Source organism: Myodes glareolus, chromosome 14, assembly GCF_982192425.1.
Source record: "Myodes glareolus chromosome 14, mMyoGla1.1, whole genome shotgun sequence".
In the NCBI taxonomy this organism is placed as follows: domain Eukaryota; kingdom Metazoa; phylum Chordata; class Mammalia; order Rodentia; family Cricetidae; genus Myodes; species Myodes glareolus.
In genome coordinates, this window is record NC_142039.1 from 23,295,329 (window position 1) to 23,439,507 (window position 144,179).

At 40.7% G+C, this 144,179-nt stretch overlaps 3 protein-coding genes, 1 long non-coding RNA gene and 1 pseudogene across 10 annotated transcripts; 3 read left to right on the top strand and 2 right to left on the bottom strand.

Annotated features, from left to right (window-relative positions):
• Nucleotides 1–9,756: 9,756 nt before the first annotated feature.
• Nucleotides 9,757–34,269, top strand: Gdi2 (GDP dissociation inhibitor 2). The gene is made up of 11 exons (XM_048460830.3): nt 9,757–9,988; nt 18,467–18,574; nt 20,856–20,955; nt 22,863–22,997; nt 24,135–24,333; nt 24,772–24,903; nt 29,306–29,405; nt 30,852–31,023; nt 32,908–33,052; nt 33,225–33,279; nt 33,367–34,269. The coding sequence occupies exons 1-11, from the start codon at nt 9,944–9,946 to the stop codon at nt 33,511–33,513; spliced, it is 1,338 nt and encodes a 445-aa protein (XP_048316787.3). The 5' UTR covers nt 9,757–9,943; the 3' UTR covers nt 33,514–34,269.
• A 243-nt stretch (nt 34,270–34,512) lies between these two features.
• Tasor2 (transcription activation suppressor family member 2) lies at nt 34,513–78,123 on the bottom strand. Of its 3 annotated transcripts, none has more exons than XM_048460826.3 (20): nt 77,793–78,123; nt 69,032–69,065; nt 68,664–68,787; nt 68,565–68,584; nt 68,376–68,475; nt 65,989–66,089; nt 65,127–65,230; nt 63,941–64,013; nt 63,778–63,840; nt 59,336–60,052; nt 57,873–58,115; nt 54,767–55,640; nt 51,899–52,328; nt 43,628–47,404; nt 40,645–40,770; nt 39,789–39,942; nt 38,806–38,911; nt 36,014–36,195; nt 35,547–35,661; nt 34,513–35,189 (listed from the first exon to the last, which is right to left on the bottom strand). In XM_048460826.3, the coding sequence occupies exons 3-20, from the start codon at nt 68,687–68,689 to the stop codon at nt 35,186–35,188; spliced, it is 7,215 nt and encodes a 2,404-aa protein (XP_048316783.3). In that variant the 5' UTR covers nt 68,690–68,787; nt 69,032–69,065; nt 77,793–78,123; the 3' UTR covers nt 34,513–35,185. The 3 variants fall into 3 exon arrangements, with proteins under 3 accessions (XP_048316783.3, XP_048316782.3, XP_048316785.3); XM_048460825.3 differs by having other exon boundaries at nt 68,928–69,065; XM_048460828.3 differs by lacking the exon at nt 34,513–35,189 and having other exon boundaries at nt 35,543–35,661; nt 68,928–69,065.
• Nucleotides 58,537–58,873, top strand: LOC146891946 (large ribosomal subunit protein eL27 pseudogene; annotated as a pseudogene).
• A 14,245-nt stretch (nt 78,124–92,368) lies between the features above and the next one.
• Asb13 (ankyrin repeat and SOCS box containing 13) lies at nt 92,369–113,541 on the top strand. Of its 5 annotated transcripts, none has more exons than XM_048460615.3 (7): nt 92,369–92,461; nt 99,178–99,365; nt 99,783–99,981; nt 100,455–100,605; nt 102,268–102,402; nt 106,771–106,962; nt 108,050–113,541. In XM_048460615.3, exons 2-7 carry the CDS (start codon nt 99,304–99,306, stop codon nt 108,175–108,177), a joined length of 867 nt encoding a protein of 288 aa, XP_048316572.1. In that variant the 5' UTR covers nt 92,369–92,461; nt 99,178–99,303; the 3' UTR covers nt 108,178–113,541. The 5 variants fall into 5 exon arrangements, with proteins under 5 accessions (XP_048316572.1, XP_085555278.1, XP_048316574.1 ...); XM_085699152.2 differs by having other exon boundaries at nt 92,379–92,534; XM_085699153.1 differs by lacking the exons at nt 92,369–92,461; nt 99,783–99,981 and adding an exon at nt 93,251–93,367 and having other exon boundaries at nt 108,050–108,081; nt 113,093–113,541.
• LOC146891947 (uncharacterized) lies at nt 99,179–99,845 on the bottom strand. Its single transcript, XR_015005051.2, has 2 exons — nt 99,712–99,845; nt 99,179–99,439 (listed from the first exon to the last, which is right to left on the bottom strand). It is a non-coding gene; the product is annotated as an uncharacterized LOC146891947 (long non-coding RNA).
• Nucleotides 113,542–144,179: the final 30,638 nt, after the last annotated feature.

A 144,179-nucleotide genomic window follows, 5' to 3' on the forward strand; every position in this document is an offset into this window, starting at 1 on the left:
GCTAGGTAAACATTTACTACTGAACTATAGCCTCACCACCTTATTCCATTGCATTTAATCCTAGCTGATCATGGCAGCATGCCAAAGTATCCTGTTTATTCAAGTATTTGATCACTTCTTATGTGCTCAGCACTTTTCACAGTGTTGGAAGCATACTTGTAGACAAGGCAGATAAAATCCCTGCCTTCATGGACTTTGACATTTTAGTTGGCAGGCAAAGAGCAAGTGAAGAAAATAATTTGCAATCTGATAAAGCAGTGGAAAACAAATAAGCAGAAAACTGACAGAACATTGGTTGAGGGGAAGTGGGCAGGGCTAGCTGTGCGAAAGTGCTCAGGGAGGAAGTGGAGGATGGTCGTTGTGGAACCAAGAAGAGTACAAAAGTGTTATCTGGTTAAAGGCCGGATTCTAGGACTTGAAAAACAAACGTGTTTGGACTGTACCAATCAAGAAGCAGAGGCCCAGCATAAGACAAATAGAAGGGCCTGCAGAGGCAAGCAATTCCCTGTGAGTTGTATTACCAGCCTCTGGCATTTTTTTCTAGATACAAAAGATATGCAGAGGCATGGATATGGCCAGGTTCGTTTTTTAGAAGACAATGGATAGAATATAGACAGTAAGAGTATTGAGAAAGCCCATTGAGAAACCATCATGTGATCAATGTGATCAGTGGCCCAGAAGAGAGGAAACTCGCCTGGATTAGGGCTCGTTCATTCTTTTCTTAAACTCAATTACTTCCTTTGTAGAGTGAGAATAGAAGCTTAGTAAAAAACAGTTCAGCAAACAGCTGTTTCCTAGCCCTGAGATATGTGAGACTCCGATGTGCTACAGTGTGTCAAGATTTGATACATTTAAGACTGGTGTACTTTCTACCGTTCTCCACCACCTAACCTACTTCCTCTTATTCAAGTTTCACTCCAGTAGGAACTAAGAACAGCTGTGGCCTTGTAACTTACTGAACCAATTAGTGGCTTTAAAGTCACTTCACCATGGGTAGTTTTTGTTGCTTAACTAGTTGTTTATCAGTTGGGATAGGTTGTGATTCAAGAACTAAACATGGCTGCAGAGTTGTGGTTGGGTTCAGTCTGGAAAGGTTAGTTCAGTTCAGGTGTTTGATTTTGCTTTATTGTCCTTCCTGCAGGACTATTGAACCTGTACTGCCAACATTAAATTTCAGTGTAAAGGATCTTTGGTAGCCTTAAATTCAGTTCTTGTATCCCAGTGCCTTTATATTTCTTGATAACTGTATCATTTAAGAAATACTGTTTATTCAAAACAGCATGTTATAACTCAGCTGATACACTTAAAAGCCTCTCTAATATCCGTACTGGATGGTTTTGTATCAACTTGACACAAGCTAGAGTCATCAGAGAAGAAGGAGTTTTAGTGAGAAAATGCCTCCATAAGATCCAGCTCTAAGGCATTTCTCAATTAGTGATCAATGAGGGAGGACCAGGCCATGTTAGGTGGTGCTATCCCTGGGCTGGTGGTTCTGCAGTCTATGAGAACACAGGCTGAGCAAGCCAGGGGAAGGAATCCAGTAAGCAGCACTCATCAATGGCCTCTGTATCAGCTCCTCCCTCTAGGATCCTGCCCTATTTGAGTGCCTGTCCTGAATTCCTTCGGTGATGAACAGCAATGTGGAAGCATAAGCCAAATAAACCCTCTCCTCCTTAACTTGCTTTTTGATCATGCTGCTTTGTCACAACAATAGAAACCCTAAGACAAGTTGGTACCAGCGTAGTGAGGTATTGTTGTGACAGACCTGACCATTATTTTGGGGGAGGCTTGTGGGAGGATGGAACTTTGGATTAGAAGAGCTACTGAGTGTTAAAGGCTCAGTGGGATTTTCTTTAGGAGTTTGGAAGATAAAAATGTTGAGAACAGTATAGAAGTACAGAGGATGGAGGCTTGGCTTGTGAAGTTTTAGAGGGAAGTTTCAAGTCTGTATTGGGGTCATCTGTTATTCTGAATTAAGAATCTGTGGGTCTGGTTAGCTGGGGCTGAAGAATCAGCTGTGATTGACAATATACCGGAATTACTAAACCAAAACTGCTTTGCTGAATTACTTGATGCTAATCAGCTGGAGCTAAGAAATTAGTGGTGATTAAGAAGACACCAGCATCACTAAGGTGAAATCTTCAGGGAAGTGTTTCCTGAGAGTATAAAAAGCTGTGTTCTAGAGGTGGTCAAAGTTGTACCTTGTTCAGGCAGTTAGACATGATAATGTGTAAGAGTCACTTGGTGCTACTGGTTTTGAAGGCATGACGGGGTCATGGAGAGTAACTAAGGCTTGATGTTGTGAGAAGCCAGGAAAGCCCACTGAAAAACACTGAAGATGTTCTACATACTATAATATCAATATCAAGCACATCAATATCATTAGTGTGCAGATTTGCTTTCATCTTTTTTTTTTCTGAGACAGGGTTTCTCTGTGTAGCTTTGGAGCCTATCCTGAAACTCACTCTGTAGACCAGGCTAGACTCGAACTCACAGAGATCTGCCTGCCTCTGCCTCCCAAGCACTGATTAAAGGCATGTACCACCATCACTTTAATCTTTTAATAAATGGTGTCTTAGGATTTCTATTGCTGTGAAGAGACACTATGACATGACAAATCTTATAAAGGGAACAATTGATTGGGGACTGGCTTACAGTTCAGAAATTTAGTCCATGCTCATCAAAGTGGGAAGCATGGTGGCATGCAGACAGACACGGTACTGGAGAAGTAGCCAAGAGTTCTTACATCTGGACTCAAAGGCAGGAAAAATGAGCCACTGGTCCTGGCTTGAGCTTCTGAAATCTCAAATCCCACGCGTTTCCTCCAACAAGGTCATATCTACTCCAACAAGGTACCTCCTAATAGTACCACTTTCTGTGAGTCTATGAGGGCCATTTTTGTATACCAAAGAATTGTTCTAAAATAAAATTAGATAGTATCTGGAAATGATTTTTATACCTATTTATTTATTGTAGTCAGAGGCTACTCTTTAATTAAATTAACCACCCATTAATTAAATCACTACTTGGCCAATCACTTAAGCATATTGCTAGCTAGCTCTTATATCTTAAATTAACCAATTTCTATTAATCTGTGTATCGACATAAGGTCATGGTTTACGGGGCAAAGTTCCAATGTCTGTACCCTCTGGTGGCTACATGGTGTCTCTCTGACTCTGCCTACTTTCTCCCAGCATTCAGCTTAGTTTTTCCACCTAACTCTATTCTGCCCTGCTACAGGACCAAAGCAACTTTATTCATTAACAAAACACATTCACAGCATATAGAGGGGAATCCCACATTAATTTGTATACCTAGAGTTACATAAAAATTTATCAGGTTAAAAGAAGGGCTACTACTTGAAAGGCATGGTCGCACACACCTTTAATCTCAGCACTCAGGAGCCTGTAGTAGATGGATCTCTGTGATTTCTAGGCCAGCCTGGTTTACAGAGTGAGTTCCAGGACAGCTGGGCTGTTACACAGAAAAACCCTATCTCAAAAAAACAAAATAAGAGCTACTAGTGGGAGACATTTAAAATAAGTCCTGGTCTAGCCAGGTGTGGTGGTAGATCTCTGTAAATTTGTGGCCAGCCTGGTCTACAAAGCCAGTTCCAGGCCAACCAGGGCTACAAAGTGAGTGAGATATTGTTTCAAAACAAAATAAAGCAAAACAAAAAATAGAAGCTTTCTCGAGGCCTGCCCCTTTGGATTGACTGACAGGCTTACATGTCTTTTAGGAAAACTGGAAATTCCAGTAACAGCTGAAGAAAAAGGGACTTGGGGGGGAAAAAGTGGTGAGCACCAGGGAAGAATCTCTTCTTTGCTCAAGGCTTAAACCTTTTCATACACTGATCAGTTGTCATTTTTGTACGTGATCAGTTATATCACTCAGTAGGTAAAGATTTGTTTCCAAATTGAATCTGGCTTTCTAGTTTACTTATGCTACAAGTAACCTTTTCTCATTAAAAATTGATGTGCATCAGACAGTGGTGCTCTTAATCCCAGCACTCAGAAGGCAGAGGCAGGAGGATCTCTGTGAGTTCGGGCCAGTCTGGTATACAGAGCAAGTTCCAGGGCTGACTCCATAGCTACTGAGAAACCCAGTCTCGAAAACAAAACAACAACAAAAAAATGTGATCTACATACACCATAACTGAGAACAGTATTACATTTATCCTCCACTTCAACAAAGTGCAGGAGGTAGGCTGGGGTCCCACCCCCATTCAAGTTGTATCACTCCTCAAGTTTGAATGTGATACATTGTTTGGGGTTGCAGTTGACTCATTACAACAAAAAAGCAACACAAAACAAGTCCTGAAGATATTTAAGACATTTGTGACATCAATTAGAAGATCCTATCTTAAGGACTGTGCTGATTTGTTGCCATTTATTCTATATCAACCAGCTGTCGTGTATTAGACAACTTTATGGAATACAAACTCTCAGTTTTGTAGGAAGGGTTGATTGAGCAGATGTACATAGTCTCCAGCTAGGCCTAAAGGAGGACATATGTAGCAGTGTGGTACTGTTTCAGACAATTCTTAGGTGATACAATATTCCTTTATCCTGTTGCCAGTGAAATTTCTGCCTTCCTGAAGGCTTAAAAAAAAGCCAGATTAAGTAACTGGAGTAGGCAATCCAATAGTCTATAGTTCCAGAATTATGACTTCGAATGCTACAATTATGCAGGATTATCCTCTGAGCCAAATAGACATCAACTTCTGGAGTTTAGCTGTGCCCACTTGCCAAAGTCATCCCAGCTGGATTTGTTGACTGTTTACATACATCATAGAGGGGTCACTGAACCCTTGCCTGAATATCCAGCCACCCCCACCTGTTGTATGTAATTCCAGCTACATATGTCCTCCTTTAGGCCTAGTCACCTGTTGCATGTAATTCTGCTCTATTGCACATGGCCTAAGGCAGGGACTAGAGAATAAAGACTAGGGAAAATTAGGGGAGGGGCTCTGTCTGTACAGCTATGGAAAAGCATCATCCCTGCTAAGTAAAGACTTTCTGGTGTGGCCTTTTGGGGTAGGAGCACTCACTTCCTGTAGGTAATCCCTCACCTATCCCCAGCAGACTCATTGGCTCCCTAGAGAGAACTTTGGTGAACTCATGCCCCAGTTTGTTGTTGGGACCTTAGTGGGAGGGGTAGATTTTATGTATGTCTTCCTCTGGGAAGGAATTTTAACACCAGCTACCAGACTTTACTGCTACAAACAAGTTAATGAAAAACAAAACAAAACCAAACAAAAAACACCTTCCAAACCTTAATGATTTGGTCTTCCTGAGGGGCACTGGGAACAAGTTTAGCATTTCCAGTGGTTGCCATTCTATCAGTCGGTGTGGGAAATTGATGAGTCCAAGCAATTTACTGCAAAAGTGGTTTGTGAGTGTTTGGTTTGCTAAACCTATAATTTCCTTAATGGAAAGGTAATAAAAAACTTTTGGTGATCCAGCCCATCTGATGGACCCTTTGTACACTTAGACGGACTGCAGTCATAACCCTAAAGCTCCAGTATGTACTTGTAAGTTTGTATGTTTTCAGGACGGAGGCTTTCTCAGGTAGAAAAGTGATGATATATTATTAACTTAAATATTCTAGAAAATGTTTGTTTTTGAGACATCCCCCTCCCCAAAAATGTTCAGCGATAAAGGAACCAATTTCAGTGGACAAATTAAAAGGCAATTAAATCAGGTACTATAAACATCATCACATTGCCATTTTCTAATTCTTCTAGACTATTGAAGAGGATGAATGAGATTTTGAAATTGGAACCCGGTATAGTAATGCCACTGGGGGGAAAGAGGAGTAGAGGCAGGAGGACTGAAAATTGAAGGCCAGCCTTGATACCATAATGATATATAGTGAGCCCATGTTTCTAAATAATACAATTTAAATTGACAGTTAGCTGAATGAATTGATGGTATTGGTATTGAATACCAATTCAATTGAGAGCAGATCAGCTCCCAGTGAAACAGTTTAATCTCTGATAGTTTGGGAACGTCTATACCTTTAATAGAGCCTCATGTATTTCCCACTCTGGTATCAAAGCATTGTAAGGTTTTAGTGCATTATGCCAGTCTATTTTCATCAGGTAAAAGATTTTTAGAATTTGCCAGGTCTTCAGGAAATGACATCAGAGAAAGACTACATTTCTGATTGGGAAGGAACCTGCCAACTTTTTAAAGACAGGGACTCATGTAGCCCAGGTTGGCCTGGATCTTGCTATGTAGCAGATGACCTAATCTTCTTGCCGCCACCTAGTGAATGCTAGGATTATAGGTGTTAATCACCACGAACAGCCTGATTCCAAGTTCTCTGTACATGTGTGTTCATGTAGGTGACTGCATTTAAAGAATGTGCCTGTGGGAGCCAGAGTTCAACCTCATTTGCCATTCCTCAGGAGTGATCTTATTCTCCAAGACACGGTCTCACTGGGACCTGGGACTTATGGATTCAAGTAGACAGGTTAGCCAGTGAGCCCCAGGGACCTGCTCGCCTCCACCTCTCCACTACTGGAATTATAAACCCAAGACACCGCATGAGGCTTTTTGATGTGTGCTCTGGGGATTAACTCATCAATTAACCAATTGAACCACCCCTCAGTCCTCAACACCACTTTCTTATGCATTGGAGCAGAGTCTCAGAGCCTTAAATTTTGTGTTCAAATTCTCAACTCACAAGGGCTCCTCCAGACACTTAGAACTATACAACCGCTGGAACAACCCTTCAGAAGCAGACAGGATCTAAACTACTGTTGTATAGAACTACTCTCCAAGCTAAATTGCCACCATCTTCAGTTCAGCTCGGCCTGCTTGCCAGAGATCATTACAGGTGGGCTTGCTGACTGCTGGCATTTCCTCTTGGAGAGAGGAAGGAAGTGGGGAGGGCCATAGGACCTCCGTCCAGATGTATGCAATTTTGCCCTAATTGCACATGAGGGGCAGATAGGGGAGGGCAAAAGGGGTGTCTTCTGAAAAGGGCTAGGGTATATAGGTGGAGAAGGATGAGGGGAGAGGACACTATCTACACAATAAGGTGTGGGGGTTTGTGGTCTTTAAGCTGGGTGTCAACTTTCCAGTGTTCTCAAAACCCCTCACTCACTTCTCTGTAGGTAAAGTCTAATAAGCTCAATGATTCACCAGAGCACACTATGGTGGAATTACACTTTGGTTTGTCCTTAGGACTGTACGAGTGGGTAGGTGTTTACAGCTCCTCTTGGGAAAGAATTTTAAGCAATGCTCAGTACAGTTTTGAAGGTTTTCTTTTAGATTTTGAAACTCTCCTGTGATAACTGAGCACTCTGCCTCATAGCATGGAGAAAAGCTGCTATGCATGCAGGCCTGGTTGGTCAGTTTTATCTTATAAGGCATGTCTGCCTGTCTTCAAGGGGAAAAGACAACTGTACGAAAGGGTTAGTAGAATCAGAGTATTTAGATAAAGGGAATGGTCAAGGTTTAAAGTACAGTCCTGAGTTTGCTGCTCAGACTTTTTCTTTCCAAAGAAAACTTTAAGGAGGTAACTTCTGACTCTCCTTTCCACTTGTACTTGTTACTATGGTAAGCACTTGCGTGCGACCCTGCACATGTGGGTGAGTGGAGACCAGACGACAACAGGGAGCTCTTTCCTTCCACCTTGGTGGCTTCTGGGGAATGAAGTCAGATTGTCACGCTTTTGCAGGAAGTGTTTTTACACGCCTTATCAGCTCACAGCTTCTGATTTATTTAGATCCTTCTACATACTAACTAAAAACCTAACTTAGGCAGGGAACTTAAAAAAATTCTTTTTTGTGGTGCTAGGCATGAAACTGGCATTCTAATCAACCAGGCTAGGGCTTTGAGCATGCTAGGCAACTGCTCTACTGAGCTACATCCCTCCCAATTTTCAGGGTTGTTGATGACCTTTTTTGTTTCTTTTCCCCCAAGTATGCTTTGAAAACAGTTCCCTCCAACCTAAAACCTTCTCTATTGTGGTTATTGTTTTTCCAAGATGTTTGTTTAGATTAACCTATGTCCTTCCAAATTATACATAGTTTGGGCTCATGATTTTAATATAGGAACTTTAGTTGGAGTCCAAGAAAGTAGAGTGCTGGACTTCTTGAATTGGAAAGAGCTTTTGTAAAAGAATTACCTCTTCTCAAATAAAAAGTTTAAAAAAGTATCTGCTTGGTCAGGTGGTGGTGGCATATGCTTTTAATCTCAGCCCTCAGGAGGCAGAGGCAGGTGGATCTCTGTGAGTTCGAGGCCAGCCTGGTCTATAAGAGCTAGTTCCAGGACAGGCTCCAAAGCAACAGAGAAACCCTGTCTTGAAACAAACAAAAGTATTTGCTCAAGGCCATTAAGTTGATTCAACCCTCTTAACTGTACATTCCAATATGACTTTTTTTTCTTTCCCAGAGCTGAAGACTCAACCCAGGGCCTTGGGGCTTGCTAGGCATGTGCTCTACCACTGAGCTAAATCCCCAATCCCCAAATACGACTCTTAACATAGTTCTGATACTAACCCAGCCAACAGATGAGATTACTTAACTGACGCATTTAGTAAAATGTGAGGGTTAGGGAAGGATGGTGAAAGTTGACTGAAGCCTGGTAATGGCGGCACATGCATTTAATCTCAGCAATCGGGAGGCAGAGGCAGATGGATTTCTATGAGTTCGAGGCCAGCCTGGCCTACAGAGCTAGTTCCAGGACAGCCAGAGTTGTTACACAGAGAAACCCTGTCTTAAAAAACCAAATAAATAAATAAATAAATAAATAAATAAATAAATAAAATGTTGGCTGAGAATAAGTATGGTGGTTTCAAAGCCAGTGGAACTTGAGATCCAGGGGATTGCTTTATTGGGAATTAGTGGAAGGTCTACTTTGGATTCTGATAGCTCTGCCTGTCAAAACCCCTCAAATTATAAATTTAACAAAGTTTAACGAAGAACCAAGTAGCATCCCAAAGATAGTTCAGAACGCCCACCTCCAGGGTGGTGGACTGTACGTAGGGATAGAAACAGAGTAAACATACAAAATTACCTCAACAGTGCAATTCGACATTTGCCTTTTATGGGCACACTTTGGTAGCCTTCAGCCTGGGCTGAGTCTAGTTGCTTAGTTATCACGGTATATACTCTATAACCTGCTTTGCATCTCAAGCTAGAATGCAGACCGTTATATCGGAAGGTCACTCTGGACCCACAGTTACCTAGAAAGTATGGATACCAGTTTAGAACAGATTTGTTCGAACAGAGCCACACAAGTTTAAAACAGGGTATGCAGGAATCCTAAGCTCTTCCCTGCCCCGCGGGCAGGGGCAGGAGCCAAGCCGCAGAGGCAACGCGGCTGCCAACTTTCCAAGAGGATGCTCTCACGACTTGGCCCCTCAACGCATCAGCCTGTGCACATCCCACTCTATGTCCCAAGGGCGGAGTTCGGGCTCCTGGGACTGAGGACTAGAGAGCCACACCGAGGGAGTTAGGCACGTGGTCGCCCAGCCGCAGTTTCCGCCCTGTTCCTCCCATTCAACTATAGCCCAGGCCTCGCGTGTCGCCGCCCAAACCACTGTGCCACAAGACGGGTGGAAACACCGGAAGCCAAGATGGCAGCTTCCCGCCCTTCTCTCGCGAGAGGAGCAAAGAGGGAAAGGTGGGGCGAGTAGGAAATGCACCAATGAGAGGGCATACCGTGCATGACTGACGGCTCCGTCGGCCTCTCGCACGCCCCGCCCTGACTGCGGCGCTCGCTCTGCGCTCCCCGCGCTCTCCCCGCCTCCCCTCCCTCCCTGCCCGGCTCTTCTCTTCCCGTTGAGGTGGCGGCCGGCCTCGCCTCCTAGTCAGCTTCGCTTTTCCTCTCCTCGAGTCTTCCCTTTTTCTCGGGGCCCAGAGCGGCCAGACTTCTCATTTCTTTCTCTACGGTGGCCTAGAGCCCCTGCGTGCGCTCCTTCCCCCGCCATGAATGAGGAATACGATGTGATTGTGCTGGGCACCGGCCTGACGGTGAGCTGCGGTGGACGGCGGGGAGACGTGTCCGTCCGGCCTCTACCGGGCCCCGGGCAGAGGGCGGGTCCCTTCGGTATACACTGAGCTAGCCCCGCCCGCGTCCTAACAGCCGGTGTCTGCTCTCCCTTGGGGACCGTCCATACCCCCCACCCCCCATCCGTCTTGTGTCTGGGGAGGGAGGTCATGGCTTGTTGGGATGCACTGATTTGAAGGCGCCCGAGTGTTAGGAAAAACCAAGATGTGGAGCTTGGGACGGGTGTCTGGGAAACTAGCCCATTGGGAAGTTGAGGACAGAATCTCCGGACAGCTGGAAAGAAACAGCTTCGTCCTTCTGCAGGAAGGAAGAGGAAAGGGAAAAACAGCCTGTGCGCCTTCCACTTCCCTTTTGGGTGGATGACCTCTCCCGATTGGAAGCACGCAAGCCCTGCACAGAGCGGGAGGGAGTCGCAGCTGGCGCTTGCAGTTCCTTAGTGGCCAGCAGAAGTGGCTGCTTAGCTAGTCAGTTGGCTGGGAAGGCCAAGCCGAAGGATATCGCTGATCGGTAATTGTCCCAGAGTCTGGCCAACTGAAGTTTCTAGAGAAAATAATGAAACGAGTTTCCAAAAAAGAAAAAGAAAAAAAAAAAAACGAACAAAAAAGGGAACCCTTCCCTTTTCTAGTAAGCCTTACCTATTCCTCTCAGTAGAATGAGAAATGAATTGTCTATTAAGTACTTTCACCCCGGGCCCTTGTGTTTCCCTTTTGTGTGGTTTATTGCGTGCTACCAGTTTCTTAGTGTTTTCCTCTAAGAAATGGATTGAGGAGGGGAGGCTAATTTCTCTGTACTACACTGCAGGCAGGTTAGAAGGTAACTGTGCAGCGTGAATGTACTGACAATATATAAACGTAAGTCAGTACATAGTGCTGTAATATATTTATGTTCGTGGATGTCTGTCTACTTTGAGGTGTTTAGATGATCTGCAAAAAATTTAGACAAACTTCTGTATCTTGTGTTTTTTTTTTTCTTGACTTGTTTGAGAAAAGAGCGGACCATTTGCCAAAAGAAATTGGAGAGAGAACCAATCATTTTGACTATCTATTTGAATGTGTGTGAAATTATGACAGTTATTTCATCAGGGCCATTGATAAATGCATCACATACAGTATCACTTCAAATGCCTGAGTCATTTAATAAAAGCCCCGGCTTTCGAATTTCTTGAAATGCATTGAAATCTTTTGATTAAAAAAAAATTTTAGATAAAATACTCTGAAATAGCTGTTTTAGGGAAAAACCTTCAAGATTTTTATATCACTTTTTTATTTTTACTTTTAGGAAAAATTTATTTTTCTCTTTATAGTGATTAGTGAAGTTTGCTAAAGATTATTTTATTTTGACAAGGCCTCACTATGTAGCCTTGAATGACTGGAACTCAGAGCTCTGTCTATCCCTGCCTCCTGGATATTGGTATTAAAGGCAAGGCCATATGTCCTGTTCATGGGGCAGTGGTGGTACATGCCTTTAATTCCAGCACTCAGGAGGCAGAGGCAGGCAGATTTCTGTAAGTTTGAGGCCAGTCTGGTCTACAGAGCCAATTACAGGACAGGCTCCATAGCTACTGAGAAACCCTGTCTTGGGGAAAAAAAAAACCCAACCAAACAAACAAAAAGTCCTGCTTAAGGCTCAATAGACATGTACCTGCCAGGGGTAGACTGTCAAATAGGCTCCATTGCTTATCTTGAAAATCATTTACTTATTTTGAATGATTTGATTTTATTTCTCCCGTCCCCTTCCTTCTCTCCTTTTTTTCCTAATTTCTTTTTTTGAGGCAAGGTACTTCTGTGTAGCCTTGGCTGTCCTAGAACTCCTTATGTAGATCAGGCTGGCCATAACTCAAAGAGATCTTTCTCTCTGCCTTGCCACTGCTGGGATTAGAAGGTATGCACCCTCACGCCCAGTGACTGAAGTTTTTTGAGTGTGAGTTGGGAAGACGGGCGCCAAAATGAATCACTCTACCCAGGAGAGGCCGCAGGTTCTGACTTAAATGTCTAATTGGGGTTCCAAGTAGTTTGTGGTGGATTTTGCTCTCTCAGTGGTCCTATGGCTGCCAGCATATTTTGAGAGCCAGTTTTTTCCATTTTGTATTGTCATTGCTAATATTTCATATTTGCCCATTTATAAGGTCAGTTGAGTATAGATAAGTGAGTGCAAAGCTATCCTGCAAATTCCCACACGCCTAGTTCAGAAGCATCACTATTATCAAAGATAGCACAGTCTGTTTAACAAAATAGCATCCTTTATTTACATTTTCACTGGAATTGTGAATTTCTTGAGTAGTGGATACATAAGTAGCTAGAATTCTAAGAGTTTCTGTGTCTTATGCTATGCTAACTTTCCTCCTCTGTAGGCCTTAAAGATGTATACTGGGAGGTGTTCTTTTAGAATTGTATCAGTACAGGGTGGTGACTTTAGGACCATTATTGATAGAAACAATAATAGCAGGTGAAATCCTGATTTAGGTTAAATCTTGAAGAAACTTGCAGTCAAAATTAAAAAACTCAAATTAAAAGTAACTTTGAATATCTGTGGACACAAAACATTTGATGTCCTTCATCATTGACTTATATTTAGTGCTGAAGATTTTTTTTTAAATTTATTTATTTATTTATTTATTATGTATACAATATTCTGTCTGCATGTGTGCCTGCAGGCCAGAAGAGGGCACCAGATCTCATTACAGATGATTGTGAGCCACCATGTGGTTGCTGGGTATTGAACTCAGGACCTTTGGAAGAGCAGGCAATACTCTTAACCTCTGAGCCATCTCTCCAGCCCCCTAGTGCTGAAGATTTAAGAACCTAATAAAAAGGTACCAAATGCTGTATGATATTGGTATGTCAAGGACTTTGAGTGCTTGGAACTTGTTACTTTTAAATAGTGTTGTGTTTTCGTGTCCCTTGGTATTGGCATTGCTTTCTATCAGTTAAACCCATATTAATCCACAAGTATTAAAAATAACTTTAGTAAAGGCCTTTACTTCTTTCTCTGTTAGAAATGGCAAGTTCTGTGTAATTCTCTAGCATTGAGAGTTGTCATTTTAAAGAACTATAGTTTGGTTGGCCTGTGGTGGTGGTGGTGATACACACCATTAATCCCAACATAGTGTGTGTATATGTGTTGTATTTGCAGGCCACCTATGAGTTTGAGGCCAGCTGGTCTACAGAGTTCCAGAACAGCCAGGGCTACACAGAAAATCCTTACTTTGAGGGAGGGAAGGGGGACATATAACAGAACAAACCTGTAGTTGATAAAAAGCCTTTCTGTTGATGACAGAGTAAGAAAAAGTTTCCTGATGACTGGTATTTTAAAGGACTAGTTTTTGTGCTGGAACGTAATGAAGGCATTATGACCTAGCGAGCTTTATGGGGATTTCAGCCCTCTTTGACTAGTCTCAGGCTGCTTTGCCTTTTGAGTTATTCCATCTCATTTTTGCCTCCCACCCCTTCTTTGTTGATTTGCTGGCAATTTCTGCATTTCTGTGCTTTGAGTTTGTAAGCAGACTTTTATCGCATAATTGGCACACAACTCATATGGGCTTGGTAATAAATCAATGAGTTGTGCTAGAATTAGTTTATTTGAAAAGAGGAGCCAACTCTCAGCAATTTGTGCTTCCCAAAGACTTTTTTGTTTTTTTCACAGTAAGCCTAGAAATTATGAATAGAAACATGTATTTTGATATTCAAGCAACTCTTTCTAAGCATGTTTAAAAATTATTTTGTATTACAGAACACTCCCCCTACCATTTCTCTTTATTAAAACATGATTATCAATCTGAGGTTTTGTACATGATTTGAAAAGCCTAAACTGTAATTTAAATTTGCTCACATTATATTTGGTCTTGATAAACCTCTGCCAGCCATAGCTGTGAGAATTGTGTGGAAAAGGACTTTGTATTCCTTGCAGTAGTGGTCATAGGACCAATGTTTCAAGTTTCCTTTTTTTCTTTTTTTCTTAATTCCTATTATTCCTTGCCTAAAACTGTTTAATTTAGCTGGGCTGTGGTGGTGCGTGCCTTTAAACCCAGCTCTCGGGAGGCAGAGGCAAGCAGATTTCTGTGAGTTAAAGGCCAGCCTGGTCTACAAAGTGAGTTCCAGGACAGCCAGGACTACACAGAGAAATCGTGTATCGACAAACCAAAAAAAAAAAAAAAAAAAAAAAAAAAAAAAAAAAAAAATTGGAGGGTTCCAAATGAATCTTTTGAAGCTCCAATGTAATACCACAAATGGAAAATTCCGCCATTGACATCATCTAGCTGGGTGGTTGTCAAGACACAGATTCACTAAAATTACTGTATTAAGATATTTTCAGGCTGTGTATATTCTTAGCATTAAGTACAATTTATGTTCAGGTTTGGATGCCATTTCCAAGAAACTGCTGTGGCTTGCTTGCTTATAATCCCAGCATTTGGGTGGCTGAGGAGGCTGGGTGAGACAGATCTCTGAATTTGAGGCCAGCTTGGTCTATCTAGAGTATACCAGGCCAGCCAAATAAAAAAGCAATAAAAATACTTAAGTATACAAATATTCTAAATTGTGAAAAAAGCAAACATTTGAAACATCTGTTCCCAGTCATTTCAATCAGGGATTTGCAGCTCGTATTAGCCTGTGTTTCAGATTTTCTTTTAAACATATTTACTCTCTCTTTGAGTTCCAGGGCAACCTGGTCTGCATACTGAGTTCAGGCCAACTAGGGATACAGATATACAGTGAGACACTGTGTCAAGAGACAGAACAACAGAAAACATAAACAAATCTTTTTTGGGGGCATATGTGTGTGCACACATTTATTCAGTGCAGGTATGTGTATGTGTATGAGGAAGATGAGGAAAAGCCAACTATTAATAGTCCTATCCACCTATTTTGAAGTAGAGTCTCTCACTGGCCTGGAACTCACGGAGTGTATTAGCCTGGGTAACCACTGAGGCCCAGTCAGGATCTGCCTGATTCTGACTCAGCAGCACTGGGATTACAAATGTGTGCCACTATGCCTGACTTCTTTTCATATGGCTTTAAGGGCTCTGACTTGCATCCCTGTGCTTGGAAGGATTATGGACCACATTTTCTCCTCAGCCCATCTTTTCAACACATTTGTGTTAGACTTGAGCAGCTGACAAACAGCCCAAGGGTAATTTATTTTGGCTCTTCCTTTCAGAGGCTGAGAGGCTCTAATGAGCAGAGCAGCCCACATAGTCAAAGGCAGGAAGCAGAGGGAAAGAATGCTTGTACTGGTTGGCTTTCTCCTTTTCCTCCTGATTGGGATTACCCTCTGTATGTTGTGAATATCATTGGTTAATAAAAGAACTGCTTTGGGCCTGTCGCAGCTCTATAGGGAAACAGAGCTAGGTGGGGAAAACTAAACCAAATGCTGGGAGAAAGAAGGGCGGTGTCAGAAGCCATGTAGCCCCGCCAGAGACAGATGCTGGTTGGAATCTTCCCTTGCCAGTAAGCCGCAGCCATGTGGCGATACACAGATTACTAGAAATGGGTTCAATTAAGATGTTAGAGTTAGGGCTGGCGAGATGGCTCAGTGGTTAAGAGCACTGACTGCACTTCCAGAGGACCTGGGTTCAATTCCCAGCACCCACATGGCAGCTCACAGCTGTCTGTAACTCCAGTTCCAGAGAATCTGACATCATTATACCAATACACATGAAATAGTTAAATAAAGTTTAAAAAAAAAAAGATGTAAGAGTTAGCCAATCAAAAGTTAGGGCTAATGGGCCAAGCAGTGTTTTAAATAATATAGTTTCTGTGTGGTTATTTTGATTCTGGGCTGCCGGGACAAACAAGTGGCCTCCTTACTATGTACTCCTTTTATTTCCTATGCCTGCACTATCCTTCCATGTGTGAAGCTGTCACATTTGGGGTGGGTTTTACCTCCATAGTTATTCACCCTCACAGACACACCTTGAGGTGTGCTTTATCAGTATTCTAGGTGAGTCCTCTTTGTTATGTTTTGTTTTTTGAGACTGTTTCTCTGTGTAGCCCTGGCTATTCTAGAACTTTCTTTCTCTGTAGACCAGGCTGACCTCAAACTCACAGGAGATCCTGCCTCTGCCTCTTGGATGCTGAGATTAAAGGCATGCACTACCACTGCCTACCTCTGGGTGATTTTTTTTTTTTTTTAAGTATGCATTGGTGTGGTCGGGTTGGATTCCCTAGAACTGGAGTTAAAGTTAGTTGTGAACTGCCATGTGCATGCTGGGAATTGAACCCTGGGTCCTTTAGAAGAGCAGCCAGTGTTCTTAACCATTGAGCCATCTCTCCAGGCCCTATAGGCGATTTTTTTTATTTTTTTTAAATATTTATTTATTTATTATGTATACGATATTCTGTCTGTGTGTATGTCTGCAGGCCAGAAGAGGGCACCAGACCTCATTACAGATGGTTGTAAGCCACCATGTGGTTGCTGGGAATTGAACTCAGGACCTTTGGAAGAGCAGGCAATGCTCCTAACCGCTGAGCCATCTCTCCAGCCCCCTGATTTTTTTTTTTTTTTTTTTTTTTTTTTTTTTTTTTTTTTTTTTGGAGAAAGGGTTTCTTTGTGTAACGGCTCTGGCTGTTCTGGAACTTGTTTCATATAGACCAGGCTAGCCTTGAACTCACAGAGATCTGCCTGCCTCTGTCTCAAGTGCTGGGATTGAAGGTGTGCACCACCACCACCTGGCCCTATAGGTGATTTTTAATCTAATCAAGTAGACCCTCAAGAATAACCAACATAATAATGTTGAGTAAAATATACCAGATTATAAAGTAAGTACAGAATGACTCTATTTATAAAGTTCACAAACAGAACTAGTCTTTACTGTTAGATTGAGAGTGATGAGGAAAGGTGCTCATGATGACAGGAATAGGGCTTGACAGGCCGTCTAGAACATTATGTTTTGTTTCTTGACCTAATAAAATTTAGTCTATTATTTAGTATAATTTGTATCTTATGGCAAGTAATTTAAGTCATTTAAAAAATAAGTGACTAGATAAATTACAGAGGTGGTATTGAGTTGAAAAAAGGAAATAAATCAAAGTTAAACTATGAGGGGGATTTGATTGTGGTGTTCAGGTCATTAGGGACTTGTGAACAGATTTGATGAAAACTAACAGTACAGATTTGTGGAATTCCCTTTAGCTTAACTGTAAAGCATTCATGACCATAACCCTAGCTTAAGAGTTTGAATGAATGTATGTCTTCCTCCTCCTTTTTTGTGCTTATGGTCTTTTGCTTCTATGTATGTTTGTGTACCGTGTGCATGCCTAATACCCATGGAGGCTAGAAAAATGAAGTCATATCCCTTGGAATTAAAAGTTGTAGATGACTGTGAGCTGCCTTGTGGGTGTAGGGGATCAAATCCTGGTCCACTGGCAAAGCAGCTAGTGTGTTTAACTCTGAACCACCTCTCCAGCCCCCAATTGCTGCATCCTTGCAGGACTCCAGGGATGGATTTGAGTGGGTGGCCAAAGAATGAAGAAAAGACAGACACACAGAGGTGAACTAGGCTTTCTGCTGGAGAAGCTTCAGCATTCTGGAAGTTCAGTGTGTATATTACATAGAGTTGAACAGAGATGGGGTTATTGCATACAACTGAACAAGGAGACTTGGTTTTCAGGTAAACAAGGATGCAGATTTACAGTAGATGGCCAGACCAAGGAGGCAGGTTTAGGAAAGCTTGGTAGGAGTAGTCTCTGTTGGCAAGCTGTGGGTGGTGGTGCTGAAAGCTGTGGTGGACATTTTCTGCTTATACTGTCAATGTTTACACTTGGACAAGTAGGGAAAGCCATTTCCCCTTATCTGTCTGAAAGGAAGTCTGCCATTTTCCAGGAGCATGGCCATGTCAACAATACACACTGACTCAGGACTCACTCAGGGCTTCCTCCTTTCCCATACCCAACATGTATCAACTTTTAGAGGTTCCTTTTCAAAAAATGTTTACCAAAGCTGAATAATCATAGTTCTTTCAAATAAAAGTGATTCTCATGGAACAAAGTGTCTATGTACAGCTTGTAATTGAATGGTGCTAAAGATTTTCCTTGAGCTGGAAGTGCTATCTGACACTTTGATTTGTCATATGCAGCGTAAAAAAGGTGCATATTTCAGATGCGCTTTTATTAAGTTAAATTTCAATGCCTCATTAAAGACCTTAGTGAATGCCTGGCAGAAAAGAATAGAATGGCAGTGTGTAGTTGAAAGCCTCTGCCTTTGTTCTGTCTGCCTGTGATTTGGCCATAATATAAATGACAGCCCAGGAAAAAGCAGTGACTGATATGTCCTGTTATTGTGAAATGAATTTTCAGCTCAGAACTCACAAGAGAGAGGCTTTAAGCCTACTGGTTGTCATGGTGACTGAGTGTTTTAATTACTAAGGGTTTTCTTTTTAACAAAGAATACATTTTAAACATGTTGTGTATATGTCTTTTCTTTTAAAAATACATGTTTACTTCTAGGAATGTATCCTGTCAGGGATAATGTCAGTGAATGGAAAGAAGGTTCTTCACATGGACCAGAACCCGTACTATGGAGGAGAAAGTGCATCAATAACACCACTGGAAGATGTAAGTCTCTGTGGTCATTGTTTCTTTATATGTTGGAATTCCTTGTGAGTCTCCACTTTAGTTCTTGGAGATGATATGATATCAATTTTGGCTTGTTACTATTACAGTTTGGGAGTGGGGGTGAGACAGAGTCTCTCTTTCTCTGCCTAGTCCTGGCTCTCCTTGAGCTCACTCTTCACAACCAGTCTGGCTTCAAGCTCACAGCTCCATCTGCTTTCACTTTGGAGTGCTGGGATTAAGGGCGTGGCTCACCATGCCTGGCAGTTTTGGTTTATTAATTAATAAGTCTTCAATTCTGTTATTTTTAGGAGCTTCTAGTTTGGGGGTTGTAGAAAGAATGGGAGGGTTCCCAATGTGCCAGCAGAATGCCATCTCTCACCACCTGGCCTTGTTTATTGCCTCAGTCTTTTTGTTTGTTTGTTTTGAGATAGGGTGTTTTTGTATAGCCCTGGCTGTCCTGGAACTCACTTTGTAGACCAGGCTGGCCTCCTCAGTCTCTTAAAGTCACGTATTCTTTATCATTGTTTTCCAGATTACAAAATTGTGTTTGTGGGGTTAAAAAATCATAGCTGTTGGCTGGAGAGATGACTTGGTGGTTAAGAGCACTAACTGCTCTTTTAAAGGACACAAGGTCAATTCCCAGTACCCACAGGGCAGTTCACAACTGTCTGTAACTCCAGTTCCAGAAGATGCCCTCATGCAGGCCAAAGGTGACACATGCCTTTAATCCCAGCACTCGGGAGGCAGAGGCAGGCAGATCTTTGTGAGTTAGAGGCCAGCTTGGTCTACAGAGTGAGTTCCAGAACAGTCAGGGCTATATCAAAAAATCCTGTCTCAAAAAACAAACAAACAAAAAAGGAATGCAAATGAAAAAAATATTTAAAAAATCATAGTTGTAATTTCAAGCTTAATGACGCTTGCTCCACTATCCTTTTTCCTTTTTTGGGGCAGGGGGAGGACGAGGAGTGACACATGATACATGATTCATTTTATAAATGAGCTTTTGTAAATTTATTTCTACACCTGGAGCTTTCAAATATTTACATTATTACACTTTGTGAAATAATGTATTCTTCTTCCACGAGTATTGAAATCGCTGCCCAATTATATTTAATACCTAAACCAAGAAATTTATTCTTGTCTTTAGGAACACAGAAGAATTGAAAGAATGTTTTATTACAGTGTGGCAAAACCTCCCATCTGAATCCAGCAGTTAGCATCTAGTTGCATTTGATTGGATTTTTTTTTTTTTTTGTTATTGTCACTATGCTTTTTTTTAAAATTTTTTTTTTTTTATTTGACAAGGTTTTGTTATGTAGCCCTAGCTGGCTTTGAACTCAAGATTCCCTGCTTTAGCTTCCAGGGTGCTAGATTATAGGTCTGCACCACTAGACCTAGCTTTCTTATGGCTTTGGAAAGCTGAAAGTAAAAAAAGACATTGTGGCACTTAAGTGTTTCACCTCCCATCTGTTAAAGTTGACATTTTCTACAGTATCAATGCTACTACATGTATGAAGATGAGCAATATTTAGACTATATTCAAATTTCCAGTAACTCAGAAAGTGATATTTATATTTAGTTCTTCAGTAGGCTTGTTTTTAAAACCAGGGTTAACTAAAGGCTTAAGCAGTGTATGTGTTTTTCTCTGGTCATCCTCTTAATCTACAAGTCTCACTGCCTTTCTCCTCTCTGATTTGTCTTTGGAGAAGTACAGGCTACTAGTTTGAAATAAATTGTTGATTACTTCATACTATATTGTGCTGGGAGGCACTCAATGGAGGTGAATGTGTGCTTAATATTCTTTGATGATGTATCCATTGGTACATTGTGTGCTTATGTTCACACTTAACAAACTGTTTACATGGTATGTACAACTTTTTATACATCAGTTATATTTCAGTAAAGCCAAAATCTGCAAGTTAACAAGAACTAGTTTTCGCTATCTTTTCTAGATTTGAAGTATTTAACTTGTGTAACTAGAGAAGCAACATTGGGGGAAATGAGTTTAAATGATTCTATGATAAATGGGAAAGACTTTTCCAATTCTTGTTTATCTTAGCATTCATGAGTTAAATACTGTATTTAACTACATAATATATTGAGACCTAAAAGTCTTATATGACAGATAAACGTTTTAGATGACTAAACTTAAAATGCTTTGTACTTTGTCTCTTGTAGTTGTGCTATACCTCAGACTCTCAATCCAAGAATTATTATATGTTTATATGTTTTAGTGAAAATTTCATCTTGTTACATTATTGATATTTTTTTCTACTTTTAGTTATACAAAAGATTTAAGTTACCAGGACAACCACCAGCATCAATGGGGAGAGGACGAGACTGGAATGTTGACTTAATTCCCAAGTTCCTTATGGCCAATGGTAAAGAATTGTAGCATCATTTATGGCAGTGTCTAGAATCTGGTTTGGAAGTAGAGAATATTACCCCAGGTCTAAGGCCCTGGGTAATTTGTTAACAGTGTGTTTAGTAATATGTTCCATTAAAAGATCTGGTGTCAAGAATGGAGGAAAGGGGGTATAATAGATAGCTCTGAAAAGAAACAAAGTCATGATGTGGCACAATGTGTACCAAAATTGAAGATTTTATAATATATGTATAAATTTTGTAAAAACATAGACATTTCACACAAAAACATTTGTTGCAATTCTGGTGTGGTATTGTACAAACCAAAATTCTAAATATAATATCATTGTAAGTACCTGTGACTTTCTTCTTAATGTATAGGCAATGAGCTAGATGAACCTGAGTCATTTTTGTTTTGCTTTGTGTTTTGAGACAGGGTTTCTCTATGTAACATCTGACTCTGCTGGAACTCGCTCTGTAGACCAGGCTTGCCTCGAACTCACAGAGATCCGCCTGCCTCTGCCTCCCAATTAAAGGCGTGTGCCACCACCACCTGTGAACCCGAATCTTAGATGGTCTTTTAAAGATTTTCTAATGTGCAAGCTTTTGAGAATACCTAATCACTAATTTTTTAGAGGGCTGAAATATCTTTTAAATGTTATGTTTATTGGTGAATTGGCATATTTTCTGTGAAGTTGTGTTCTCCTTGCAGTGAATTAGTATCAGCCCTCTAAAGATACAGGAGCAGCCTTGGTGATCTGTGACTTTGCTGCATGACTCTGGCATGTGTTTTTCTGTACAAAACATTCATTGGTCTTTTCGGTTTAGTTTTTATTGGGATCTTACTATGATTAATATGCTTATTATTTTCTTTTTACCACAAGATTGTAAGAATATCAGCATTTGCTTTTAGTGATTTTTTTTATTTGGTTTTGTTTTTTTGTTTGTTTCGAAGCAGAGGCAGGCAGGTCGTTGCGAGTTTGAGGCCAGCCTGGTCTACAGAGTGAGTTCTAAAACAGGCTCCAAAGCTACACAGAGAAATCCTGTCTCTAAAAACAACAATAACAACAAAAACAACAACAACAAAAAACTTGTACCCTTTCAAAGAGGACTTTCATTATTTTCATTTTGATTTGAATTTTTATTCTATTGAACTCTTGCACTTTGTTGTTTTGAAACATGGTCTTCAGTGTAGCCCAGATGACATGGAGCATTTCTTCAGCTTTCTGAGTTAGACATAGGTGTGCCATGTCTAGCTGTATTAAATTCTTAGTCATGAATCTTAATATTGGGGCCAATTAATAGAATTGTTCAATGTACTTTAATCTTTGCTGCATAAATATCTCTTCATACTTTACTTCATAATTTTATTTTTAGTTCTGGAGTTTGAATACAGGATTGCATATATACTAGACAAATGAATTATGTTCCCAAGCCCTAACTTGAAAAAAGATGTGACTACCAGCTTTAAAATGATTTTGGTCTCACAAGAAATTTGGCTGATTTGGCTTTTAGACAGTGATATTCCTAATTGTAGTCCTTAATCTATCTGATGTTGATATTCTCAAATATAAGTTGACTTAGAAATTGGAATATTTGGAATTGTCTATGACTGATATAGAATTGTAAAGTAGCCTAAATCCATGTGCAGGAAAACAGGCTGCTTCTCACTGCTAGTACACTTTCACGGCCTTTGCAGACCCAAGCTAGTGAGTTCTTTAGCTTAGGAGTTGTAACATTAAGTTTAAACATGTGCTTGAGGTGTGTGTTCTAGTCACACCATTGAAAGTGTCGCTTTGGGGGCATTTTGGCAAGAATTGTTATACAATGTTAGGGAAAAAAATGGGCACTTTTGATAGTAGTTTCTGCTAATTTTTATTGATAGTAAGGTTTGAGTGACAACTTGTATTGTGTGACTTTCTAGGTCAGTTGGTGAAGATGCTGCTTTACACGGAGGTCACTCGCTATATGGATTTCAAAGTGATTGAAGGGAGCTTTGTGTATAAGGGGGGGAAAATCTACAAGGTTCCTTCCACTGAAGCAGAAGCCCTGGCATCTAGTAAGTAATTCTCATTTTATTTATCAGAGTGATGAGGTTTTTATTGTGAAAAGGAGTCTCAGAAACCCATTTATCTGGTCAAGAAATAGTTACTGATTTCCAGTTTTGTGCACTGGAAATTTCCAGGCACTATTTAGGCACTTAGGCATATATTAGTTACCTTTAATGCTCTATTCTGTTTAGGAGAGGAGGGGAACTCAGCTTTATCTTACTACCAGCTGCATGTTATTATAGGAGTACTAAGAAAGAGCTTGGAGTTTACGTACTGCTTTCTCTCTCTCTATGTTTCTGTCTCCCTCTGTCTCTGCTCCTCTTTCTCTGTTTCTCTCTCTTTGTCTCTCTCTCTGCACACACATGTGTTTTTAAATATTAATTTACTATTTTTTAGACAAGATATCTCCCACCACTGCCAGTGAATTTCTTTTTAAAGATATTTCATTCTTACTTTGTATGATTATTTGCCTGTATATATGTGTGTACCACATGCTTACCTAGTGCCTATGGAGGCCAGGAGGCATTAGATCCCCATGGGGCGGGAGTTACAGATGGTTGATGAGCCACCATGGGGGTGCTTGGAACTGAATCTGAATCCTCTGCAAGAGCAGCAAGTGCTCCTAACTACTGAACCATGTCTTTGGCCCTGCTTATAGCCGTTTTTAAAAAGTGTGTAGAGCAACACATTGATTACTTAAGTTTTCATCAAAGTAAATGACCTACATTATAGTCAGCTCCTAAAGGTAGCTGCTGATAAGTCTTCCTTGGTGTTTTCTGCGTCTTTTTCCCATTAGGTCTAAGAGTGTCGTAGCATTCAGAAGAGGGGAAAGGAACAGTTCTCATAATTTTGGGAACTGGCTTAGTTACAGATTGGCATTGTTAGAGGAAGAATGCTGATAGATGCTTTTGAAACAATTTTTTTTCCAAGTTTCAACTTCTCCAAATATGTACTAGTTACCTGAGTTTGTGTGGTAAATTGAAGACTTTATGAATGATCTATTTCAAGTGTTGTGCATGAGTAGATTCCATTTTACATAAATTATATTTGTCCAGTCATGACATTGATGTTAAAAGGGTCTGCTCATATTTTTTCTTCTCAGTGTTCTATTGTGAGTATGTGTTATTTGAAAAAATATCTTTCAGGCTTAATGGGACTATTTGAAAAACGCCGCTTCAGGAAATTCCTAGTTTATGTTGCCAACTTTGATGAAAAAGATCCTAGAACTTTTGAGGGTGTTGATCCTAAGAAGACCTCAATGAGAGATGTGTATAAGAAGTTTGATTTGGGCCAAGATGTTATAGACTTTACAGGCCATTCTCTTGCACTGTACAGAACAGATGAGTAAGTAGGCTAATGAATCTCATTGGTGTCTTTGCATAGGCTGTGAAATACTTGCTAACAGTGAGGTCTGTTTTACCATGAGTCGATTTAGGCAATGTTGCAGTTCCTAATCTATATCATAGATAATTCTAAACGCTTCAATTTCTAGTCAACTTACATTTATTAGAGACTATCAACAACAGAGTGAGAGTGAAGATTCCAGTGAGAAACTCTTGGTTTTCAGATTTATATTTTTCTTGAAATTTTCAACTGAGTCTCCAGTTTTCCAGATGGGAGGCTTAGAACTTGTATGCTGTTGTGTGGCCTTGTGAAAGAAGTTCTAGTTGTAAATTAGTGTTAGGGTATTTTAGAGAAATAAGAGGGCAGTGGGATTGCTTCAAAAAAAGAGTTTAAAATAAAGAAGTACTCTTTTTCTAATATACTTTTACTTTTTCCCAGCTACTTGGATCAGCCGTGTTGTGATACCATTAATAGAATTAAACTTTACAGTGAGTCTTTGGCAAGATATGGTAAAAGCCCATACCTTTATCCACTCTATGGCCTTGGAGAATTGCCGCAAGGATTTGCAAGGTGAGCATCTGTTTAACCCATTAGCTATAGCCCTGCTGATCCTAGACTTCATCCTGCCTACTGAAAGTGAAAAATGTCTCTGAATAATGAGATGCTATTTGTTTTAGATTTTTTACATTATTATTATTGGATTTTCGAGACAGGGTTTCGGTGTAGTTTTAGAGCCTGTCCTGGAACTAGCTCTTGTAGACCTGGCTGGCATCGAACTCATAGAGATCCGCCTGCCTTTGCCTCCTGAGTGCTGGCGTATGCCGCCATTTTTCGGCTATTATTATTATTATTATTATTATTATTATTATTATTATTTATTTTGAGATAGTGTTTCTCTGTGTAGCACTGGCTGTCCTAGAACTCGCTCTAGAGATCAGGTTGACCTCGAACTCAGAGATTGTCCTGCCTCTGCCTCCCGAGTTCTGGAATAAAAGGTGTGTGTCACTTTTTTCTTGAGGAATGTCTAGGTTTCCAGTTTGGGGCTATTTGACTGATGGCAAAAGTATGGTTTTAGAAGTAGTGAACTGCTGTTTTTTCTGAACACTTGCGCCATTTTTATATACTCAGCAGTGAGAGTTTTATTTATTCCTTATTTATGTCATATTTGGTACTGTTTATTGACACTATTACATTTATTAATTGAATGTATGTACATGTATATATGGATGGATGTCTGCTCTTTCCTACTTAGTGGATCCTGTGGCCCGAACTCAGATGTCTCTTATAGCAGGTGTCTTTACCTGATGAGCCATCTCTCTGACCACACTTCTGGTTTTTGTTTTGTTTCGTCTTTTGGTGTTTGAGACGATGTCTCTCTCTCTATAGCCCTTGCCATCCTGGAGCTTGCTATGTGGACCCAACTGGATTTGAGCTCTTAGGAGATATGCTTGCCTCTGTCTACCACCTGTTTGTTTGTTTGTTTATTTATTTATTTTGGTTTTTCGAGACGGTTTCTCTGTAGCTCTGAAGCCTGTCCTGGAACTAGTTCTTGTACACCAGGTTGGCCTCGAGTTCACAGAGATCCACCTGCCTCTGACTCCCGAGTGCTGGGATTAAAAGTGTGTGCCACTACCACCTGGCTCCATCTTTATTTTTAATATACTTTTCCCCCCAGCAGTGGAGATTGAATTGAATCTATGTTTTTAACACCTAAGGGGGTAGGCTATGCCACATCATAATTTTGTCTTTTAAAACATTTTAAGTTTAGTGGTGGTGGTGTATGCCTTTAATCCCAGCACTGGCGAGGCAGAGGCAGAGACAGGTAGATAGATCTTAGATCTCTGTGAATTCAAGGCCACCTTGGTCTACTGGAAACCCTGTCTTTAAAAAAAAAAAACAAAAAAACCACAAAACAAAATCAATACCAAAACATGGGTGTCAAACATCTTCCCTGTGGAGCAGAGGACAATTTGCTAGTCAGTTCTCTCTTTCCACCATATGGGTTCAAGGGGTCAAACCCAGTATCAGCCTTGCCTGTAACCAGTAACCAGTTTTCCGTGCTGAGCGAGCTGAGCCATCTCGCTTTCATTATATCTTCAATTTGTCTATTTGGAAAAGTAGATAGTCAAAGCTACACTGTGCAAAAGACTTGGGTAATCATGAGCTATTTGTAATTTTGTGCTGTGATTTACCCAAGTCTTTTGTACAGTTTTAAAGATTTGGGTTGTTTTTGTTTTTGATTTGTGGGTCATCTTGATGTATTCTGGTGCCAGTCTTTTGTCAGACCTAATATATTACAAGTATTTCTTTCCAGTTGGTGGCTTGTCTTTTTTTTTGTTTGTTTGTTTGTTTTTGTTCTTGTTTTTTTTCTAAGATAGTGTAGCTTTTACTGTTCTAGAATTTGCTCTGTAGACCATGCTGGCCTCGAACTCAAGAGACCTGCCTGCTTCTGCCTCCCAAATTCAGGATTAAAGGCATGGGCTTGAGGGTGACTTGTCTTTTATAAGAAGTTTTGCACTTTGATAAAGTCCAATATGTCAAACTTATTTTACATCTGTTGAATACATTTTTTTAAGATTTATTTATTTATTATATATACAACATTCCTTCCATGTATGCTTGCATGCCAGAAGAGGGGGCACCAGATCTCATTATAGATGGCTGTGAGCCACCATGTGGTTACTGGGAATTGAACTCAGGCCCTTTGGAAGAGCAGTCAGTGCTCTTAACCTCTGAGCCATCTCTCTAGCCCCTGTTGAATACATTTTGAGTATTAATGAAATCTTTGCTTAGCCTAAGGGCCAGAGAAGCTTATAGTTTTGCTTTTTTATGTAACTGCTATAATTTGCCTTGAAAGAATGTTGATGACTAAGTAAGTAAGGTATGGTTTGAGCCTCTACCCCCAATCCCTGGTATTTTGTTCCAGCTGCATTTACAGGGTGTGTGTGGGGGGGGGGGGATGTTTCATTTCCCAGTAGTCTTGTACTAAAATGAGTTAGCCACGTGTTTAGGTCTAGTTTGGAGGCTCACAGAGTGCTGGGATTAAAGGTGTGTGCTACCACTACTGAGCAAACTTGCTAGGTTTTATTGGTACTGAATTGTCTGTACATCAATTTGTGACAAATCTCTATCGTACTAATGCTGAGTCTTCTGATCCACACCTGGGTTTAGGTTTTGTTTTGTTTTGTTTGTCCGTTATGTTTTGTTCAAATTTATTTAGCAGTATTTTATCTTAATGCTATTCTTAATTCTTATTTTGAAGTTTTGTTTGCTGCTAGTGTATATAACACACAATTTTTGTCTGTTAACCTTGCTGTGCTTAAAAGTTTTTCTAGTTTGGTTATTCTAATAGACTTATTAGAATTTTCCATGTATACAGCTATGTCTGCTGTGAGTAGAGAGAAATTAGATTTTTTCCCATAAAGTATGTATGCATTGTGTCCCCTTTCCACTCTTGCCTTTATTGCACTGGCGAGGACTAGAAAAATGTTAAACTGTTTATAAAACATTTAAAAATTTAAATTTTTAAATTTAAAACATTTAAAAATGTTTAAAAAACATTTAAATTTTTAAAAACATTTAAAAATTTATAAAACATTTAAAAATGTTTATAAAACATTTAAAAGAATAAAATGTTTATTCTTGCCTTGGTCCCAGTCTTAGAAAAAATATTAATATTTTCTATTAAATAGTTTTTTTCCTAGTAGTTTTTTGATGGATAGTTTTGTGAGATTAAATTCCCCTTTCATAGCTTGGAAATTTTTTAATTATGAATGGAGTGACATTGTGTTTATGGTGCAGGTTTTCTTTGTATGCTGTTAATATACTGAATTACATAAAATTGAATTTTAGAGCCAGATGTGGTGGTACATAGGTTAGCCTCGTATGACTGCTATAACCCCAGCCTAGCTTTTGTTTACTTGAAAATTTTTTTTGCCTTCTTTTTGAAGGACTTTGTTGGTTGTATCCTGTTTTCATTTAGCACATTGGAAAAAGCTTTCTTCATGGCTAATTTTGACTTGAATGAGAAAGTCGCTGTCCTTGATCCCAGGAGTTCTTTTTTTTTAATTCTCCTCTGTCAGAGATCTGGCTTTCAGGATTTTCTTTACTTTCTTCCTGTTTGAATCTTTAGATTGCTTTTAAAAGAACCCATTTCAGAGCTTTAGGTCATTATTTATTCTGCTATTTGATCACTTTTTCCTTTTCTTTGGATGCAGAGCACCAGTCTCTTATGTGTTGAGTCCTTGGCATTACACCACTCCCTGAGATAATGAGGCTCTGCTCATTTGGCTTTCTTTTGGAATATTCTCTTTTTCTTCTTATTTTGGGTGCTGTATATTTGTCATAAATTCCATCACTTTTTCTGCCTGCTTTTTCTATGTAGCACTGGGGCTTTCTTATATATTAGCCAAGACTTCTATATTATGTGTGTAGTTAGTTATATCTTTATTTTTCATATGAAAGAAAAAATGAGGTATTTTACTCTTTAGTCTTCCATTAATTTCACTTGTTCTTTACTTACTTGCTCTTTCAGTCCTCTTCTTCCACATGGAACCCCCTTCAACTTTATGCCATACATTTATGTGTTTATGTATATTTATTAATATATTACTTTATATATTGTAAATATATAGAGAAAATTTATTCAGATCTAAGTCCTGTGAGAAAAAATGTGATTTTTTTAAGTCTCTATTTTGTGTAACATGATTTCCAGATTCATTTTTTTTAATAAATGGCATAATTTCATTTTTGTCTATACTCATCCATACTTTCCTCTTTATTTGGCCCCTATTTATGTTCTTTTCTGCTGCTCTCTAACCCTTTCTTTCCAATGGCTTTCCCTCATACTTTCATGTCTTTGTTTTTGGCCTAGTACCTTTAATTAGTAGGAACTATAATTCATTTAGATTTAAGAAGGAAGATTTTAACAATTCAAATAATTGTGAATTATAACTGATAAATTTTTTTTTAGGTTAAGTGCTATATATGGAGGTACCTACATGTTGAATAAACCAATTGAAGAAATCATTGTGCAAAATGGAAAAGTGGTTGGTGTAAAATCTGAAGGAGAGGTAAGTAACTGTTCTTTCTGTGAATAAAATGTTTTGTCTGCTAAATACTTAATGTCACCACATTGGACATTGATAGTACATCCTGGGGACACACACACATGAATGGATTTTCAAATTCTTTAAAGATCTCCCCCCATTCATTCGTCCGTCCGTCCGTCCATCCATCCATCCATCCATCCATTTATTTATGGATGACCTGGAACTCGCTCTGTAGACCAGGATGGTCTTGATCTCAAGGTCCACCTGCCTCTGAGTGCTGGGATTAAAGGTGTATGCCACCACTGCCTATTTTTTAAATTAGGTCTTTTTTTAAGTTGCTGAGTTCTTCTAATTCTTGATATATTTTGGCTATTAATCCCTTATCAGATATAGTACTTGCAAATATTTCTTCTCTTTTTTTTTTTTTTGAGACAAGGTTTCTCTGTAGCTTTGGTACCTGTCCTAGAACTAGCTCTTGTAGACCAGGCTGGCCTTGAATGCACAGAGATCTGCCTGCCTCTGCCTCCCAAGTGCTGAGATTAAAGGCATATGTTTCCTTTTGTTTTTAACTGCATTACGAGTTTAATACTTGCTGATACACACAAATTTTAACTTTTCATGAAGTTCAGTTTGTGAGTCTTTGTGTTAAAAGTTTTAGCCCTCACTCATCTAAACTATATGTATATCCTACCTCTGTTTATCAGTGCTCAGATTATAGGTATGCTTCACAAGTTTTTAAGATTTTTCTTATCCCATAATTGTTTTTTTGTTTGTTTTTCCAAAAATCACTTAAAGTATGAAGATTTACTTCTGGCTTCTTGTCTCAGTTCTTTTGGCCTCCGTATCTGTCTTTGTGCTAGTACCAGGTACCATACCATAGTAACTGCTGTAATTTTTTAGTAGAATCCTCCTCTGTGTTCTTTTTTCAATTGTTTTTAGTTACTAATGAATTCAGTCTTTAAGATTTAATATCCATGGGACTGGAGAGATGGCTTAGCAGACTGGCTGTTCTTTCAGAGGACTCGAGTTCAATTCCTAGCACCACATGGCAGCTCACAACTGTTTGTAACTCCAATTCTAGGGTATCTTGTACCTTCACACCAATGCATATAAAAAAAGTTAAGTAAATTGTTTTTTAAAAAGTTCAATATCCAAAAAAAAAATTCAATATCCACTTTAGGATTAGAGAGATTAACCTTCTAATACATGAATGTGGGACATATGCCATGTTTCGATTTCTTCTTTATAATATTCCTTTAAGGGCTGGAGAGATGGCTCAGAGGTTAAGAGCACTGACTGTTCTTCCAAAGGTCCTGAGTTCAATTCCCAGCAACCACATGGTGGTTCACAGCCATCTATAATGAGATCTGGTGCTCTCCTCTGGTCTGCAGGCATACATGCAGGCAAAACTCTGTTTACATAATAAATCTTTAAAAAAATAATATTCCTTTAAATGGTTTGTTACAGATTGCTCGCTGTAAGCAGCTCATCTGCGACCCCAGCTATGTAAAAGATCGGGTTGAAAAAGTGGGTCAGGTAATCAGAGTGATTTGTATCCTTAGCCACCCTATCAAGAACACCAATGATGCCAATTCCTGCCAGATCATCATTCCACAGAACCAAGTCAACCGCAAGTCAGGTGAGTTTTGGAGAACAGCCAGTGAGGGTAGAATTGTGAGATTTCTTAGTGTTTTCACCGTTATTCCTGGCTTTACTTCTTACTTTAGTAGAGACTTTAGTTTGATACTGGAAGCAGACCTGGGAAGCCGGATATGGTCCTTCTAGCAGCAGTGCACTGAACTGTCAGCCTGGTACCTATTGCCTTGAATCTTGGCTTCACGGCTAGAATGAACACACTACATAGATGGACTCTTGCAAGCTTCCAGCATTCATTTATTAGTTCAACTGACATCACTGTGTTTGAGCTGATTCTGTGTCGTGGTTCTAATGATTGTGTTTGTTTTAGCAATGTGCTAGGAAACTGTTAATTTCTCTGATTCAAGTCAGGACTTGGTCTAAAATTGCAATTCAAATTTTGCTATAACCAGTGATGTTCAACTGTATTTTATTTTTAGCTAGAAGCCCCACATCTCAGATTTCACTGAAGAGTTTTCAGTATTATGATTTTTTCCCCTTCCACATAAGAAAACCATACCACAGAATATTTTCACTAGAAAAAGATACACATTTTTAAAAGTGATTCTGAAGCAGATACCTGTGAAGAACTTAAAAATTCCAAAAATTATTTCTACATTAGAAATTATACTTGGAACAGAGGTTAGATATGGTAATCTGTAAGTATTAATTTTCCAGTAAGTAAATGAGGAAATTAGTACTTAAAAGCCTCTTAACTATTAAAAACCTTTTCAAATACAGAGTGTAGAGCAGCAGAAAATCCCTTAAGTTTTTCATTTGTTATTTTTTTTGAGACAGTCTGTCTGGCCTTGAACTCATCATATAGACTACCACATCCAGCTAGTAAGATTTTTTAGATTTGGTCTTGTCCAAATCTAAAATTTGGTCTAGTGCAGAGTTTATCTCCAGGTTTAGTAGTTCACAGTCGCATAGATCCTCAATCTTACAGTTTCAGCGAGCTTTTCCACGGGAAACTGCCCTGTCAAAGGAAAGATTTTGGCTCACGTTGTCAGTGTAGTCAATTCACTCCGTTGTGTTGAAGGCAGAGTATTATGACAGTGGGAGTATCTGGCAGCGAAATCTGCTTAGGTCATGCAAACTAGGGCAGCAAAGACAACAAGTAAAAAAGGGTCTTGGGCACGAGTTTATACCCTTTCATAGACATGCTGGAGAGGTTCTCTATTTAGGATTTGTGGTGGGTCGAACAACCCTCTCACAGGGATCATATCAGATATCCTGCATATTATATATTTACATTATGATTCCTAAATCATAACAAAATTACAGCTGTGAAGTAGCAATGAAAATAATTTTATGGCCGGGCTGTGGTACGCATGCCTTTAATCCCAGAATTCTGTAGGCAGAGACATTCAGATCTCTGAGTTCATGACCAGCCTTGTCTACAAAACACATTCCAGGACAGCCAGGACTGTTACAAAGAAACCCTGTCTCAGAATCCAAAATAAGCCAACAACAAGAATAAAAACTCCAAAAAATAGTAATAATTTTATGGCTAGGGGTCACAATATTGGGAACTGTAAACCACTGTGCTAGATCCTATTTCTTAACAGCCCATTCAGCTGTGAACTCATCAATGGATTGATGAAATTGGCACTTCACTGACCCGTTCATCTGTCAGAAACACCATCAGCAGAGGACCAATCCTTCAGAGTATGAATCAATTTTAGATCCAGATTATGTGGTTAAGAGAAATTTCAGTTAGTAAATATTTGTACCAAGACTTAGTTTATTTCCGTTTACAGTAAGTTTAGACAAGAACCTGTTTAAAGTAATTTTAATTTATAACAAAGTAAAACCTTGTGATACTTGAGTATACTTGTGTCCAAAGTTTACAAACACCAGGGTGTATGTTATTTTTTGCTTTTAGATATCTATGTTTGTATGATCTCCTTTGCACACAATGTGGCAGCACAGGGCAAATATATTGCCATTGTAAGTACAACTGTGGAGACCAAGGAACCAGAGAAAGAAATCAGACCAGCTTTGGAGCTCTTGGAACCAATTGAACAGAAGTAAGTATTGTGTTGTCAACTGAAACTGAAGTGTTGGTGTCTGCTGAATGGTCAGGTAATTCTGGGAACAAGACAGGCCAGCCATTGGCTATGAATCCCTAGAATGCCTTGCCCCGTCAGTCTTATGCTTTCAAAGCAAAGCAGTGATGTTGGTCTGTTTCTTCCCATATAGATTTGTCAGCATCAGTGACCTCTTTGTACCTAAAGATTTGGGATCAGAGAGCCAGGTGAGTGTGATCTGAAAAAGATGTTACCAGATTTTATTGGGGAGCATCCCTAAGTAGTCTGAAGTCTTCTATAATTCTTAATTCCAGATCTTTATTTCCCGTGCATATGATGCTACCACTCACTTTGAGACAACCTGTGATGACATTAAAGATATCTATAAGAGAATGACAGGATCTGAGTTTGACTTTGAAGAAATGAAGCGCAAGAAGAATGACATTTATGGAGAAGACTAACAGCAGTACATATTATGTAATTAGGACAAACAAAATTTGGCAAATAATGTATATTGTATGAAATCAATATTGTAAGCCCTGCTTTTATGATCAAAATGGAGATTGAAGAGTGCTATACCAGTGAATACTTCTCCCCTTCACTTTTCTAATATCATGTATTAACTTGTTTTCATGGAATGGCTGGCTAGTCAGAATTGGTTGGTTCTGTTCAGTTTAACCAGACAGGCTTTTTTCTAGTGAAGGAGCCGATCTAAACAAATATTGATACTGATAGAGAACTTGATACAGTACTTGTATCTTTTAATCAGTGTAACCTTTGCAATTGTGTGCCTCTGCTCAAGAGCTGGATCTATACATTTTGTGCCATCCTGATATTGGAAGTCTAAATTGAATATCCTTTTGTTTGAGAAAACTAAATGTTTTCTCAAGTATTAAAGCAGGGCCCAAATAGTTGACCCACATGTTTTATGTGGGCATAAACTTCTAACCAAACTTCATTCAGACTTAGCGAGTTGTTTGGAAGAAGCTAGTATGTGGTATTTTAACCTACTACAATTGCTGAGAAGGGGAAAGGAATCTTACGGTAAGCAGGTAAAATATAGAAGCACCTTTTATCCCAGGTATGGCTTCTTCAATGGACCAAGCTGCAATGCAGTATTGATTTGACAGAGCCTTGATTTCAATGATGTCTGTCTCAAAATGGCTCCAAATGATTTCTGTACTGCAAAATAAAGCCAAACTCTGGAAACCACTGTCCTCCATATTGTCTGTGTCCTGCTTGTAAACACAACTGTCGTGCACTGCCTTCAGGAGAGCTGAGGCTATTACTACTATTACCTGATAGGTTTAGATGGAAGTCATTTCCTCGCTTCATTATGACATTTTATTCTTAATGTTGTACCAGGCTCACTGTAGTAGGATTCTTCTTATAAAAGCATGTGGTGAATGGCCTAAGCCTTGCTAAAGACTATACACAGATTGAATCACAGCACAAACAACTGCATTTTAATTCTTTATTTAAAAAAAAAAATAAAAAAAAACCAACCCAACCCCAAACTATGTATAAAATCCTTTGTTCCAAATAGATAGTATACAAATGGTTTCTTCTTGTGTGTATTTTAAAGACTTAAGAAAGTTCTAATATCATAAATAATTTCTTCCTCAGATTGATTTTTTTTGTAGTGCAGCATTTAAAAAAAACCCAAGTGGAAAAGTGTACAAATTTGTCATTTACGAAAAAGATGATTTTTCTCTTTGTAGTGTTTCTTAGGCAATAGCAAACAAAACCATTACAGATTATACTTTTTTTTACAATGTGGTAAAACCTCTGAAACATGCACTTCATAAGCCTCTAACCACACGTGAAAATGGCTATTTGTTAAAATAGACTTTACTTTTGCTAGGTAAACATGTGAAGGTCTCAATTTTAATATTAAGCTCAATAGTTTTGAAGGCATTATATTTAGAATGAAAATTTTACTAAACATTGTAACCCAAAGCTAATGGCAACTATGGTCTGATGAGACATTCTAGCAAAGTATAAAAATGAAAACATGGATTTTTTTTCAAATGAGGATTGTTTGTATGTATTTGAAGTTTTTCAGACACAGGAAAATACTAATTTATTGTTGGCGTCTTCCATGCCTACCCTCAACTCCAAAACGTAGTTTAATCACCTGTAGAAACACAAAATTGGTATGATAAATGACTAAGAAATACTCATAACTGGGACAACTATACATTCATTTTACTATCTCCCCTGTCAACCCAGGCTGGCTGCAAGTAAATTGAAGTGCGCCTTTAATCCCAGCAGGAGGCAGAGACAGGTGAATCTCTTGAGTTTGAAGCCAGTATAAGAGCTAGTAATTCCAGGACAGGCTCCAGAGCTACAGAGACCCGAACCTCTCCTCCCCCCCCCCCCAAGTGTATCCCATTTGAATTTAAAGAGCCATTTTAAACATTCTTTTCCTCAATGGCAGTGTCTGCTGCCAGTAATTACAGCTTACTCTGGAAGTTTTACAAAAAGTCCTTACCAATAGCTACTCCTAAATGGAGCTGCTATATTTTGTATATTTTCAGTGAAGTAGTTTACATCTGTAACAAGGATTCCACTATTTTCAAAGACTTCTGGGGATGCCATGGGCTTGTCTGTAAAAGAAGAAAAACTGTGACAAAAAGCCAGTATTCCCATTTTTTTCTAAGTAGCAGAATTCACTAGAATGAGAAACACTAAGACATATGGTAGTAGAATGAGGAGGAAAGGGGCATAATGGAAAACTACTGGTTTTAGTAAATAGGGCTCACGGAAAATGTGAAAAAGAAACATGTACTTTGTAGGACCCGATAATATTAGAGGACTATTATCCTCTGGTTCTGGGTATCTGTGGGTAATTCCATATGTATCTAAGGCATTCAATAACTACTTAGGAACGATAGTTCTAGAGCTGTCCTGTTTTAGCATTAACTGAGAAATGAAGATTAGAACTCAGATTAAATTTACCTGTTAGGAAGACAGCAAACCTGGCACTGATATGCTGAATTTGCAGGTTTAGCAAGCATTTCAAAATTTCAGCTTTTGTTGGTGATGGAGAGTCACAGTTGTGATAATGAAGCAATTCAATGATATTTACACTCTGGTATGATTTCAGAATTAAGTTCTTTTTATGCGCGATTGAATCTACCCTGGAAAAGACAAAGGAATGTTAGTAGCTTTTCTTGCTTTCATTGAAAAGAAAAAGATTTTAAATTGTGTATCTGTAAAAGAATATGCACCCTAAGAGTCCAAAAGAGTGTCTGAGACTCTGAATGTGGAGTTATGGGCAGTTGTGAGCCACCCAATGTGGGTGCTGGGAATTGAACTTCATCTCTCTAGCTCTTTGCTTTCAGTTTTAGCTGCTTGTATTAAAACAACACTTGGTCAAAAAGCCTGCCCCTTTTTTCTTGATGTTCTTTTTCATGGCAAAATGGCCAATATGTATGCACTGCTCTGATTAGTTGCCTCTAAACTTTACAACAATAATGAACTCCTTTGAAAATATAGACTGTAACCTTGGGCCTCAGAATGAAACCCATGTAGTTACTGCCACTTCAACCAGTAACTAGAGGTCCTTCAAAGTTCTCAGGCAGTTACACAATTGCAACTATGCTTTCTCACTGATCTTATAATTGGATCACTAATTATATGTAAACCAACAAATCTTCCTTAGGGGTGATGGAAAGGTCTTGCTCCATAGTTCAAATTGGCTTATTAATTACTGTCATCCAGAGATTTCCTTCTGTTTTTGCACTTAGTCCTGGGATTAGACTCTGCTGCCATACCTGACAGCAACTGGTCTAATCTAATTTATGTTTCATACTTAAATTTTGTGGTCAGATTATCAATCTCAGTGAAACTAAGCAGTAGCCAGACTTTTCTTAATTTTTTTACCTCTATAATATCTTACTTTCTCTTTTTTCTTCTCCTAGAGAAAAATCTCTTTAGTTCTTTAAATTTATTTACCTATAGGTGTGTACCTGATAGCTTTAATACATGATTATTATTGCTGTTAAACCTTTCCTCTAAAATGCTGGTTAGCAGGGGATGAAGAGCTTTGCTATTAAGAGCACTGGTCTGATCCAGCACCCATATGGTGATTCCTACCTTTGAGGGAATCTGATGCCCTCTTCTGGCTTCCAGGGGCACTGCATGCATATGGTACATACATGCAGGCAAAACACCAACACACCATCTTTCAAAAAGCTGGTTAGCAAGATCTTCTATGAGTTCCTGACCATACCCTCCAGTCAGGTATGCTTGGTTCACTATCCCTACCTTGTTAGCAGGCCTTCTCTTGGCTAGCTCCTGCCCCAAGGAAAAACCTGAAATTTTATTCTGTCTATAATCTATGTGTCTGTATGCAACTGCATGTCAATGTAAGTGACATGGATGTGCAGGTGCCCATAGAGGCCAGAACAGGGCACTGAATCCTTTGGGGCTAGAGTTACAGATGGTTGTGAGTCACCGAATACAGGTGCTAATATCCAAACTCTTGATGGAGCAGCAAGTGCTGCTAACTGCTATTTCTACAGTCTGTACTGTCTTTAATGTCTACAGTCTGTAATGTCTTTAATGTCTACAGTCTGTAATGTCTTTAATGTCACACAATATACTTGCTCCTAGTGTCTGAAGAAAGCAATGTTAAAAGTATTCAATAATTTAGCGCTCAAAGTCTGGAATGGATGGTCAGTTTCAAAACTAATAATTTTCTCATGTTCAGGCTTGTTTTCTTGGTATTACTGTGTCAAGTGTGAATGAGACCGTTCCTTTTAAAGTATCTAGTACCTGGTGCCTTTTTAACAATGCCTTATCCATTTTATCTTTCTCAATCTACTTAACTAGTTTCCTACTGTTCCCAGAGAACTTGGATTCACACTTTGAATGTGGAGAAACTCTTATAGACTCCAAGCTCTTGAGCCAAATCAAGTAATTTTCTTTTTTTAAAAAATCCCTGCTTTGATGCTGGGGATGTGGTGTGGTCAGTAAAGTACCTGCTGGGCATGCATGAAGACTTGAGTTTAGACCCCTAGCATCCATGTAAAAAGCCAGGTGTGGTGCACACATCTGCAACTCCAACACTGGTGGGAGGTGAGGGCAGGCTCACTGGCCAGCCAACCAGCCAAGTTCAATCCATGAGTTAAAGATTCAGTGAGACCGTCTCTTAAAAAATAAGATGGGCAGTGATAGAAAACACCTGACAGACTGCCAAGCTCTGTGCAAACAAGTGTGTAACCCACACAAACACATACACAAATCACTGCTTTAACTTGATATGCCTGGGTTCGAAGGCCTGCACTTTTCTGAAGAGAGGATGTGTGTGTTGGGAGTGGGGGGTGGGAAGGGACTGAGAAGAGGAAGGAACACTGGGCTGCAAAAAACTTTCTAAAAGCAATCAAAACAACAAATCACTGCTTTAGATTTACGGCAACCTGTCTACTGTTTAAATCCAATACCCTGAAAACTCAAAATAAGAATCAATATCCAAAAAAGCACCAGCACCAAGCTCACATTTCACCATATTTCTGCATATGGCAGCAGAGCCTGACTTAGCTGTTGATGTTGCTGTAAATACAGCTCTCACTGGATGCCCTATTACAAAAAACAAATCCCAAAGCTACCCTGCAGACCTAAGTCTTAGGAAGCCAAGCTTTAATATTCACTCTGACACCATTCTTGTAGCTGTGGTGCTTGAGTTACACTAAGGCACATGGAAAACTGGGACTAGGGTATTTGCACCTTTCTCCACATGTACATACCTGACATCTTCCTTGAGCTTTTTATTCTCTCTGTAGTGAAGCAGCCACTTCCATCTTCCATTTTCATTTAGTTTTTCCAGGATTTTGACAATTTCCTTCAGTTGAACTATAGAGTAAGTTCAGCAAAGAGAAGATGTGTCTTAGTTTTTATTCGTGCAAGGTCCATTAGTTGTCACTTAGGAACAATCAGACCCCTGTCTCCACCTCTTCCATGTCCAGCCTCAGAAACACATAACCTGTGAGACTCCTCAAACCAGTTCTACCCAGTCACACTATATTGGGAAACAACTGTGAAAGGACACATGCTAAAGCTCTGAAACAGCCACATGACAGACATAAGCAGTAGTCCAGTGCAGTAGAAAAGTTATGTATTTTTATTAACCTAATAATTTATGCTGATGAAGGTAAACTGATTGAGAAATGGTATTCAAATTATTCTGATGTGATCAGAGTTAAGGCAGGTTTAAAAAGTAAATTCTACATTAGACTGTTCAAGGTATTAACCAGGATGACTTGAAAGGCATTTTTCTTTTTTTTCTGGTTTTTTGAGACAGGGTTTTTCTGTGTAGCTTTGGAGCCTGTCCTAGAACTTGCTTTGTAGACCAGGCTGGCCTCGAACTCACAGAGATCCACCTGCCTCTGACTCCCAAGTGCTAGGATTAAAGGTGTGTACCACCACTGCCTGGTCAGGAAGCCATTTAAAAAAAATTGTTAATATTAAGATATTGGGCCTTGTGCCATTAGAAATGGAGAACTGATTCTTAAAAAAACAAAACAAAACAACAAAGCCCTAAAATAGTGCTGATCTGCCAAGTGTTAAGAATGACTACACTAAAAGGATTTGGTGCAATTGGCACAAAGTAAGCCTTCAATATATGGTAAATAATTTCTTTAGAGTTGATAATTTCTTTTTGATGAAACAGTATTCGTGTCACTGGGTAAGGAGAAATTGACATGCCTAGATTTCAAAGTTAAAGACCAACCTAATGTTAAATTTTCTAGTATGTCATCATCCGATACCACAAAGCCGCCTGAGCGAAACAGCTCTTGGTAGGTATCATTCAGAATGTCTTCAGGGGTGTCCACCCCGGCAAAAATGACACTGGGGAAATGCTTCAGCTTCAGCAGAGAAGGAATCTGTTAGACATAAAAGGACTTCCATGAAGAAAGACACATATAGGCATATTTAACATTCTCAAAGATTTCAAGGACCATGAGCAGCTGTAAATACTTCAGCCAGAATCACTAACTGACAATGCTGCCATACACGTAGAGCAGTTCTCACCTTATGAGTAGCCATTAGCTCATCAAAATTAATGAAAAGCAGCGCTATAGATAGTTCATTAAAGAACATGTCTGAATTTCAGGGTACCTATAAAGGGTTAATTCACACAAACTCATTCTGTTTCCAGCTCACCTAGTGGTGCCAATACCACCAAGCTCATGTCACTATCCTGTGTCCACAAGTCGCTTCTTGTGACAAGCAATTGTTTCTTATCAACTAGCCAATCTAAGTCCTTTTAAAGCATGATTTTCTTAATAGTCAGACATCAAGTAATAAAGATTTCTTCAAGTGAGAAAATTTAGCACTGGCTCACATTTTTTCATAGTTCTCCCTCAGTTAACATGACATCAACCTGCCCTACAGACACCTGGGTGATTCTAAATGAGTATGCCACACTGTACCTTCCCCCACTATCTTCCCAGTAAAGGTCCAATGGAAGTATGTGTCAGCTACTCCCCTACATAGAATGTACAGAATAGCAGCAATGAATCACAATACAGAACAATTTCAGTGCCTAGAATATATTTCTTTTTACTGTGAGATTCCAATCTTACTTGATGCAAATGTGATATTATGTCTTCATTTTTGATGATAACTAATAGTGTCTCAGTCTCTCTGTGAAAAGCTTGACAGAAATCCAGAAGTTCCGCTTCTGTATGGCCTCCTTTCTTTAGAATGCTCTGAAAGATTTACAAACAGCTATTACTAAAAAAGGATACTTGTACAGAACCTTTCTTTTTCTTTCTTTCTTTTTCTTTCTTTTGACACAAGATCTCTGTAAAACCCTGGCTGGAATGCCCTGAAATGCACTACATAGACCAAGTTGGCTTCAAATTCACAAAGATCCAGCTGCCTATGCTTCTCAAGTACTGGGATTAAAGGCGTGTACCACCACGCCTACCAAGGTACAACTATTTTTATACTAAAAAGATGCCACCAGATAGGCCTGGTAGTGCATACAATCTTGGCACTTGGGAGATTGATGAAGGATCATTGTACCGCTACTTAGCTGCACATCTCAAATGAAGCAAACAAAAATATTTAACAACACATCTAAAAAGCAAATCCTATTTGTAAGGCAACATAGCTACTGGTTTTACTACTAAATAAACACATGCACATATTACTATAAACTGGATTTAAGCTTTATTTTTAGTTATAAAATTAGTGTGTATGTATATAAGTAGGTACACACACATGCCCTGGTCAAGGGATAACTTTCAGGATTTGGTTTTTTCCTATCATGTGGTCCTGGAAGGATCAAATTTAGGGTTGTCAGGCTTGGTGGCAGGTGCCTTCTCTTACTGGGCCATCTCTACAGCCCCCAAGAAGTTTATTTTGAAGATGAAGCAGTGTATGACTACAAAATACCAAAGGCTGATTTTAAAAAGTCTAAACTAATTTGCATAAATTAAGTTTCACTTTCAAGGGAGACAAGACAGGGTTGCTGGCTGTTTCTATAATGTCATATGTAGCTAGAACTTTAGCAACATACCAGTGCATTTCTTTATCACGAATGGGAACCAATCTGAAGAACTGTTCCTTGGCTATCCATATAACATAAACTGTATGTTGATAAGGAACTGCATGTTCTGACCTTCCCTCAGAGCACCTCCTTGTGCAGCTTCATTGGGAAGGTGAATGTGCATCACAGATTTTTCTAAATCCAATCTTTCTTATGACTCTTTGGTTTATGTCTGTTCCCCCCCCCCCAAAAGGTTTCTCTGTGTTGTGCTGGTTGTCCTGAAACTCACTCTGTAGACGAGGTTGGTCTTGGGCTCAGCTATCTGTCTGTCTCTGCTTCCCAAGTGTTGGGACTAAAGGTGTGTGCCACTACCGCTGGTCCCTTGTGACTCTTATGTGATCCTTCTTCATGAAGGATTATGGCTTGCTATTGCATACCCAATTATACTCCACTCAGAACATTTATTGTCTTTATAATGTATTACATTGTCTGCCTTGAATACCCAAACAGATGAACTTCTGACTATCCCACCAGCACTCAAAAGGACGGCATAATTTAAGAAGAAATTCTTTTAGGAAAGAATCAATTGAAATACTGAAGATTGAGCTGTCACTGTTTGCAGATCCTTCTCATCTTACAAACAGGTCTATATCCCATCACTAAAGAATAGTTCAGGGCTTGCCAGAATTATTCAGGATGTTTCCAAGGCTTAAAAAACATGTACTGTTTTTTGTTTTCTTTAGACAGGATCTCACTCTGTAACTTCACTGGCTTCAAACCGTTTGGGATTCACGCATCTCAGCCATCCAAGTGCTGGAATTACAGGTGCCAGCCACCACACCCAACAAACATTGTGCTCTTGAATGCACATTATGTTTATTTTAGTGTATGTTCAATTAGAAGTTGTAACCTTAGTACAAACATGCACTTTGTATTAAAAACAGTGGCCACATGGTAAAATACTGTCAATATTTTTTTTAATACACTCAATAAAGAAACAAGATGATGCCTATGAACAGTCATGAGACACTGTCTTAAGTGCTGGAAACTCATTCCAAGTCCTCTGTAAGAACGGTAGGTATTAACTGCTGGGCCACTTCTTCAATCCCTGCTATTTATTTTTAAGAATATTATGAGTCTTTCCAGTAACCGCAGGATGAAGTCTAAATATGGTATCTTTATAGTTGAGCCCCTTCCTAGGATGGCTCATAATGTCTCCCAACTCATCTCTTGGCAGTATACTTTATGCTCAGTAGTATTAATCAGGTCTTCCCCCTGCTTAGCTCTTGTTCCTTCTGATCCCTGTGTCCCATATATACCTTGTCTTTTGGCACCCCTCATGCTTTTATCTCTGCAACACTAAGCCCTTTGTATGATGTGTCTGAATTAGTACAAAAATTATTTTTCACAAAATGTTAAATGGTAGACATGCCTTCATTTTATAAGTTACCATTACCCATTTTCCTCTATTCTATACACCAATGAAAAAGACATTTTGGTGTGTTTTTATGTATGAACATGGGGGCCAGAATTGATATCAAGTGTCTACTATTGAGCTCCACCACTTTGATATAGGGGCTCTCACCAAAGCTAGAACTAACCTATTCAGCTAGAATGACTGAACAGCAAGTCCCAAGGATTTGCCAGTCTTTGTCTCCCCAGTGTTTAGATTACAGGCCACAAGTATTTTTTTTGTATGAGTGCTGTGCTCAGGCTTTCATGCTTGTATGGTCAGTACTTGACTAACTGAGCCATCTCCCCTACCCTGGAATATAATTTTTCTTTAAAAAAGAATGCTAAGAATGTGGTCATTGAAAATAGATGTAATCATAGTAAAAGCCTAACTTGGGGGAGGGCAGCATTTGTCTTGATTCACCATTAGCTTTTCATTTTTGTCCTCTTAGAATTTATGTTCCATCCGAGTAACTGATAACACCTGCCACGAAGTATACAAAAACTAAAGATTAAAAGCTAAATATCACATCCCATACCATCTTTTTAAGCATAAAATTTTATTACTATTAAACTAAAAATCAGAATATAACGAAATATAGAGTAAGCTGATACTTTACCTTTGTTCTTAGGAAGAATGACTTATCTTCTGTTTCAACGAGGTAGAACCTGAAAGGGCTCTTACAAGCCTCCCTCATAACTCCTTTTAGTTTGATATGCAGAGTGGCACACAAGTCCGTGATCACATCTTTGTAGGATACCGACTGTCTTGGCTGACATGTCTCCTGTGGACAAGCTTCTGCAGAAGCTACATCTAACTCTCTATCTTGGGAAACAGTTTGGTTGCTATTCATCATAACTTTATTAAATTCAGCATATTCATTTAGAATAAGTGAAATATCACTTCTAGCTTCTTTCAAAGTACTGTTGTATTTCAGTTTATTGAGATGTACTGGAATAATCTGATTTCTTTCAGGATTTCTACTTTGACTATGTTTCTCCTTCCAAAAAGAGGAACTGTCTAGATTGCTGGGTGAGTGTTCTCTTCTACGATGACTTTGTGGCCCGGTGTCTGAGTGTACAACTGTTACCAGGATGGGGCTTCTGCTCTTAGGTGGAAGATGCAGAAGTGAAGCATCAGATGTTTGTGTTGAAGGGCATGCTTCAACTGAGATTCGGATAAGTGACTCCTTAGGGAAGATGTTGGTGGAAAGGGAAGATTGCTGAGAATCCCCCTTCTTTAGTATTTGTTTTAGCTTATGATCAAAACGCAAGTACTCCAGGTCTAAAGTATTCTGCGTGAGGTCATCTGTCACATGCCAAGCGCTAGTCCAGGAGCTAAGGCTATTCCAATTTGCAGTGAAATTCCGATGCCTCTTCAGGCTATGCAATGTTCTTGTGGTATCTTTGGACTCTTTTGTTATAGTAAAGTTAGCATAAGTCCTGGAGATACCATTGGAATCTGGGATCTGGATGTAGCGTGGCATACACTTATCACTTGTTGAGATAGGACACGATTCTGTGTCCCAGCTTCTGGGTGGAACATGTGTCTCCAGCTCTGAAATTTTGCTGGAGTAGACCCAAGTGTCACTGTTGTTTAAGCCTGTGAAAGAATCACTACTATCTTTTATAGCATCTTCGTGGCTTGCATGACTACCTTCCAAAGTACACAAATTCTCTACATCTAATTTGCAGTTTCTACAATCTAGAGAATCGGGGTCAGTATCTCCAGAAAGTGGTCCATAGCACATGGAAGCATTCACACTTATCTCTGTATTCCTGCTCGATGCTTTAGAATCTGCCTTGGTTTTATGTCCCATATTAGGGTTTTCACTGACAGTATGTTCTTTGTAGATGTCACAAACAGAGTCAAGGGATTCTGGGACAAAGGAAGCAGAAGGCTCTTCACTGATACTTTTACTTATGTCTGCTGTATTTTGGTAAGAATGAACATTGTGGGAGAAAACTCCATCATTCAAGGGCTTTTTTTCTTCACATTTTGATGTGTCCTGCATCACATGGATTGCTTTTTGTTCACCTTTTGTAGATGTGGAATGAGAGTGAAGGCCAACAGCACTGAGATCCATCATTTCTTCATGTAATTCAGTTCCAATATTTTGAAGTAAACTGGCCATTCTAACTACTGGTATTTCCTGTGTTTGAAACCCTGGCTCTACACTTACTGGTTTTGTGTAATAGGTGCACTGAGCCCTGTCACAGGAAGAAACAAACTCTGAGATTTCTGGGTGGATGTATGGCTGTACAACATCAGTTTTGTCAATGGAGGCAGAGTTCACAGACCCAGGCTGCATATTCGTATCAGCCTCTGGTTTTAAATCACTGTCAGAGCTATTTTTCTCACTGTTTTTAGAGCCAGTCTGCTTTAATGACATATTCACTATTTCACTTACACTGGAGATGGAAACCAATGTGTCTGCCAAAGACTTATTTTCAACAATTTTTCTAGTACTACATAAGGGTACACCGGACTCCAAGGCAAAAGGCTTTATGCCCAGATTTCTGTTCTCCATACAAATTGCCTGCAATGATTTCCCTGATTTTAAGAGTTTTTCAAGAGGCTTGAAGTTACCTCCATATTTAGGGGGTGAGGTAGGCTTGTTTAATTCTGTATCATGGCACTGTACCTTCTCTGAAAAAGAGAAACTCTCATTCTGCTCATTTGGGACACTGAACTCAGCTACTTCACCAGGTACAGTTACTCTGCCTTCTATTCCTGCACTGGTTAGTACCCATGGCATTTCTGCAGAGAGCTGCACTTGTACTTGAGTTAACTTATCTTGTCCCATTGAAATTTTAGGACCAACAAAAGAATTTTCTTTTCCTGCTTTAGTTAAATCTCCTGACTTAATCTGGGAGAACTCGCTACTTTTCTCAGACTGTGTACCATGAAGTTTTAAGCATGGAATGGGTTGTGTTTCTTCAGTTTGTAGTATGGGATCAGGACTAGAAGCTGGTGATACTTCTTCTATTAGAGGACCAAAGGGAAAGTCTGAGGTAACATTAATTTCCTCTGTCACCTTAGGGGCACAATTTTCTTTAGAAAGTATTAATGTACCTGGCTTTAAATCATTGCTTTGTGTCTCTTTTAATGGTTCTCTGGGTTCCACAGCATACACTGAGATATAGCTAGCTGAATTTATTGTTTTGTTTTTTATGAGGACCTGTACTTCTGGTCCAACCTCTTCTTCAGTTCTACTCTGCAATCCTAAATTTGACACTGGGGTCTTCTGCAATTGTTCAATTTCACCAGCTGCCATTTCCTCCCTGGGGCTTGTAGGTGGTAATGCCGTTAAAGCTGGGTTAGTATCAGAATAGTGCCCTGACAACTCCTCCCTATTCATAGATAGATCAGCTTGTTTGGGAAATACTGAATTAAGTATTTGCAAAGTCTTTTCTTGCTTTTGACTACTCTTGTCATTAATCCATACTTCTGAGGGGCCATCTGATATATTTCTTATTGCTGGAATACAGTTAAGGGACAGTTTGTTTCCCAGGGTAGCAGAGGTTGATGATACTACTTTAACTTGTGATGGTTCTAGAACCTCATTTATAGACATGCTGAAACCATTCTGAGTCTGTAGAGAAGCATCTTGTGGGCATTTTGTTTTGTTACTGGCTAATGAATAGCTAGAACTTTTAACTAACGGCAGGGCCTCCGTTATCAATCCATCAGCTGATGTTGGAGGAGGAATCTCTTTTTGTAATGGACACAGGCTTTCAGGAGCTGTTTCCATTTCTAGGGAGGAGGCAGAAAGGCACTTTCTCTCTCTATACTCTGAAATGGCAAGAGAATGAATGTCCCTAGGGCACTGTGTTTGTGCCTCTTCCAATTTAGACACAGGATACTGAATATTCAAGGCAGGAGACACTTGTTTAACCAGCTCAGTATTAAAGCCTGTAGGTTTGTCGGCTGTATTTACTTCTGTACATACAGAAGTATGTATTGGTACACAAGCAGCTTTTTCAAGAGCAAGAGTAACCGGCTCCTGATTAATCATCATATATTCCGCATTACCATCTGTCCTTTCTACAGAAGGTGGACATTTGTTATTGATGGGGCTGCTATACTGGATAGCATCCTGTACAGCACCTGTTTTTATCAGCAGCGATGGATGAAAAGTATCAACTTTGTTCTCAAGGGTGCTCAACAAAGACTTGTGACACATCATTGCCTCACTGCCGGCCCCATCATAGGCTGTTGTCAAGGTGGCTTGTGTGACAGAGTTATTACAAGAAACCATCTTTGTGCTCGGGAAGGTCTTATCTTCACTGGGAATACAAGATCCATTCCTTTGGGCACTTGCGACATCAGAGAGCCCAACATTAGAAGTCTCGGGTATATCTGATAATTCTTGTTTGTCTTTACCTCCAGTTACCTGAAATGACAAAAGATTAAAAAAAGTAATTTCAAAAAAAAAGATAAACAGATTAAGAAAAATTAATTATGAAAAAAGGCACAGGATAATTGTACCGTTTTTTGAATTCTCTTAATCTATAAGCAATTATCATACAGTAGAGAAAAACAACCCCACCAAATGTTTTCCTTTTTTGTGGTGCAAAGTATTGAACTTAGGCCCTTGTTTACAGTAAGTGAGTATTCTTCTTAGTTAAACCCTCAGTTCACTGTTTTTTCTACTTTAAAAATATTCACAGATGCCAGGCGGTGGCGGCACACACCTTTAATCCCAGCACTCAGGAGGCAGAGACAGCTTGGTCTACAGAGCGAGTTCCGGAACAGCTAGGGCTGTTACACAGAGAAACCCTGTCCCAAAACAAAAACAGAAAACCAACAACAACAAAAAACCCTAAATAAAAAAATCACAGATGAGGTGCAGGTGGTGGCACACCCCTATTAATTCCAATACTCAGAAGGTTGAATCAGGAAAATAATAAGTTCAAGGTCCCGGCTATAAAGTTAAGACCTGTCTCAAAAAAGCAAACATTCAAAAAGAAAGAAAAAATAAAAACAGGTATCACAGACAGAGTTCCATACTTTATTAATTGACCAGTTTACTAGATCTTAAATGTGTGAGGTGTTGATAGGCAGAGGCAGGCAGATCTCTGAGTCGTAGGCCAGCCAGGGCCACATAGACCTGGACTCACAGAGACACCACCACCACACACACACACACACACCCTACTCCCAAATTTAAATGTCTCATTTATCAATACAGAAATGGAGCACTGGAGAAATAACAGCACTTAATTTTGCTGTTAATGAAATTAAATAACTTTTAAGGACAAAAATAACCTTTTATTCTTAAACAGCAATTTCCAATTACACTATACAAACACTGACATCTGGAATTTTTCCATGAGACAGTAATAATTACATCCCATGAACTCTGAATAACTGATTTTGTTAGTAAGAGTCCTTCCTCAATCCTTAACTACTTCTTTGTGTAAAGCTGGAGACAACTATTCTTCATTTTATTGCCTCTTATTCTACAAAGCAATAGAAAATTTGTCAATGACTTTTCATTCATATAATAAAAGGACTGAGTTAAACAGTATTAAATAGAATTTAGATAAACTATCAACAGGACAATTTTGATGAATTCCTAAGGTGGTTGTTTTGTTAAGTCTCCACATAATCTTGTCTAAATTTGTTGAAAAAAAAATCGATACAATTTACCACATGTGGCAATGTTTGGAGCACTATGCTCATAGACTGCTATATCTACAGGCATATGGTCTAAGTGAAGACTTAACTCATTAAAATCTTTCTGTTCCAACCAAATAGATATTACCTTTAGTTGTCAGGGTAGGGAACAACAAGATGTCAGTTTTAAAAGGACAACGAGAAAGAAAATTCTTTCTTTTCTTTCTTTCTTCACTTAGACCATAGAGTTTTCTGTTAACAGCCCTGGCTCTCCTGAAACTCTCTCTGTAGGCCAGGTTGGCCTGGAACTCAACAGAAATCCGTGTGCCTCTGCTTCCCGTGTGCTGGGATTAAAGATATGTGCCACCACCATCCGGCTAAAGAAAAGTTTTGATGAGAAGAAACCTGAGAATTTTCCTGCAGTCTTCCTAGTAATACCATGCCTGCAATATCCAACCAAAATTCTAAAACACTCTATGACTCTTAGTGAAATGCTAATTGTGACAATCTCGGTATATTTATACTTAAGATATATAATTATATATACTTAAGATTTAATTAAAGGTACAATGGGATATTTCTAAAAATTGTCTATTTAAAAATTGGTCAAATACACCTGTGATCACAAACAACATACTATTGGCCTCTAGTCTTTTGTGCTAAAATATTGTTCACACTCCATGTGTCACTTGTGGAACAAGGGGATGTCATAGCACAGTCACATGCTTTTAGGTGCAGGCACACTACTCAATCCCCAGCCCCCCCCCACTCCTCAATTACTCTTAGGACGATAAGCTAGAACATCTGAAAATCTGAAACCCACATTTTTTGATATCTAAAGCTTTTACTTGGTGACATGATACTTAAGCTTTGAATAGACTACTTCAATGAGTTTTAAGACAGTGATGTTCCAGAAGCAAAATTCTAAATTCGTAAGTTTTCTCATATCTCAATTTCTGGTCCTAAAATTTTTGAATGAGAAATATTTAACCAGTATATACTATAAATATTAATTAAAATCATTCACTGTAATTATTTTTTTCCTCCAACTAGCAAATTTAATGAACGATATGAATAGGTTCTGAATTTATTTCACATAAACATTTAGTACAATTTTACTCAATGCTTAACCTTTAGAAAATATATACTTTTTTTTTATGTATAATGTCCCCTCCCCCTTTTTTGAGACAGGATCTTATGTAGCTGAGGCTGGCCTTGAACTCCTGATTCTATTGTCTTTACATCTCAAGTGCAGGGATTACAGGCTTGTGTCATGCCTGGATTACACTTCATTTTTTTTAAACAAATAAAAAAAAAGTATTTATTACTATTCCATGTGTGTGTTCACACTCATGCAGAGTATGGCAAAGTTTATGTATGGAGGTCAGAAGATAACTTTACAAGTTGGTTCTCCTTCCATTGAGAGTTCCAGGATCAAACTTAGGTCATTAGGCTTGCATGACTTTTTTATTGGTGAGCCATCTTACCAAGCCAGATTCAGCCTTCTATATATCCTATTTCACGTTTGTTAAAAACCATTCCTCACTGGGTATGGTGGTACATCCCTTTAATCCTAGCACTTGGAGGCAGAGGCAAGTCGATCTATGTGAGTTCGAGGCCAGCCTGGTCTACAAGAGCTAGTTCCAGGATAGCCAAGGCTGCACTGAGAAACCCTCTTTCAGAAAAAAGAAAAAAAAAGAAAAGAAAAAAAAATGAATGAGAGAAAGAAACTAGTATGGACTTAGGTAGTAACTGAAGTCTGCCTTGCTAAGTATTTTCTTCGAGTTGCTCTTAACTGAATTTTATTTATATCCTTAAGAATAGGTGAAAATTTCTGAACCTCATTTTTAGAAAAAAAAATATCACTATGCACAAAATACTCGTCTGGATTTGTGTACACAACTACATCCACAGAATATGATGCAGAAACAACTAGACTATTTGGAAATGAATCTTGGCTTTGCGATTTACAATGTGACTTCAGACAACTGACTTGGTCTCAGTTTCCTCATCATAGTTTGCTTGCTTTGTTTCAGAATTAACTGAGTTGTTATGAGGGAAGCACTTGGAACACATTTGGCATACAATGCTAATGGCAGACATGTTAAATTTGCTAATAATGGTCACCTGAAGATACTCACCTTCCTTGGGTCATTCTTGGCCCCACTGACCTCTGCTGTAGGAAGTCCTACAAGCCAGTAGTTACTGGCCCACTGGGTCGTGGCCTCTTATACTATTTATGATGATGTAGAGCATGCATCCAAGCCTCTTTTCCAGTTGCAGGATTCGGTGTCTGATCTCCGTTCCAGCAGAGGATTCTGATTTGTGAGTCTATCCCCAAATAAATAACCGTCTATTTCTCAATTCTGAGCTAGTGTGGGATTTCTTTTAAGTGTCCTTATTCATACCTCATGTTCAGCAACACAGTCTACCCAATGTAGGGAAAAGTACCAGAAGATGTTCACATTTTGTCACAAGTTTCTAGACTAAATCTGGGCCATGAGCTTTAGAAGGTTTTTGTTACCACTTTAGCATTTATTCTATATAAAATGTAGATTACTTGGCCTGGCTGAAAAAGAGTAAAACAAAGTATGCCTTCCAAACTTAGAAATAGATACTCACAGATCCTTAGTATCTAGGTAAGCCATACCCAGTTAGTTATTTGTGTGTGCTCCTGTGGTGTATATGTAAGTCAGAACTTAGTTATTTGTGTGTGCTTTGACTTTGGTTGTTCTTCAGGTATCACTCACCTTATATTTTCTCTCGTTGGCTTGGAGCATGCTGAATATGTTAGGGTCAACAAGCTCCAGGGATTAATCTGTGCCCATTCCCCTAGTGCCAGGATTACAGATATGCACCGCCATACCTACCTTATACACGGATGCTCCAGATTCGGACTCAATCCATATGGTTGCACAGCAAACAATTTATCCATGAAGCTATCTCCCTAGTCCTTATAGCTAGTTATTTTAAAACAAGTTCAGAACAAATACTTTGCCCCAAATTATAATATTAATAAATGACTATCAAGCTGGGAGTCCCACATATTTAATTCCTGTATCTTGTTCAATGAAGATGGTAGACAAACCTACCTATAGACAATACAGAGGAACACTTTATGAAAATTTTGTTTGGAAAATTAAAATCCTTTACATAGCTGGAAGATTCATTTTTTCTTTTGAATATGTCCACAAATAAAATGAAAAGGTACAAAAAAAAAAAAAACCCCAAAAAGAAAAACAACCCAGCATTTATAATAGTACCTCACCTCATTATTACAAGAATGGATAAAATTCTGGCTTCCTGAAGTATCCAGGTGACACTCTGCTGTAAATATTTCTTTCTGTTCATTCTGTACACAGAGTTCCAAGTCTCTGGTGGTTGGTGGATTAATGAAAGGAAGTACACAGTTAGGTCCAGGAAAGGTCGTACTGGTGGTATGACTTTCACACGCTTCTTTGTTCTCCAACAGAGGGTCTTCAGAATATCGTTCCACACTGGGAAACTCCTCAATTTCACTTTGGTCAAAAGATTCTATAGACCTATTTATGCATACATATTTTGCTGGGTTTCTGTGTTCTACCACCTTTCGAGGTGATCCCATGACTTTGTTCTGTTTGCTGTAGAACAGGGCTACCCACATATGAAGTAAAAGCTTCACATCTTCCATATTTTCAGGCCAATCAGTGTTCCAGGGTCTATGATGTTAAAGAACACACAAAAAATAATTGAAATATTATTTTTACTTAATTATCATAAGTTCCTCTATCAATAATAATTTGTGTTTACTTATAAATATTACAAATGTGGTACAGTACAAGTTAATTTAACAAATGATTATGAAGTGTTTTAAAGAGAAGTAAACCAACAATCAGAACATTAAGTGACTTATTTCAAATCACAAAACTTACATGGAAGAACAGTTGAGTCTACTGATTTCTGGCCCAACACTTGTCTTTCATACCACACAAACTCACTCTGGAGACAGTTTTTTTATTGTGAGATTAATGTTCTAGCAACCTCTCAAATTCTTATCACTTTAGTTTGGCTGAAGATTGTTAATTAATTTAGTTTTCTTTCTTTATTTCTTTTTTGAGACAGGATTTCTCTGTGCAACAGTCCTGACTATATTGGAAGTAGCTTTGTAATTAGCTTTCATTTTTATTCCTTTTAATAGTTGGAAAAGTATGATGATTAGAATATTCTCTGGGCTTGCTGGTGGGAGTGCAAACTGATACAGCCACTTTGGTTATCAGTGTGGCGATTTCTCAGAAAATTAGGAAACAACCTTCCTCAAGACCCAGCAAAACCACTTTGGGTATATACCAATTGTACCACAAGGACATGTGCTCAACTATGTTCAAAGCAGCATTGTTTGCCACAGTCAGAACCTGGAAACAACCTTAATGCCCCTTGACTGAAGAATGGATAAGGAAAATGTGGTACATTTACACAATAGAGTATTACACGGAAGAAAAAAATAATGTTATATTGAAATTTGCGGGTGAATGGGTGAATCTAGAAAACATCATATTGAGTGAGGTAATTAAGAAAGACAAATATCATATGTACTCACTCATAAGTGGCTTTTAGACATAAAGCAAAAACAAACAAAAAACCCCGAAAAAACAACAAAACAAACAAAAAATACCAGCCTACAATTCACAACCCCAGAGAACCTAGACAACAAAGAGGACCGTAAGAGAGACATACATGGATATAATCTACATGGGAAGTAGGAAAAAAAGATCTGAGTAAATTGGGAACATGAGGACCTTGGGAGAGGGTACAATGGGAGGGAAGTAAGAGGGAAGGTAAAAGCGAAAATATATAGCTCATATAAATTTTTTAAAAATTAAATAGAAAAATAATACTAAAAAAGGAATATTCTTGGTAATATTGCAAAAACTATACTATTTTCAGGTTACAGTTCTAGATAGACACAAAACAGTTCTGTCCTTTGGCAAAAAGACGTCAGACAGCTGACATGGGCTAAATTAGAGTTAGGCTACAGTTGTCATACTGGAGTCAGACTAATTAGGACGTTAACTATCTCTATGTATGTGAATCCATGCAAGGAAAGAAATCTGGTAATGTGGAATGCCATTTAGTAAATATGAAATGGTTCACAAATAGTTGAATGTCATTCCATGGTGTTAATTCTTCTTGTAAACAATAATGGCTACCATTTATTACAGTGAACCAGTTATTGTGTAAAAAATAATATATTAATGACCCTCAGAATGTCGCTTCTGTTAAACCTGTACTTAAAAACGCTACTCTCTAGACTGTAATCTGCCACTGACACCTGAAATTTTTTAAGAGATGTAGACCCCAGAATGTACCAGAATCTGCAGCTCGACGAAATTCCTAAGTGAGCTGTATCTACACAATAAACTTGAGAATCACTGCCTAGAAGTACATACTTATTCCAGGTCACAAGAGGCTTAACTAGGAAAGCCATTAGTTTAAGCTCCAAAACCCTGTAGTGCTAATAATTCTGTTGCTATTGCCAGGATTCCTTTTGTTGTTATTGTTTTTTCTTTACTAATTTACTTTTATTTCATTTGCATTGATATTTTGACTGCATGTATGTCTGTGTGAGGATGTCAAATCTTTAAGTTAAACAGTTGTTACCTGCCATGTGGGTGCTCTGCTCCAAGTTCTCTGGAAGAGCAATCAGTGCTCTTAACTGCTGAGCCATCTCTCCAGGCCCCTTGTTTTGTTTTTTTTGAGACAGGGTTTCTCTTTGTAGCCCTGGCTGTCCTGAAACTCTATCTGTGAACTAGGCTGGCTTCAAACTCACCTGTCTCTGCCTCCTGGGTGCTGGGAATAAAGGTGTGCACCACCACCACCCAGTTCCATCAATCCAAGGAAGACTTACAAAATCACTCATTGGTCACTCAGATCAATTTGATGAACAAGTAAATGAAAATCCATTCATAAGACTCATTTATCTTTACAAGTTCTCCACGTGATCATCAACAATGGCAAAATCTGTCACTTTCAACTCTCAGTAAACACACACTTGATATTATATTATTATTATATTATGGCTTTATAACTTTTTCTTCTTCCCCAAGTCTTCCATCTTACCACACAGATCTTGACAAAGAGATGTACCCTTCCTACTTACCCATGTAATGCTCTCACAACAGTTTTCTCCAGAGGGTTGCTGGTGTATCTGCTATCTAAACTGAATGCATATTCTCCTTCACATTTGAAAGTGATCTTAAAGGAGCCATCACAACTAAGAACCGTATGAGAGCAAAAAAAATCTTTAAGACTGGAAGACACAAACAGACTTTTGCGCTTAGTCAATGAATCTTCAGAAAGCTTTTGTAGAGGAGAGGTGTTCTGTAGATGCCGAAATGGCATGACCTTTCCTATAGGAGTTCCAGCTTCGGGGCCTTTTGCCCCATTCTTTGCAAAAGCAGGGCTTGGTAACTTTCTCTGATGCAGATGTTTCTTTGACTGCTCAGCAAGAAGCAAGGCATAGGAATGTTCCACAGCAACCGAGTTTTGACTTGCATCTGAGGATTCTTGGACTTCCTCAGGGGGTACTGACTGGGTAATAGCAAGAAGCTGAGCAAAAGGTACCAAGTTTTCTTCTTGGCTAACAGGTAAGTCTGACTCTGAATTAAGCTTCTCATCAGAAGATGGTTTAGGTAGTAGCACACCTTTTTGACTTTTAACTCCCCTATGATATTCATGATCAGAGGTACTGTGCAATGAATTTTCTTTAGAGAGTAAAACATTATTTTGTGGCAATTCAGAGACACTGGGAAGGTTCCTAAGCTCACAAGGTGGTGTGGAAGAAGCGGCAGAGCTTAATGCCAGATCAGCTAACATATTTAAAGCCTGAGAGTCACAGTTGATAATTGAGTTTTCAGGAAAATGTTTAGGAATCATTGCAATACTTTCTTGTTGAGCAGTACTTAGGTTAATTCCATCTTTCTGACCATTTGATGAAATTTCTGATTGAAGATGTAAAGTAATGTCTTTTTCGGCTTCATAATAAAAAACAAAAAGAACAGATATAATATTTGTTTTTCTTAGAATATCTTACACATTCCTACACTTAAGTGAAAACTAACAGTCAATATAAAAGACTTACGAAAAGAGGGTAGGGAAAACAAAAATCCAGAGTCCTGCCTTTAGCATGCTTACATTCTAGCTAAAATGTAATTTAGAAATGCAAAGTATTATGCAGTTTGCTAACACACTTCTAAGAACCCATTTTCCAAGAAGCAATTAAGTTCAAAATATAGATGTTTAGTTTTATAATGATATGCATAAAACATTATTTTGTTGTTGTTGTTTCTGAGACAGAGTTTCTCTGTTTAACAGCTCTAGCTGCCCTGGAACTAGCTCTTGTAGACCACTCTGGCCTTGAACTCATAGAGGTCTACCCACCTCTGCCTCCTAAGTGCTGGGATTAAAGACGTGTGCCACCCCCACCCGGCACATAAAACATTATATAAAAGTGGTGAATATTCAACTATCATCAATTAATTTTCAATTTAATTAATTTTATACTAAAAATTTTACTTTTAGCAATAAAAGCACTATTACCTGCAAAGGAGGCAATCTCCTAGCAATTTTCTTTCTGTAATAATGGAATGCAATCATTTTCCCTTATCAGAAAAATTACATTTTCTAGTGGTTTGCAAGGCATTCTCACTAATCTTTCTTAAATGCTGCTATTATAAAAAATAAAATTCACAACTACACTATATAACAATTCCCTTTGCAGATAAATGGATACAGAAGAGCCAGATGGATGCTGGATCAATCAGAGGATGTCTGAAATGAATCAATAACTGCTTGCAAAAGGCTAGTTCATAAATTTAACTCACTCATACATTTAAGGAGAGAAAAATTCTGGCCTATGATGTATCATTTGGAATGAGAAGGGTACTGGAAGGAAAAAAATTAATGGAACACAGCTTAGATGTTTAACATAGCAAAACCTAAAGAGAGTCAAGACAGAAAAGGGTCCAAAGTAGATAATTTTCTTGTTGGCCTGAGACACACTGGAAACATTGAATTTATTTTATGACCTGGTGCTCTGTGACACTGATTTTTCTCTACTTTTGTTAACATTAGTTTACATATACTCATCTATTTCTTATACCGAGTACCACTTTTAAGTTATGGCTACTATGATAATGACTACTAATGACAAGAAAAGTAGTGTTAAGTATAATTTAATTAAAAAATTACTGAGTTCTTACTGATTCTCAATCAATTAAAATATAATAATGGGGGTGGTAGATAAATAAAATGTAAAAACAACCAAGTCTTTCCCATTTGGAAGAAAAAAACACATCATATAAAGAAGATTAAAATTAAGAAGAAAAATAGGCCTAAGGGTAGAGTATTGTATGTTTGGTTGTATTAAGGTTAAGGTTGAGGTGACTTATAATTCTGATCAAGAATTAATGTCCAAGAGGTGAAAATATAAGAATAACAGACAGCTTTTAATTTATGTATATAAGTTTTATCAAAAGTAAAGTATCTTAAAATTAAATCACCTTTTAAAGCAAACACACTTTTGGTTACTACTTGTAATTATTTTTAAAAACTCTTACAGCCTTTTCTAAATGATTACAGTTCAGACAAACACTAACAGATACTACCTGCAAGAATATTTAGTCATAAAGGAGGATTGTTTATACTTTAATAAAATGTTTGTTCAGGCTTTAAAATTAAAGTAGAAACTACTGTTTGAATCTTACAGGTTTTCTAAGTCATTTAAAGAAAATCATATGTACTTTGCTCAAAACTGCCAATAATCTAAAATAATGTATTAGGTTTAAAAAGAAGCAATTTAAGTTATTTTACTTCTCTATCTTTGAAGTACATAGCATAATTAAGAAACCAGGGGCTATGTATGGCTCAGGGATACACAGTACTGTTGCTCTGGCAGAAAATCTGGGTTCAGTTCCTAGCACCCACACATTTTTAACTCCAGTTCCAGGGGACCAGACCCCTTCTTCTGGCCTCCGTGAGCACTGGATGCACATGGTGTACAGACATAAATGCACGCAACACACTTTACACATAAAACTTACCTAAACTTAAGAAAGAAGAAACCATATCATTTTCATTCATGTCTGAACTAAAGGCTATAGTGTTATTGATATGTTTCAATTGCTGTTATATATTGCAATATATTTTCTTACAATCTGTTAGACATTTATTTTAGTGTTCATAATTACAGGAAGAGGGTTTCTTACCAGGATGCAGCTGCTTTCTGGTTTTGGAATTCCGACGACCTCTTGTTACATTTACCTTTTGTTTTGGGGGACATTTTTTCACAGGTGGTTTAGGCCGGGAAACAACTCTACCTGGAGATTTCTCTTGTTTCTTTGCTCTTTTAGCATTTGTAGCTACTGGAGCATCTTTAGACATAGAAACGTCACGCTTTTTCCTATCCAGTCTGGTTTTCTGTACAAATTGTGCAGTCAGCACTTCTGCACCTTATGCAGGAAAAACAAGACTGTTTTAAGGATGTGTGTGTTACCCAGAAATTTAGCAGCATAACCTGTTCTTTATTTTATTTTGGGGTTAGGAGCTAACTAATATTAGAAAATACATTAGAGCTTAAAGTACTGTCCCAAGGGAAGACTGACTGAGACAAAGAGCACTGTGGATCGGTCAGTGCTGAGCTAAAGGAATAAAGGTTCTGGAAAAAAAAAAAAAAAAAAAGAAAATACATTAGAAAGTTCTGGCTATCAGTAAAAGATTTCAAAATTAAAGCAAAATGCAAGAAAATGACTAGTGGTTAAATTACAAGGGTCAAGCTTAACATTCAGATCTTGGCAATCAGCATATTTTATGCTTCTTAGACAACATTTCCAAGTTAAAAACAAAAAACAAGACCAGCTGCTTGTTGTCAAAATGGGTAAGTTCATGAAACCCAGGAACGTGGTACTGGTCCTGGCTGGATGCTACTCTGGATACAAAGCCATCACTGTGATGAATATTGATAAGGGCACCTCAGACTGCCCTTACAGCCATGCCCTGGTGACTAGAATTGACCTTATCCCCCAAAAGTGACAGCTGCCACAAGCAAGAAGAAAATCGCCAAGAGATCAAAGATCACGTCCTTTGTGAAGGTTTGTAAGTACCACAGCCTCATGCCCACAGGTCCTCTGTGGACATCCCCTTGGACAAAACTGTTGTCAACAAGGATCTCTTTAGAGATCCAGCCCTGAAACATAAGGTCAGGCCCTAAGCAAAGGGATCAACACACTATATAACCAAGGTTTCTTCTATTTATTCATACATCGATCATCTCTGGCTCTGTCACTTTATATAGGTAGAGTTGGAAAATTAGGGCAGAGATCATATATGGCCTTCAAAGCTGAAAGTATATACTTTCTGGTTCTTCGTGGGAAATGTTTGCAAATCTTTTCTTTTAATGATGGGAAAAATATATACTTAAAAGCGAAGCTTCTGAAAAAATCATTTGTTCTTTCCTCTCTTGTATCCTTCCTCAAACTTGACCTTGGCCTCCCACCTGACCAGAAAGTATATATCTTACATAAATCACTGTCTTAGTTTTTATATATGTACGTATCACTCAGAAAAAAATGGCTTTTCTAACAAACCATTAAGCTCTAGGTCACATGAATCCAGTCAAATAACAGGGTTTGAGGTGAAGCATAACTACAATAATCACATATATAATTCTTACCTCTTTTTATCTTCTGAGGAAACTGCCCTTTAACTAACTTAAGAGTTGGGATGCATGATCCGCTGTCTGCCCTGGGCGCAGTTCTTTTGGAAAGGGGGCGACCCAGGTTCACTCGTTTATTTGGAAGCGTAACAACTGATGTGCTGGCCTTTCTCTTTGGCTGAACTCTCAGATTTGAAGGTGGAGTCAATGGAGCCACAGCTCTCTTCTTCACTCTAAGCATCTTTCCAGATTTTTTTGTTGTTTCAGTTTCTTTTCTTACTTCCATCTCTGAGTCAAGAAATTCAGGATTTGGAGCCATAACTAAAGAAAACCCAGCATCACAAATTCCATCTGAAATACGAGGACACTGAGGATGCTCTGTTAACAAGTCTAAAGCAGTAGACAGATCCAGAGTATAGCCACTAGGGTCTGAAAAATAATTCTTCAACTGAATCAGAGACTCTGAAGGGCACTTTTCATCTGGGGGTGCCAAGTCAAAACTATAGGACAGTTTCCTAATGAAGGCAGTGTCTCTCACTCCATCTCGAGGAGCCATCAATGACAGGCTTTTGTCCACCTTGTATAGATCTTGGAAACTATGCTTTACTAAGACATTTGGAGGGATTCCTTTTTCAGGAAGTGATTTCTTTGCTTCTAGAAGTGCACAACTAAGGGCAGGTATAATAGGTATCACTTTCAGAGAGATGTCATCTTCAACTTTTAAGTTCTTTGCCCCTAAAACACATATACACATACATTAAGAATTTGACACTGTTTCAGACAAACAGGAAAAATATTAGATTTCAAAATTATTACCAGGTTAAATATGCTACAGTACTGCAAATAAAAACTAAAGTGGCAACTAGTAAAAGCTTAGTGAGTAAATTTAGCAAATATGTATCTCCATATACTTCTATCTCTCACACACACATACACTGAAAAAGAATGATTTGATATGTGAATACTATGTTACAATGAGTAAAAACTCTACCTTCAATTCCACCTCACCTACAGGGTGTTTAGAGAGCCCACTGGACCTTATAGCAGCAATATTACTACCCTAAGGACAAGCAGCCTGCTTTTAGCTATACTTACACTCTTCTGAGAAGCTGCAAACAGAACAGAGGCCTTAAGCCTCAAATGTAACTGAACTAACAGCTGCTATTTTGCCTTCTCTATGAAATTATATTTTACGCATATTTTAAAAATTAACTGTATTGTCTAATCTGTATTGTGCCTCATCCTCCTGGCCCACTCTCTGATTAATTTTGCTTTTTTTTTTATTTTTAAAACAAATCAATAACCTCACAAATGAGAAAAAAGGAGAATGTCAGATTTCTACCTAACAAAATCCTAAAAACATCTGTTACCAGTACTATAAATCTACAGAAACAACTTCAGGAGTGCCTACTAAATGGAAACAGGAATTATGACATTAAAAAGAAGTATCTGTAGAATTATGAAATACCAAAATCATCTTAGGTAAATACATTAACACTGTAGCAAATATTAAAAAAGGCAAAAAGGGCAAATAAAAGAAAATGTAGTTAAGTATTAAAATAAAATTTCTTTCTTCAAAGCTCAGTATTCAGAGTACTAAAAGGAAGAAGAAGAAAATATAGAAAAGATCTGTATGTATTACTAAAGATGGTTTCATGAAAAAGAAACATTCCCTAGGCAACTTCACTATTTCCAAAATTGACTTAGAAAGGCAGAAGTCGCCAGGGAGTGGTAATGCACTCTTTAATCCCAGCACTTGAAGCAGAGGTAAGAGAATCTCTATGAGTTCAAGGCCAAATTGGTCTACAAAGTGAGTTCCAGGAAAGCCAGCGCTGGTACAGAGAAACACTGTCTCAAAAAGAAAAGTAAGAGTTAATCGCTTTGTAGTAGACTTACCAGAAAACCTATGAAAATTAAGTTGGCTAAGCAAAATTTCAACTTAAAAAAAGTAGCTAAAGCTCCGAATAAGACTAAGAACTGTCTCAATGAGGAAGATATGAAAAATCCAACACTGTTTTATTCATTCACACAGCATTCCTGTACTTTTTCTGGGTTCAAGTAAGAGTTATCAGACTGGCAGTTTATAGTTATCAAATTGGCAGTTTATAATTAAAGAAGAAAAATGAGGGCTGGGATGTGGCTCAGCAGCACAGGGTTCAATAAGCATGATGAGGCCTTGAATTCAAATCTCCACCAGAAAGGAAAGGAAGTGGGGGAAAGGGAAGTGAGAGACAAAAAGTGAAGAATTTAACCATAAATCTTTTATTTTTTAAGGTTATTGTACTTTTTGTGCATGTGACTTACACATGTATCTGCAAATGCTGGTACTGAACCCCTTAAAGATAGGGCTACAGGTTGAACCACCTAAGGTAGGTGTTGGGAACCAAACCTGGGTCCTCTAAAAGAACAGCAAGTGTTCTTAACTACAGAACCATCTCTACAGCTCCAAAATAAAAAAAAAAATTAACAGAAAAAAGGTAACACAGTATGGTAGTTGAGAGACAGCCCTGGAATCAGGTTGATTTAGGGCAAATCTGTCTGTTTCTTCATCTTTAAAACGGTTATAAAAATACTTACTTTAAGGATTGCAAAATCAATTATACCTAGAAAAAATACATAACACAATAAATGTGAATATCCTTTGTCAATCTGTTTGTATAACTGGTTGTTTTATTTGTTCCAAAATATCAAAAAGTACTGCGCTGTTTCTTCTTTGACCACCTGTGTATATATACTTAAAAATCAACTTTAAGGGGCTGTAGAGATGGCTCAATTAAGAGCAGTGGTCACTCTTCCAAAGGACTTAAGTTCAGTTCAAGTAAACACAGAGGCTCAAAACCACTCGAAACTCCAGTTTCTGGGGACCCAATGCCCTCTTCTAACCTTCAAGGTCACTGCACACATGTGGTACACATACATACATGTAGGCAAAATACTCATAAACATAAAGTACAATCATTTTATTTTATTTTTTTCCAAGACAGGGTCCTGGCTATCTTGGAACTCACACTGTAGACCAGGCTGGCCTTGAACTCACAGAGATTCACCTCTCTCTGCCTCCCAAGTGCTGGAATTAAAGACCTACCCCACCACCATCGGTCTAATAATTTTTTAAGAACATTTTTATATTGACTATAAATTTAGAAATCTAGCATTATCCTGTTACATTTTTTAAAAACACTTATTTCTTTAGATGCTTGACACACATATGCTCTGAAGATACAGAATAAAACCAAGTAGACATTATGTAGCTCAGTGGTAAACTGCACGCTCAGAATCCCAGCATCGTGAACCAAAAACCAAACAAAGCGCATTAATGTATTTGTATGATAAGCACAGCCAGGTTTGATGGTAAATACCTAAAATCCCCGGTGATGCAGTTCTGGAAGATCAAATCCAGAGCTTTATGCCTATGAGACTAACACTCTACCAACTGAGCTACAACCCCCATCCCAGAAATGTTTTAATTGCAATATGACACACATGACATATTGCGTAACTGTTCAGGTACTATATGACTTGACTTGTGGGAGTCTGAATGAGAATGTCCTCCACGGGCTCAGATGTTTCAGTGTTGGTCCCCAATGGATGGCAGTTGTTTGGGAGGTTTGAAGGTGTGGCCTTCCTGAAAGAAGCATGTTACTGGGGCAAGCTTTGAGGTTTCAAAGCCTCTTGCCATTGCTAGCATGTTCTCTTGGCTTGCTGTTCCAGCCCCCATGTCTGCTCTCTCCGATCCACCATGACAGATCCTAGTCCTCTGGAACCATGAGCCCAAACAGATGTTTCTCTCTTTATGCTGCCTTAGTCACGCTATTTTATCACTGCAATAGAAAAGTCACTAATACATGATTAATATTACTTTTTGAGGCCAGGTGATAGCAGTACATGCCTTTAATCCAAGCTTTTGCAAGGCAAAAGAAAGAGGATCTATGTCTTTGAGTTCAAGGTCAGCCTGGTCTACAGAGCAAGTTCCATGATAGCTAAATCTATACAGAGAAACCCTGTCTCAAAAAACCAAAAATAGAAAAAAAAATTTTTTTTGTCTCTAACAGTCAAGTATTTGTCGTTGGGGTCAATATCACCTTGGGAATGCATGGTCCAAATATAAAGTCCCACCGTCTAGATATGAACGATAACCATGAAAACCCCAAGTCACAGTTTTTAGACAGGCATGGAAAAAGTATATTCTAGCTACCGTTGAACAACAAATCAATTCAATTTTGGCTATGCAGAATTTGAGGAAGCTTAGATGTGCTAGATATATTGTCAGTGGGTGGAGAGACAGGTCTGAAGCTTAGAGTCTACTTGTAAAGGTCAATTAGGAAGACAAAAGACAGGCAGATATTTGGAGAAAAAAACACAGTTAACAAGTGCTCTGTCCTACTGAGAAGTCGAGTAAGATAAGGTCTGGAAAGTACACAACAGGCTAAGTGAACTGGGTACCACTGTAGTAACCTCACCTGTTGACTGAGGTGAGTGGAATAAATGTAAACCGTGTAGACCCATCTGCTCATCTCCAAAATCTGTAAGAATAAGAATCAGGAGAAGAAAATGTAGGTTGTCAATCTTATGAAACAAAAGTAAAAATATTAAAAAAAATTTCCCCCAAAATCTTGCTCTTACCTGGTTCTGGTGTTAAGGCTGATGATGTAAGTAAAATGAAAAATTCCCTATCTTCTAAGCATTTGATGATTGCCTAATTTAAAAAAAAAACCAAAATAAGTCTATTCAATCTCTCTACTTCTGGGAGAACTACTACAGACTGAGCAGGACTGACATTTTTGAAAGGTGGGCTCCATAATAGTTTCCACTTATCAGTGTAACTCATGCCATTTCGAGCTACTGAGAAGTGTGCAGATCATACTAACCTTTCTAATGAAACTAAAGTGGTGGTCAGAAGGAGCTCTGTCTCTTCCCACCCATGAGGAAAGGAAGCATGTAACCCTGAATGGCAGTCACAGGACAAAACTATCACACAGAAACTAATGTTATTTGCAAGTCAAAGTGTTTAAACCAACGCTATCATTAAGACAAGTCACTGTCCTAACACATGTGCATGCACGCATGGTCTGTTTTACTTTATTGATCTCTTTCTTCTTTTAAGATTAATATATTATATATAGTATTCTGCCTACATATACATCTGCATGCCAGAAGAGGGCACCAGATCTCATTATAGATGGTTGTGGGCCACCATGTGGTTGCTGGGACTTGACGGCTGAGCCATCTCTCCAGCCCACTTCATTGATTTCTTAATGTCTATTATGGGGACAGACAAGTCCTGGCTTGCTTCATTACTGTAGTTCAACATTTGCATCATTTCCTTTGTAATATTTAGAAATAACATCATAAAAGCTAGTTCAAACTCTGGGTCAAGCATCTATTTATATCATTACACTGAGAAACTTTGGCTAACATGACAGAGTCCTTTAAACCAGTAGCTATTCCTCGGTCTTATTGCCTCTACTATGAAAACACAAGAAAAACTTTCATAAACCCCTGGATATTGGTAAACGTAGCTTTCAAAGAAGCATCTAGGAAGTGGCACTGAGACTAATGCAAACACACCTAGGTAACTATCAATGTATCAAAGAACAAAGACTTAAGAGAAAAAAAAACCTTTGTTCTTTTAGTCAGAATAAACTGAACAATGAGACAAAAGGTAAGCTGAGATGTAAGAAAAATGAAAATGTCAGTTATAATATACCAGTATACACAACAACAAAACCCCTGCCAACAAGCTAAGTAATTCAGCTAATTTTCCAGTTTAAGGAAAAAAATAATTATACTTGAAATTAGTGATTCTTACCAATTGCTTATGTTCAATGTACTCGATTAGCTTATCTATGTTTTCTCCTTGTTTGTTTGACAGTTCCACTTCATATAAATCAAAGCATAAATCCTGGCAACAGACTGTAGAGGGAATCAGAAATACACAACATTTTAAATTTTAATTTAAAAGTATTCCTTGACAATTCCATACAGGTGTATAAAGTGTTTTGATCACATACACTCCCAATGCCCTCTCTTTAAAACATACATGTATGTATGTATTACGTACATATGCACACAACAGTGTGTCACTATGTTTTCCTGAAACTTGCTTTATAGACCAGGGTGACCTTGAACCCAGAGACTTAACTGCCTCTGCCTCCTTAGAATTGGGATTAAAGGCATGAACCACCATTCCATGCTTCAGAACATTTGTTTGTTTGTTTGTTGAAACAGGGTTTCTTTGTACAGACTTGGCTGCCCTAGAACTAGCTCTGTAGAGAAGGCTGGCCTCGAACTCCTAGAGCTCCATCCATCTGCCTCTGCCTCCCAAATGCTGCTCTCGTATTTGTTTTGAATTTAACAGTGCATAAATTAAAAACAATAAAAACTTTATGCATGAGAGGAATGGGTCTGAGTTTTCAGCTTTTTTTTTTTTAAGTACATTTGTTCAAGTCTCTGAGCATTCTGTACTAAAGATAAAATCTTTGTCCTCTCAGTTAGTTTCTAACAGGCATCCAAGAAGTAGAGAACAAGGTTACTCTACAGCTTTCTCAAGAGACCATTTTATGAATCATTTAAGATAAAATTTAGACATGTATGCAAATATTTGGATGACAGAGTGGACAGTAACTATAGTAAGTCCAGGGTATGTACTGTGATATTACATTTTGACAGACCTTTCTGCTCCAAATAATTCTGTCTTCTAAAGGCAGCTTCTGGTAGGCTTTCTTTCAGAGAAGATACTTTCATTACATACTTAAAATCTAGTTCCCGTGGCCTAAGAAAACAAAAATGTTATCAATCAGTGTAATAAATACTGACATAACCGTATCACTTTATAATTCAAATGCAAACAAAAGTATAACCATAAAACAGCCCTTCAGGGCTGGAGAAATGGCCTAGTTGTTAAAGAGTCTTACTCTTGCTGAGTTTGGTTCCTAGCACCCACAATGGGCAACTTGACTCCTTCTTTTGGCCTCTACTGGAACCTGCACATACATGCACATACATAACCCCACACAAGGCATGCATACATATACAATGTTTTAAAGCCCATAAATTCCAGGCTAGGTAATTTACATATCTATAAACAATATAAATTCTCACACATATGACCCATAGATATTATGTATAAACATGTTTACATGTATTCCTGGCAGGGCTCAATTATCCAGGTATGTTAAAAATTGTGTTCTAAAACTGAGACTTTTCAAAACTTACTAAATTGAAAAGTCTCTGAAATACTGGGTTATACCACAGAATAAGTCATGTGCAGATCTTTATTCTATTGTCTCTCCCAATTTTTTCTTTCTTCACAATTTATTTTGAAATGGTATCAGACCTATATAAAAGTTGTAAAAACAGCACAAAAAATTCTATACTTTAGTATATTTGCTTACTCTACATGCTTTTGGTTTTTCTAATTTTCTTTTTTTTTTTTTGAGAGGCATATCTGATACTCTATTACCTCAAAATACTTGCTCACATTCCTCCCCAAATAGTATTTCCTTGTACAATAAATTACCAAAAATGAACAAATTCACAATGATAGATTACCATTATTTAGCTTATACCTTATCCAAATTTTGCTAAGATTCTTCAAAAATCAACCATCACTAAGAAAAACAGACTGAGAAAGTTGCGTGTGTGTGTGCACGCGCGTGTGCACACACACACGTACAAATAGTAATCAAGAAAAAGAGGCTATCTATTTAAGGAGGGGGACAAAAGAGAAGCTAGAGGGAAGGGAACTGGGAGGGGCAAAAGGAAAGGGAAGGCATAAAGTAATGTAAATCTATTTCAGTTAAAAGCACATTTGAAAACTTTTAAAAAGCTGGGCAGTGGTGGCTCAAGTCTTTAATCCCAGCACTCTGAGAGGCAGAGGCCAGCCTGGTCTGCAGAGCAAGTTCCAGGATAGCCATAGCTACACAGAGAAACTATCTCAAAAACAAAAACAAAAAACTTAAAAAATAGATTTTCCTAGAGAGATAGCGCACCTTTAACCCCAGCACTCGGGAGGCAGAGACAGGTGAATCTCTGAGTTCGAGGTCAGAATGGTCTACAGAGAAACCCTGTCTTAAAAAACCAAAGTGATTTTCAGTTGTCTCCAGTGGAGAGTCTGCCTTTTTTATCATTTATGATTAATATGCAGGTTGTAGGAAAATATTAAAAGACACACAAATAACCAAATTTTCACTTTTTTATCATCTAATTGAATACTATGTGCTACCATTTTTTCCTATATTTAGTAACTACATTCTACAGCAAGAAAGAGCTTTTCTTTCTTTTAAAATTATTTTTCACAAAATTCTTACTTTACTATTTATGGGCTATACTATACCTGTTCTCTGTTCTTACAAATGGCCAACAGAAAATGAATTCTGACAGAATTAAGTTCTCAAGTCAACTAAACTATAGCTATCCTTCAGTGATATGGAGTACAAAGCATGAACAGAACAAACAAAATGGTTTCTTAAGACGTCCTTCACAGTTCCCCAAGAGAGAAATTAAAAAAAAAGATAATGAAGAAACAACTTCACTATCATAATTCATCATACTACACACAGATTTAACAGTTACTTTTAGTAATTTTTGCAAGGGGGTGATCTGAGTATTAGAACATCAAATTATGTAAATCTTAATGAAGAATCAATAGGGACTATCATTAGCTGTATTGCTCTCTGGACAAATTTCATTTGTTTTAGAGGAAAGGTAAACTATTAATATAAGGTAATTCAGTCAGGCACGGTAACAGACTCATGGAGTCCCAGTTATTCAGGAAGCTGAAGTGAGAGGATCACTTGAATCTATAAATTCCAAACCAGCCTGGCCAATACAACAAGATCCCATCTCAACTACAACAACAGAAATTTCCCTTAAGGATTAGAATTCGGGTCACTTGTGTACTTATACTCTACACACTCAATCAAATGTATTCTAACCTAAAACCAAGTAAAATATACAAAATATACCTCACACCATTAAGACCTTGAAATGAGTACCGAGTACCCAGGACTGGAAAAACAAAATATGCATTAAGGATGACATCAAATATAATACTTACAGTTGTACTGGAATTACTGTGCCATAAGTAGAACAAAGAGTTATATCACACAGGAAACAACCTTGAATAATTAACTGCCCTTTCCATGGAGAGATGAGAGCTTGAAGAAATGAGAACAAAAAGAAGCTGATTACTTTGTGAAATATTTACTAAAACAACAAAATCTATAAGAATTATTTAATTTCTTACCATTTTTATTGAGTTCAAGTCTAGAAAGAGACAAAAAACAATTTTTATTAGAGGAAGAAAAACAACTCAAACAAACAAAGTACACAGGCAATTACTCACGTGTTTTTATAAGGGGGCGTTGCCATCTTTTAGGTTCCCAGGATTGAAAAGCTACAATTATAAGAGGAAAGGTCTGTCTGGGTCATTTAATAACAGCGTTGCCTGAAAGTTCATAGAGGTAATTCTGAAAGAAGGAAAAATGTACTATTAGTACTATGGAATCACCCATGGATTAAATTTATCCCAACCCTAGTCAAACGTGAAATTTAGAACATTAGGTTAAGAAATATTTTTTTAGGTATAATTTATTTATAGTGACTATACCTGACTTAGTTCGAAGGCACGAAAATGACTTCTTTTGTAAGAAAACATGTAGGTACCTGCAGCCACATGTCAGACACTGTCAGAAGATGGCCTAGGGTAGTTACCTGTACAATTCTCAGACACAAACTTGATTTTTCCCTAGAATGAAAACATTAAGACTCATCAGATGTCTTCAAATAGCAATAGCCTTAACAGTAGGGCTCATTTCAAAATAGGGTTATAGAAGTATTTTTTTCACCAGTAACCAAAATAAAAGTTATGCTTCTTAGAAAAATAATCATCTTATGGTCACTGATGGTTTTAACCACCCATAAGCACTTTAAAACTTGAAAAAATAGCTGTACTTGGGTATCTTTCTAAAGTTTCCATCATAGTATCAAAGGAATACCTGATCACACCAATTACCTTTAATGAAACTTCACTGAATGGCTATGTAATAGTTGTAATAGGAAATAAAACAAATAAAACCTAAATTATGAAAAGATAAATTTCCTCCAGACACTGGTGGCACACACCCTTAATCCCAGCACTTGGGAGGCAGAGGCAGGTGGATCTCTGTGAGGTTGAGGACAGTTTGGTCTACAGAGCTAGTTCCAGGACAGCTTAGGGCTGTTAAACAAAGAAACCCTGTCTCAAACAAAACAAGATGAATTTCCAAAGCAAAGAATTGATGAACTGTAATTTATGCCAGTGAACAGAAAGTCCTCAAATGAAGAACATGTAATGAAGTGAATCAATCACAGGCAGATGTCTTTGACCACTGAATGATCAACAGTATTTCCTTTGGTAGAATAGAAAGGATTAAAAGTCAGGTTCCCTGAAGCTAGGAGTATAACTAAGTAATAGAGTTCTCGCCTAATGTGAGCAAATAGGGGAAAGGCCTTAGTTTTGATTTCTAGCAATAGGAAAAAAAAAAAAGTCAAGTCTTAACATAGGATGAAACGGCATAGAATGAGTAAGTGCTAAGGGGGGAGGGGCTCATAAGCCTCTACTAGTAGCTGAGGAGTTACTGACAGTTGATAGCTTCTGGGGGAGGGAGAGTTCTCTTTAAGGGTATAGTCCCAATATGTCCACCACACTCCCAGTGAGTGACACCACACTCATGGTTAGTTATATGGGCAGCACAAACGGGATTAGGTAGTTTACTTAGGGAAAAAAAGGACAGGAAGTTGAGAAGGGTTAGGGAAGGGGGAGATGAATCTGAGAGAAGTTACAGGAGTAAATATCAAAACACATTATATGAAATCCTCAAATAATTAACAAAACTACAATAGTAAATAAAAGACCAGGGGCTGGCTCTAATGATTAAGAACACTGGCTACTCTTCTAGAGGACTTGGGTTTAATTCCTAGCAGCCAAATGATGACTATTAACTGAGTGATAATTCTAGTTCCAGGGGATCTGAAACCCTCTTCTGGCTTCCTCGGGCACCAGGCATGTACACTGTATACAGATAGATGTTTAAGCAAAACATTCATATACAAACTAAAAACAAATCTGTATACTGTATGGTCCTATTTACATACATATCTAAAACAGACAGATCCAAAAAGGTGGGAAATAGACCAGTTGCCTGGGTTGGTGACGAGAGGGTCGAAGATTGATTACAGTGATGGTTTCACAAATCTGAATACATGAGAACAACACACATGCTAGACCACACAGTTTAAATGGGTGAATACTACTGCACAGGAAATACTGTGAAGCACCTTAAAAACCACAATCATCAGCAATCAGCCAGTGTGCATAATGATCTTTTTCAGTCCTCAGTTATATTTTGCTCTACCATCACTACTAAACACCCTCTTTTTGAGTTCCTGCTGCTGTGGGGTGCATATGTTCCTCCACTTCCCGGTTATCTAGATTCATCTACTCTACTACTCCTATACAAGCCACCTAATACCCCAACCCTGGATCCCTCCTACACTACTTTTATTACTACAAGGCTATTTCAGAAACATCTTGAAAGGCTGAATATTTCTTTAATTCATAAAAATAGTACCCGTCCACTTACTGAGAAATTAAGTACAAGTTCTTTTTCCTTGGTAAAGGACTTTAAATGTCATTTAATCCTCACAGTAATCCTACAAAGTAAACTATTTTTTCAAATGAGAAAACAAAGCATAAAACTTTCATGCTAATTGTTTTTAACTATTACCTACTTATCGCCCTGAATTCATCAGCATCCCTGTCAATCTTTTCTTCTTGCTTTCTTTCTCCTCAGGGCACCACTGCAGCGTGTTGAAAGCTTTACAGTCTCGCTCACCCCTAACATTCCACAGTTGTCAAGCTTGCTCAGATCTATTTGTTCTCTATTCTTTTATCAGTACAATGGCATAGGAGTCTTACCAAATACCAATCTCTTGGCACTGAAAAATATCGTTTTAGATTCAAAACTCAATTATGTCTAAACTTCTAATTGAAGATTATGACCTGCTTAACACTAATGAATCTAGCTTTTATTATAGCCACCTCAGGGAATAACTAAGCCTCACTTCATTTTGTAGAAGACGAAATTCACTTTCCTCAGCCCTACATCTGGCTGAACCGCTCAGAGTGGTAACAGCACTTGGTCAACATAGAGTGCACACTGACATGCCAACTGTGCCTTTTAACAATGGAACTATTTTGCTTATTACAAATGTTAAAATGAAAATTAAAAATCTTAAAATAATTTATATACTCTATAAAGCAATATACAATCTGATCACTGTATATTCACAGCTCAAAACAAGCTCATGTACAATAAACAAGTTATATCTACAAATGACCGTTTTCATCTGACTGCAAATTGCTTACCTTTGGATTCAATATTCAACTTTAAAATAAATGTAAGTTACATTTTTTTTTACATGTATATGCGTGGAGGTCAGAGGGCAATTGGAAGGAGTTGGTTCTCTCTGTCCACCAAGTGGATTTGAGGTCAAACTCAGACCACCAGGTTTGACAGCAAGTGCCTTTATCCATTGAGCTATCTTGCCCCCTCCTCCATGATTTTTGAAAGAGGGTCTCTCTCATCCTGTAGTCCAAAGCAGCCTTGAACTTGTAGCAATCTTTCTTTCTCAGTCTCCTAAGTGCAATATTTAATTTCTGAAGACTGTTTCTAATATTCTTAAAATTTGATATACAAAGTTTCTGATCACCAGGCTGATACTTACAATTTTGAAAGTATTATTTTTTGTTTTGGCATGATGTACAAAAGTAAATAAATTGCTTGAGATCATATAATTTTGTTATTATTAAAATTATTTTAACATGTATGTGGTATGTGCATTTCTCTCTTGTGATACTGGGGATCTCACATGTTAAATGCTCTACTGAGGCACACCCTCCCTGTCCTTTATGATGACATCCATATAAACTCAGTGACAATGTTCTGACTCATCATATTGGGTTTATGAATTTGTGCTTTGGCATTTAAACTATTAATTCTTAACGAACTGGTTGCACCAAACTCACTGGTATGCTGTATATCTTTCAAAAAAATATTAAAGTTTTTCTTAGAAAAAAAATCTAAAAGAAAAAGCTGAATTAATTTTTCTGTGACAATTACATTTTAAAATCCATCTTTGATTCTATCCATCATTATATCTTACAAAGAGGCAAAAAATAAAATAAGTTTTAAAACTGCTTTCACCGCTAGATATATTCCACCCCAAATGCTCTGAGCACAAAGTAGAGGATTTCCACTGAGGAGAAACAGGTCCTGTACCAAATGAGCTGGGCCTTCAGAGCTGGGGTCAAATATCTCTTCTCCTAACGAGAGAGCAGCTGTACATTAAAGGGCATATTTCATCAAGCAACAGTGTACTGACTATTGGCAAGGGGTTTAGTTCTCCAATTAAATGCTGTTATATCTTATTAAGGAAAAACAGAAAGTATGCCCTAGGCACATTTCTTATGACAAAAGCAGTAATTAAAACAGAAACCAATTTAAAAAGACAAAAAGAAAAAGACTAGAAGAGAATATTCACTATGCAAATAATAAAAGATTTATACTAATACATTAAGACAGAATTTAAAAAATGAAAATTCACATTTCAAGAGTCATTTAATAGCCAATAATCATTAAAAAACACTTTCAGTTTACAAACTTATATAATTGCAGTCGGAGAAAAAAAACCCATAGATTTTAACAGGTGAATTGGTAGCAAGAATGGAAGCCAAAGACAGAAATGAGGCTATCTGAGGACATGTAAGGAGTATTTAAAACCAACATGCTAAAAATCAATCATCAAAGTACAATGTTTACATTCAGCAAAAACATTTTCCAAGAAAGTGAACCAAAAAAGTTTATCATCAAAACTAAAAAACAAACAAACAAACAAACTTTTAATAAAAGCGGCTACTTTAATCACAAGGAAGACAGCTCCAGATGCATAAAGACAGTCATGAGTGGAGAGCACAGAAGACATGTGAGAAATATTAAGTACTGGCTTTCTAAATCCCAACAACTCTCAACAGGCTGCCAGCTACGTGATAACAATTTTAAAAGGAGTTCTATTACATGACAAAAATAGCATATAAATCATGAGGGTGATTGAAGCAATTCTAAGATAAAGATGTTTGTAAAAAATTTGAATAATCAAGAACATAGAATTCTAGTAAAATATATAATTTCCAAGCAAGTAGATCTTAAATCAATATAAAAATGAAAAGACTAGAAACATAGGACAAACAAACAAAGAATTACACTAAATGCAAATAAATTGTAATGCTCTGCCCCTAAAGATATTTAAAATTGCTTTAAAAAATTTCCAGGCAATGGAGCTGATGGTTATGTGGTTAAGAGCACATATTGCTCTTGAAGAGGCCCCAAATTAAGTTCTTAGCATCCTGTAGCTCCAGATACAGGATCCAACACCCTCTTCTGGCCTACAGATACTTGCCCTCAAGTGACCATACCCTCACAAAGACACATGTAAAACTTAAAATAAATATGAAGTCTTAAAAAAAAAATCCCAGCAGGGTATGATGGAACATACCTGTAATCCCAGAATTTGGGAGACTTGGCAGGGAAATCATAGGTACAAGGGCAACCTAAACTACATGTCAGATAAACAAAGAGAGAAAAAAAAGAAAATTCTAACAGATACTCTTTTACTTATTAGTGGGACTAGGAATTGAATCCAGAGTGGCGCAAAAACTAGGCATATGTCAACATTTAGAGCCCTTCCATTTACCCTTTTAAGTATTTACTTGAAATATAAAAGTATTGGGCTGGGGATATTGCTCAGTTGTAGTTTAGTTTGTATTAAACTTTAGATTCAATTCTTAGCACGACAAAATAAACGAATAAATAAAAAATACAAGTGTCTATACCATCTAGTTTTATCAAAATAGTTTAGTGAGAAATTTAAAATAAACATTTTTCATTGTTAAGAATAATATAAGTGAGAAGCTTAGAGGTAAGATGAATCAAAGCAAGTTGGGCAGTAAGAAGAGATAGTCAAAATTAAAATTTAAAAAGGAGATGTAAAATAGTAAGACATTTCAAAAGAGGATACCTGTAATAACAAATGACAAATATTAAAAGAAATCTTAGAAAAATCTAATTTACCACATGTGGCACCCTAAATTAATTTTAAAAAGTCTTAAAGCTGGGTGGTGGTGGTGCATGCCTTTAATCCCAGCACTCGGGAGGCAGAGGCAGGCGGATCTCTGTGAGTTTGAGGTCAGCGTGGTCTACAAGAACTAGTTCCAGGACAGGCTCCAAAGCTACAGAGAAACTCTGTCTCGAAAAACCAAAAAGTAGCTTTTAACCACTAAAGAGATTAAACCACTAACCTAACATCTGCCACAAACAAAACTGTAGGCTAAAGTGAATTCAATGACAAATATTTCTGGCAGCAGTGATTAGGAGCAGTCCAATGACAGAGATATGGTGAGGAACATAATATATTCTTACAATACATTGTATCTTGAAGGAAATGATAAACAAAGGCTCTCTAAGAGGTGATGACTATGCTAGTTAATGTGATCTCACATTCACACACACAGTAACACTTGTCATCATTTAGAAGACCAGTATTTTCCCAAATGACTAATGAAAGAATGAAAGCCAAAGTGCAAACTAGATAAACTCATTTTAATAAGTTCATTCATAAGATTTCAAATTTACACTGTAGGCAACTTTTAACAAACTATTATCAAAATTGATGAATACCAAAGAAAACACATCTGAAAATGTTATTAAAATGTCTTTCTTTTTCCAAATACTTAGCTAGCCAATGCCAGACTATTGTGCCATATACTTCAACTAAAACAATCTATTATAACAGACTAAGTGCAGAAGCAATACTTGAACAATAAAGGTGACAGGAAGGCCATTTGCAAAAAACATATTACAATGCCACTCTTATCACTAATATTTTTTGGAAGGGAAATGGCGTGCTTGTCTGGAACACACAAAGCCCCACCTCAATCCCTAGCACTGCACAAATCCAGTATGGCAGTGTGTCTATAATCTCAGCATTTAAGAGAAGGCAGCAAGAAAATCAAGTGTTCAATCAAGGCTAGCCTGGGCTACAGTTAAAAAAAAATGTGAAAGAGCATGGATACTACTGTAACATAAATCTTGGAACATAAAATGTAAGTATAAAGTATGATTCTCTTTAAGTTCAAAACAAATGAATATTTATTGGTTAATGAAATAAAGACCATGCATGATGACAGTTCAAGGAATATTTTCCTTCTAGAATAGATGCACACAAGTCATTTCTAATGTACCTGCAGTGCTCTACTAAGCAAGGTGCAGAGATATCCTACTTGCTTTTTCTTTGTAAATTTATTTTTAATACAATAAAATCTGTTCTCTTAGAAAGGAAAAAATCAAAACAATGTCTTTTCTTAAATCTATAAATTTATTTTTTTTTTAATTTTTGTTTTTTGAGTAGCTTTGGAGCCTGTCCTGGAACTAGCTGTTGTAGACCAGGCTGGCCTCGAACTCACAGAGATCCACCTGCCTCTGCCTCCCAAGTACTGGGATTAAAGGCGTGTGCCACCACTGCCTGGCAAATCTATAAATTTATAAATGCAATGAATAAGCTACTCAATGCAAATACAAGTATTCCAGTGAGAGTTTCTATAGAAATTAAGATCATTCTTAATTTATGGAAGAAAGAAAAAAAGAAGAATCCAGAGTTTTCTCTGGTTCCCTAAAAGAAAGTCCCAATTTATATTATAAAGCTACCACAAGTAAAACAGTATGGTAGCTGCTAAATAGGTCAAAGAGTGTTCAGATCCAAGGCCATAAACAAGGGTTAACAGACTGTTCCGAATGTTTGACTTTCTTACTCATTAGGGAAGATTAAAAATTAAAACAAGATCTTTTTCAACTATTAGATAGGTTAAGATGTTTAGAAAACATTGTTACTCTCCAGTGCTGCCTAGCAGTAATGAAAACCATACCTAAGAGGAAATGAAAATATAAAAAAACAATCACCCCAGGGCATTTAACAGACTGCCTAGAGTTCTCATAAGAATTTGAGTCTACAGAAACATTATCAGCAGCATCCAAAGACTGTTTATAACAGCTGCAGTGCAAAAAAACAAAACAAAACTCAGCTCTACAGAATTGCCGTGAGAAAAATCTTAAAATCCACCGATGAGACACAAAGAATAAACATGGCTAAGATACTTGTATTAAATAGATATGCTATGGGAAACAAGTACCAGGCAAGTTTCCTGGCAGTTTTCAAATTTCAATTTATTTAAACAAATGTTTGGGCTGGAAGAGATGCCTGCCAATTTATCTTTCTTACTTAGAAGAATGTAACAATTTAAAAGAATGTGACAGTTAGAAAATACACTGGCAACACATTTCAAACATTTTCCTTAAAATAATAATTACAGAGAAATAACTTGGCTATCTTTTTTTTTTTTCTCTAACATCGGCTCACTGGGTATTGGTATACCGGAGATAATAGAGCTCTCCTTTACTACAAAACAATTTTCCAAACGAAAAGCACCCTCTTACACTACCAAGTATATATGCTCTGTACCAAACCTCTTAGGTAAGATTTCCAACAACCTCTGATTCTATACTACCACATATACGCTCCAGTCTTCTATCTGCTTTCTGAGGGGGGAAACACTCTGAGTCCTCGGGTCATTGTACAAGGGTAAGAAAGATTTTCATTAACTGTCCCATCCTAATTTGACCTTCAGAGAGAATACAGGATCAAGCTGCTTAAAGTAAAGCATTTCAAATTGCTAAATCGCGATGAAGAGAAACCCGAAAACTTTCAATCTCCGATTCTGAAGCTAAGCCACTTCTCCTATCAAGTGCTAGTTGGTACTATCTTCTGACCAACTGCGGGACCCAACCCACTGCAATATTCCTTTCCACGTTACTCCAGCCGGCTGCTGACTGCCATATGGGTAGGCCCTTTTATACGTAATAAATAAGTAACGCCACGTGTTGCCTCGGCGCCTACAGCATTCACAAACTTGACTTGAGGGTTTCCCTAAGAAACCTCAGGGAATGTGCTAGTCCGACCCGAATAAACGGAAAACTTCAGTGCAGAACTGATCACATCCCTTGGGAATGGAGCTGACCTGTGACAGGCGACGCAAACAAAACGCTCTTAAGAGTCTTTCGCACCCCTGAGTGCAGAGACGAATCCCGAAGCCCTCCACGGGCTCGCACCATGACTACCTTCTTCAAGTTGGACCGTGGCTACCCGTCCGGGGCGACCCAGACATCTGTCCAGTGCCCCCCGAGGGACGCCCATCCCGCTCGCCAGCCCTCGCTCGCCAGCCCTCGATCACCACTGGTGCCCCCGACGCGCGCGATTCAGCCTTCCATACGGGTGTCTGTGGAGATCCTTGCCCGAGACGCCCCAACACTCAAGGGAGCGTTACCTGTCCCCGGCGCGGCCGCCTTCCCTGAGGAGTCGAGTTCACCGCTCAGTGTCCTTCCCATGCTTTTCCTGCGCGTCCCTTTCTCCTCCAGGCCCCTCGCCCTGAGGCGACTCCCGACCTCTCCTCAGACGCGGGCCGCGTGCGCCCCAGTCGCTCAGCCACACAGACGGGTAGCAGCCTCGGTTCAAGCCCGGTGCTGGGAACCGGTCCCCTCTCTGGCCCCAGGCACCCGCAACCGGAAGTGAAACCTCGTGGCCCTAGGAAATAGGGAGGGGGCTAGAAAGACAGAAAGTGAAAACTGAAGCGCCGTGGTCTCGTAACAGACGGGAGCCAATCACAAGGAGGACGCCAAGGCGCAGGCGCGAACGACAGCGGCGTCCACGTTGCGCTTGCTTTTCCACTGTGCGCAGGCGCGGGGCGGACAGCGCTTGCTTCGGATTGGACGGCCAACCCAGTTCCGCTGCTTCTCACCGGATGTAGGCTGCCGGATATGGAATCGTGCACAGGAAGTGAAGTTCCTCAGTCAGGGCCTCTAGTGTCTCCTGGGTCGCTTATGCGCGACTTCCTGTGCTTCGTGTAGCAGGTGCTATTGTGACAGGACTAGATGGTGCAGAGACTTCCGTCTTGTATTCTTGCTGAGGTCATTTCAGGTTTAATTAGAATCTGATCTCCTTAATGGAGGACCCTGTAGAAAATTACCCAATTCTGTTCTAAGACCATAGGCCAAGATGCCCCAGCTGACTTTTTTACCTTTTTTTTTTTTTAAGTTTGCCATAGTTAAAGCTTTTCAGTCTTTTTTTTTTTTTTCTGAGTCATCTCCTTGGCCTGGTTGTTGCCTTTTTTTTTTTGGTATATTTTTTATTGATATTTATTGAGCTCTACATTTTTCTCTGCTCCCCTCCCTGCCTCTCCTCTCCCTGCTTCAATCCACCCCCAAGGTCTCCCTGCTCCCAATTTACTCAAGAAATCTTGTCTTTTTCTACTTTCTACTTCCCATGTAGATTAGATCTATGTAAGTCTCTCTTAGTGTCTGCATTCTTGTCTAAATTCTCTGGGATTGTGGTTTGTAGGCTGGCTTTCTTTACTTTATGTTTAAAAACCACCTATGAGTGAGTACGTGTGATAGATATTTGCCTTTCTGTGTCTAGGTTACTTCACTCAAAATGATGTTTTCTAGCTCCATCTATTTTCCTGCAAAATTCAAGCTGTCATTATTTTTTTCTGCTGTGTAGTACTCCATTGTGTAAGTGTACCATATTTTCCTTAGCCATTCTTCAATCAAAGGCATTTAGGTTGTTTCCAGGTTATGGCTATGACAAACAAAGCTGCTATGAACATAATTGAGCACAATGTCCATGTGGCACGATTGAGCATCCTTTGGATATATACCGAAAAGTGATATTACTGGGTCTTGAGGAACGTTGTTTCCTAATTTTCTGAGAAATCGCCACACTGACATCCAAAGGGGTTGTACCAGCTTGCATTCCCACAAGCAGTGCAGAAGTGTTCCCCTTTCCCCACAACCTCTCCAGCATAAGTTGTCATCAGTGTTTTTGATTTTGGCCAGTCATACAGATGTAAGATGGAATCACAGAGTTGTTTTGATTTGCATTTCTCTGATGACTAAGGATGTTGAACAGTTCCTTAAGCGTCTTTCAGCCATTTTAGATTCCTCTGTTGAGAGTTCTTTGTTTAGCTCTGTTTAAATTGGATTATGTGATCTTTTGGTGTTCAATTTCTTGAGTTCTTTGTATATTTTGGAGATCAAACCTCTGTCTGATGTGGGGTTAGTGAAGAACTTTTCTCATTCTGTAGGCTGTTGTTTTGTCTTGTTGACCATGTCCTTTGCTTTACAGAAGCTTTTCAGTTTTAGGAGGTCCCATTTATTAATTGTTTCTTTCAGTGTCTGTGCTGCTGGGATTATATTTAGGAAGTGGTTCCCTGTGCCAATGCGTTCAAGTGTACTTCCCACTTTCTCTTCTATAAGGTTCAGTGTGGCTGGCTTTATGTTGAGGTCTTTGATCCATCTGGACTTGAGTTTTGTGCATGATGATAGATATGGATCTATTTTCATTCTTCTATGTGTTGATATCCGGTTATGCCAGCACCACTTGTTAATATGCTTTCTTTTTTCCTTTTTTTTTTTTTTTTTTTTTTGCTTCTTTATCAAGGATCAAGTGTTCGAAGATGTGTGGATTGATATCCAGGTCTTCTATTTGATTCTATTGGTCCTCCTGTCTGTTCTTATGGCAATGCCAGGCTGTTTTCAGTACTGTAACTCTGTAGTAGAGTTTAAAGTCAGGGACTGTGATGCCTGTAGAAGTTCTTTTATTGCACAGGATTATTTTGGCTATCCTGGGTATTTTGCTTTTTCAAATGAAGTTGAGTATTGTTCTTTCGAGGTCTTTGAAGAATTTTGCTGGGATTTTGCTGGGCATTGCGTTTAATCTGTAGATTGCTTTTGGTAAGATTGCCATTTTTACTATGTTAATTCTGCCTACCCAAGAGCATGAGAGGTCATTCCTCTTTCTGGTGTCTTCTTCAGTTTCTTTCTTAGATTTAAAGTTCTTATCATACAAGTCTTCCACTTGTTTAGTTAGAGTTACTCTGAGATATTTTATGTTATTTGTGGCTATTGTGAAGAGTGTTGATTCTCTGATTTCTTCCTCAGCCTTTTATCATCTGTGTACGGGAGGGCTACTGATTTTTTTTAATTAATCTTGTATCCTGCCACATTGCTGAAAGTGTTTATGAGTTGTAGAAGTTCCTTGGTAGAATTTTTGGGATCACTTATGTAAACTGTCATATCATCCGCAAACAGTGAGAGTTTGACGATTTCTTTTCCAATTTGTATCCCTTTGATCTCCCTTTGGTGTCTTATTGCTCTAGCTAGGACCTCAAGAATTATATAGAATAGATATGGAGTGAGGGAAAAACCTTGTCTTGTTCCTGATTTCAGTGGAATCACTGGGAGTTTCTCTCCATTTAGTTTGATGTTGGCTGTTGGCTTGCTGTATACTGCCTTAATTATGTTTAGGTATGTTCCTTGTATCCCTGCTCTCTCCAAGACCTTTATCACAAAGGGATGTTGAATTTTGTCAAATGCTTTTTCAGCATCTAATGAGATGATCATGTGGTTTTTATTTTTCAGCTTGCTTATATGGTGGATTACGTTGACAGATTTTTGTATGTTGAACCATCCCTGCATCTGTGAGATGAAGCAGAATTGGTCATGATGGATGACGGTTCTGATGTGTTCTTGGATTCAATTTGCTAGCATTTTATTTAGTATTTTTGCATCAATGTTCATGAAAGAGATTGGTCTGTAATTCTTTTTCTTAGTACTGTCTTCTGCCGTTTGGGTATCAAGGTAATTGTAGCCTCATAAAAAGAGTTTGGCACTGTTCCCTCTGTTTCTATTGTGTGGAACAATTTGAGGAGTATTGGTATTAGTTCTTTTTTGAAAGTCTTGTAGAATTCTGAGCTGAAACCATATAGTCCTGAGCTTTTTTTGGTTGGTAGACTTTTGATGACTGTTTCTATTTCTTCAGCTATTATAGGTCTGTTTGATTTGCTTATCTTGTCTTGATTTAATTTTGGTAAGTGATATTTATCCAGAAAGTTGTCCATTTCCTTTAAGTTTTCCAATTTTGTGGAGTACAGGTTTTCAAAATATGACCTGATGATCCTCTGTATTTCCTCCATGTCTGTTGTTATGTCCCCCTTTCCATTTCTGATTTTGTTAATTTGGATATTCTCTCTCTGCCTTTTCATTAGTTTGGATAAAAGTCTGTCTATTTTGTTGATTTTCTCGAAGAAACAAGTCTTTGTCTCATTGATTCTTTGTATTGTTTTCTTTATTTCTATTTTGTTCATTTCAGCTCTCAATTTGATTATTTCCTGCCATCTAGTTCTCTTAGGTGAATTTGCTTCTTTTCATTCTAAAGTTTTCAAATGTTTTCTTAATTCACTAGTGTGGGACTTTTCCAGCTTATTTATGTAGGCATTTAGTGCTATGAACTTACCTCTTAACACTACTTTCATTGTGTCCCATAAATTTGGGTATGTTGTGTGGTCATTTTCATTGAATTTTATGAAGTCTTTAATTTCCCCCTTTATTTCTTTCTTGACCCGTTGATGATTCAGGTGAGCATTGTTTAATTTCCATGTGTTTGTGGGTTTTCTGTAATTAGTATTCTGTTGACTTCTAGTTTTAAACCATGGTGATCTGATATAGGGTACATTGCGTTATTCCAATTTTTTTGTATTTGTTGAGATTTGTTTTGTTACTGAGTATGTGGTCAATTTTTGAGAAGGTTCCGTGAGGTGCTGAGAAGAAGCTATATTCTTTTCTGTTTGGATGGAATATACTATAGATGTCTGTTAAGTCCATTTGAGTCATGACATGTTAGTTCTCTTATTTCTCTGTTCATTTTTTTTGTCTGATTGACCTGTCCAGTGATGAGAGGAGAGTGTTGAAGTCTCCCACTATTAGTGTGTGGGGTTTCATATATGGTTTAAGCTTTAGAAGTGTTTCTTTGACATATGAGGGTGCCCTTGTATTTGGGGCATAGATGTACAGTATTGAAATTTCCTCTTGGTGGATTTTTTCTGTGACTAATATGAAATGTCCTTCTTTGTTTCTTTTGACTGATTTTAGCTTGAAGTCTATTTTGTTAGATATTAGGATAGCTACATCCACTTGTTTCTTAGGTCCATTTGATTGTTATTTTTTTCCCAATCTTTTACTCTGAGACTATGTTTGTCTTTGAGGTTGAGATGCATTTCTTGTATGCAGAAGAGTGATGAATTTTGTTTTCGTATCCAGTCTGTTAGCCTGTGCCTTTTTATAGGTGAGTTGAGTCCATTTACATCAAGGGATATTAATGACCAGTGGTTACTATCTTCTGTTAATTTAGTTTTCATCGTTGGTGATGTTAATTTGTGCATTTTTTTTTCTTTTGGATTTGCTTTAATGACTCACGTTAGGACCTGAAGGGGTTCCAGGTTTCTGCCTATTCCCTTTCATGTCCCAGACCAATGCCCGAACCCACAGAGGACCTGGCTCAGGCCTACTCTCTCTGAGGTCCCCTAGTTTTACCTTTTAAAGCCCCTTAGTGTAAATGCTTAGGCTACACTTGGGCCCAAATACTTGAGTGAGCCACCATGTGTTTGCCAGGAATTGAACTCAGGACCTCTGGAAGAGCAAGCATTCTGGTGGAAGGTTCACCCCATCCCCTGGCATTCATATACCCAAACAGTCTGGAATGTTGTGGTAGGAGGTTTTGTCTCAGCAACTGGCATCCATATACCCAAAGAACTGGGATATTCTCCACCCCAAGCCCCTACTCCCATCTCTCTCCAAACACTGCCTCATCTTAGAAAGCCCACCAAATGATGACCCTTCTCTCAGAGATACTCAAGACCATTCCCATAGGATATTTTAACTGCCCCCCAGAAAATAGATGTGTGGTTTTCTGGTCTCTCATTCTTGTCTCCTTTGGGAGTGTGGGGGAGCTAGAAAATCATCCAACAGCGTTTTATCCTTTAAACCTGGACTTTTTCTAATTCAGTTTGATTTGGTTGGATTTGCATTGCTGCATTGGTGAAGAGTCTTATCAGGGTACAGAAACTTCTCAGCAAGCAGTGCTCTTAACCACTGAGCCATCTCTCCAGCCCCTTCGAATACCTGAGTATTGTCCCAGCCAGTTGCAGTAAAGACTATCAACTGGAGTAAAGACTATCAACTGGCCCTAAACTGACCGATCATCTCTGGTAATGCTTGGTTGATTGTGGCTTGGATTCTAATTGTTCTTAATAATAAAAATCCAGAGTCAGATATCAGGGTAAATGCTGAAAGATCAAAGTAAAGGAGCCAGCCACTAAAGAGACTTTTTACCTCTACCAAATCCTTAAACTGAATGGGGCAAGATCTGGTCTCCATGAATCCTCAGACTGAATTCTCAGACTGAATGCAGTCTCTACAAAACCTCAGACTGATATTGAGCTCCTGCCTCCCCCCACCTTATAAGCCTCTCTACACCCAAATGTATCATTTCCCATCTCCACCTCTATGGCTAACTTGTGTGACTAGCTCTGCATTCTGATCTTCAAGCAGGCTTTATTTGTTAAAGTACAAATAAAATATCATTACAGTTGGTCTGGCCCAAATACAACATTTCAGAAATCTTACTGCTGTTTGAATCCATAAAAAATCTATACAAAACTTAACTTTATTGTGCAAATTCTCCAGACCAACTTAAAGTTTGTTATCTATGTGGAAAGTGTTACCATAAGTAACAGTTCAGGTCTATCCTCACTAGAGATAAGCATCCCTGAAAGAAATTAAGCAGGGCCAAACCATGTGCCATGATTTGAATATTTGTTACAATGAAACTTAGATATTCAATAGGATAGTATATTTGTGCCAAGTGCCATATTATGAGATTATGGTCATGAACAAGGTAAGCAAGGACTCTATTCATATTTGAGTTCATTGTAGAGGTGAATTAAATTATAAGATACCACAATTATTTCAGGTAATAACGTGCTGTAAAATGAATGAAATGCTAGTAAATGGAGTTGGAGACTGAAGCAGAAGAGGCAGAACGACTAATATGCACCTAAAGGGGATGCTTGAAGTTAAAACTCAAAGGGGAAAGGGACCGAATGAATCCTTGGAGGTAGGGCTTTATGAGCAGAAAGGAAAGCAAGTGTAAAGTCATTCCCCCCATGGTGAAAATAAGTGTTCAAGAATCTGATAAGTGAAAAAAGCAGTAAATATTCACTGTGCCTAAGATCTGAGAGAGTGAGCAGGTGAGTGCCTACCTACCACACAAGCATGAGGACTTGAATTCTGTCCCCTGAACCCATGTAAGGGAGAGAAGTAGCCTAGTAAATAATCCCAACACTGAGGAGGGGGATGTAAGTAACCTCTCTCTAGTCTACTTGTGAATCCAAGGCCAGTGAGAGACCCTGTCTTAAAAAATAAGGTAGACTGGTGCTGAGGAACGACATCCGAGTTTGACCTCGGATCCCCACACATATTGCACACACGCACCATACACAAACATGCACCTGCACAATCTACATGTATACAGAATAAAAGTATATAAAGCCTGGGCTAAGGGTGTAGCTTGATTGGTAATGTTTGTCCACTGTGGAGGAAACTGGGTTTTGTATCATGAGGGTCTGCTTGTTGGGGTTTCTGTTTGCCTGGTTCCCCAGCCATTTAGTCCCAGAGAAAATCATACAGAGAGTCTACATTAGATATAAACTGATTGGCCCATTAGCTCAGGCTTCATAGTAGCTCTTATAACATTATTAACCCATTATTCTTATCTGTGTCAGCCACGTGGTTCAGTACCTTTTTCAGCGGGGCAGATCACATCCTGCTTCTTCCGTGGTCTAGGCAGGACTGGGGGGAGAGCTTCCTTCTTCCAAGAATACTCCTGTTCTCATCATCCCACCTCTACTTCCTGTCTGGTTGACCCGCCTATACTTCCTGCCCTGCCATTCAGCATTTACTTAAAACATGATTGACAGAATATAGACAATTCTCCCACACCACGTCCCCCTCTTTTTTTTTTTTAATAAAGGAAAATATCCATAGTCCATTTTTTGGAAATGTGGGCATAGTATTCCAGGTTACTTCTGGCTGTTTGGGGGCACTGATAATCTTATGGGGACCTAAAGAAAATTTAGAGTTTTGATCAAGTCCTGACTGGAGTATCCTGTGAGGCTTGATCATCTCAGGCAGCATCTTGAATCTGTTCTGGATGTAGAACTCAGACATCTGGACCATCTGTTCCTACCGGAGATTTCTCAAGTGGTCTTCCTTGATCAAACCTGATTTTTCTTAACTCAGAATGAATTCACAGTCTCTAATTTCCTGTGGAATCAAAAGCAAAATCTCTTCTCCAAAGTAACATACCTTTTGACTTCAAACTTAAAGTCAGGGTATTTTCAAAATACCTATCTTGGATTAATTCAGCAGCATTTATAAGCAAATATCTTTTAGCAGCTGTTGCTCCTTTCTTAGCAATCAAACAATTTAAAGAGAGCATAATAGCATACAGTATCCAGATTCTCTGTGAATTTTTCATCTTTATGCAGCTTTATTTTAAACTATTTTATTTTTAATTTTTGGCTTTTTGAGACAGGGTTTCTGTGTACCTTTGTCCTGGAATTTACTCTGTAGACCAGGCTGTCCTTGAACTCACAGAGATCCGCCTGTCTCTGCCTCCCCAGTGCTGGAATTAAAGGTGTGTGCTACCACACCTTGAAGTCACAGCGGTCAGTCTACCTCTGTTTCCCAAGTGTTGGGATTAAAAGAGTGTACTACCACACCCAACTACTCTCTTCTTAATTTTAAGGACTTACTACCACACCCAACTACTCTTTTTCTTTTTTCTTTTAAGGACTTTAACCTTTTCTCCAATCCTGCATATATTTTAACACGCTGTAAACCATTTAGAGGTTTTCTTTGTCTTTGAATCTCTCTTTACTGTATATTTCTCTTTTTCTGACCATATGAGTCTTTCATTTACCAAGCAATATGGGTAGGTTAAAGCCGTGAATTTGATGACTGGATCCAGTACATTCCTCAGCTTTCTGCGATTTGGGCCTCATGACAGAGGTACCAGCTATAGCTATGTTTATTGCCACAACTCTATGGTGTTTCAAGGTCCCTGCCAGCAAGCAAGCTGCAACTGTGTGCTCACAAATCACACTCAAATGATCCATAGTCAGCCTGCCTGCCTCAAAGAGCCAAGAGTTTGCCCTGGCAGGATGGCTGGCAATTTAAAACAATGCGGCTTTTTTCCTGCTACTGCTGAAAACCAAAAAGCATGTGGTCAGCTTTTCATCAACACTATTTAAGTGTCCATGGCAGGACCTCTTAAAAGAGCAGCAAGGTTTTACAGCTAAAGCTGGGTCAGGAAGCCTCTCTTAGATGAGAGCAAGCGGAGCAGACCTGAGAAATTGCTGCTACCAAGAAAACATGCTTTACTCTATTCTTTCCCAAGCTTTCTCAGACTTTCTGTGGATGCAGTTATCCACGTGGGTGCTATTCTGTAGTAGGAAGAGCAGCCATGTCCTGCTGCCTGGCTAGCTTAACCCCCAAAATAGCCACACAGAAATTGTATTAATTAAATTATTGCCTGGCCCATTATATCTAGCCTTTTTTTGGTCAACTCTCACATCCTGATCTAACCCATTTCTACCAATCTGTGTAACACCATGAGGTCGTGGCTTACCAGGAAAGATTCTAACCAGGGTCAGTCTCAAGCAGGAGCTTCATGGCGTCTGCCACACTGTCTTTCCCAGCATTCTGTTCTGTCTACTTCACCTAGCTAAGTTTGGCCCTATTAAAAGGCCAAGGCATTTTCTTTATTCAACCAATAAATGCAATACATAAGACAGAAGGACCTCCTACACCAGGGTTTAATCCCCAGAAACGCACAAATTGGGTATGGTAGTGCAGGTGTACAATCTCAGAAGATGGGAGTAAGAAAATCAGGAATTCAAATTCATCTTCAGCTGCATAGAAAATTTGAAACCAGGTTGAATCACAAGAGAACCTATAAAAAACTACACAGACTACACCTTAATCGTTTGTCTTAAACTAACCATGTCAAGAAATAGCCCATTGCCAGGTTTCTAGTGTGTCAGATGTATGATGGGGTCTGATGAGAACTGTGTTTTGGAAATACTCTAATGGTCACATAAAATACTGTGTTTGAAAGTGTGTAGCAGAGGAAGAAAATAGAAGAGACTTAGTTTGAGGATCATAGTTTCCTTTTCGTTTCCATCCCCCATGATACCTTGTACAAAATTTTACTTAAACACAATCTCAGTCGTTAAATACTGACAAAGTATGTTCCATTAAAGGAGAAAGAAGAAAGAACTAGTGTTGGGAGAAGACAAAGAACAATGCATTCAAACAACCACAGCATACTGAGTTTGTTCATTCTACTGCTTTGGGAGAAAAGCCCTGTAAAATTGGTTCAATAATGATTTGTTATTTAAAATCTTGTTCCAAATTTTCTCTTAAGTTAGATGCTAATTTTACTTTCCCATTTGAATAATAGCATCAATCTCAGATGTGAATATGTACAAAGTACAAGGAATATATATGCATAAACACACACACATCATAATCCTTGTCTTAGTCACTGTTTTATTGCTGTGAAGAGACACCATGACCAAAGCAACTCTTATGAGAGAAATCGTTTAGTTGGGGCTTCCTTAGAGTTTCAGAGGTTTAATTTATTATCATTATGGCAGGGAGCATGGTGGGCATGGAGGCAGGTTCTAGAGCAGTAGTTGAGAGCTACATCATATCATAATAATTATACAGAGAGAGTGTGTGCTTATTGAAACCTTAAAACCTACCCCTAAAGACATACTTCCTCCAATAATGTCACACCTCCTATTTCTTTTAATCCTTTTAAATAATGCCACTCCCTAGTGACTAAGCATTCAAATATATGACCTTATGGGGGCCATTCTTACTCAAACCACATGTACCCATTATTTTATATGATAGGTAAACAATTCATAAAAGAGGGGGAAATTAGAAAGAGAATGACTTCTTAGTTTAAGAAGACCTCCTGGGGTAGAAAGTAAGTCCCTATTACTGAAGACACCATGCACCTCAGACACAGGACCCAAAGGCCCCTGAACTGGAACTGACCTGAAAGCTAGCTGAAGACTAGCTTTCGTGCTACCAAAAGGTACCATGTAGACTTCCAAATGAGAGAGTCAACCAACAGTCCTACATAGCTCTGACACCAGTGAATCACAACAATGACCCACATGGCACCATAATCCTTAGAGTACAATAGTGGCACACATACCTTGATAGTAGCTAATGTACTGGTTTGTCCTGTCCCTTTAAGAGACAAACCCCTCCCCACTCCTTCCTCTGTCCCTCTGCTTCCAACCTGCGCACTCTTCTCTTTTTTGTCTCTCTCTGGAAGAGGTAGCTTCTTCTCTCCTCTTCTCCTCTCTCTCTCTCTCTTTCTCTCTCTATCTCTCTCTCCTTGTCTCCCTTCTCCCTCCCTCTCCCTTTTTCCCTTCCCTTCTATAGCCCACTAAATAAATACCCACTTTCTCTGCATGATGTGCCTATCCTCTCTGTCTCTTACCCACTCCTTGCTCCTCCTGGGACCTGCTGACCCCCTGAGGTCTCTCTCCTGCCTGGGACCCGCTGCCCCTTGTGGCTTGCTGCTCACTGCTCGCTTCCTGCTGCCACCCCTTGGGGAACGGCACTGTTTTATTTTTTACCATTACAGCTAACATCTCTCTAATCAGATTTAAGACCTACTCATCAAGAGAGCATTCATGCCTTGGTACTGGAACCTAGGCCAGTTACTAGGGCTGGTGATGTCATGGATCTTGGAGAACTATAACCACCACTTTACCAGCCTAGTCACTAATTATATGCTAAACATTTATTCTTAAACTCACAGATAATTGTAGTCCTCATACCACATCAGGGAAACTTCCCTTTGCAACTGATGGGGGCAATTACACAAAACTATAACCAATCAAAATGCAGAAGGTCCAATCTCAGTGGATACATCTACAATACACTCCATCACCTAACACTGTGGAAGAGTGGGTGGAGAGATTCTAGAACTAACATGAAAGTGAGGGAATCCCAGCCCTAGAGAAAGAATTCTAGGCAGCTAAATAAGACTGTAACCTGGAAAAACTCTTTTTCCCCTGGAAAGAGCACTCTAATTTGTTACCCAATACTAAAAATGGCCATCCCTGAAAACATACAAGTAACATTATACAAACTAGGAAGGTTGTATTTATTTGTTTAAGAGTGTGTATATGTGTTTTTATATACGTATGTAGCAACAATGAAGATAGACAATGAATCTGAAAAAGAGCAAGGAGAAGTATAGAGAAGGGTTTGGAAAGAGGACAGGGAAGGATTATCTAATGATATTAATCTCCAAAATATAAAAGAAACAGTTTTTTAAAGAGAAGGCCTCCTGGGGTGTCTGGAGGACTCAGGTTCTATTTCAAGAATCTTCATAGTAAATCACAACCTTCTGTAATCCGAATTCCAAGAGATCTGACATTCTCTTCTGGTTTCCAAGGGCAAAAGGCATGCAAGTGATACACGGCCATATGTGCAGACAAAACATACACATGAAGTTAAAAAAAATTAAGGCCTCCTATTATTACACATGGCATAATCCCAAGGAGTGCCTACAATAAAATAAAGCAAAACCACAAAAAATTAGCTCAGTGCAAAAAGATGGCTGGTGTGTGATTATCACATTATTGGTAAAGTAGACAGGTAGACAGTCAAACTACAGTGTAAGACTCAGTCCTTCTAGCTTGGGAATGGGTTGCTCATTTTTCTCAGAAAGAAAAACAGTGGAGTATTGACTTAGTCATAGAGTTATTAGTAATCAGTCTTATGCAGATTTTTAATAAAAAGGAGCAAGATGGACAAAGCAAAGTGAGAAGTGTGCAGTTGGAGGAGAAAAAGAGTACTCGGCAGGGTTTTGTTGGAGTCAAGTCCTGTGACGAAAGAGAAAAAGTTTAAAGCAAAGCCTGATTCTAGAGGGACTAAAAGGAGTGTTGACCTCAGGGCAAGACCCCACCTGGCTAATCTTCCAACTTGTGAAAGTAAAGAAAAAGAAAAGCTTCAGCGATGAAGGACGTCATTAAAAACACAAAGCTCATGCAAATGTGACTGAAGGAGGGGTCCAAGTTCCAGGGCTGGCAAGCAGTAGAACTTGGCAGCTTCCTGGTGAGACTGGAATGGGGAAGCAGTTAGGTGGTTCTGACTTTATAGTCAAGGACACAAGAAATTGATTGTGGAGTTTCCATTTGTAGCTAAGGAAAGCTGCTCAGCCCAGGCCAGGTCAGGGAAGTCCCTGCAAGGAGGCCCAGGAAGGCTATCTATAAAACTGTGAAGAAGAATTCTGGATTATGTTAGAGACTCCAAGATGGTGGAGATGCCAGAGTCATGGGACACTTGTCAAGGAAAATTGCACACAGGGTATGGAACTGGCATATGAAAGAGAAAAATGCTGTAGTCAACAAAGCTGAAAGGGGTTGGAGATCTGAAGTGCCCTTTGACATCAGACATGGAAATACAGAATTTGGAGTTTGCCCTGATGAGATTTAGATTTGCTTTGGTCTAGTATTTCCTCACTATATTTCCTACCTTCATTTTTGAATAGTAATGTATATTCTGTGTCACGGTATGTTGGAAGTTTGTGATCTGCTTTTTGGTTTAGATTTTACAGGGGGGTTACATGTAAGTGATTGCCATGAGTTTCAGAAGAGACTTTGAACTTTTAAACAGTTGAGATTGTAGTAGACGTGGGAAATTTTGAAGTCAGACTGAATGTATTTTTGCATTTTGATAAGGCTTGCAGCCTATTGAGATCAGGAAGTAGAATGTGATGGTTTGAATAATAATGGCCCCAGAGGTTTATATATTTGAGTGTTTAGTTACTAGGGAGTGGAACTCTCTGCCTAATGATTTTGATGTAAATCTCAGCTACTGCTCCAGCACCTGCCTCCATGCCACCATGCTTCCTGCCATAATGATAATGGACTAAACCTCTGAAACTATGAAACTATAAGCAAGCCTCCAACTAAATAGTTTCTCTTGTAAGAATTGCCTTAGACCTGGGTGGTGGTGGCGCATGCCTTTAATCCTAGCACTCAAGAGGCAGAGGCAGGTAGATCTCTTTGAGTTCGAGGCCAGTCTGGTCTACAAAGTGAGTTCCAGGACAGTCTACAGAGAAACCATGTCTCACAAATCCAAACCAAACCAAACCAAAACAACAACAAAAAATTGCCTTGGTCATTTCTTTCACAGCAGAAGAACAGTGATGAAAACACAGAAAAAATAATATTCTAAGGAACTACTCAAGGCAACAAATTAGGTAAATTGTATAGACACATTTTGAGAAAGGAACAGATTGCTAAAACTGACCCAAGAAGAAATAGAAATGTAGGCTAGCAAGATGACTCAGTGAGCTAAGTAAGGCACTTGCCTCTAAATCTAACAACTTGAGTACACACCTAAGAACCTATATTATGGAAGGTGAAAATTGACTCTTGCAAGCTGTCCTCTGATGTCTGCACATATGCTTATGACAAATAGATAAATGTAATTTAAAATAATTTAAAAAGCAATAGAAAATATGAACAAACATCTCAAGTAGGTTTAAGTTAGTAATTTAAAAGTTTACACACACACACAAAATCCCAGGACCAAACACCTTTATCATGAATTCTGGGGAAAAAAAAGTTTAAAGAATAGGTGACATCAATGCTTCACAACCCCTTTTACAAAACAGATGAGGTAAAATTTCCAAAATCACTCATAGTTCATTATCCCCTGATATCAAGTCTAGCAAAATATAACAGGAAAAGTCACACGGGAGCACATTTTGCACACTTCAGTTTGCATGCGCAAGCATGCACACCTTTTTGAGGTGACACGGGTGTGGGTAGCAAGCAGCAAGCTGCGAATCAACAGAAACTACAACTCCCAGAGGTGGCCACGAAAGCAGTCAGGCCCCGCCCAGCGGCCTGTGCGCCCGGGTAGGTCCTGGCACGTCCCGGCTTGGGTTCGGGCTTAAGTCCAGGCTCAGGTCCCAGTGCCCGGAGTCACAAGGCCGGTAGGTAGGGCCCCAGAGCCGGCGAGCCCCATGGAGCCGCGCGCCGGGGACGGCAGCTTTTTGGGAGACGTGGGTACGTGCTTCGCGCCACAGAGGCCAAGGGCACCACACAGGGGCTGGAGCCAGGACCAGGATATCAGCTCTTGGGGATAGAGTAAGCTTAAGGGTGGCCTTTATCCCGGAGATGGGCAGCGCGCACGGTTGATGGAGTGGGATGTAGAGATTCGAGCAGGGTCCGGGTGATTCTGAGCATCTCGGATCGGCGTTTAATTTTGTCACCTTGTTCCAGACCAGTGCACTGCGGGGTTGGTCATCCCTGTGTTGCACCAGGTGTGGGATTCAGAACCGCCAGTTCACCCGAGCACCGCACGCTTTGGGGATCACGCGGGGTCGTTGCCTAGTTCAGTGACAGATCCTGGGAAACGTGTGTGCACTGGGCACACTGATTGGCAGCCTCAGCAGGAACCCACTGCGGTTTCTGCACCACTTTCGGGGCGCTTGGTGCAGTGTATTGCGTGGTTCATAGCATCCTACCCATACTTCAACTGCGACTGTTATGCCCAGATCACGGAGTCCCCCCAAAAGAACTAGGAAACCTTTGTATGTAAAAGCAAAGAACCTTTATTCTTATTCAAGTTCAAACTCGTATTCTCCCCGTGTCCAACGCATTGGCACGATAAGAGAGCCTCAGGCTCAGTTGGGGTGGGTTTTTTTTATATATATAAAACCAGAGGTTGGGCTGGGGGATTTCTAAGGTTCAGGACTTCTGGTTGACTGACGTTTGTCTAGGGGTGTCCTGGTGAAAAGCGATGGGTGTGTGCTGGCAGGTGATCCTATCTACAATGGTTGAATTGATTCCTGGTTGGTGCCTGGGTGGTCTTTCTTGGAACCAGGTATTGTCTTCAGGTAAACTGAAACCCAGACCTCTACTGAGCTTTCCTTGGCCAGGCCCTACTAGGGAGTATGTGCCAGAATGAGGACAGGGCCCAAATCTGTGGCATTTCTGGCGCTAAAAAAGTGTTCTCTGTACCTTTAGGGCAGCCTTAGAATGAAGCAGATTCGAGGGCGAAGAGGCATTCTTCGGAGAAGTAAATTTTTCTTTAGTGCTTACAAAGTAATAGCATGATAAATAAATGAAAATATATTCAGAAATCTTGGAAAGAAAACAAACAAAACAAAAACAAAGTTAAACAAACCAAAATGCCCCCTGCCCCAGCATTTGTACATAAATAAAAACAGTAATGTAAAGAAAATGAAAAACCGTAAGAGTTAATTTAGCCAAGTAGGAAATTGCAGTCATAACAAGGCAGATAATTATTTTAATTGATTTTTGCAAAACAAACACCTTCAGAATGATCAAAGGCCGTTTAATGAGTATCTGTTTTTCTTGGCACCCCGGCTGGTCCAAGACTTTGACCCTCATAGCGTGGTCAGTATTTGATTCAAGTGAATATGCCATGGGTGGCTAACTACGGAAGCCTGTAAAGCACACATTTTATTTTGCTCAGGTAGAGGATAGCACAGCATCAGAGCCAGGCCTGGTGGAAGTCACCTGAAACCCTAGCCCTTGGAAAGTAGAGTTCCTGGCTAACCTAGGCTATAAGGCAAGACCTGGTCTCTAAATAAATATTTTAAAAACATCACTCCCAAGTATATTTTCTGCACAGCTTGTAGAAAAGAAAATCACATTCTTAATTAGTGGATGCACACATGTTGAGGCTCTTGGATTTTTTTTATTTTTAATTTTAATTAACTATTTATTTATTTTTTGAGACAGTTTTTCTGTGTGGCCCTGATTGTTGCAGAACTTACTTTGTAGCCCAGGCTAGCCTTGAACTGGCCACCTGCCTCTGCTTCCCGAGTACCTGGCTTGTGCCACTACACTGGATTTTTTTGGCATTGTCATTTAAAAAATAATATGCTTCTCCAAAAATCTGTCTTGGGGGTATTTGTATTTCTGGCCTAAGTGAATAAACTGAATGTGTTAGATCCAAAACAGCATCACTGTTCCAGCAAAAGTGGAGCCCACTATAGGGATTTTACCTGTGTAACATTCTGACCTGTAATTCTACATTCCTGTTGTATTGTAAACAAAATATTTATGCATACCACTTTTTAGATTGTTTTGGTTGCTTTTGTAGCTATATTTTCCTCTCAATTTAATGAGGCCTTTGGAGAGAAGGGACAGAAAAGATTGTCCATGTGTCATTGGGAACTCCGTAGCTTCATTATTCTTTTTTAATGTGACCACATACTCTTAGCAAGAATTCAGGATGCTTTCCAAAGCTTAGAGTCATACTTTGAAGGGTCAGAACGGAAAACTTACCCTGAAATAGGAATTCAAAGAGAAGTTGTTGTTAAACAAGCAAGACAAGCATACCTGAGGCTAAAATAGATCTCAAAGAAAATAATAATAACTAATAAACCCACTTTTGATGAGCAAAACAGTACACATCCTTATCTTTTCTCTGTAATGTGACCCTGTGAAAAGTTAGGTCCTTCACAAGAAAACTAAGGTTGCCACTTCAAATGAAAACCTTTCTAAAGTTCTTCAACAGAAATGAAGAAGATGAGCCAGGCATGGAGGTATGCACTTGGAATCTCAGCTGCTCAGACAGGAGGATGGTGATGAGTTCAAGGCCAGTTCAGACTACTTCCAAAAAATAAAAACAAGAAAAGACAGAAGGAGAATTCAGGGCTTTGTGAAATGAAGCCCCAGCTCCCTATGATTTGCGACTGAGGCTTGGGAAGGAAGGGAGAGCACCCTCATGTGTAAACATCTTAGGGTGGCTAACAACAGGGAAGGCAGGCAGCAAATTACTGGTGAGTGATGTGGAGGGGAAGGAAAAGATGAAGATCAAGCATTCTAGGCAAGTGTGTTCAGCAGGGCTGCGGAAGGGGACTCCTGTCCCTCGTGGTGCAGCAACTTCCTGGTTCTTTCTCCTCCCAGGCTATCTGTTTTCACTTTCACTTTCTCTCTTTCTCTTTCTTTTCCTCAGTCTTTTGGAGCTGCACCTCCCTAGTCTCTCCACAGAGGCAAACTTTTTTTCTTTAACCTCATTGTGTGTTTAAAAAAAAAATGTATAGATTGGGATTCTTCTTCTTCTTCTCCTTCTCCTTCTTCTTCTTTTAAAACATTTTAAGGTCACATTGCATGTCATTTATACATTTTTTTGTCAAAGAATATTTTGGAGATTTATAATTAAAACATTTAAAAAGACTTAGTTGTGAAATACTTTAAACACAAAAACAGCTCTAATTTTTTTAAAAAAAATATTATTTATTTTATTTTATGTGCATGAATGTCTGTGTGAGGGTGCCAGATCAGCTGGAATGGGAGTTACAGACAGTTGTGCGCTGCCATGTGGGTCGTGGGAATTGAACCAGGATCCTCTGGAAGAGCAGTGCTTTTAACCGCTGAGTCATCTCTCCAGCCCTGCAGATCCGATGTTAAAGTAAAGATTTCTACAAATAAAGAGACAGGCACCTTGACTTCCAAAAGATAATAACCACCGGAAGACTGTGATCAGGTCCCACGTGACCAACTTACTCTTTGGCTAGATGAGGAGAAAGGGAGATGGGAGCAAACTGGTAATGGGAGACCAGTTACATAGCAAGGATTGAAGATTGGGCTCCAGCCCCAGAGGGAGCTTACCAAAATAGTGCAGCGTTTCAGGTTTCCAATGTAACACTACCTCCAGGATAGAATTCTGAGATTCAGGAATGGGGCACTCCATCAGAACTGGGGTCCTGGCACTGGGTTGGACCAGCCGGTGTGAAGCCTGACGAGCCAGTGCCCTAACTGACTGTATTTTCTGCACTTACTTTTAGGAATATATTTAAGTTCTCACACACAAGCTGTCCTTCCCCTTACTTTTTCTGTTGTCCTCCCTGGTGCTCGCTACCAGTCTTTATGGAGAGAATGCCTTGTTTCTCTCTGATTTGTAACCCTAGAGGAGCCACCCAGTGGCCGGGAGTGTTGGATGCACCCTAGATGACTAATGCCCCTACCTGCTATAAAGCTATCTTTTGCTGATGTCAGTGAGCAGGTGGCAGCTCTTTCCATGTGCAGATTCCATGCTCTGGCTTTTTGTTTCTGTAACGGCTAATATTTCTTGACCGCTTAATTGGGCTTGGAGTAACCTGGGAGATACACCTCTGGGTATTTCTGTGAGATCCTTTCCGGAGAGGTACAGCTAAGACCTGGAGGAATGTGGCTCTCTCCAATCCATGGACTGGGGTTGTAGATGGAAGAAAAAAGGAGAAATTGAGCTGAGCGCTAGCTTTTCATCTCTCTCTCCTGTGCACACAACGTGTGAGCTGTCTAATGCTCCTGCACCTATGTCCTGCCCGCTGTGATGGGTTTTATCTCTTACCCTGAGCCAAAATAAACTCTTCCTGCCTTAAGTTGCATTTGTTAAGTGTTTTCCAATAGTATTGAGAAAAAGTAACTGATATAGTTACTCTTAAATTTTTTATCTTATTTTTTTAATTGATATTTATTGAGCTCTCATTTTTCTCTGCTCCCCTCCTTGTCTCTCCTCTCCCCCCTTAAGCCCTCCCCCAAGGTCCCCTTGCTCCCAATTTACTCAGGAGATCTTGTCTTTTTCTACTTCCCATGTAGATCTATGTAAGTTTCTCTTAGTGTCCGCGTTGTTGTCTAAGTTCTCTGGGATTGTGGTTTGTAGGCTGGCTTTCTTTGCTTTATGTTTAAAAACCACCTATGAGTGAGCACATGTGATAATTGTCTTTCTGTGTCTGGGTTACCTCACTCAAAATGATGTTTTCTAGCTCTATCCATTTTCCTGCAAAATTCAAGATGTCATTATTTTTTTCTGCTGTGTAGTACTCCATTGTGTAAATGGACCACATTTTCCGTATCCATTCTTCAGTTGAGGGGCATTTAGGTTGTTTCCAGGTTCTGGCTATGACAAACAGAGCTGCTATGAACATAGTTGAGCACATGTCCTTGTGGCATGATTGAGCATTTTTTGGAAATATACCCAAAAGTGGTATTACTGGGTCTTGAGAAACATTGTTTCCTAATTTTCTGAGAAATCGCCACACTGACATCCACGGGGTTGTACCAGCTTGCATTCCCACCAGCAATGCAGAAAATTCTTATTTTTATTTTATGGTTGTGGGTGTTTGGCCCTTATATGTGTTGATGTAACACATGTATTCAGTACCATCAGAGGCCAGAAGAGGGTGTTGAATCCTCCAGGGCTGGAGTTATAAATGGTTCTGAACCATCATGTAGGTGCTAGGGATTGAACTCTGGTCCCCTGAAAGAACAGTCAGAGCTCTTAACAACTGATCCATCTCTCCAGCCCCCTCCTATACATCTGAATTGTGGTGAAGAGCCTATAACAAAAGAGTTCAGTGGTGTTAAGCACGTTGCACATTAAGCACAACAATCACCATCCTTCACCCACTGAACTCTTTTTATCCTGAAAATTTGACTCCATACACCTATTAGGCAATAACTCTCTACCTCCCCCAGTTCCACTAGACTTCTTTCTTTTGTGTTTACTTTAGGTACCCCATGTGAGTGGAATCATAGAGCACATGGCCTTTTGTGAGTCACTTTTGCACTTAACATAGCATTTTCAAGACCTAGACACGTTTTCATATTTTCTTCCTTTGTAGAGCTAATGTGTGTTGTGTATACCACATTGACTTGTGCACTCTTCTCTTGATCAGCACTTAATTGACTTTAAGTTGTTAGCTACTGTTGTGGGAGTAACTTCCGCTGCCTCAACCAATAGTCGCTGAAATACGAGCCCACAGTGCAGCGGGGAGCGACTTCCGCTCCGTCAGCCAATAGCTGCTGAAATACCAGCCCACTGGGGCGTGGTATATTTCTCTTTTAAAAAGAGAAGCAGTTCCAGAATAGGCCCTCTTGGTTCCGGCTCGAGCGGAAGTCGCTCCCCGCTGCACTGTGGGCTCGTATTTCAGCGACTATTGGTTGAGGCAGCGGAAGTTACTCCCACAACAAGCTACACTATAGAACACTCTCCCCTCAAACTGTATATTGCTACTTTTGGGCTACTTCCTTCTTGGTAAGGCACAGTTTTCAGAGGTAAATGTGTGCAATAGCAGTGAGCCATAGCTGTGTCTGTAAGGGCCAGGGGTGGGAGAGGGGATCATAGTGTGAACCAGATACATAGCACAGACATCCTTATATGCTCTTTTTTAATTTATTATTTTATTTCATATGCATTGGTGTTTTGACTGAGTGTGTGTATCTGTGTGAGGGTGTTGAATCCCCTGGAACTAGAGTTACAGACAGCTATGAGCTGCCATATGGATGCTGGGAGTTGAACCTGGGTCCTCTGGAAGAACAGTATGTGCGGGTTTTTTTTTCTTTTCTTTCTTTCTTTCTTTCTTTTTTTTTTTAAGACAGGAGTTCTCTGTGTAGCCCTGGCTGTCTTGGAACTTGCTCTGTAGATCAGGCTGGCCTTGAACTCACAAAGGTAGACCCGCCTCTCTGTCTCCTGAGTGCTGGGATTAAAGGCATGGGCCATCACCGCCAGGTGCAGCCATCCGCTGAGCCATCTCTCCAGCCCTGCTTATGGATTTTAATCGGACCATCGGGATCAATTGCATAGCCACATATGGTGTATTGCCTGCCACTGGGTGCTGGAGTCTCACATGTGTTCATTTGTCCTGATGGAAGTCGGAGGGTTTTCGTAAGGGCTCTGTTTCCTCTGCAGGTTTCTGGGTGGAGCGCACCCCTGTGCACGAGGCAGCTCAGCGGGGCGAGAGCCTTCAACTTCAGCAGCTGATTGAGAGTGGAGCGTGTGTTAATCAGGTCACCGTGGACTCCATCACGCCCCTTCATGCTGCCAGTTTGCAGGGCCAGGCCCAGTGTGTGCAGTTGCTGCTGGCAGCTGGTGCCCAGGTGGGTGACCTTGTGGGGTTGATGGCGACCTAGCTGCAGCTCCTACGAGTGTCTGGGGCGGGCTCGGGAGCATACTAGAGAGAAGAAAAGACTCTTAAGGTCGTGCAAACACGTGGCTAGTCGGGGGTGTTCCAGTGAAACTGCTTAGGCAGCTGGAAGCCATGAGGGGAGGTGGGGTGGTTGCTGTGGACCAGATCTGGGAAGTGGTTTTGGATGGGGGCGGTTTTAGCAAAGTGGTTTAGCGTAACTCTGCTCGGAGATGGTCAGGGCAGAGCAGGGTAGCTATGGACTAGACGCAGACTCTCAGGGTGCTGGGGGAATGAAAGTAACAGAACAAACTTCTGACCTGGTTGCCTTTGCTAGCGTGCGTATTCACAGCACGGTTTGTTTTAGCGGCCAGTGGTTTCCATTCTGCAGGCTGTCAACTTGCTTAGCAGAGCTGTCAGAATCTGCAGCAGCACCTATGCTGGTGCTCACAACGAATACCGCTCTCTGTTCTCGGAGCTCACCTGGTGAGAGCAGAGCGAAGGCAGCGCACCATTGCACCATTTACTCTTCCCCAAAGCTAGCAATGGAACAAGTTTCGCGGTTTTCACTGTGTAGAAGCCAAACTTCGGTAAATTCCGAATTTGTTTTCCCTGTGTAGGGAGTTGCCCTCTTTCTGGATGGTGATTTTTCATATAAAATGAGGCATGCTAAGCAGTATAGAGCACTTTTTTTTTTTAATAAGTAAAAGCTGAGTTAAAAGTCATCTTGATATCCATTTCCCCAGCTTGCAACCTCAGGCTCTCCCTTTCTGCCCTATGTTTATTATTTGCCTAGGGTGGTGGTGTGGGGATGAGGCCAAGTTTCAGCCTGCCCTGGAAGGGAAGGGAGAATGAGGGACCTCTATACTTACGAGACTCGTGTGCATTCCTACCTCCAATCCACACATCTTTCTCTTTGAACTCCCTCGCCTGGCTTGATGCATACCAGCAAACTGGTAATTTTAAGACACAGTCTTTCTAAACATGGATCTGCATAAAGATCACAAGCGTCATCCCGCTCATTTATCTCACCCTTTGACGTTCGTTTCCTCTGTTGTTGGAGGTGGATGCGCGCAACATTGATGGCAGCACCCCTCTTTGTGACGCTTGTGCCTCAGGCAGCATCGAGTGTGTGAAGCTCCTGCTATCCTATGGGGCGAAGGTCAACCCTCCTTTGTACACAGCGTCCCCGCTGCACGAGGCCTGCATGAGTGGTGAGTCTCTGTGTCAGCGACCCTTGGAATGGCCCAGTGTAAAGCACTTAGAGCCCAGAGGAGGAGAGTGGCCTGTGTCCGAGGGGGAGGGACCCGGTTCTTCTCGAACGAAAGAATTCAGTCAGGAGAGACATGGTTTAAGCAGAAGTTTTTCTAAATCAAAGCTAGGCAAAACAAAGACTCCACAGAAAGATTGGAATGTGCCATCCCATGGTGTGTGCAGCCCAGAGAATTCTGAGTTGTGGATCATAAAGAAGTTTTTATGAATATTTGTGAGGTAGGATGCATATTCTTCTCCGAAATTATGGTGGATCAGACTTTCCATTTTAGGGTATTTCTTCTAAGAAAACAAAACCCATCAAAGGAGAGGTGTGTGTCAAAACCCTCAATGCCAGTGATATTATAATGTCAGGTTATTTGGGGATGTGGACCCTTCAGCAACATGCATATGTCGGGAAAGGCCTTGGTGCCTTAGTCTCTGATCCACTGGGACTAACCTAACTGAAGCTTCAATGATAACTATCCACAATGTCTATTTGACCATCAGGAGACATAGTTGCTAAGATACGGCTACAGGTTCCCTTGGTTTCCTTGCATCTAACTCCTTGCCCACCCAGTATCGACTAGGATTTGGTCTGAGGGAAAGGTACAAAAATGAGGTAAAAAGTGACTCAGAATCAGCTGGGAGCAATGGAACTGACTGGAAAGAATTTATCCAGGAGCAGGGAGGGATCTTTGGGAAAGAGGACTATGTGGTAGTTGTGATGTTAATGAGGTTGGTCAGCAGTGGGTGTGGGGTTAAGTTTTAGGGATGGGGATGGTTACTAGAGAGCTATCAACAATGAGGTGGTAATTAAGTGATAGGAGAAGATGGAGGATTGGCGGTGGTGGCACACGCCTTTAATCCTAGCACTCTGAGGCAGAGGCAGGTAGATCTCTGAGTTCAAGACCAGCCTGGTCTACAGAGTGAGTTCCAAGACAGTCAGAACTATTACACAGAGAAACCCTGCCTCAGAAGAACAACAACAAAAACCAAAAACACAAAGAACAACAACACGAAAGAAAGAAAGAAAGAAAGAAAGAAAGAGAAAGAAAGAAGGGAAGGAAGAAAGAAAGAAAAGAAAAACAGGGAAGATGGAGTCTGTAGCAGAATCTTCCTGGAAAGGAGGGAAGTGGGGGGGGGGAATCCCAATCCAAACCTTTTCTGAAGACAAGGAGGTGCCTGAGAGGGCAACTTGCAAAGTGAGAAAGTCAGAGAAAGGTTCCTTCTTCCCAGAGACTGGCGGGATGCAGCAGCTACGTGCGCTTTCTGTAACCTGGATGCTCTCCAGACATGGTGCTGGAAAACTTGGAGATGAGGATCCGGATGGTTTCTGATCCCTGTGTCCAAGTGGTTTCCCACATCTTCTGTCCTCAGCAGGGAGGTGGCTGTGACCCTTTCCTTTTACTACCAAGTGCGCTAAGAACTCCTGAGGGGGACAGAGGAGATGTCTTTGTATTCTTCTAGGGCCTTGCCGAGGTGCCAGCCGCTTTGTATGTTGAGATATAGGCTGCTTACCCTCTGTTTGTGGCAGCGCCACCGTTTCAGCTGCTGCTTGTTATGGTTACCATTTCCGGTATACATATTCATGAACATCTCCATCTCTCCCCTTTTGTTTTCAGGGAGTTCTGAATGTGTGAGGCTTCTTATTGATGTTGGGGCCAACCTGGAAGCTCACGATTGCCATTTCGGGACCCCTCTCCATGTTGCCTGTGCACGAGAGCATTTGGACTGTGTCAAAGTGTTGCTCAATGCAGGTATGCTGCTGCTTACTGAGCTGGTATTTACCCGAGTGGATGGGTTACCTGCGCTGGGCTAGCAGAGGTCTGGGTAGTGGAAGCAGACAGAAAACGGTTTGAAATCGATTCTCCCATCACTCAGAGAGAACGAGTGCCTTAGCCTCTGTATCTACAAGACTAGAAAAATAGCACCTATTTTCCCAGGTGTTGGGAATATTTTCAATAATGTTTCTATAATGCCTGGTGTACAGTCAACACTTAGCAAATGCATGTGACTATATTATTTATTTGTGCGTATGTGCATGCGTGTGTGTGTATGTACATGTGTGTGTATATTGTACACGTACCGGGGGGGATGTTAGGTGTCCTGCTTTACCACTCTCTGCTCTGCTTTATTCCCTTCAGACAGGCTCTCTCACTGAACTGTGAGCTAGGCTGGCAACCAGCAAACCTCAGTGATCCTCCTCTCTCTACCCCTCACAGAACATGGTTACGGTCCACAGAGCCATGGTTTCTATGTGGGTCCTGGAGATCTGAACTCAGGCCCTCTTGTTTGTACAGCAAATGGTCCTACTTGAGGAGCCATCTCAGATCCATGGATGGTTATTTTTAGCAAACATAGGTAGCGCTCATCATGTCTGCCTGATGAGGTTTGCTCTCTGAATCCGAGTAAGAGGTGTACTGGGAAATGGCTTTGGCAGCAGATAGGAGAACGGAGCGTGTATAATCTGGCTCGTGGCGGGTGTTTGAAAAAGACTCCCTGCAGAGAGACCCACGAAGTGAACAGAGGGTCTGCACGTGTTTGGGATAGGTGAAATCTTTTTTTTATCTTTTGGAATACGTAAATCTTTGGCTAGTGGACTCCATGAAAACAGAACCCAACAGTACCTGGATGGCCGCTGGAGTGAAGAAGCCAATTACAGCTGGGTGAACAATGAAGTCATTCCTTGATTCATGTGACAAAACTTGAGAAGTGTAGCAGAAGTATAGTCATTCTAAGCTCGTGGTTCCAGAGTGTCACTCTGCCTTTGAATTTCGAAATCTGCTTTTCTTAGCGTTAGCTGGCTGCTATGATAGCAGATAAATGGATGCAGCTGATACAAGCTGTGTGTGTGTGTGTGTGTGTGTGTGTGAGAGAGAGAGAGAGAGAGAGAGAGAGAGAGAGAGAGAGCGCGGGGTGGGTGCTTGGAAAGCCCAGAAGAAGCTTTCAAATCCCTGGAGCTGGATTTCCAGGCAGTGGTGAGAATAGCGTCTCTCAGCCCTTCAGCACTTTATATACTGAGGCTCTCTTGTAGTTTTTTTCAGAAGAGTGGAGCTTCTCCTTTTCTGGTGTCACTGGCTTACCACCCCTAATGCTTCATGGCTTACACAAGGTCTGGTGTCCAAACCTGATCCCTGCAGTCCAGCGTTGTCAGCTTTGAACTGGGTGACTTGAACCAATTACTATGACAGAGGAAAGGGATTGGAGCAGTCAGAGCCCACCCTGGAGTTGAGGGGAGGTCTGTCTGCTCACCCTACCCCAACTCCTAACACTTTTTTAAGGGGAAATTTCTATACATCGAGGATGAGTAGAATTTGGGATAGGGGCATCTCCTTTGCCATGGCAGCAGTTAAGCATTAAGGAAAGATGCAGTCTGGGGCAGAATGTACCAGGAAAGCAGAAAAGAGGGTCCCGAGCCTTGATCCAAACAGGAACTGAAGATGACAGGAGCCAGGAAGAGGTAGACCAGATACCACTTTAATTTCTCGTGGGCTCCCTCAACAGAATTGTTTTTTTACATTTTTTTCCCTTTGGTCTGCTTTCTCCTTGTGAAGTATTTCCAACCCTCATAGAAGCAGAGTGAGGTAGCATAGTCCTAGGTACTCACTCATGGAGTCTTACAAAACCAATGCATTTCTATACTGCGGAGGCCGAGCCATAGGCCTGTTGTGGACCTAAGGAGAGCCACATTCCGCATCTCCAGAAAACATGCAGTAGGTGCCTCTGCCGTGACGGCCAAGGTCCTGACTCCTGTGGAGGAGCTGAGCCATGTGTGGAGTGCTCACACTGTACTCCGCAGTGGACGAAGAGACAGTTGCGCCTTTTCTCGAGAGGCTGAGTTAAGGAACCAGGTTCTGTTTGCAGAGGGCGACAACTGGTGAGGGTCAGAGTCCAGTTATTACGGTTAGGTAACGTTTCATCTGATCACTAACAGTAAATATTTAACTCTAATGGAAGCGCCCAGAAGTGGGTAGTTAAGGATTATTTGCGCTTCCGTCTCCTTGGCAGAGCCGTCTTACTGTGTGATGAGTCATTTGTGCTGCTGTCTGGGGCTGGGGCTGTTCGCTGCTGTGTGTGTGCAAGGAGTAAAGCCCTCACTTTACTCCTTAGTTGTTTTTGAAGTTAGGATTTTGTTGGGAGCCAGCTTTGACCCCTTTCGCCAAAGCATGAAATTGACAGTTCTTAGGGCCTAGAAGGCGCTTTACCTCCCCCCCCTCATGGCCAAGACATGAAATGCTATGACATGCTCATTGTGCCACCAAGGCCCTCCCTATGACATTCTTCCCTCCCTCTCCTTTTGTTCCAGCTTTCTAGCAAACATCTGCCGGTGTTGGTCGTCTCTCACTGTTTCTGCTTTCACTGAGCACTCACTTGAGCCCATACAGATTGCTGTGCACACGCTTGGTCTGATGTTTCCCGTCGGCTGGCTTCCTTCTTTCACCCTCTTTCCTTTCGACCCAATCAAATAATACACATTATGGAAAAATCTTATTGTTTACTTTGGGAAGGCCACTTTGAAAGAGTCACTCAGGGTCCAAGGCCTTATCTCAGGAGCCAAGGTAGCTAACAGCAAGGAAGGAGGGTGTCTGTTCCAGATCTTTCCTGCTTCCCCTTTCTCTCCGACCTTGAGGGCATTTTGCTTCCTGATGTCTTTTTCTCCATTGTTAAAATTGAGATAATCACATTCCTTCCTGGTTGGCAAGAATATTGCAAGAATCAATAAGAGAAAGCCACTTGGACTTTAGACTCTGTGATCTTTACAAATTGTGTATCTAGCATTAAAATTTATTTTTGCACAATGGTTACAACAGTCTAAAAATTATTTACTCCTATAAGGAAATGTTGAAAGAAAACCATCTGAGGTAAGAGAGTGATTGGTTTGTGGGGCAATTACAAAATTTCATACCGTTTGTAATTTAAATGTGTGACTCAAGCCTTCTCCTTTGAGGAGTCAGCAGTCAGTCCCTCCTGACCTTAGCTTTCTGAACTTTGCGAGGAGGAATGGAAAGAGTACTCTCAGGATCACACCATGGCCATTGTGATAAATACAGTCCTTAATTCCAGATGATTAAACAGATTTTAAAGAAGAAAGCAGGGCTTTTTCAGTAATGTTTCAAGTAGAAACAGCACTAACCAATGGCTTGTTGCTGGCATAGCTATGAATTTACAATTGTGGTCTGAAACTATAATTTAGGGAATTTATTGACGCTAAGAAATTTGCTTAGTTTCTCTGAAATATTTTAAACTTTTTCGATTAATTGTTAGCTATTATTCTTTACTGGTTAACTTCTTCTTTCAAACAAATTCTGAGGCCTTAGAAAATCCATTATATAATACCGTGGATCAAGAGGGCCGTTTCACAGAGACCACTTTGGAATCGTAATTTTTAACTTTTAAACATTTATCTTAAACTTTTATTTATTGTGATTGTAAGCATGTAAGCTCAGGTGTGCATGCCTTGGTGCATTTGTGTTATCAGAGGAGAGTTTCATGGAGTTGGTTCTTTCCTTCCCTTTTTGTGGCTTCTGGGGAATTGGGTTCAGTTCACCAGGCTTGTGCCGAGCCTTCTGGCCAGGCTAAGTCTTTATTTTTGTAGTGCATTTTAAAATGATGTATTTAGTGACTAATTCTTTGAATCTTTCTGTATGCCCCCAGAAGGATAAGGAGGGTGGAGCTGAGTTCACAGCTGACCTCCAAACACATAATCTGTTTCCTGTGGTAGGGCAGCTGTGTCACGTGACGTGTCTGTGTCCAAGTATAAGGCTGCCACATTCGGGCGACACAGGATGATCCTTAGAAATCTAGGGACCTATGAGGACAGACTGCAGGGCACCTCAGAACAGACATTTGACACATAGAAACCTTTTATTTTGATATATATATCATATATATATATATAAATGTATATATATATTTGCTGCCCTTACTTTCATAAGGAAAGATAAGTATTCTTCTTGGATTTTGAGAAGGCACAGAAGAGTGCATCTTGATTTTGTTTTCTGCGCGGGGATTGCATTTGTGCTCTGCCAAAGGATGATTTGTAGCTCAGTTTTCTTCTTGGTTCTGCGTCCTCCCTTTGGTGACAGACATTCTCTGCTCTGCCCATCCCCCCCCCCCCCCACCAGGGGCCAATGTGAATGCAGCGAAACTTCATGAGACCGCCCTTCACCATGCAGCCAAAGTAAAGAATGTCGACCTCATTGAGATGCTCATAGAGTTTGGAGGCAACATCTACGCCCGGGACAACCGGGGGAAGAAGCCCTCGGACTACACCTGGAGCAGCAGCGCCCCGGCCAAGTGCTTTGAGTACTATGAAAGTGAGCCGGGCTCTGTTGTGCAAATGTCCCCGTATCCCAGTGTCTCAGTTAGGGTTTCTGTTGCTGCGTTGGAACACCGTAACCAGATAGCAAGCTGGGGAGAAAAAGCTTTATTTGGCTTACATTTCCATATTGTTCATCCTCAACGCAAGTCAGGACAGGAACTCAGACAGGGCAGGGTCTTAGAGGCAGAAGCTGATGCAGAGGTCATGGAGGGGAACTGCTTACTGGTTTGCTTCCCCCGGTTTGCTCACCCTACTTTCTTGTAGAAGTCAAGGCCACCAGCTTAGGGATGGCCCCCACCTGCCATAGGCTTAGCCTTCCCTCACTGCCTAGTAATTGAGAAAATGCCTTACAGCTGGATCACATGCAGGCATTTCCTCAACTGAGGCTCCTTTCTCTCTGTGACAAGTTTCTAACTTGTGACAAGTTGACACAAAACCAGTTAGTACACCCCGGTTGCCAGGAACCCCCACCAATCACCTTGGGTCCCCAGTCTGCTATTTCTCCTTGAATTTATGCTGACCGCTTTGAGTTGAGTCCTGAGCTCCTGTCCTTGGCCACTAGGATGTACTGGGAATACTTCCATCTCTGGGGACGGTTTTGTACTGAAGCACCAGCTCTTGCTGTATTCCTTGGCCTGTGGCCCCACTGAGGAAAGAAGCCTACAGTAACATGAGCAGGCTGCGAGCACCTTTCCTTGCGTAAACCCTTCAGTCGTGTCTCGTTTGGCTGAATGTATGACAAATGAGCCTCTTAGCCACACATTAGTTCTTTGCTGATAAATCTATTTGCTAAATAGTGTCAAAAACAAAGCAACAATCCCCTCCAACAAAACAAAATACGCCTGTCTCGAAAGACCCAACCCCACAGGATGAATCCCTGTGGACACCACCTGAGTCTTGTTGCCTGACTTCATTCTCTGGTCCCTGGCTCTCTGACTTTCCAGGGATGACATATGATCCATCCTAATTCTAGGGAGAAGGGAGGCTCTTCCAGTTCAGCCTTAGCACCCATTAACCCACAGGATGTACTTCTTCTAGAAATTATCCTCTTACATTTCCTTGTCTTTTTTTTTTCTTTCCAGAGACACCTCTTACACTCTCACAGCTCTGCAGGGTGAGCTTGAGGAAGGCCACTGGTGTTCGAGGGCTAGAGAAAGTCGCCAAGTTAAACATCCCTCCGCGGCTCATCGACTACCTTTCCTATAACTGACCTGCAAAGCAGGGACTGGATAGGCTGGTGACTTGCCTGGCTATCGCCTTGCTGTGCCTAGCCTTGGGCCCTAAGGAGTTCTGCCTGGTTCTCTGAAACACTGTCGTTGCTATAGATAGATTGACGCTGCGCTGTGTTCTTTTTGGCTGTCCTTTGGACGTCTTCCTCTGAACCCCGGAGAAGATCTCTGAAGCACCAGGTGGCCTGTGTCTGACGTCACAGTTGTGGATGTTGCTAGTCTTCTGGAACTAATGCTGTCATTCTAGGCTGGGCTCAGTTCTCCAGCTTTCCTCTTGTCACTGCTTCCCTCTAAGGCACCCAAGACAGGCAGTTCAAGGTGCACAGGGAATGCTGGGAACTCAGGACACTGATGTTGATTTTCCTATATCTGGGTGCCATGCCGCAGAAGCATCAGGTTCTAAGCACCTGACCCAGTGACCTGGAATGACCATTCTGCTGGCATTTTGCAACTCGGACAGTCTTTCTGGGGTGCAGCTGGCACTTTCCAAGGTCTCCCTGCACCCAGGTATATCTCTCAGGGGCTTACAGATCAGAGAGGGGAAGGTTCAGCCTTTGTACCCTGACATCTAGCAGTGTTTCATAGGACTCAATTCTTTTTAAAAAGTTTATGTTAGGTCTAGAGAGATAGCTCAGGACCAGAGTTCAGTTCCCAGCACCCACACCAGGCAGCTTACAATGGTCTATTACTTCAGCTCCAGGGGATCCGATACCCTCTTCTGGCCTCCTCAAGTGTTCACACATATATATGTATATACACATACATATGCACACACAGACACACACAGATAGAGAAGTATACATAATTAGTAATAAAAATCTTTTTAAAAGATTTAGAAGTTTGTTGGAAAACCTTTAGAATATATATACACACATGTATGTATATATGTGTCTCTATACATATATATATGCTGTAACAAGATTTATAATGAGCCATGTAAACAATATAAACAATAGGTAATTTGAAAGCATGTATTCCCATGGATAGTCATTTCCAATGTAAAGGGCTGTTAGAACACTTTTTGAGACAGGGTCTCACCATGTGACTCTGGCTGCCCTGAAACTTGCTTTATATAGATCAGGCTGGCCTTGAACTCATAGAAATCTACCTGCCTCTGACCCCTGAGTGCTGTGATTAAAGGTGTACACTACCATGCCTCGCTGTTTGAAGACTCTTTCAGGATTGTTTTTCATTTGTTTCTCTATTTGCCAAATGGAGTCTTCACCCACCCTTTAAAGGTAATTCCTTGAAGCTGCAAAATTAGTAAAACTGAGCTGCAGCACCCTAACACCCATGAATTTATTTTTCTTGCTTCTGGAATGTCTATCATGCATAAGCTATTGGTGCAAGACTTGAATCAGATGAGAATGAGATTCATCAGCCAAGGCAGAAAAAGAAAGTGGGCACAATCCCTTCCTATAGTAATAAAAATGAGCCCTACATTGTGGATTAAGTCTTGCATTTGGACTGAATTTTCCTGATTAACATTTATATCTTTTTTGTGTGTGTGTGGGAGGTTTCAAGATAGGGTTTCTTTTTTGTGTAGCTTTGGAGCCTGTCCTGAGACTTGCTCTTTAGACCAGGCTGACCTCGAACTCACAGAGATCTGCCTGCCTCTGCTTCCTGAGTGCTAAGATTAAAGGCACGCGCCACCGCCACCTGGCAACATTCTATATCTTAAGAATACTGATAACCCCCCCACATACAACAGGCAAAACTAGAGAATTTTCCACTAGTCATTCTATACCAAGAAAAGCCACCTTCTTTCAGTTATATACAAGTTCTAAACAAATCCACGATTCTGCATGTAATACTAATAACAATCACTTCAAAAGGGCATTGGATTCTGCCTCTTTTATCTTTGTAAGAGTTTTGCCTCTAACAATAAAGCCCAATAGGAGCTCCATCCAATTTATAGATAGAGTTCCTTCACCATTATTGCCCAATAAAAGTGGTTGAATGAAGTTTGTCCTTGTGTCTTATTTTCAAGGACACAAATGCAAGATGGGCTTCATCCTGTGAAAGCAGAGTAGGGTCACTCCCTGTTGTGGAGACCTGATGACTATCATTTTGGGTCCTTGTTCACTTTCTTTTTTTCAAGATAGGGCTGCGATGACATTTTGTTTATGATCTAACAAATAAAGCTTGCCTGAAGATCAGAGTGCAGAGCTAGCCACACTAGTTAGTCACAGAGGCCAGGCAGTGGTGGCACACACTTAATCCCAGCACTTGGGAGACAGAAGCAAACGGGTCTCTGTTAGTTCAAGGCCATCCTGGGCTACACAAAATTGATCTAAAATTTTTCTCTAAAAGAGAGACAGAGTTCACACAAAGGTGATCCTTGCACATGGGATCACATTTCTCTAATTCCAGCACTAGGGAGGTGGAGACAGGAGTGATATGGCTGGGTAGAGAGAGGAATATAAGGCAGGAAGAGACACGAGCTCAGTGCATGTTGAGGAATAGACTGAGGATGCAGTCTGAATGGCAGTCTAAGGACAGGACCGCCCCTTCGGTCTGAGCGTTGGTGGAAGTAAGAACTCTAGTGACTGCCGCTCTGCTTCTCTGATCCTTCAGCTTTCAACCCAATAGCTGACTGTGAGTTTTTATTTATTATTAAAACCAATTAGAATTCGTGCCTCACTATGTAGCCCTGGCTGTCCCGGAACTCAATATATAGACCAGGCTGGCCTCAAACTCACAGAGATTCACCTGCCTCTGCCTCCCAAGTGCTGGGGTCAAAGGCATGTGTCACTACACTTGGCTCCTTGTCTACTATTAAGCAGGGCTGTGATGATAAAAAGTTTCTTTGCTTCTGTGGGTGGGCCCGAATTGTGTCAGCTATAAAGCTGGGGTAACAGTTCAGGCTTGGATCACAAAGTTGATCTTGACTAACCACCGACTGATCTTTTTAACCCTACAAGTGAGGAAATGAGACCCATTATTTTTGTTGGTTTTTGTGGGGCTGAAGCTAGGTGATTGAAGGGTGCTTAAACAAACCTGAAGTTCTCCTCAAGTGTCAAAGGTATATGGTTATGATTGATCTCTGGTTTTGTTGATGTTTGTAGATCTTACACCTGTCTAAGTCATTCTCTTTTGCCTTTGGGAGGTGCCATAATTTCAGGGGGTACTGTTAACATCTTGAAACTCCATGTGCAGTGGATAGTTTGGAGAAGATATTTGCAACATATAAAATAAGCAACATAGTAAAAAATATAAAACTAGCTAGGCATGGTGGTATGTAGTTGGCTTTTTAATTTTTTTTAACTCTTTGGGGGCCCACCACCCAGTTCCCAAATAAATACACTGAGATTTATTCTTACTTATGAATACCTGGCCTTAGCTTGGCTTGTTTCTAGCCAACCTTTCTAACTTAAATTATCCTGTTTCTCTTTAACTACATTTTGCCTCTGGGCTTTTACCTTTATTCTATGTATCTTTTTTTCCATTTTATTCCATGGCTGGCTGTGTGGCTGGGTGGCAGGCCCCTGGCCCCTGCCTCCTTTTCTCACTCCTCCTCTGCTCTTCTCTAGATTTCACCTCCTATTTATTCTCTCTGCCTGCCAGCCCTGCCTATTCTTTCTCCTGTATAGCTATTGGCTGTTCAGCTCTTTATTAGACCAATCAGTTGTTTTAGGCAGGCAAAGTAACAAAGCTTTACAGAATTAAATAAAGGCAACATAAAAGAAAGCAACACATCTTCGCATCATTAAACAAATATTCCAAAATGAATGTAACACATTTTAAGCTAATATTCTACAACAGTGATACATAGTTTTAATCCCAACACTCAGGAGGCAGAAGCAGGAGGAACTCCATGAGTTTGAAGCCAGCCTACATAGCAAGTTCCAGGACAGCCAAGGCTATATATAGTAAGATTTTGTCTCATCACACACACACACACACACACACACACACACACACACACACACACACACACGATGGGAGGAAGGTTACCAAGGAGTCCCAGTTTTTTTTATTTATTTTTTTATTTTTATTGTATATGTATGAATGCTTTGCTTGCATATATATCTGTGCACTGCATGTGTACCTTGTGCCAGTGGAGGCTAGAAGAGGGTATCAAATGTCTTGGAACTGTAATTACAGATCATTGTGAGCAACCATATGGATGCTGGGAATCAAACTCAGGTCCTCTGAAACAGCATCCAGTGCTTTTAACTGCTGAGCCAAATCTCTAGCTCTTTAGAAAAAGCTAATGCATAGAGAATCATCATCAACATGCAAAAGACCTTTTTAAAATACAAATACAAGGGGGAGAAAGAGAACTGTATGATTATTATAAGCTGGATTCTCTGTGCTATGAAACAGAGGTTTGAGTTATGTGATCTCCGTTCCTCTGTAGGCATTGACTTACTTTGGACCTATATTAGATAAGCTAAGTCTGACGGCCCTGGCTATGCTGCTTGGCTTATAGATTTGCTCTCATCTCCTCTGAAGGAAAATGCTGGATAAAACACCATTCAGGGTTCGGTCCTACTGCTCCTACATGACTCACCCCTTAGATGATTACAAGCCTTCTATTTTGGAGGTGCCATGGACAAAGTCCCCAGCTTCAAGCCCTGCCTAAGGGATCATTCTGTAGTGCATCAGTTACCCCAGCTTGTGCTGTGCAGGAGGCTGGACAACCCCATTCCTGAGTGCCTCCTGGCCTCTGCAGGTTTAAGGCATGGGGCTGGAGGGGGAAGAAGGGGTGCTGATGAATCTAAGAAACTGTTCATATCTGGGTGCCTTATAGTCTTCCAGGTCAGGAATTGATTCTTATTTTTTCCTGTGCTCCTGAAATACTACCTACAATAATCCACCCAACTTCTAGGTAAGTGTTCGGAGAGTTTGGAAATCGTTTGTGACACCTTGGCATGCTTGGTTCTTCCCCAGGTTGCTTGATTAGAAAGCAAGCTTTCTTCTGGGAGACACCCTTCCCTTCTGAGCCGTGACATTCCTTTATTCACCAAAAAGGACATAAAAATTGGTCTGAGAACAAAGCCCTCCGGCTCACTCATATTGCAAGCAGCTGAGCTGGCACACAAGCTAAGGCTGTGCCACAAAAGTGTTGGCAAGCTATGGACTGTGTCTGCCATTTGGACATCCCCATGTTTTGTGGAAGGGCCTAGAAGTTATCCCCAGTCCCTAGAGTCTTTGCTTTCTTTCTTTTTCCTACCCTGGTAACACATGGCCTTAGAGGTAGGCTTCAGTTACACCATCAGGGAAGTCATATTATTCTGGCAATTTGAATGAAATCGTGTTTTCGGTTGGTCCAGTCTAAACAGTGTCTCTGAAAAGCCTAAAGTTTCCAAATGATGAATAAATGGAGAGATTCATATTCACTCTTGCTCTCATTTATTTGTTTAAATAAGATTTTACTTCCCTGCAGCTGGTCTCCAGGTGTACGCTTCTTGGGATTACAGCCTTTGAAGCTGAGGAGAATTTGCTCCTGAGCTCCAAGCCAGGACATTTCACTTCTTTATGAGTCTGCATGCCAAGGGCTCAGCAAAGGCAACTTCCACTGCCTTTTGGTATTAACCTGAGTCCTGAGGCTCATCTTGCTCTGCGAGGGAGAGATCAGTGAGGCAGGACAGGAAGGAACATTTATTCATCGTTTGGTCCCCCCTTTTTTCCCATCCTTCTCCCTTTAGTTTTCCTTTTATTCCTCCATTACCAGGTTTTGTTTTACATTCCCCACTGAGCACTGATGATGTGGGAAGAAACCTAGAAACAGGTCTCATCCTAGATTTCAGAGTCCTTTTTTCCGGGGAAGAGACACAGGAGTGTGCAGCATGTGGCCGGCAATGGTATAGTTTCACAGGCTGGATCTTCTCTCCCAGTGGGATGGTGTTAGGATGTGAAGCCCCCAGGAGGAATGAGGTTGGAGGGTGAAGCCTTTATGATTAGGGCCTTCATTGGAAAGCCACTTTCTTCCTTGCTGTCGCAAAACACCTGACAGAAGTGAGGGTGTTTATTCTGGCTCTCAGTTTGTGGGAATCCAGTCCATCATGGAAGAGAGGCTGGAGTGAAGCTTGTGATATGGCTCCATATCTGGGACCATCAGAAAGCAGAGAGCACAGACCGGAAGCTGGACTGGATCACAACTCTCAAGGCTGGCCATTCCCCGGTGATGCATTTCCTCTAGTAAGGCCCTGTCTCCTAAAGTTTCACAACCTTCCGAAAGCAGTGCCAGTAGCTGGGCACCAGGAATTCAAACGCATGAGCCTGTTTGGGTTGGGAGGCATTTTTGCAACCAAGCTATAGTAGTGGCCTTATGAAGAGAGTCCCTGGAGAGTTGCTTTGTCCTTCCTATTGCATGAGGATGCAGTGAGGAGGGCCTCACACGAATCAGGACACGGTTCTTTATAGAAGCAGATATTAAGTGAGTCCTGTCTCCTCAGTCAGCCAACAACAATGCATGTTTTCGCATTCAATTAACAATTAATGAATATCATTGACTGACTATGACGGAGCTTATATTTGACCACATCCTGTCCAGGTAATGAAGGAGAACTGCCAAGTCACCAAAGGCGCTGTTCTGCCCAGGCTGTGGGGAAGACATTGTGGGAGTGTGTCTTATTCCAGCAAGAGATTATGATGTGTCTGAAAGATTGAAAAGAGTGAACAAACACTAGTGAACCTAACGTGACCATACAAAGTACAGTTTGAAATACAAGCCTGAAGAAGTGAGGAGAAAGTTTTATGTAATTTCTGAAAGTAGATTTGAGACTTGGATGGACTGTGAAAGTTCACCTGATATGAATTGTATCTTGAATTTTTTCCAAATAAAGAAGTTTCTGATGTTAAGGAGATAGCTTGGTTAATAAAATGGGTGTAAACACAAGGACATGAGTTTAATCTCTAGAATCCACTAAGAAAAAGAAGGAGGAGGAGGAAGAAGAAGGGGAGAAGGAGGAGGAGGAAGAGCAGGAGGAGGAAGAGGAGGAGGAGGAGGAAGAGGAGAAGAGCAGGAGGAGGAGGAGGAGGAGGAGGAGAAGGAGAAGGAGAAGGAGAAGGAGAAGGAGAAGGAGAAGAAGAAGAAGAAGAAGAAGAAGAAGAAGAAGAAGAAGAAGAAGAAGAAGAAGAAGAAGAAGAAGAAGAAGAAGACGACGACGACGACGAAGAAAAGCAATATGTGATAGTATGTGCTTGTGATCCCAGTGATGGGGAGGTAGAAAGAGGTGAATTCCTGGGTTCATACTCTTCCTATACCCTCCTGAGCATGTTGAGAAAACACCCGACACTGGATACTTTCCTCAGTGTATTCCTCTGGGAACATGCCACTAGACCACAGATATCCTGATTTCCCTGGAGGTTCAGAGGTTCCAGTTTCTGCAAAAGGATTTCCTAAGAAAATAGCCTGCAGCCAAAGGCTTATCCCAGAGTGTTTTGTTTTGCTTTGCTTTAATGAGGTCCCCACTCACTTGTCTGGAAGAAGTGGCTTCCTGACACACAGAGTTATTCCATTGTGGGGTTAGCAGTGACATGTGAGGCTCTGTCTGCAGGTGACTATCTGCTGGGTAGGACATTTGCTTTAAGTTACTGTTTCCATGTGGAAAATAGAAGTAGCTCCCTCCTCATGAGGCTGCTCCAAGGGAAAACTTTACAGAGGGCTTTGATCCACTTGGAAAAATATAATACACAAAAGAAAGACAGTTCAAGGTTGCTTGTCCTTATTCATCCACATGGTAGAGATTTTGTGAACATTTTTGGATCTCTTCCATTCATCAATCATTTACTACAACGTTCAGAACACGAGGAAGAAAGTAATGAGTCACACCTGGTCTGAGGTACCCATCAGTTGTTCACGGGCACAAAGTACATACAGTTACTGTGTTCACTTAGGCAATCTCAAATGCTAGCCTGACTCTGGAAATCTAACAAAGGGCAGCAGAAGGCAAAGAGAAACACAGATTTAAGGTCCGCAAAGCGCATTTCCTAGTTAGGGGATATTTCTCCAGGCAGCGGAAAGTAGAGGTCGCAGTTAAAAAGGGCCCTTGGCTGTGCCCTAGTAATCTGAGCCCATCAGATTGGAGCACCAGGAGCTCCAAAGCACCAGGCTGTGCAGACCACCAGTTAAACTGAGGTGAGGCGCTACAGTGAAGGAGGATGGAATGGGGGAGACCGCAAATGGTCAGAACAGCGCTTCTCAAAGGGTAGCTCCCTACTCCCCACACCACATCAGCACTGTGGGAACTAGCTAAAAGCTAACTCCTGGCCCATTCGAGACTTACTTGAAACTCAAATGGTGTGTCTTGGAATTTGCATTTTGAAGTTTTTTTGCTTTTCGTTTTTCTTTTAAATTTTTTTGAGATACAGTTTCTCTTTGTAGCCCTGACTGTCCTGGAACTTGACCTGTAGACCTGGTTGTCCTTGAACTCAGAGATCTGCCTGCCTCTGCCTCCCAAGTGCTGGGATTAAATGCCAGTGGTGGGATTAAATACCACCGCCCAGGTGGGAATCTGCATTTTAGCAAACCTTCCAGCGACTCTGAGGAAGGCTACAGAATAAAAAGCAAATATTTTTTCCTCACATGTACTCAATTCCCAGTCAATCCCCAATAAACCAGGTGTGGCAACTCACATCTGTAACCCCAGCATTCAGGAGGTGAAGGGAGGAGGATCAGAAGCTCCAAGTCATCTTATTGAGTTCCTTGTCAACTTAGACTACTTACCACTCTGTCAAGGTCAAAGAGGACGAGGAGGAGAGGGAAGGGAGGAAGAATGAGAGGAGAAAAGGGGAGAGCAAAGAAAAGAAGAAAGGACTATGGTGCGAACAGAACCTTCTGGGCTTATGTAGTTGGCTATGATCCTCATCATAATGGAGGGAATTTAGCCTTTGTGTTTCTCTCATTTCCTTCTCCTTCTCTCATTTCCTTCTCATTACCAGCTCCTATAGCTGCTGTGTAACTATAAAGAGAAGATATTAGTTGGGTGGTGCTGGCGCACGCCTTTAATCCCCACACTCAGGAGTCAGAGGCAGGCGGATCTCCATGAGTTCGAGGCCAGCCTGGTCTACAAAAGCTACTTCCAGGATAGGCTCCAAAGCTACAGAGAAACCCTGTTGGAAAAAAAAACAAACGAAGAAAAGAGTAAATATTATACTAATCTGACTAAGAGTAAGAACAGATACTAATCACAAGGATTCTCCCACCTTAAGTCAAAAGTTTTTTGTTTTTTCCAGACCAGGCCTGGAGGTAGCAGGCCACACACCTGTTGTTTACTACAGAGGCTGGCAACTTTTTTTCTGTCAAGGCTCAGACAGTAAATATTTTTAGCTCTGTAGTCCACATAATCTCTATCATTTGAGACAAAATCAGCCTTAGAAAAGAAAGCATGAAGCTGTGTTTCAATAAAACTTTATTTACAAAAGCAGTGGTGAATCTAGACTTAGTTCATGGACATAGTTGGACAACCCTTGGCATATAAGCTTAAAGATATCAAGGAAAACATTTTTATTATTTTCTTAACATTTCTTTCATAGCTTCTAATGGTTGCTAAGGCACCAGTCAGCATCACCCAGGAAGAACAAGGAAAAGCTGGATTAAAGGGGCGTTTGCCTGCTAGGGAGAATTTATTTACAGCATTGCTTTACTGTTGTTTGTTTGTTTGGTACATTGACATTCACAAAACATAAGGTTCTCTAGTTAGGAAAGATGAGGAAGCAAGCAGATCAAAGCCCCAGAAGCTGCCAGCACAGCTCCCTCCCTCTTTCAAATCTTTCCTGAGTCTTGGAACAGAACCGTGAAAAGCTCGGTGCAGGGGCTCAGTCGATAAAGACTCCTTAGCTTCTTGTCTCTGGTCTTACCTAACTTCACTCCGTTATTCAGCTGTCAGAGAAAAAAGGGCAACCTTCCAGTCCAATTTACAGAAAGGTGACTTAAAATTTCCAACCCTTGTTGAAAGAAAAGCACACACCACTCCAGACTCTTCAGCAACCCCTTTCATGTGTCTTGGAGTTTCAGGTGGAGAACAAAAGCCTGGAAGAGGCAGGCAAAGCAGGAAAGGGAACATGAAGCGTTGCTCTGGCTGCAGCAATGGTTAGCAGCGTTAGGAGAATGGAGTGGAGAGCTCAGAACAGCTACAGGCTGTGATTGTGTGTGATGGGTACCAGGATGACCTGCTCTGCTCGGCCAGAGGCTTGACGCCACCTGATCACTGATTCCAATGCTATGCCAAAGCATGTTTTTCAAAGACAGGGCTTCTGCTCAAAACCCAGGCATTAGAACATTTCCACTGTCTTCCCAACATAGATGAGATGAGAGCATGACTCCCTTCCCGTCCCCGTGTTTGTGTGTGTTGGGCATTGAACCCAGGACCTTCTGCATGCAAACAAGCACTCAATCACCGAGCTACATGCCCAGCTCTCTATCAATCTTTTAGGCCATCTGGTATAGCGGGGAAAGCCCGTTATCACCTTTCAGACCAGGGGACAGCCCCGTTACTCAGGGCCCTCCAATCTAACAGCTTCTCTAGCTTTGCTCTTTCTCCTCACTCCTTCCCAATTTCCCAGAATTCCTCTTTTTAGTAAAAACAGGATAGGATGAGAAAAAAGTGCCTAAGTCAGCACTGAATCAAATAGAGCTGACAGACAAGGACAGGGTAGTCCCCTCAAGCTTCCCCCTGTGGCTTGGGTGAGTATTCCCAGTTATTACACAAATTCAGCAGCTCTCTTTGACTTCCAAATTGGTCATGGCCTCTTCCTTTCCAGTACCCCACTGGCCTTGTCTCTCAATCTTGCATTATTTATTTACTCTTTTGTTGTTATTATTATTTTGTTATATTATTGTTATATATATATATATATATTGTTATTTTGTTATATTATTATTACTATGTAGCCCAGGCTGACCTTAAACTTGAGATCCTTCTATCTTAACCTCTCAGTTGCTGGGTTTGGACACCGTCATGCCTGTCCCAGTTCTGCATGTTTTTGTGATCCCTTGCTTGGCATGCCTGGTGTGGATTGAACTTTGTCTCTCTCCAAAACTCGTACTTGGAAGCACTTCCTTCTCAGATGTTGTAGGAGAAACCTTGAAGGAGAAGACCGAGGTTAAATGCAGGCCCAACAGTGGACTCTGGTCTGATAGGGCTACTCCATACAAGAAGACGGAGACACACCAGAGATCTGTTCCTTAGTGCCAGATCTACGTGAAGACACAGCAAGAAGACAGTCATACACAGGCAGGAAGAGGCTTCACTGGACTTCCACTATACCCTTGATTTTGGGACTGCTAGCTCTCAAAACTGCAAGAAAATAACTGTCTATGTTCAGTTTATGGTACTTTTAATGGATGAAGCTGATAAGCCAGAGGTCCTGAAAAGAGTGGATTTAAATGTCAGGTCTGGATATTGAGGCTCTAATTTGTAAATTTTATAAATGCTAATTTGTATTTAACTGTTGTAATCTGAACACTATTCCCAGATAGCCATGCAAACATAGTGAGGGGGGTAATTTTGATTGACAATTTGAGCGGACGTAGAGTGATCCAGGAGAAACACCCTCCCTATATGGAGGTGGCACCAGCCCGTAGACTGTGGTCCCAGACTGAAGAGGAGTAGAAAGTGAGTTGAGTGTCAACCTTCATCTTTTCTTGCTTCTTGACCTACTACCTCAAATTCCTGTGCCATGCCTTCTCTGCTACGATGGCTTGATCCCCTCAGACTGTGAGTCGAAATAACTCTTCCTTCCATGTTGCAGTGACACAAAGAAACTGACAGAAGTAAGAGGTATGTAGGCATAAGAGAACAACAGGCGCCCCTAGCCTGCATCTCACTCTGAAAGGTTTTCAGTAGGCACAAAAATCTTTTTAATGATATGGCAATCCCTTTCCTTATTCGTGGCTCAGCTGATTGACAACCCTGGTGCACCTCCTTCGAGGATTCCTGAAGTGTAGGTGGAGTTTTTGTGTCTTGGCAGCTGCTTGCTCCCAAATAACCATTCAGAGACTTGTTATTAATTATAGATGCTTGACCGGTAGCTTAGGCTTGTCTCTGTCCAGCTCTTACAACTTAAATGAACCATTTCTGTTCATCTATGTGCTTTTTCTGCATCTGCCTCTTCCCAGCATTCTCTCTGCCCCCAAAACCCTGTCTAGCTATCTACCAAATGGCTTTTTATTAACAACGAGAGCAACACATTGTATAGAAGGATTATTCCACAGCACTGAAAAATGATCCCCTTTCTGGGTCTCCATGGGCACAGCTTGTAACTGGACCCAAACACCTGGTCTTAAGTTTGGCAACAGTCACAATTATACTTTATTCTAACAATTTCCCAGTGAGCCTTACTATGTATTCAAACACGAAGTGCTTTGAGGATAGGAACCAGGTTCTGGGTACCATCATCCCCGAATCCTATCCATGGCCTGGCTCAGAGAATGAGCTCTAGTGTCTTTGCTAAGGGAGGAGAACAGCAGAACAGTGGTCCTCTGGGTCCTTGGCTACCTCTTGCCATGTGGGAGGGAACCTGCTTATCTCCACCAGACCTCAGCCTTTCCTGGATCCTTCACTTGCTTTCCATACAGCAAAGGGCCCTCAGCATGTCAGCAGCCCTTTGCTTTCATCCTCCAGATAGATCTAGCTTTGATACAGGTGGCCGGTGGGGCCCTGTGGAGGTGCCAAGGGTCCAAAGGCTCCTACTTGGAGACAGGGTTTCTGGGGACAATGGGTAAAGGTTTCAGCAGTATTTGACGCCTCTAAATTTTAGTCACATTATGGAGTTGAGGGGTGAATAAGAAACTGTTCGAGTTGGTTGAAACCCAGGGTAACAAGGATGTCTGGCAGAGAGCCCTGGCCTTTATGAGCCTAGCATAACTATAGGACAGGGTCGTAAAGGTTAATATCTTCCCATCTCAACCCAGGGTCAGCAAAGCTAGAAACAGAGAGAGCAACATTTAGAACAGAATCTGGCCACCTCGATCCCATGTTTCTTCTACAGATCTCACCTACCTGCTTGCTGCCTGTGCAGGTTTTCTCCCATGGCTCCTCATGGTTCAACGTCTACCAAAGAAATGATAAGAAAAAAAGAAAAAAGAAAAAAAGAGGGCTTATAACTGTGTCTCTCAACAACTGCATGTGATTGTGCTGGGTTTGCAAATGAGTGTTCCCATACATGAGGAAGGAGGTGCTGAACTTTCCCCAATGGTAGATTCAGGGAATTGGGAGTCATTGCCCTTAGTTATGTACCTGATAGTGATCCCACCGGGCTCCAGTAGACAGTCCCAATATAACAGTCACAAGATGGCTAAACTAAATGGGTCACAAAATCAAACCAGAAGTCGTGAATCTGGAAAAGGGACAGAGTTGGGTGTGGTATGGGTGAGTCAAGGAATCATCCTAAAATATTGTCAGTCAAGAGTTAAGCACAAATTTATAGCGTTGACTTATCAATATGCACAGATTTTCTTAATAGCTTTGGCCATGCTCTGAAGGGCAGGCTAATTTGTAGCCAGTTTTCTGTTCTGACATTCGGCCACATGGAGGCACCAAAGCACCAGCCTGGTGCCGTCAAGAGATTTCCCGCCTGTCTGTGTTAACTGCCGGTGAAGGCTAGTGCGGTCTCCAAGCTGCAGAGGCTTGGGCCTGATAGGGTGTCATTGAGAAGATTGCTCACTGCTTCTCAATATTTAGTGACCTCTGTGACTCTGGGACCACCGAATGCAATTCAGTCCTAGGAGCTGAAGCTGGACTGATACCTCACACGTCACATTGAGCTAATCTCTCCGGAGGAGTGTTACCTCCATGGTCCTAGAACTATTTACTTGTAATGCTCAGGGTTTGGACAAGACTCATTCCAAAGGAAACTTTCTGTCCTTAGTGTTTTTTTTTTCATCTTTTTTTTTATTTGAAATTTAAATTTTGAGTTTTCTCCCCAGCTTTGTAGAGCTGTAATCCCTTACAGCTTAAACTATGTAAGCTTAAGGGGAACAATGTGGTATTGTGATATGTGTCTACTGGGAAATGATCACCGCAGTCAAAGTAGTTACTGTGTCTGGTATGATTTCTGTGTGTAGTGGGAACTGTTCAGGCAAACTCAGACAGCTTTAGGCGCACAATACAGGATTGTCAGCTAGAGTTTGCCAGGTTGTGTACTAGCCCTTTGACTTATTCATTCCGTGTAATGGAACACTTTCACACTTTGGCTAATTCAGTGTGTGCAAGTATGTGTATATGTGTGCCTGTGTATGTGTGTGTGTGCATGCACATGCACGTGTGAACACATGAAGAGGCAAAAAAAAAGTCAGCTTCAAGTGTTCCTTGATCACTCTCTATGGTTTTAATTTAATTTTGTGTATATGTGTGTGTTTGTGTGTATATATGTGCACCATATAAGCCTGAAGAGGTCAGAAGTGGCATTAGATCCCCTGGAACTGGAGTTACAGAGGTTGTGAGCTGCTGTGTGGACAATGGGAATTGAATCTGGGTTCTCTGAAGAGGAGTAAGTGCTCTTAACCTCCGAGCCATCTCTCCAGCTCTTCTAACTTAGTTTTTGATACAGCGTCTCCTCGCAGCTTCCGAAGTTCTCCAATTGGGATAGGCTGTCTGGCCAGTGAGCCCCAGGAATCTTTCTGTTTCTGCCTTTCCAGTGTTGGAATCATACATATGTGTTAATATGGCCAGATTAAAAAAGCTGATCTTTCATATGCATAACTTATATGTGTGTGTCTGTGTGTAGGCATGAGCACGTGAGGGCAGACACAAGCGGAGGACAGAAGCATCGGATTCCCAGGAGCTGAGGTACAGGTGGTTCTGAGTTGTCTGATATGAGTGCTGGAACCCTAACTCAGGTCCTCTGAAAGAGCAGTACGCTCTCTTAACTGCCGAGCCTCCATTTCACATTTCAGTTCTGTAGGAAATATGCCAGGATTGAGCTTCTGTTTTGTAGAACCTCCAGCTTCTGACACCTGTTGGTTTGGCATTTTCCTTGCCTGTGTGACCTTAGGTAAGTCACTTGCCATCTCAATTCCTACCTTTGTCTACGGCTAGCTCTGTCCTACCAGGGCGCCATCAGCCTGTCCCAGGGTATTTCTTAGGGGATAGGAGGGAAATGCACTCCCAGTTTGTGAGCTGAGGAAAGCCTTCCTTTGGAGTCTGTTTTGGAGGATGGTGGTTGGAGATGACATCAGTTATAGACCAGAAATTTTGCCTCAGAGGTTAAGTTGAAGGGGTTGGAAATAGTGGTGGGAATGTGACTGAATTTTGATAGAGAAAAAAATATTCAGAGCAGAAAAAAACTCCAGAGACACATTCTACTCATTCCTTGCAACAACCATAACAAGCCAACAATACAAGAACTCTAGGTGGCTTTGTTTGGGCACCTCCACCCTTCCCCTGCTGATGAGCAACTTTGTAACTTAGACCAACAGCTTTCATTTTTTAAAAAGTACTTTAAAAAAAGTCTCAGTGATGCTCAGTGGTTAAGAGCACTCGCAGAGGGCCTTGGCTTAATTTCCAGCATCCACATAGTGGTTTACAACCTCCAGTCCCAGAGTTTGTCACTATTTCTTCTGGCTTCCAGGGATTCTACATGCACATGGTGCACAGCCATACTTGTAGGTAAAACATCCATATACACAACAAAATAAAACTTAAAGTCTATCTATCTATTATCTATCTATCTATCTATCTACCTATCTATCTATTATCTATCTATCTATCATCTATCATCTATCTATCTATCTATCTATCTATCTATCTATCTATCTATCTATCTATCTATCTATCTATCTATAGGTTTTTATGATTGGCCTTTTAATAACTATCATCAATCCATCCATGACGGTGAAGCACTACAAAAAACCTCCTGTTTGGCCCCTCCTCCCACGACTGTTACATTGGACACTCTTAGGTAGGATAATGATGACAGGAAGCCCTAACACTTTCGTGTGATTGCCTGTGACACTTCTCTAGCCACTTTTGAGTGTTTTTATAATGCCGTTGATTGTTTTGCATTTAAGCATCTGAATATCTCTCTGGGTCTCAGACTCTGAGCAATGGTGCAGAGAATCATGGGAACTTTTGACAGGAGACACACAGTTCTCGATCATCCCTGCTTCTGGAATAGGTCAGTCTAGGATGGAGGTCCTAAAACCTGCATTCTTTTAAGGCACAACTACTCAGGTGAAAGAACACCCTGCCAATGGGAGGAAGGAAGGAAGGAATCCTTTTCACTCGTGGGTGGCTTCCCTGCCCTCTGTTCCCTTTTGACCCTTTCTTTTGATTGGAATTCATATCTTGGTATATTGTACACAATTCTGGAAAAGAGGATGTAAAAATAACAATTCTTTGGAAGCAGCGTTTCCCCATCTTCTGTTTAGTCTGGGGTGGTGTGTTGCTGCTGTTCCAGGACGCTGGTGGAATGCTGCTGGTGACAAATTCCCTAGCTCTCCGCAGCCATCTCTGTGCACACAATCCATATGCTCTTGCTGTCAGCCCTAAGTGCAGGGCTAATAGCGTGCCACCAGATGCAGGGTTGGCCCAGGACACTCATTGCTTTGGTCCTGGTCAGCTCTGTAGACTGCAACCTAATTTTGTCTTTATGTGCTCCCAAGCAAGTGATAAGTGAAGGACTACTAGGTTAGCACAGTCCGGAGCACAAAGCAAGACTTTCAGATGGTCCCTCACGCATGATCAGACTCTCCAGTCAACACCAGCCATGAAGCACTTTGTAGGTGGCTCCTCCCACTTTCCTGTCTTTGCGCCTATGACTACGTGGTTCTTTATGGCCACTCCTTCTCTTTATCCAAGGCCTCTTGTGCTGATCAATACTGTCAGCTTGACAGGAGCTAGAGAAGTGCTTCTCAACCTCTTTAATGCTACGACCTTTTAATACAGCTTAGCATGGTGTGGTGACCCCAATCATGCAATTATTTTTGTTCCTACTTTATAACTGTAATTTTCCTACTGCCATGAATTATAATGTAAATGTCTGATGTGTGTTTGAGTGGGTCGCGACCCACAGTTTGAGAACCACTAATCTAGCATCACGTAGAAGACACACCTCTGGGTTAACTGCAGTGGGAAGAGCCACCCAAATGTAGGCAGCACTATCCCGTGGGCCCACTGGGATCCCCGTCTCTCTCTGCTTCCTGATTGTGGATGCAATGTGACCAGTCACATCCTATTCCTGCTACCATGCCTACCCAGCTGCTAGGAATTGAACCCTTGACCTAGGAACCAAATAAACCTTTCTCTTCAGTAAGTTGCTTTTGCGGGGGTTCTTGTCACAGCAATCAGAAAAGTACCTAATACATCATCCTTCAGGCTGGGCCCTCCTCAGGGGAACACTGACCACTTTCCCCAGAGCTTGTGAATTCTGTTTTCTCCGTACAGTCTCCAGAACCAGTCATAACAAGTTTATGGAAAAAGGAAAGGGGCAGAGTAAGTAAAAAAAAAAATGCATTTTGGCCTCAAAACAAACCCAGAAACAGATTCACTTCCAAACCACTTCAAGCTATTACGTGACAAGACACAGATGCATGGGCTGTGGCTTCTGCTTCAGTGGGGGTCGTCCCCAGCCTTGAAGAAAGGGTCAGTGTTGGGAGGACATGAAGGTGGAGGGCGCAGCAAGAGAGGGGATGGTCCCTCAGATCAGGGTTGAAAATGTCGTGTTTAGACAGGGCTTCCCACTCAGAGCCAACTGACAGAGGAGAGAAAACGGGGACCTGGTAGAACAGGGCGCACAGCCTCTGTCCTGCTGTTACTGTGAGGCAGGCGACCTTCTCATGTCTACTGCTTCCTTCCTCTTTTTCCTTGGTCTTCAGGCAACCACAGCCTCTCTTGAGATGGCCTTTTGGTGGTTTTCCAATGTTAACTCTTTTCAGAAGCTTTCCTGGCCTATTTGGTTAGTTTAGCCCTATTCTCATAGGCCCCAGGGAGAGTTCGGCCAAGGCTCGGGGACATGCAAGTCCTGGCTTATTCCCTTCTGTCTGCATAGAATTGCCCTTTCTTTCCGCTTGCTTGTGCATCCTGTCCAGCCACAGCTAGGGGAGGGAGGGCTGTACTGAGCTTGGAGATGGTGTTTCCCTCCTGTTATGCCTGTTCAAGTGCATGGCCACTGGCTGTGCTGTGGGAAGTGGACATGAGCCCTTTCTTCAGGAGAAATGGTCTGGTGGCGGTGGCGTGGGTGTCGGAGAATGGTCTGCGACTCTGACCCGTGAGACTCTGGGATGAAAACCGATCGACTCCCTTCTTAATACAGTGCTGACAATCCCGTTAGGTTGAGCAATAGCACCCCTGAGACCGTGTTTTAGGAAGAACGAGGTAGAAAGATTTGTTCATTCATTGACTCGCAAATCCATCCTCTCAACAGTGAATGGAGACCTATGTTATTCTGGTCTCTCTCTGTAGATTGACAGGTGGGCTAATACAAACAGCTGGCCCAAGACGGAATGGGGCTGTGTGCATGGTGCTCTCGTGGCAGCTCTGAGCTGCGGATCAGCCAGGCTGCAGCACCACAGGGAAAAGCACAGGGCTGGAGCCTTGACCCTTGGCCAGCGGAGACTGCAGCTGTTACTGATTACCATGCCTGGCTCAGCCCTGGAGGGCCGGCTGCCCTTTCTCCAAAGAGGGAATGCTGATACCTCCCACAAATTATAGAGAAAAGGCACAAGCTTGTGGCTTCACGGAACCAGCCAAGGCTTGGCCTTCAAGGCCAGGGCCTTGGGAGCTTGCTCCTTACCCGGCCTGTCTGAGGGACTGGACTGGGAGAGCGCTAGCAAGGACTCAAGTGCGTGGCTTCCCTATCGCATGTCCTTGTTGGCCATGAGTTGGGTCACTGTAAAACAGGCCTCTTTCTTGACAAGTGTGTACTGTGACATAGGTTACCAGAGATTTTCAGTACAGGGAGATCCTGGCCAACCTATTTAACCCTTTGAGTTTCTATTTACTCACCAAGAACTTGGGGGTAGTTGTATTTTTTTCTTTTGCACCAGATTTCTTGTGTGTGTGTTCATGAGCATGTGTGTGCACATATGTTCATGCGAATGCATGTGTAGGCAGGTGTGGAAGCCAGAGGTCAAGCATAGGTCCTGTTCCTTGGGAGCTGTCCATCTTGCTTGGTTTTTGATTGTTTGTTTGTTTGTTTCTTGAGATGCTCTCACACTGCAGCTTGGGGTTTGGGGGTCAGACGAGGTTGTTGGCCAACAGGTCCCAAGGATGCTCTGTCTCCACCTCTCCAGCACTGGGATTGCACATTCTATGCTGCTACTCCTGCCTTTTTTATGTGATTCTGGGGATCAGACATGAGTCCTCCTGGTTGTGTAGCAAGCACTTTGCTGACTGAGCTATGTCGCCAGGCCAACCCTTCAAATTCTTTTAAAGCTATTATTATTTATTAGAGGAAAAGACAATCAGCATCTTCACTAACTTTAGTGGAGACCTGTAATGTGCAAAGTGTGGTTCTAAGTCTTTTTTGTGGATTTGCATGTTGAGTTCTAAGAACATCTCTACGGGCTAGATATTTTTGTGACCTCTGGATTAGTACTAAGGGAAGGGAGTTCCAGAGAAGTCAAGAAATACACACTGAGTACATACTGCTTAAGTCAAACACTTAGGATCCCCACCAGGGCACTAGATACCAGAATCCACACCTTAATCATGGTGCCATTCCATCTCCCATGAGGCAGGCCATCAACCAGGGCCACTGCCTCCTTTTGGAGCTCACTGGCTTCATCTTTAAAGTAGAACCCTGAGCCCTGTCCCGATGCTGTCTACTGCACTGAGCAATAAGCTGAAGAAATGCATGTAGAGAGTAGAGATAGTGAACAATCCTGCCTGAGCTGTCTGGGGGCAGGGCAAGGATCTTTGCTCTTACATGGCCTCAAGGCTTTATTTTATTTCTAAATATACTATTTTGATTTATTTTCTGGAGAATTTCATACAGTTAGCAATGTATTTTGATCACATCTCCCTCCCATTCCTTCCTCCAACTCCTCCCAATTCCCTTTCTACATCCCTCTCCAATTTAGTTTTTAAATAATCCACTGAGCCTAATTAATGCTGCTCACACGTGAATGGGTGTGGGACCCAGCCACTGGGTCATGATTAACTTACCAGGGTTATAGACTGAATTAAAAGGTACTCTTCCTCCCTTTGTAGCCACCACCTGTCAAAAGCTGCTCAGCTAGGGGTAGGGGCTGAGGCACCTGCTCTCTTCCCTGCTGGGATGTTGATTGGCTTGACCTTGTGTGGGTCTTATACCGGCAGCCAATACTGTTGTGACTTCATGAGTGTACGACGACTCTGTCATGTCTAGAACACATTGTTTTACTTTAGTCCTACTCAACTGGGTCTTACAATCTGCCCTGCCCTCTTCCTTGATGGAAAGATGTCCTACAAATGTCCCGCTCAGAGTTGAGCATTCCACAGACACGTAATTTCTGCACTTTGATGGAAGCACTTGCTTGACTGTTTTGAGCGTCACCTATTTACATGATGTCTCCAAAACATCATTCACAGGGTGTTTTTGAGACAGAATCTCACTGTGAAGTCCTGGCTGACCTGGAACTAACCACATAGACCAAGCTGGCCGTGAAACTCACAGAGATTCACATAGCTCTGCTCCAGAGAGCTGGGACTAAAGGTGGGTACCACCATGCCTTGCTGGTTCTTTCTGCTTTTGATTTGACATCTTGCTTAGAACTCTTGGTTCTGAATGGAAATGCCAAAGTCTTTGCACAGCATTGACGGCCCTACCTATCTGCCCCTGTTTACTGGACTTTTTCCATCTTTTCTGGCTCTTCTGCTGCTATCTAACATGGGGAAGCCAGTGTTTCCTGGCCCTATGTCCAGTAGCTGGCTTTTCCATTTTACTGAAACTCCTGTAACCCTTTGTTGCTCCTACAATTTACATACCCATCCTCATCCTCCTTCTCCAGTGGCTGCTTAGGCTAGTGAACCTCCTCAAGTACCTTTCCGCTCCCAGACAGGGATGGCTGTCCCCCAGGTGAGACAACAGAAACTAGAGTTGAAAAGGATTTATCATCTATCATCAAGAAAAATCGACATGAGAGGTGGAATTAGAGCCCAGTCCCATGGTGTCTGGGGTGGAGTTATTTAAGGAGCCCCAGGGGTTCCCATCTACAGTCACCTGAGTGCCATGAGAAACCATTAAATGGAAACTCCACATAGCTGTAGGCCAGAAAGCCTGAGTTACTATACTCCCCAATAGCACATTTCCTACAAAGAAACCCACTGTCTTTTTCCTTTCTCAGATCCCTACATCCAGACAGACGGAGGGAATGCATAAAGATAGAAAAGCAAAACTAAACGTGCAGTCTTGGTTCCCCAGATACCCTTTATTACGGTTATCTGAAGGATTAAATGATTGGTGGGGACCACACATTTTAAAACTCTCTGCTCGTGTGCTCAGACCTGCATCTGGTCTGAGGGGAGAAACCTAACAGTATGAAAAGACCAGAGGCCAAGAAAATGGAAATTTGGCAGGATAAGGCAGGCTGCTGGTGGTGGCTGAAGCCAGACAGGAAAGTTGAGATGGTGTGAGCAGAAATGACTGGAGGGCTCAGTCTTTTCTAAGAAGTGATGGAAGGATCTTTTTCCAAGGGGCTAGGGGTGTGTGTGTGCTCTGCAGACATGATCTCATTACCCTCCTCAAGGTTCCCTTGCCACTGAGATCCAAGCTTAGCTCATTTTCCTAACAAGACCTCTCTCTGACAGGAGAGGGATTAGAAAGTCCCTCAACTCTCACCCATGATAGCTCACCATGGCTGTCTCCTCAAATGACAAAACACTTGAATTCCTGTGTGCAAAGGTGGCTGTGGAAGGTGGGGGAGGGGGAGTTATTCAAGGGGATTCTATCATTCTGTATTGAAGGGTTGTCTGTCTTACCTTGCTTTGGCAAAAAAAGATGCTACCACTCAGTGAAGTAGGCATTGTTAGACACAGACCCCTGCATTAATGCACCTTCAAAGTGCTCATTACTTTTTCTTTTTTATTTTTTTGTCAGCTAAAACTCTGGTGAAAGCCGTACACCCAGGAGCATTCCTGCCCACTGTTTATGTAATACAAGTTGACCATTCCCAGAAGCATTCTTGTCTTCTATTTTAATCTTTCACACACATACCCCATACATGATCTTGATGGATATCTGATGAAGTTCTTTTGTATATGTGTTGCTTTTATTGATTAATGAATAAAGAAACTGCTTAGAGCCTATAGCAGGGCAGAACAGAGGTAGGCAGGGAAAACTAAACTGAATGCTGGGAGAAGGAAGGTGGAATCAAGAGAAGCCATCTAGTCTTGCCTGGGATAGATGCCAGAACTTTACCCAGTAAGCCACAGCCTCGTGGCAATACACATATTAATGGAGATGGGTTAATTTAAGATATGAGTTAGCCAGAAATATGCCTAAGCTATTGGCCAAACAGTATTGCAAATAATATGGTTTCTGTGTGATTATTTTGGGAGTCTGGGCAGCTGGGAAACAAACAAGTGGCCTCCTACAACAGATACTCTTCTGAGCACATGACACATGCTCAGAAGGGTATCTATTATCTTCTTGTCTTAAACCATGACTGTAAACCAACCACACTCAGGAATGCAACCTCTCCTAAAATACTTTTCTATATGAGTATATAGGGTCTCCTAAATAAAATCCCCGTAGGAGCTTGGTTTGAGGAGGACATTACTTTGGAAATGGTAGCCATGCTCTTCTTACCTGCTGCAGGTGTAAATATCCACTCATATCTGTTGGTCACTGCGGTCAGTTATGGAGGGAGAGGGTGGCCATGTGGAGCAGAGAATTGAGAAGACCCAGTGTTGTGGGCAGAGAACATCCAGGATCAATTAGACAGTTGTTTTTAATCTTTCCTGTGGCACAATACTTTTCTGAACACTGGGAAAGGCAAAGTTTCTCATTGAACTTTTACTCGTGACAGGGGCTGAATGAGAGCCACAGGATTTGGACAGAAGAAAGAGCTTGTCAGCCATGGGTGGTGTCTTAGGGTTTCTACTACTGTGAAAAGACAAGGACAACAGCAACTCTTATAAAGGAAAACATTTAATTGGAAACAGCTTACATTTTCAGAGGTTTAGGCCATTATCATCCTGGCAGGAGTCATGGCAGTACGCAGGGAGACCTGGTGCTGGAGGAGGAGCTGAGAATTCTACATCTTGAACCACAGGCAACAGGAAGTGAACTGTGTATCACACTAAATGTAGCTTGAACATAGGAGACCTCAAAGCCCACATCCATAGTGACACACTTCCTTCAACAAGCCCCCACCTCCTAATAATAGTGCCACTCCCTTTGGGAGACATTTTCTTTCAAACCACCACAGGTGGTCTTAGAAAACTTCATGAGCTATGTTTATAAGCCAGAGTCCATCTACTGCATGCTAACTGTGTGCCAGGCATCTAAAGACATCATCTCATGTAATCTATATCACAGTTTGGGGGCTGTTTTGGATTACTTCCCATTCACCACCTTAGTAGTGTCAGACACAGGCCACTGATGTCCTTGAGGGAAGAATGATACTGACAGAGATAACTAATACAAGTTGGAAATTGTGCGATTGCTACTTAATATACTAGTTTGGTTTCATGGATTGAACCCAGGGTTTCATGCATGCTAAACCCATGGTCTGTCATTGAGTTATACCTCTGGTCACAGGATGCATGTATGTGTGTGTATATGTGTAAATGTATGACTGTGTGCATACATGTATATGTACACATGTTGAATGCCAGAGGACAACCTCAGATGTTGTTCTTCAAGAACAGTCTACATTTTAAAATTTTGACACAAGGTCTCTTACTGGCCTTGAACTCAGGCAGTAGGTAAGACTGATGGCCAGTGAGCCCTAAGGAATGTTTCTGATTTCACAGTGCTGGAATTATAAGTGTGTAATCCATATATGGCTTGAATTCTAGACAGCAAGATCACATCCTTGCTCTTGCCCGACAGCCACATTACTGAGCTATCTCCATAGCCCCGAAGCCAATAAATTTGATTAAGGAAATCAGAGAACATGGTTAACTACGTCCTGGTTGGAGTCTTGTTGTTCATTTTTTTTCTTACATCTTGCTGCAAAGCAGAAAGGCTCACATTTGAGGCGGTGGAGCACACTGAAGAACGGATTTCTCTGTATCTGTGGATGATGGCGCTTTGTGGTCTGAGACAGATGAAAGGACACACTATTTTTCAGTGCTGCAGTGTCTCCTTTTTGCTGCCAATCTAAAGAAACCTGAGACTCTTCACAGTTAGAAGCTGGGGGAGATACCCTTATTCCAGCTGGGGTGTGCAGCTAACATGAAAGGGGAGAGAATGCAGACTGCAGAGGGAAAGGCACCAGGCCGCCCCTCCCTCGGAAAAGTCTTGTTCTTTTCCAACTCTCAATATTTGTTTTGGACCCAAGCAGTAGACCCCTCTGGGGAAAGAGGAACCTGGTGGAACAGGAGCAGGGAGGAGGCATTTGAAAACCACAGGGTTAGTGATGAGGTGGCACAGAACACACCTAACCAAAATACTGAGTTTAGGGTGGGTCAGGTATGTGGAATTCCGGACTGTTCCGTGGCCATCCAGGCCAATGTGAATATCTGCACACACCCAGATTCCTGGTTCCTGGCAGATCTGGATTTCCTGAAAACTCTTCTACAAAGTGATCCCAAAGCTTGAAAAACCACAGTAAGCCTCCCGCTTACCACATCACAGAAGCGTAGCTCTAAGCTGATGAATTTGCACATAATAGACAAGGATTCTAAAAGAAAAGACCTGTAAAAGATATATATATATATATATATATATATATATAGTCATAGATAGGGTCTCCTGTATCCTAGGCTGACCTCATTATATAGTCAAGGATGACCTTAAACTCTTGATCCTCCTCTTCTACCTCCTGAGTGCTGGGATTGCAGGTATGCCTGGTTTATGTGGTACTAGGGATGGAACCCAGGCTTTGGGCACATCAGGTAAGCACTCCCATGACCAAGTTCCATTCTCATCCCGTATTTGTCTTTTAGAGCTGAGCTGTTCATTTCCACAGCCTAGATGGGTCTATAGGTATTCTTTTCTAGAAATCAGGGCTTTCCACCCAAGCTCTCAGTTCAGGAAGGCAGCACACGCCTCTCCCCCAGCCTCCAGCTTCCGAAGCTTTACAGGAACAAAGTTCACTTGGTGTTGAATAAAGGACTAGGAAGCCCCAATGGACCACCCAACTGAGGACTCTCATGAATGAATATAAGCCATTTGTTTTATTCATTACTTGTAAGGAGATGAAGGGCTGTGGAGAACTGGAGGAACGTCAAAATCAGTCTCCAGTGGGGTCCAGGGCTGAGAAGAAAATCTTAAGGTGGAAGTAAGGTGAACAAAGAAGACTGCCTGCCCCTGCAGCATCTCTCCACGCTGCAGTTTTCTCTCTACAGTTTGGCGTGAGCTGGGAAAGGAAATCTCAAGATGTTAGCTTGTTTGTACAAACTGAAGTTCTCTGACCAAGCCACATCAATATCGAGGAAGCTGTAGATTTCCTGACCTCAGCCATCTAGAACTTTGTGATTGTGGAAAAGCAGAAGTCAAGAGCCAAAGCTGGCTTGGGCTTACCTTTACTTCTTTTTAACAGTTGTTTACTGTCAACTTTTGCATCTTACCTTGGATCCTCATCACTACAAGATGACTCTGAGAATACACAACAAAGCCTGGCAGACTCAGGCCTCCAGCAACCCGATAGTTAAGGATACTGTTAAGATGACACAGGAGTCTTGTAGACTAGATTGCTCTGCCATTCTGGGGCTTAACTGCTGATCCCATCAGTGTAACTGGGACATGTGTTGATTTATTTATTTTATTTTATTTTATTTTATTTTATTTTGGTTCTGTAGCTACACAACTTCATGTAACGTGGAATAAGTCATTTCAGGGCAATTTGAATGCATGCCCTTGAGCTGTGGTCATTCATATTTGACTCTGAATAAACCATTTTCTTTTAAAGTTGAGTTCTTATTTTATGTCAGAATGTGTGTGCCTTTCCTTATCAGGAAACCTTTTGAGGAAGTCTGCTTGCTTCCCAGCTTGCTCGATGTAGCGCTTCTGTCTCACTGCTGACATCAAATGTCTGACAAGAAGCAACCTAAGGGAGAGAGGGCTTATTTTGAGCCACAATTTGAAGGTACCGTCTAATGGTAAGCAAGGCATGATGGGCAAGTTCCATGACCTGCTCGGCTTTAGAGGTCGACCTGACAGGAGCAATGAAAGGACAGACAGATGGACACATGTACAGAAAAGCTCAGATCACATGGGCTGTCCACTCTGCTCAGACACACCAGTGACATCCCGGAGACTCAGCGTGTTTATTACATACTGCCGAGCAAGAGAGTAGTTTTACTGTATACGGCTGAATGAGGAGACAGGTTTATTGTATACAGTGGAGCAAGTAGGAGGTGGGTTAGCCAATCTGGGTAGAAGGCTCTGTAGGGCAGTGGTTCTCAATCTGTGGGTCGCAACCCCCACAGGGGCTGCATAAGCAATATCCTGCATATCAGATATTTAAGTTATAATTAACAACAGTAGCAAAATTACAGCTGCGAAGTAGCAACAAAATAATGGTTGGGGGGGGGTCACCAAAACTGGAGGAACTGCACTAAAGGGTTGAGAACCCCTGCCTTAGGGGATGAATTTCAGCTAGCAATCATTTGGGAGGAGGAGGTTTCTGCACACACGTTCTTATTTAAATGCAATGATTTCTACCATCAGTTTTTGGACCAGAGGAAGCGTTGCCCTTCCCATGGCTCTGAGGCACTGATGCCTTTGACACCCAGTGACTGTGCTCCTGCAGTCACTCAGGATTCCGTTCAGTCTCCACAGGAACATCAGGCGCTGACCACACTTCCATCCCAGTCAGGAAATAAAGTGATCGGCGCTGTTGCTCAGTTTGCTGTCTTGTTTTGATGTAGTCTTGGACCCCCAGTCCGCAGAATGGTACCCCTCACTCATGGAATCCAGTGTAAAATGCCCTCCCAGACACAGTCAAAGATTTGTCTGCTAGTTGATACCAGGTCTGTCAAGTGGACTGTGGACTGTCAGTATTAACCATCCCAGAGCCGTTCTTAGAGTCATCCAGGTAGTTGATATCCAGGACCTAACAACAGCCTGGTGACCACGTAGTGAAGTTAGTTTAAACGCATTAGTTTAGGAGGTGTAGCTCAGGTTCCAACTGCACATTTAGCTGTTGGAAGCCGCTCGGAGTGGCGGTCAGGCCCCAGGGCAGCTGTTCCTCAAGTAGTGAGGTGCAATCAGAACAACCTCACTGCCTTCTGGGATGAAAACCCGGAAGTGGGAGGTGAACCTTACCCTTAGCTCTGTCATCGATTAACTCCTGGCTTCCTGCTGCCTCTTGGCCTTTTCTCCTCTAAGAGGCTGTACCAGCCTTGCCAAATGTCGTCTTTCCACAAGTCTGAAAGCGTATGACGACCGTATACCCAGATTCCTGGGAAATGGGAAGGAGGCTGAGATATGACTCAGTTTCCCCTAACCTGTGCGTCACTAATAACTGCAAACATCAGCTGTGTCAGAAAGCTCTTTTGGACTTTGCTCGTGCTGCGCCCATTGACTTCAAGGTCCTGAACTGCAAAGCTAGGACTTCGCTCCCAGTCCCCGACCATGGGCTCACTTGTCACTACAGGGGGCACTGTGGAAGCTGCTACTGGACCACAGCCTTTGCATTTGAGCTTGCAAGCACTTAACGAATAAATTTATTTGCATGCTGATAGTAGTGAGAAAAGAAGCCCTTCCCATTAACCTTACATGGTTCTGTCAGTCCCTCAGTGAGCAAGTGCGGGAACTTTCGAGGTGTGTAAGAGAACACAACAAGCCACATGTTCTAATGTTTCCCAAACAGTTCCACCAACTGGGGACCAAACATTCAAATATATGAGCCTATGGGCACCCTTCTTATTCAAGCTGCCACATTCAATGAATATTAGCTACTTTACGGTAAGCAGTATGTCTCAAAAAGACTCTGCTTCACTGGTATTTGGACACTTAGAAGGCAAAACCTTCTTGCTTGAACTTAACCCTTGGTGAAGTCAAGCCATGTTGCCAGTTTGTGGCTACTGGTGGTTATCTGGTACATAACCGACTGGGCCTTTAAGCTTGTTGGTCCTCATCCCCATTGCTGCTGTCACAGAGGAGGACTGATGTTCAGGCTCTTATTCCCGTAAATTGTCTTCCACTTGCCACTCTGACGACGTACCATGCTTAGCCAAACCAAACCAAACCAAAGAAAAACAAACAACAGAACTGTAAATGGTCTTGAACCCAGGAGAATTCTTTCTCAATTTCAATCATGCAAGCATTGTGGTTCACTTGACTGGGTTGCCAAACTGGTCTTCCCAACACACACAACCTCCCGATGCAACTTTTATTTTATTTAATTAACATATAGAAGTAGCAAATCTCCTTAAGGCCTTTTCATGCTCATGTAATTTTACCCATTCTTTCCTCATTCACTCCTGTTTCTTATCTCCCTGCTTGCCCTCCTCAGTATCCTTCCATTGACCCCGCTTTTTGTTCACACTGTATCACTCTCTCTTGCAGAAGGATTCTCCGTGCTGAGGGCAAGTGAGACCAGAGCTAGCCCCTCTGCTCCTCAGCTTAACACCACCACCTTTTCTTCTACACTTCACCTCTCTGTTTTGCCTCCCTGAGGCCTAAACATGGTTCCTGCCTCCTAGCCGCATTTTCTGCTTCGAATCTCTCTGCTTCTCAGTACCTCCTGAATAATGCTGCCAGGTGATCGTCTGGAAAAATCTCATCCATTGCATCGCTCAGTTTTCTGAGGACGCTAAAGAGTGCACACGAAGTTCTCAGGATATTGTAAGCACACGTAGGGTTATTATGACGGGAATTCAGGGAGTTTCCACCCACTGGCCCCAGAATATCTATACATGAGTGATGGGGGAACAGGAGGGACTGATAAGTGCAGTTTTATATCCTACTCTATAAACACATCTGTGCTTCGTGTTATAGAAAGCATCTGCACAGACATGTTATTAATCGCACATGAACACAGCTAAGAATTGGTTTGTTTTGAGTTAACCTCCCAGCCCGGGTGCTCTTGGAGGCGTGTGAGGCGGTACCAGCCTGTGCTTACTAACTTAGTACCTCCAAAGCGAAGAGTAGAAGGGATAATATGGCCACTATAAATCTCAGAAGTGTGTCTGACCACCTCATTAGGAGACTAAGACTGAGCTCTGGGATAAATAACTGCTATCGCTGTCCCTTCCCCACCCCCTGTAAAGTCTGCTGGCTGGAGACGATGTGTAAGCCCATTTTTCCTAGGGCTGGTTTTACTACACTGTCTTCTCAGCTCACTCAGTCTCTGAATAAAGCACAATTTAAAGGTTCCATCCTGGTCTCCATTCATCAGTGTTTGTGGTGAGAAGCGTCATGAGCTCTAGGATTCCGATTAGAAGAGTTTATGTGGCAATCTGGTTGGTAGAGGGTGTGAAATAGGGTATCCCTTGCAGTATTTTTTTTCCCTCCTAGGGCTGTTCTACCAGGTCGACACTCACTGGCTGTCAGGATTTTGTTTTTGACAGCAGGAACCCAGTCTTTCCATTTCCCTTGCTCAGTAGGCTGCTGGTAACTCTACAGGCTTGTTTGGAAACTGGCTTTTCTTTTCTAGATAGGGATAGGGATTTTTTAAACAAGATTTTACACGGAGTAGCACCTGGTTTACAGATAATGTGATGTTTTTGCCTTGGGTTTATTACTCGGATTCCTCAGTTTCCGTCTCACATTCCAGATCTTCCTCAGGAGAATCTTGCAATGAAGTGGCCTCCTGACTGGTGGGGAGGGTCCTGGCAGGAAACCTGTACTTCTTTACTTCCTGTTTTGCATGTCTGCAGAGAGGACCTTCTCCCAGGGTCCTATATTTGCTAACTACAGGGGATGATACATCACATCATGATCCTCTTCATGAGGTTGTAGAGTCCAAAGAACCACTGAACAACTTTCTTAGGGCACCGGTTATGAAGAAATGAGAAACTAGGAGAATTTGTTTCTCCTTAAATCAAGACAGATCTTCTGTGATTTGAGAAATAAAATGCTGTTATCATTTGGGGAACTCTTAAGGGTGCCATCATTAGGAGAGAATTTTGCTCTTTGTCTTAATTCATCAGGTGTATTTAGGGAGAGCTACATGTTGAAGTATTCTGCCAGTCGGCAAACCTCACATGATGTATATCCCGATTCCCTAGATTTTCACTTGTGTCCTACTGCCCAGGGGAGCCACACTTCTGAGTTACAGAATCAAACTGTCTTTTCCTGTTCTTAGACTTGAGGTAAGCAGAAGAGTGCATGGTGAGCCTTTGGTCCCAACTCTGGGAAAATTACCCAGAACTAAAGCAGCATTTTCAGAATGTTAATCCCAGTAGCAGCCCCCTATAGGATTGCATGGAAAAAAAGCAGGGAACATTTTTTGGAGAAAACTTTAGCTCAAAGCCAAGAAACCAGTACAGTCATTACAGCTGGTTTCCTAGACATGGTTCTTGAGAATCTGTCATAAATTTCAGTATACCTAAAGCTAGGGTAACAACTCTGCCCATATTGTCATGGGCATTGATGCTTCAGGGTCCCTATCTATTATATCATACCCTCGACCTGCATGCACGTGCACACGCATTTACACACACGCACACACATGCACACACATGCACACATACAGACACATACACACATGGGTATACACACATTCATGTACATACACATGCACCCACACACATGAACGCATGTGTGTGCATACATACACGCACACATGCATACAATATGTACACACAGGCATGCACACACACACACTCATACATACACACAAACACACACACACACACAAACATACACACACATCTTTTTTTCATGATGTTGTGGTTGAATGTTGTTGAAGTCCTCACCCCAAAGTGATGGTCTGAGTAGGTGAGGCCTCTGGGGGATTGTTAGATCCTATGGATGGAGCTTTCAAAAGTGAGGTTCGTCTTCCTCTACAAGGGATTCCAAAAAGTTCTCACTCTCTTTCAACCATGTGAGGGTCTAATGAGAAGTCAGCAGTTTGCAGCTAGTAAAGTAAACCCTGACAGCATTTGACCACGATGGCTCCTATGCTTGGAACTTAGAACTTTACAACCATGAGAAAGAAATTGCTGTTGTCTTTAAGTCACCAGTTTATGGTACTGAAACCAAGACCTGTCTTGCTTATTTTTCTCCTCAACTGTGACAAAATACCTAATGGAAGAAGGCTGTTTTGACTCCTGGTTTCAGAGGGCTTTCAGTCCATCATGATGAGGAAAGAATAGGGCCACGAAGGTGAAAGGTTGTTCATGTAACAGAGCCTGGAAAGCAAAGACCATAGCCAGAACATTCAAAGGTCAATACCTAGTGGCGGGATATCCCTTCTAAAGGCTCCATTCCATTACATAATAGTGCCACAAGCTGGGGACTGAGCAATCAAAATATGAGCCTGTGGGAGACATTTCAGACTGAAACCATAACAGGACCCTGGAGACCTTGTTGTTATTGCTGTTGTTCCAATCTAAATTCCTAACCCAGTAATTTAGAAAGAAAAAAACCCCATATCTTTGGAGGGATGATAATTCAGTAGTGAAAAATTGCAGTGATCTTGGCTGCAAAAAGTTACATGCTTTATAAAAGAATTTGTAAAGCAATATACGAATAGCAAAGTCAGGTAACACTTTATTTGGAGAGCAGGCCTGAGGCAGCAAACTCCACAGAAGTAGGACTGAGACAGCAACCTAGACCAGAGCAGGCCTGAGGTAGTGAACTCCACAGGAGCAGGACTGAGACAGTGACCTGGGCCGGAGTGGGCCTGGGATGGTGAACTTCATGGGAGCAGGAGCGGATCCAAACCAGGGTAATTTGCAGAAGCAGGACTGGGCCAGTGACCTAGACTGGAACAGGCCTGAGGTGGTGACCTCTACAGGAGTGGGCCTGAGCCTGCAACCTAGGCCCAAGTGGGCCTGAGACCTCAAGCTCCATAGGAGCAGGAGCAGATTCAGACCAGGAACCTGAGACAGCAAACTCCACAGGAGCATGTACAGGGGAGCAACTTCTGAGCCAGTGGGCAAGAGCCAGAGACCACTGTAGGTCTGGACATGAATCTGGGATCTTCAAGGAATTAGACCTGAGCCAGGACCTCTGAGGATCTGGGGGTTGGTCTGGGACCTCTGAGGAAGTAGGCAGGAACTAGAAACCTCTGTGGGTTAGGGCGTGAGTCTGGGACCTCTGAGGGAGAAGGTCTGAGCCAGCTCCTCTGTGGGTCTGCACACAACTGAGTCTGGGAACTCTAAGGAAAAAGATCAGAGCCAGAGACCTTTACTGGACCAACCCTAAGTCAGGGACCTCCATAAGAGCGTATTCAGACAAGGGGCCTTTACAGAAACAGGTCTGAGTTGGCAACCTAGACTAGACCAGACCTGAGACAGCAAACTCAATGGGAGTAGAGCAAATTCCCAGGAGTGCTGAGCTACCTCCAGGAACACGAAGTGACCAATGGGGTAACTAGAACTGTGGCACTGACTGTACCATGAAGAACAATCATCTCGGCCTTGGATCCACTGGCATCTAGAAAATTATTCACCAGAGTCACAGAAGGCCCGACTACACCAATTATAGGAAAAGGTGAGTAGGCAAGATAAAAACACATGCAACACTACAAAGAGCAACTTGGCACCAGTAAAATCTAGAGACCCTTCAACAACAAGACTTGAACATCCAAATATAGATGAAACAGAAGAAAATGATCTAAAAAATTTCAGGAGAATGGCTGAGACTCTTAAAGAGGAAATGAGAAATTCCCTCAAAAAATGGAGGAAAAGACAAACAAAAAATTGGAAGGCATCAGCAAATCTGTTAAAGAAAACTAAGAAAAAGCAATCAAACATGAAAGAAACTATTCAAAACATAAGCTGAGGGAATTATAGAAATAGAAATCATGAGAACACAATCAGGAACCACAAATGCAAACATAAACAGCAGAATACAAGAGATGGAAGAGAAAATCTCAAGTGCTGAAGATACAATAGAGGAAATAGATTCATCAGTCAAAGAAAACATGAAATTTAACAAAAGCTTAACACAAAATTTCCAGGAAATACGGGACACCATGAAAAGACCAAACTTAAGAATAATAGGTATAGAAGAAGGAGAAGTTCAACTCAGAAACAAAAAAATATATTTAACAAAATTGTAGAAAAAAAACTTTCCCAACCTAAATAAAGATATATGTATGAAGATACAAGAAGCTTATAGAACACCAAATAGACTGGATCAAAAAAAGTCCCCTTGCCACATAATAATCAAAACACTAAACATATAGAATAAAAAAAGAATATTAAGAGCTGCAAAGAAAAAAGACCAACTAACATATAAAAGCAGACCTATCAGAATTACACCTGACTTCTCACTGAAGATAATGAAAGCCAGAAGGTTGTGGTCAAGTGTTATGTAGACATTAAGAAACCATGGATGCCAGCACAGACCACTATACTCAGCAAAACTTTCAATCACCATAAAAGGACAAAACAAGGTATTTCATGACAAACCAGATTTAACCAATGCCTCGCCACAAATCCAGCCCTATATAAAGTACTAGAAAGAAAACTCCAACCCAAGAAAGTTTGCTACATCAATAAAAGCACAGGCAATTGATGACCTCACAGAAGCAAATCCCAAAGAAGGGAAAACCACACAAATTAACATCACCACCAACGAAAACTAAATTAATAGGAGATAGCAATCACTGGTCATTAATATCCCTTAATATAAATGAACTCAACTCACCTATAAAAAGGCACAGGCTAACAGATTGGATATGAAAACAGAATCCATCCTTCTGTTGCATACAAGAAACACACCTCAACCTCAAAGACAGACATTGCCTCAGAGTAAAGGGTTGGGAAAAAAAATTCCAATCAAATGGACCTAAGAAACAAGCTGGTGTAGCTATCCTAATATCTAACAAAATAGAGTTCAAACTAAAATCAATCAAAAGAGACAAAATGGGACATTTCCTATTAGTCACAGGAAAAATCCATCAAGAGGAAATCTCAATACTGAACATCTAGGCCCCAAATACAAGAGCACCCTCATAAGTAAAAGAACCACTTCTAAAGCTTAAATCATATATTAAACCCCACAAACTAATACTGGGAGGGAGACTTCAACACCCCACTCTCACCACTGGACAGATCAGTCAGACAAAAAATTAACAGAGAAATAAAGGAACTATAGATGTTATGACTCAAATGGACTTAACAGACATCTGTAGATATTCCATCCAAACAGAAAAGAATATATCTTTTTCTCAGCACCTCATGGAATCTTCTCAAAAATTGAACACATACTCGGTAACAAAACAAACCTCAACAAATACAAAAAAAATTAGAATAACCTCATATTTCTTGTCAGATCACCATGACTTAAAACTAGAATTCAACAGCAATACTAATTCTAGAAAGTCCACAAACACATGGAAAATAAAGAATACTCACCTGAATCATCAATGGATCAAGGAAGAAATAAAGGGAAAAATTGAAGATTTTCCAAAATTCAGTGAAAATGACCACACAACATACCCAAATTTATGGGTTGCAATGAAAGCAACATTAAGAGCAAAGTTTATAGCACTAAATGCCTACATAAAGAAGCTGGAAAAGTCCCACACTAGTGAATTAACAGAACATTTGAAAATTTTAGAATAAAAAGAAACAAACTCATCAGAGAAAACTAGACAGCAGGAAATAATCAAATTGAGAGCTGAAATCAACAAAATAGAAACAAAGAAAACAATGCAAAGAATCAAGGAGACAAAGAGTTGGTTCTTCAAGAAAATCAGCAAATAGATAAACCTTTATTCAAACTAACCAAAGGCAGAAAGAGAATATCCAAATTAACAAAATCAGAAATGAAAAGGGAGCCATAACAACAGACATGGAGGAAATACAGAGAATCATCAGGTCATATTTTGAAAACCTGTACGCCACAAAATTGGAAAGCTTAAAGGAAATGGACAACTTTCTGCATAAATATCACTTACCGAAATTAAATCAAGACCAGATAAGCAAATTAAACCGAACTATTACTGCTGAAGAAATAGAAACAGTCATCAAACATCTCCCAACAAAATAAAGCTCAGGACCATATGGTTTCAGTTCAGAATGCTACAAGATTTTCAAAGAACTAATACCAATATTCCGCAAATTGTTCCACAAAATAGAAACAGAAGGAACACTGCTAAACTCTTTTTATGAAGCTACAATTACCCTAATACCCAAACCACACAAAGACATTACTAAGACAGATAATTACAGACCAATCTCTCTCATGAACATTGATCCAAAAATACTAAATAAAATACTGGCAAATTGAATCCAAGAACACATCAGAACCATCACCCTCCAAGATCAAGTCGGTTTCATCCCACAGATGCAGGGATGGTTCAACATATGAAAATCTGTCAATGTAATCCACCATATAAACAAATTGAAAAATAAAAATCACATAATCATTTCATTAGATGCCAAAAAAAGCTTTGAACAAAATACAACATCCCTTTATGGTAAAGGCCTTGGAGAGAGCAGGGATACAAGGAACATACCTAAACATAAAAAGGGCAATATACAGCAAGACAACAAACAACATCAAGCTAAATGGAGAGAAACTCCCAGCGATCCCACTGAAATCAGGAACAAGACAAAATTGTCTTCTCTCTCCATACGTATTCAAAATAGTTCTTGAGGTCCTAGCTAGAGCAATAAGGCAACAAAAGGAGATCAAGGTGATATAAATTGAAAAAGAAAAAGTCAGTCTCTCACTATTTGCTGCTGATGTGATAGTTTACATAAGCAACCCCAAAAATTCTGCCAAGGAACTTCTACAACTCATAAGTACTTTCAGTAATATAGCAAGATACAAGATTAGCTCAAAAAAATCAGTAGCCCTTCTGTACACAGAT

Excerpts from the sequence above, each read along its gene's own strand:
- Gdi2 (XM_048460830.3), top strand. The coding sequence starts at position 9,944 with ATGAATGAGGAATACGATGTGATTGTGCTGGGCACCGGCCTGACG. Across the intron at positions 9,989-18,466 it reads TGCTGGGCACCGGCCTGACG|GAATGTATCCTGTCAGGGAT; the intron begins GTGAGCTGCGGT and ends GTTTACTTCTAG. Across the intron at positions 29,406-30,851 it reads GTGTAAAATCTGAAGGAGAG|ATTGCTCGCTGTAAGCAGCT; the intron begins GTAAGTAACTGT and ends GGTTTGTTACAG.
- Tasor2 (XM_048460826.3), bottom strand. The coding sequence starts at position 68,689 with ATGGCAACGCCCCCTTATAAAAACAC. Across the intron at positions 60,053-63,777 it reads CCACTCACCTCAGTCAACAG|GGGCAAAGAACTTAAAAGTT; the intron begins GTGAGGTTACTA and ends TATGTGTTTTAG. Across the intron at positions 39,943-40,644 it reads TAATATCACATTTGCATCAA|ATTCCTTCTCTGCTGAAGCT; the intron begins GTAAGATTGGAA and ends TATGTCTAACAG.
- Asb13 (XM_048460615.3), top strand. The coding sequence starts at position 99,304 with ATGCTGCCAGTTTGCAGGGCCAGGCCCAGTGTGTGCAGTTGCTGCTGG. Across the intron at positions 99,366-99,782 it reads TGCTGGCAGCTGGTGCCCAG|GCTGTCAACTTGCTTAGCAG; the intron begins GTGGGTGACCTT and ends TCCATTCTGCAG. Across the intron at positions 99,982-100,454 it reads TGTGTAGAAGCCAAACTTCG|GTGGATGCGCGCAACATTGA; the intron begins GTAAATTCCGAA and ends CTGTTGTTGGAG.